Source organism: Equus quagga, chromosome 6 (genome assembly GCF_021613505.1).
Source record: "Equus quagga isolate Etosha38 chromosome 6, UCLA_HA_Equagga_1.0, whole genome shotgun sequence".
NCBI classification, from domain to species: domain Eukaryota; kingdom Metazoa; phylum Chordata; class Mammalia; order Perissodactyla; family Equidae; genus Equus; species Equus quagga.
Window position 1 is genome coordinate 45,497,745 of NC_060272.1, and position 144,179 is coordinate 45,641,923.

The 144,179-nt window shown below is 34.5% G+C and overlaps 1 pseudogene; it reads right to left on the reverse strand.

Moving 5' to 3' along the window:
- Positions 1-10,834: 10,834 nt before the first annotated feature.
- Positions 10,835-89,710, reverse strand: LOC124240719 (ras-related C3 botulinum toxin substrate 1-like; annotated as a pseudogene).
- Positions 89,711-144,179: the final 54,469 nt, after the last annotated feature.

Sequence of the window (144,179 nt, forward strand, 5' to 3'; positions counted from 1 at the left end):
GTGAAAATGACTAAATAAATTAATTGGATTTCATCAAAGTTAAAAACTTATGTGCAAAGGATACTATCAAAGAAATCAAAGGAAAACCCAAAGAATAGAATAAAACACTTGCAAATCATGTCTGATAAGGGACATCCATACAGAATATATAGAGAATATCTATAATTCAACAATAAAATGACAACTCAATTGGAATATGGAAAAGAATCTGAATAGACATTTCTCTAAACACATATAAATGGCCAATAAGCACATGCAAAGATGCTCAATATTGTTAATTATTTGGGAAATGCAAATCAAAACTACAACGAGATATCCTTCACACTTACTAGGATGACTAAAAACAAAAAGATAAACAATAGCAAATGTTGGCAAAGACATGGAGATATTGGAAATTTCATACATTGCTGGTGGGATTGTCGAATGGGTCAACCATTTTGGAAAATAGTCTGACAGTTCCTAAAAATGTTAAACATATGACCCAGCAATTTAACTCTTAGGTATATCTCAACTTAATTGAAGACATATGTCTACATGAATGCTTTATGTAAGTGTAAATAATGGTATTATTCATAACAGCCAAAAAAATGGAAAGATCCCAATTATCCATTACTTGAGGAATGGATAAAAATGTGTGGTATTTTTATACAGTGGAAAATTATTTGGTCATAAAAAACAGTGAAATACTGATACATGATACAACCTGGATGAATCTTGAAAATATTCTTCTAAGTCAGAGAAGCCAGTAATGAAAGATCACATATTATGTAATTCCATTTATGAAAAATGTCCAGATTAGTAAAATAAATGGAGACAAAAAAGTAGATTAATGGTGGCTAGGGGCTAGAGGCTGTAGGAATGGAGTGTGACTGCTACTACATATGAGGTTTACTTTGGGGACAAAGAAATGTTTTAAAAATAAATAGTGGTGATAGTTACACAACTGTCAATACACTAAAAACCACCGAATTGCACAATTTGAAAGAAAAAATTTTATGGTATGTGAATTATATCTCAATAAAGCTGTTATTTAAAAAAACAATGCTAAGGGGCTTATGATCATTTACATGTCTTCCCATTTATAAACACTAATTTAGAAATGATAAACTCATCTCAGATATAAAATTTTTATAACAATAATGAGTGATGTTAAGGGATAAAAATGATTAGCCATTGGAATTTTAATACAGCACTCTGAAGATAAACACATCTCAGTTTCTGAATTATAATTCAAAGAAGGATGAATTTACCAAAGAAATGATCTCTCACAGTTTCAAGTGTCAACATGTCAGCTCAGTTTCTAGTGTATTAAATTTTGACACCACAGGATACCAATGACAGAAATGTAAGTATTTGCCAGAATCCTTCTAATCATCACAGAATATGCTGAAGAGTGGAAAGCGAGGCCGGCCCAGGGGTGTTTGCACCATTCCACTTCGGCAGCCTGGGGTTCACGAGTTTGGATCCTGGATGTGGACCTGGCACAGCTTGTGAAGCCATACTGTGGCAGCGTCCCAAATAAAACAGAGGAAGATTGATGCAGATGTTAGCTCAATGACAGTCTTCCTCACACACACACACACACACACACACACACAAAGTGGACAGAAATATTAAACACCAGATATAGGTATACTCCTGTGAAGTATAAATGAAAAATGTTGAAAGAGTCTATTATATGATAGGCAATCCATAAATAGTTGCAATATTTGATTAACTTATTCTTTCAGAGGGCATATAACAAAAAAGCGTATATTAATAAAACCACTCGGAATGTAATAAACACATCTTAATAACTTAGAATTATTTTTGTATTCTGAAAATATCTAAGGATCATTCTTAGGAAAACTCATTATTACATTCTATATGTCTAACAAAGATTTTTATATAAAGAAAATTTACAGTGTTTCCTTATTATGCATTGCTAAAATGGCAGAAGCCAACATGTGTGAAACATTACTTGGAATCTTATAATTAAGATAACAAACAGGGAGATTTTTGAAGTCTAACATTTAAGAGCCAAACTTCTGTGATTTTAAAGGACAACTGGGCACAATGAAATGAATAATGTTTTTAAAAAGAAAGACATCTTTCAAGATAATATTAAGAATGTAATCTTGAACACTGAAGGATGATGATTCAGTACAGCAGTTTGGCAAAACAATCACTAACAAACAACGCAACAAATAGAACCCATAAAAATAATATATAATCCAGAGGGATTAAAACATAGTATTGTATGTTAATATTTGTAGGCACTTTTTGTTGTAATAAAACTTAAAAGATTATACTCTCCTTTACCTAAAAGAGTTTCCTGCAAGAGAAAAACAAAACAAAACAAATGATTCTTTCCTTTCCAGCTCAAGAGAAAAAGTCACAAATCAAAGTGTCATCAGCGAACTTGTAGTACTTTAATACACAGCCCATCACAGTCTTCTTAGTGTCTTAGAAAAGTATCCCAGAGGAAGAGCGTTGAAATAAAACCCTTTGAGGTGCTATACAAGAACTCTTACTGTAAATGAACCGATACCCAACGCTGCCTTTCAGGCTCCTGTCCCCATAGGAGGAGTGAAATTACTGAAGGTAGGGGTCCATCAAGGCTGACTCCGTATCTCATGGCCATCAGTGTACAACACTCCTGACACTAGAAGTCAAATTATTCAATATTAGAAATTAATAGAGAGGAATTCATTTTTTCTAAAAATCTAATTCCTTTCCCCGATACCCCTGGGTGTGTATTATTACTTTGATTGTAAAGTCATTTCCAAATAATGTCTACAGATGGACTTCTGAGTCTAATGTCAAATATAAAAATCTGAGTGTGTACGTTTGAAAGAATGGAAAACAGTTTAGAAAGATAAAGCCTCTAGAATAACGAGGTAATATTGTGCCTTTTGTAGCACATTTTATTTCCATATTAGGTAATTTTCTTATAGAGATAATTTTAACCAAAATCATGTGTGTGATTTGGCAAAGAAGGGTTGTATAATATGCCACTGATATAGAAGATGGATCAGGAAGATAATTTTACTCTTAAAAATATATAAGTTTAAAAGATCTTGGGATTTTATTAAAAAAAATTAAAGGGAAGAAAATGAAACAAAACTCACAATTTTCCAAGCTCAGATTTTCTGCAGGGGTAAATGTACGTCTGCATGTGAATTCCTTGGACTACTATATATGTATACGTATTCAGAGCTTTTCATTTTTTGGAAGTGATTTTCCAATGTACTTGTCATGTATCTCAGTTAAAATCCACAGTGAGCCTTTGAGGTCTCAACAGCATTTCCTTGCTCCTGTAACTGATTTCATGCTCTATTAAATTTATGAAAAACACCTTTCATTTTGTTCTCTTAGTTATTATAGGAAAGTTAAAAACAGAACTGTTACTATGTGTAAATAATGTAAGGCATTCAGAAAAAGTACAATATACCAACTTTCACTCCTATAAACTTATAAACAGTATTGATGAAACTTGCCACAATTTGGTCTGGATTTTGTTATGTCAAAATATGACGAATAATATGAAATATTTCTTAAGAATTTAACAAGAGTCTTATGACATATATTTTTGTTGAAAATCCACTAGTTTTCTATCAATCAGGAAACAAGTGCTTATGAGTCCACGCTCTATCAGCTTAAATTTAGGCAAGTCTGAGATTTGATACGGGTTCTTGTCATTAAAATATGTCCAATGTAAATTAATTGACTATGGCATTTAAAAAAAGACACATAGGAACATTATTTATATTTTAAAAATAAGAGAAAATAACTGCTTTCCCTTAGGAATTTTGAGGTTAAATGATTCTTCAGTACCAGACTGACCTTGCTGAGTGGCGTGCAGATGTAAGTCAGTGGCCTAACCTCAGATGGTAGAGATACTTTCCGTTTACCCAGGACAATGAGTCTCAAGGAAATGAGCGGCTCTGTAAGAAAAGGCTTGTATATACATATAGACTTGTATGTGTAGAAGACATATGGTATTTTGTGTTATAATGGGAATAAATTAATAGGAAGATAAAGCTTTTCAATCAGAAATTGACTATGTGTAAAAGTAAATTTGAATAGAGAAAAGCCAATATCATTTTATTTCAGGCTATAGTTTAAAGATATGCAAATATTCCACTTTTTATGCATTCAGGACAGAATCAGAGAGAAAATTATATTCAATGGAGATTTTGGGTAATTGGAATTGCATTCCATAAACAAGGATGTGTATTAATGTTTGGATTCTGTTTATGGTTTAATTTAAACATCCTTGGTCTGCTCAGGATACTTTCATATATATCATTAGAAAAGCTTTCAGTTTAGTTGAGGAAATACTGGTGATAAAAACACCCGTCCATGGAAGCCTTAGACTTAGAACTGTTATTTCATCTGATTTAATATGATAGGGTTCATACTTCTCATAGAAGTGCTATGATATTCTAATTCAATTTTGGTTGAATTAAGAAGATAGTTTCTGATTTGAAAAGTTCTTTAGCAACTATATAATCCTAATATCAGAAAAGTATATATTTTTAAAAGAAAAGGATGATAAACTTCTTATCATCTGAGATTTATTAATAGACAAATGAAGTGCTGTATATAACTAGGGTGGGGCTAGATATCAAAGGAACTATCAAAGTCATTTAATTACTGATCATACAAAATTAGATATCAGATATTTTTGACTTCCATAGTAATTTTCAAAGATACTCATGACTGTATTTTCACAAACATTATATTTGAGTGGAATTTTTTCTGGGCCCTTTCTCGGGTTATATTTTTTCTCATGTCATTGAAACGTCAGATTGACCTAGGTGGCATATTTAAATAATGAGAATAGGTTATGCTGATTTGATATTTATTATTTTAATTGCCCCCATATAGCACAGAGATTGAAACTCTGGTAATAGTCTCAGCCAGCCTAGATGCCACATTTAGGACAGGATGCTTACTAGCTCTGTGACTTTGGGCAAGTTATTCAAACTAATGTGAAAAAAATAGATAAATATGATAATTAAAAGAGATAGAGCTTGGTATATATCATTACTAACAGCTGTTATGGTATGTTAGATAAGAAGCAACAACAGTTTTTTGACACTCATTATAGTTAAAAAGGATTTATTGTTCTTACAGGAGAGATCTTTAAAAATTTCTTAGGAATTTCCTTTAAGTGGGTATCTGTAAGCCTACAGAGAATTATCAAGGGGTTCAACAGAAAGAATTACTGCTATTGTTGGAAAAAAAGATACAACTAAATATAGATCTTTTGTGTTAAGACTGTTTGGGTCTTAATGATGTAATCTTTTCCATCTCATAGCCCACCTGTTTCTTAGTTCCTATAATTTCATTACTTTAGTTATTATGCTACTCACAGGGTCCTTTTCCTCCTGCTGCAGCCACATTTATCCTGATAACAGATTTCCCAGTTTATTTGCCCCCATATTTTATTAGTTCTCCTTTCATTATTTTTTCAAATAACTAGTTCTGATTTTGGTAATATTGATTCTATTGTTTACAACCCATATAGGTACACACAAATTTAATTTCAGCAATTTTGTTTTCCCTTTTGATTATAAGATTTCCTATTCTCAGATTGCTATTTTTAAATTAATTTTTTATTAAATATTGCTAGTGCATTTTTTAACAAGTCAAATTGACAGACATCTGCTTTGGTCTGTGATTGAGTAACAGAGACTGTGTTACTGCCCTCCCCTGCCCACTTAAACAACTAGAAAATTGGACAAACTATGTGAAATATAGAGGGAATTGCTAAAAATTTAAAAAACTGATAAAATCAAGTATTGGAAAGAATATGGGACAATTGGAACTTTCAGAATGAGGATTATACAGCCACTTTAGAAAACATTTGGCAGTTTCCTATATTTAAAAGTTAAAATTATGCAATCCACTTCTCAGTATTTACCCCAAGGTAAATAAAACATGTGTCCATAAAATCTTTTTCTTGAATTATCATATTTGAGTTATTGAAAATAGCCTTTTGTGGGGGGCTGGCCCCGTGGCATAGTGGTTAAGTTCACGGTGCTCCGCTTCAGCAGCCTGGGTTTGTGGGTTCAAATCCCAGGCATGGCCCTACACCACTCATCCGCCATTCTGTGGCAGCAACCCACATACAAATAGAGGAAGACTGGAAACAGATGTTAGCTCAAGGCTAATCGTCCTCAGCAAAAGTAAATAAATAAATAAAATAGCCTTTTTTCTTTCAGTTATGTAAAGATATAATTGACACACAGTATTGTATAAGTTTAAGATATACTGCATAATGACTTGACATACAAAATGATTACCACAGTAAGTTTATTTAACTTACGTAATGTACAACATGATGGATATAGTTAACACTGCTGTTTGGTATATTGGAAAGTTGCTAAGAGAGCACGTCTTAAAATTTCTCATCACAAAGAAGAAAATAATTTTTTTGTAATAGTATGAGGTGATGGATGTTAGCCATTTACTTTTACATTTCCACTTAAATATTACGTACACATACATGATAGTATTCAACTTATATACTCACCATGACAAATACGCTAATATAATTAATGAATGTTCAACATTACCAGAGTTGTTAAATAATAAAAGGAATCTATCATTTCATATGTAAATAGTTGCAGTTATTAAAATAAATAATTCAGGGAAAAGACAAGGAAGAAATGCTTTATCACAAATCAATAAATTGTTATAACTATAAAATAAGTTCTTATATTGGTATAGCAAATCAACTTTTTCTATTAATATTTACATTGTCAATACTAATTTTTACTTAGTTTTATGTTGGTTCAGTCATATACATTTTACATAAAATTTTAAATTGACTTATATGTAAATTTTAGCATTTTTATAAATTGCCTAAGGCGTAGTGTTTCCCAATGAACTAGAGCTCATTCATGTATTCATTTCTGAGCACATGCAGTCATGTACTTTATATGACTTAAATAAACATGTAACTTGTAAGAAAGGTAGAAGCATAATTACAAAATGATGTTCTTGTACTGATTAGCATGAACACTTTGAGGATCAATAATGTGCAATTAAGCTTTTCGATTCCCAGTATTCTAAGGGATTACCACTAGTTTCTTTCATTAGAGCAATTAATTGGGCATTAAGTTGAAAGTGAGAGTCTTCATTAAATGATTTATTTACCAATCTTTAAAAAATGACTTGTTAATGAACTTTAATTTTTTTGTTGTTGTGTTTTGTTTTAAATCTGAGCACTTCTTGGGATTGCTGGTAGGAGAAGAAAACTATCAACTTAACATTTTTCCCATCTAATGAACCATTGTTGATTATAGTACATGTCACTATCAAATGCGTTTTTCAAAATCCAAAAAAATATAATGGCATGTAATGTTTATTTTCAAAAGAAAGAATATGCTGGTATGATGCTAAATATAAGGTCATTTGTATGAGCACTTTCGAGAAGCACCTCCACTCAGCTGAATCCATACTATCTGAGATCCTTACTGATACACATAAGGGTTGCTGCCCAAGAACGAATTCTTTTTATCTGGAGACAGTCTATACCCTTTCATTCTTATCTCTTAAGTTTTTCAGTTTTCCTCAGTTTTTTCCTCATGTCATTTTTCATTTCAGTACTGCAGCCAAGATACCATATTTCATTTAGTTATGTTTCCTTAGCATCCTCCTGGCTGAAAGAGTTTTTCACTTTCCTTATTATTGGTGACCTTGAAAGTCCTGAGGAGTACTGGTGAGATATTTTTGTAGCACGCCCTTCTATTGTAATTTGCTGATAATTTTCTCATGATTAGACTAGGATTATATGTTTCTTGGAGAATGACAGGAGAGCTAAATGCCATTTTTATCACATCATATCAAGGCTATGTACTACCAACATAATTTCTCACTGTTCATGTTGACCTTGATCACCTGGTTGAGATGGTAGGGTTTGTCAGGTTTCATCACTGTAAGATTATTCATTTTTCTCTCCCCTTCTCAATACTTTAATTTTGGAAGGAAGTCCCCATGTGTAGCCCATATTTAAGGCATGAGGAATTATGATCTCCTCCCTCAAAGGCAGAATGTCCATATAAACGTTTTGGAATTTTTCTGCATCGGAAGAAAAATTTATTTAATCAACAGTTTTTATAGGTCATTTTTTAAATCAATAGTTTATATCAGTATGGATTTAGGAATATTTATTTTATACTTTGAGTTATAATTCAATAGTATTCTTTTTCTCCAGTTGCTCAAATTGTTCCAACTTTGGCTATCAATTCTTTCAGTCAGCTCCTATATCCCTTTGACAAACCTTCATCAATGTGTTTGTGTTGTTCTTGTTGCTCTTTGTTGTTGTTTGTGAGCACTTTCTTACTTTCAGGCACTGTAAAATGCTCCAGACTCATCTTCCATTATTCCATACTAAGTTACTTATTTTAAATATTTGCTGTAGGTGCTTGGATGAATGTAATCTAAATTAACATTAGATTCTAAATTAAAAAAAAGATTTTTTTTTGTATTTTGATTGGAATGGCTTTAAATGTATAGAATAATCTAAGGAAAACTCATCACTTTTACGGTATAGAGGTGTCTCTCTGGCAGTCTGGCAGTCTTACCATTTACACAGCTCTTTTACGCTTTTCATCAAAGTTTTACAGTTTATGTGAGCATCTTTCACATTTTTTCAGATGATTTTCCAATATTATCTGATCCCCCATCCTGGGATCAGCCACTTTCCAAGGAACCCTAGTTCTTTATACAGGAGAAAGACATTAAAAACTAAGACCTGGGCATTGCTAATGGCGTGTCATCACTCATTGGTCCTCTCAGCTGACAAAGTAAAGATAAATATTTGTATGTCCTAACCTGTGTATATGCATACATCTATAAATATTCCTAAATGCAAGCATTTGTATCTATATTAAACTACACATGAGTTCCGTCACAGTGTATAATTTTTTAATACACTTTTTGCTTCACTCTGCTGATATTTGGTGACAATCTCTGTAGCTATGTTCATGAGACATATTGGTCAGTAGTTTTCCTTTCCTTTAATGTCCTCCACTGGTTATAGTACTAGGGTAATGCTTGCCTCTTAGAATGAGTTAAGATGCGTTCTGTTTTTATTTTATGGACAGTTAGCTGAGAATTGGTATCATTTTTTCTTTAAATGTTTAGTAGAATCCCCTAGTGATACCATCTGGGTCAGATGCTTCCTTTTTTGGAAGATTGTGAATTGTTGATTCAATTTCCTTAATAGATATAGGCTATTCAGATTATGTATTCACCTTATGTGAGTTTTGTTAGCTTGTGTCATTCAAGAAATTGGTCCATTTCATCCAAGTTTTCAAATTTGTGGATAGAGTTGTTAATAGAATTCTTTTATATGATGATTCAAGGATTTATTAAACCATACTTGCAAAATACACTGATAACTGCATTAGCAAAAAATCATTGTAAGAACATCCCACAATTCTGCAACTATCAGTTGTAAAAAGTTTGTTCTTGAAAGTGGGAATGGTCCAACATTGTATTCTTCCAGTTTCTAAGTTTGTTCTGAACCTTGTTAGCACTAGCACTAAGTTTTTGGAACCTCACAAACACAAAGAAACATTTTTTAGGCAAAGCAGCAATAGAAAGTGTCTGTTCATGTAGCTGAAGTAAAGAGTAGGGTCAGGATTCCTCAAGTTACAGTGTTGGTAATCTGGCAAGACGGTGATGGTAAGAAGATTCATAGTTTAAAAATAAAATATTTTACAGACTGTAAACCTTTAAAACATGATTTTTATACCTACTTTATAGAACGCTAAGGAAAGCATGTATAGTATTACCTATAAATAAAGCAATGTGAAATCAGGAATACATTTTACTAATCTACCTAGTAAAAGGTTCTACTGATTTATCAGAAAGATTTTACAATACACGGAGACGTATTGCTGAATAAGGAGGGGTTCTATAAGAAAAGCACTTACTAAATTATCAAGTACAGAAATGACCAGTTCAAAGATGAATTAAATGCCCAATTTGGGGCGAGATGGCAGGTTTAAGAAAAAGGAAAATCCTAAGATAACACTGATAATACCAACCTTTCTTCATCATCTACTGCATTTGACAGAAATTAACCTTTAAAAATTTTACCCATGACACTTTTATTCAGCTTAATTATTCCATGTCCAGTGTAGTGTAAGTTAATCACCACTTCATGCTTTGTCAAAATACTGTCTTCATCTTTTGATCACGTCAAGTGTTTCACACGCTCTAGCCCAGTACACCCACAACTAAGAGCAGCCTACTTCATTAGAGGAAACGTGTAAGATTTCTGTTCAAAATCTCACAAAAGCTAATAAACTAGTTTATAGTCATTCCATTATGGTACACAGTACATTATGTAGTGAACATTGGTTGACAAATTATTGAATGTATTAAAAAGCAACATTTCATTAAGAAGGATATTTTGCTTTACATATCTAAAACCTAGTTAGAAAGTGTCTGAATTTCCTAGTATCAGAAGCTACAGTCTTTTTAAAGACAAAAGACTTTAAAACAGTAAAGTGCTTACTGTTTGTACCACACAAAGCAACTTAATTCAGAGTATTTTGGCAACTCAATCTAAGCAAGAATAGGGGCTACTGAAAAAGAAGTCTTTAAGAAGCCTTGTCATTTTAGGGTTAAATTTTAATGGAATGTAAAGTTTGAATTCTTATAATTTAAACAAATGAAACTTTGAAATTTCTAATTAATTCTAACTGGATTTATGGAAAAATTAATCTGTGAGAAAAACGTAGCACAGAATGCAAAGTCTCCACCACTTTTAAGCAAAGTGTATAAAGGTTCTAAGAGGGTCAGGGCAAGGAAGGAGGGGCTTTGATCTTTACGACAGGAGGCATTTTCTCTCCCTCTTCTTGATGGGAGTGGGCAGAGAACTGCTATCATAGCTTCATCAAACACTGTCTTAAGGCTTTACTGTGCGATAGCCAAGCACTTCGTTATTTACAGCCCTGATCCCCTTAGCCATTGCTAAACCTTGTGGGTAATGGTGGGAGTTAGCTTCTTCTCCTACAGTTTCTTAATCATGTCTTTATCATCTCTAGGATCAAGTTTAGTTCCCACTAGGATGATGGGAGTGTTGGGATAATGGTGTCACACTTCAGGATATCACTTTGCATGGACATTTTCAAATGATGCAAGGCTCACAAGGGAAAAACAAATGAAGAATATATCTGTTTGTGGATAAGATAGGAGGCATAGTCTGTCAATCTTCTTGTCCAGCTGTATTCGGTAAACCCAGGTGGACTGGTTTTCTATCTACCATAATATTGTCAGAATAGTTGTCAAAGATGGTGGGGATGCATTTTCCAGAAAATACACTGGTTGTGTAAGTGATTAGTAGGCAAGTTTCACTTACATCTCCATCTCCTACCACCACAGTTGATGGCCTGCATCTGGGCCACTTTGGGGGTGCTGTCCTGGGTGTTGAGAAAGAAGCAGTGGACTGGTTAGTCCAAAGTCCAAAGCTTCACAGTTATACTAACTGCTATTTGCCAGGCCAGACACTTAGGGACTAGCTCCTTCCTATGTAATATTTATCTTAGAGAGTGAAAGCCCTAGACTCAGAATATCTGACTTAAAATCCTTTATTAGCTGTCAGACATTGGAAGTTGACTTTGCATCTCTGTGATAGAGTTCCCTCACTTCTCATATAGGTATAGTACAATAAATACAATTGTGAGAATAAAATAAGATTATATACGTGATGTGCTAAAAATAATGCCTTGCTTTCGGTATGTTTTCAACAGATATAACTTATAAATTTAGCACTACTAAAACTTCTCAGTTTCCCTCCCACATGGCCTGAAATGTCTATCATTATTGATCTTCTCCTGTGAATTACAAGCGATATTCCCTGGGGAGGATGGGGGGAAACAGCAATTAATTCACTTAAAGGGAAGTAGTTAATCAATTTGTAGTCACTGGTCCTTTCTGTCCTCTTCCCTTAAGGAAGGGAAGTGACATCCAAGACACAGTTACTTGGGTTTACACTGAAACCCTAGCTTTTGGGGGAACTCTGGGTAATGACTTGAGAGCTTAAATGAGATTCATTTTTCAGGAATAAATAATCAGTATGACATTTGCTAGTCAGTAACTGATTTTTTCATAATATTATATTCATCTATTCCTAGGATATCATTCTTTGATTAAATAATAATGTGAATAAATCATTTACAGTTTATTTTGTTTGAAAAGAGAGATTGTTTCTATCAGATGTAGTTTAGTTTGGAGAATGGTAAGAGTTTGGACTATCCATTACTTATGCAAAGATTTCAAAATTATAGTGAATATATACCAAGCCAGAATAGCAATTGCACACAGCTTGACCTCTTTAGAGGGCAAATGCATCACAGAAATGGTAACAAATCCATAATGTGTAAGCGTCCAAAACATCAGTTAATGCAAAAGGTATGATAATCGAGCTTCTCCAAATCAGTCAAGAAGCTGTATAATGAAATTTCTTATCATTGGTTATGCTTTGTTAAGAATGCACTTAGCATGATAAATTATTTTTCAGATATAAAATCAAGCCTGGTCAGGGTATCTGCCCTTTACTGAGGAAAAGGATTAACTTACTGCCACTTAAATAAATATGTTCTAAATATCCAGTAGTATATTAAATTGTCTGCGAACTCTTCAGAGAAAAAAAAAAGGAAATTTTAATAAAATACAACCTAAATCTTAGCCAGCTTTTCTGCAAATCTCTTAATTTTCAAAACCCTTAGTAAAAAGTATCTACTAAGATGTGTGAGTGTGACCCATTAGAATCCCAGATTAAGGTAAACTGTAACAGATCATTTTGCCTTAGAATGTGTGGTGAATTTTTGGTCAATTGGCACCAATATCCTTTCATAACAGCACCGCAATTTCTTTTTACCATAATTATTTTAAAGCCTAGTTTTCTACTTTACTCCACCGATTCCACTTTACCCTTTAGCTAAGCGGCCAGAATCAGATTCTGTTACTTGTATCCAAAGTCCCATAACTAATATAAAATCTTCCAAAATTTTTTTGTCCACATAGATTCCTATACACTATAGAAGCAAGGCAATTCTGATACAAAAAGGGGAATTTTATAAACCTGGACATTATAATAACTTCCCTAGAATATGGCAAGTTCTAGTACCTGGCATTTCTATGGTAATACACATAACAGAGGACCAGAAAAATCTTCTCTCTCCAGGATAATTTTCTCTTGATATTTCTTGATATATAACAGCAACAATAAGTTCAGTATTATAAATTCATTATATCACATTTTCTAAAGTAGACATGTTACTGCCCAGAGGGATGTGAGCAATTGCGTGGTAATCTAAAGTAACCAGTTCGGATGCTAAAATGATCTATAGGAACAACAGAAAAATGTCTGTGTGTTCACAACTTTTGCACTCTGAAGAGAAAATAGCCAAGTGCGAGATATAGGATTATTCAAAAGTTCTTCTTCTGATTTAACCCAATACTGTTTGAATCTTAAGCATATTGGGGAACTATTTAGCTCTCTGTAGCCTGAAAACCAATAGCCCTCAACTATTTCTGTTTACAGAATTAAGTAAATTACCTGGAGAAATTATAGGAAAATAGTTTTCTCTACAATTCTCTGACTGACTGACTAAAAGGGCTTGCTTAACTTCAGAAACCTATGTCATCCAGTTATCTGGATCTTACTAAAAGGTAGCATAAATGATCGAAAAAGTGTTGGCTTTGAAATTAGACTATCTAGATTGAGTCTTATTATGCAATTTAAAGTCCTGGTTTTCTCATGTGATACATGGGCATAATATGTCAGCCAAGGGAGTGTAACCGTATTGGATGCATCACAGATTCATAAATACTTGGCAGAGCTTGTGACATGAAATCATGTATAACTAGTTAACATAAAAAGATCTATTTTGCGGAATTAAAGATAAAAAGATTAAACAATTCTTGAGGCTAACAGCCAGTCCTCAATCTGAACTGTTACAGAACAAAAGCAACCATTTAATTCTTTAAATAATATATAAGGTGAGGATTTTATAATATACATGTAATATTTCTCATGACCATGGAAATTTTTATTTTTAATTATTAATTGATAGTAGTATAGTACAATTAGATAAATTCCATATTGACAGAGAATTTAGGTAGTTTCAAAAAAGTCTCAATTATAAACAATGCTGTAATTTCCATTTTTCCAAGTGACATATAACTAAATCCTCTTTCACACTTCCAAGTTTTCTGAGCTCTCTTCTTCCCACCCCTATTGTTCTCAGTCTACTTTATGTTATAGCCACTTTTGTTTGGATCACCATTTTGAAAAATCTCCTATTTTATCTCCCTGTCTCTGTTATTATATTGTTCATCATGCAACTAGCCATTTTTTGAAAAATCAAGTATATGATTATGCCACTTCCATTCTTAGTGTTCTCAATAGAATGAAACTGCCCTCACGTTAAAAATCATATCTTCAACTAACCTTTTATAAAATATAGCAAATCAAAACTAATACTGCCAGTAAATCTTAGCAGCTGCACTTTCAAATTATGTTTAGAATCAACCATCTTTTTTTTTCAGTCAAATCAACCACATGGATTTGAATGCTTTATTATCTTTGTTCCTGCATCCATCCATTTCTCACCATCACCACCGATACAGCCCGCATATAAGCCTCTCTCATCTCTCACCTGGATTTTGCAAAATTTCCAGCTTGATCTGCTTGAATTTCTTGTTCTTCAGTCAATTAACTATCACAGCAGATGAGTGTCTTCTTAAAGTTTATCAAATCATTTGCCCACCACTCAAAACTTCCACTTAAGGGGTTTAAGGGTATTAGATTAAGGGGAGCAGAATATAGACTCAAATGGGTAAAATCACTTCAAAGGTGTGCTGTCTTAGAAGTAAGGGTTTATTCAATGTGTTGATTTTAGTTCCCTCGAATGGTGTTAATAGTCTGCTAGTTTAGTTAATCAAAGCCTGGGCTCAATATTGGACTGCAGTTAATGAGTTTGAAATGACTGAATTTCTCAGGCCTACTATAGAGAAAAAAAGATCTTGGATTGTAGGAAATGGGTTTCTTATAATGAATCAATGGTAAGCAAACTTCTTAACCAGACCTGCAAATGCCTAATAGGATATTCCATTCCCCAGGCTGAGCAGGACACCAGCATCTTTGAAGACTTTTGTGATGACTCACCTTTGTAGGTCAGAGACGATATATGAATACTGCAATGAAATTTTATTCTATTTCAATAGAAATAACGTGATCCTGGAGAATTAGAGGTCAAGTTATGTTAACTATCTGAGAGATGAGCACAGTTATCACAGTAAGCCATGGGAATGGAATAATAACACCAAGTACTGTTTAATGAGAAATCTCTAGTGATGGTTAATTCATCACCGAGTTCCTAAAAATGAAATAGATAGGCACCCTGTTAAAGTGCTACTTGCTGTATAAATTTGGGGGAAAATTTAAGCATCTTAACTCAATTCACAGTAGTGGGAATTCATGGTCTATTACTTGTTTTCTAAAACTAAGCTAGTTCTCAGACCTGGGTCTCTTGACTGTGGTGGAGACTTTCTTTTTGAGGAAAGACTGCTCTTCATAGTCATATGTGTAGACTACGAGTCTTCTTTCATGTGTTCTCTATTTTCCAGGTGATTGTAAACCTGAGAAAGATAAATAGCTATACCTTTGGGGGTTATTAGATACCAACTCTGAGCTTATATTGACCCAGAGAGATTCAAAATGCCACTAAAGTCCAAGAGTGAGAATGGAGACCCAAAGAGTTAAGGGTTAAATAAAGACTTAGCCCAAGTACATCTAACAGCACTTCCAGTGCAATCACAGACCCATTGATAGTCCCTAGACTCATTAAGTGAGAGCTACTATTGTAGTAAAGTCTAAGTGGAAGCCCCAGGAAGTGGCCACACTCACTCTATCTAAGTATCTACATAGCCCATAGGTAGCACCCTCTGTCACTTTGATAATAAACTAAACGTAATGCCATCTCTTTGGGGAAACTTCAAAAATTACTGCCACCATTAAAACTGTGAGAGGAGGAGATATACTTCCTGTATTAGTCACATTGAATTTATCTAATAAGTCTCTACAAGAGTGATTTGTGAGGTGAATAATGGCAATATATTATTACAACCTTAATCAGATTGTGATGCCAATCAGCTACAACCTGTTGTAGCTACAAGATCTGTTACTTTTCTTGGAGGAAATATATACAGTCCTAGAGTCCTAGTCAGTGAAATCTGAAGCAGTTTACATCTATCAAATGAACACTAACCTTTATTAACTTACCTCTCTCTGTCACAGCATAGCTCAGAGAACTTTTATTTAGCCTGTTAGTCATCTTAGTTTAGGATTTTCCAAAATGAACCAAGAATTTGAGTGTAGTGTTTGTTTGCCAAGTTATTTCAGGACTATGAGCCAGTTGAAGGCGTGGACAGTGTCTAAGCTTTAATTTCCAGAGCAAATAACTTTATTTGGGGCTTTGTAGTCATTCAATAAATGTTCTCATGATATGTGAGTAAATAAGTGAATTTACTTATTATTACAGAAATTACTTATTATTACAGAAAGGAGATGGGTTTACTAACTCAGTATCAGTTCCTTGGAACTATATCTATTTATCTGAGTATTACAATCCTAAGAAGCAGAGAAGTTCCTGGAAAGAAAGATTCAAATAATGCCTTAGGATTTTGCTTCAATTACACAAAAGATAAAATTATATAACTACCTAGATACGTTTCTAGAATTCCCTGAAATAATAGAGTGGGCCACAAACTATTCACATATGTATAATACATATGTATAATATGTATGTGTGCATATGTATAATATATGCACATATGTTTAATATGCATATATACATATATAGTATATGCATATACGTTATATGTTATAAATAATACATAATTTGACATAATTTGAGTTATGTATATATATTGGAGTATGTGTATATATACACATATATATGTTAGCTGAAGACAAAATTAAAATTAATTTTATTCTAAATTAAATAATAATTTTTTTCTGTTGTCCTCCAGTATTTAAGGATTTTTTAGGTTTAATTAGAAATATTCTTAATATATGTTTTCAGTTATGCTTAAACTTACACCCTTTACTCATTAGGAAAGAGAAAAACTGATTTGTAAAATTGAACATAAGAATTAGATTTACAACATGAATTTTATTATAAAAACTTGGAGTATCTAATACTCCATTACTTTCTTGAACATTTAGTATTATGTGTAGAAGAAGATATTTTACAGAAGCTAGCAACAAGTAAAACAAGTGTTAAGAGCATCAAGAATTCTTCTGTCAAAAATTCTTTTCCATCCTCATTTAGACCTGTAGTCAAAAGTGTTTAAACTCATCTCTAAATAATTTGTGTAGCTTTCAGATGGATATAACTAAATGTAAGCAATTTTACTTCTCAGATGTTTCTACATAAGTGAAATATCATATTTAAATTATAAAATATAATGACAATATTCAAAGATTTAGTAGTTTTGATGAATAATGAGTTGGAAAAATTTCAGGAATATGTTTTCATTGAAAATTTGAAGAAAATACAATTTTGTTTGTCACTTGGTAAACAATGCCCTGTTTAAATTTAAAGTTTCAAAAAGTTTCAAGAAGTGCTTAATAATTGGAAAGTATCTTAGGCATTGGGAAACTTTAGTTCCTATGTAAGTAATTTATTGTTATAGTGTTGCTAAATAACAATAAAAATCCCCAATGGCTTACGAAATAAGTGTTTATTGCTTGTGCACCTGAAGTCAGCTGGTGTCCATTAGGAGACTCTCATCATCTTGCTAGGATTGACCAGCTGGTGATTGATCTGCACTGGTTTTGGCTGGGGCCAATATGGCAATTCCCCTCAATTTATCCTCCAATAGGTTCCAGTGGTGTCTTAATCAGTGTTCTCCAGAAACACAGATCCTATAGGATGTCTTTATATAGAGAGAAAAAGATTTATTATAAACAATTGGCTCAAGCAGCATGAAGGTTGGAAAATCACTGCAGGGTTACAGATACAGAGAGAGAGAAACAATTGAAGTTATTAATGAAATCATTCTAAAACATTTTTTAAAAATCTTTGGTATAATTTTAAAAAATGGATCTTCATTGCCTGATTGTATCACACGTAACTCAGAATGCTTCCGGACAAGTTAGTCCAGATAAGATTAGTGAGATATAAACTTGAAAGATATCCGTTATTGTTTGGAAAATGATTAACAACCATATTATTAACATGCCAGACTTGCAAAAGTTAGAATTTTTAATCACTCTAGCAAAAGAAATAAGCCAGATGTTTACTTATCTATCAACAGTTTTGCGACCTGTAGAGTATGTAGCGTTGAGGTGACTGAGCATTTACGCACTTTATGCCCTGATTTAAAGCTGGATCTCCAATGCTTGATAATTATACGCCTTAAATAATGAGCATTTAAATTTCATCTTTTTGTCCTGAAATGAAGCTCTTTCTTTTTTCTTCCTTCATAGATCACTTTATAGAAGGAAGAGGTTAGAAATTTTCATATGAATGATGCCAAGGAAAACTAAAAATTGAAGCAAGATACAAATAATTTCACAAAAAGTATTGACAGGAATTTTTCTAGGTTAGGAGAAATTTAAGTAATCATTTTATTCATGGCCTAGCACACCAATATTTGAAAAACAATGTCAAAGTGAGAAAAAAGAAAGAAAAGATGCGTGAAGAGATTTTCTGATGATATCTGAAAATGAAAACTGTGATACAAGTAGCTACAAGGATAGTTATAATTGTTAGGAAGAATGTATTTTTAAAGTTTTCTTCTCTATGTTGGAAATGCTAATTTGACTTGATAATGTTTTAACTTTCATTATTCATGAAGAATATTTTTATCAAGCTTATTTGAAAAGGCTTTAATTTTTTTATTTTTACAATTTCCTGTTTTCAGATTTAAAATTTACTCTTTGTACCGGTAAGGATGATAAAGTCTCTTCTAAATTTAAATGAATTATGCAAACAAACAGCTAGCACTTACAAAATATTTTGTATTGCAAATTAGTTTTAAATACTGGGAAGTGGCTAGTAATACTCTTGAAGATAATTAACTCAAGTCCAGTAAATCAATTTTCTATTATTCACAGATAAATTTTTATCATATAGCATTACCTTTTGTATCAGCGTCCACATTACCCTTTTCAGGGCAATCCCAAGCTCCCTCACTTTTCTAGAATCATATGGAGAAGAAACCTGTTGGTCTCTCAGTTTAATTCATGTTGCCTGCAAGCATCATGAAAGCAAACACATGATTTTTGAAGCATAACTCAAAGTTGTAAGTAGTTGTAAAGATTCATATACAGTTAAGGACTTCTTCCATGACATGTACCTTCTCCCCAGTATAGCCTCCTCCTAACAAATTCCAGAGTAGGCAAATAGATCATGTCAGAATATGTAGGAAGAATAAACTTTAAAATAAATCTTCATCTTCAAATCAAAAATGGTATTTTTAGGGAGGTATTATTCCTTTGTAGAATTTTGCCATTTTTGAACTACTATGATACTAATTGATCTGTGAATATTCCAAATAAATCAGAGGAATCTAACTTTCAGGAGACCATGTATCACTCTGCAATGTCTTTGATCTTCACATAAAAAATTTCAGGCTACATAAATCTTATGTACCAGAGAGGAAAAATTTCCATCCCTATAATATAATTAAGAACTGGAGTACAATAACAAAAATAAAATATTTTCATGTGTTCCGCCAGATCCCATCTCTTGAGATGAGTAAGGGCATTATAAGATTTGGGAAAATGCATTCTTCAAAATCAAAGTTAAATAAGAAAATAATATAAGCTAAGTAGGAGTTGTTAAGCAAGAAAAAATGCAAATCAAGAAGCAACATCACACTAGTTTTTAAAGTTAGAAACACCTAAATTCCAAAAATGTTAGAATCTGACATTACTATGTAGGGTTGAAGACTTAAAAATACTTCAAGAATTCTTATTTTTTTCCCTCAGGATACAATCATAATAATGTTTCAGTAAGAAGTTTTGAAAGTTAAATGAGATAACTTATGTGATGTATTTGGCACATTGTAATTCCGAAATACATGGTTGTTGTTATCCTCTATATTCTGAGCTTTACAGGGAATAAATCTGTCTTTTCCATTGTTGTGTCTCCAGATTCTAGGACAATTCCCAGAACATATCAGATGCATAATAAATATTTGGTGAGTGGGTTAATGAATACAGCTGGCAAGCACAAAAAGAAAGAACAGATGAGAATTTAAAATGCTATACTTCTCAAAACAGTGCACTATGTCTTATTACATTTAAAATAAAGCCTTTCCAATTAATTGAACAAAAAGTTATAGTCTCATTTATCTTTAATCATTTATTACATTAATGTAATATGAATTAATGTAGTTGAATTAATTTATGGAGAATATACATGGGATCTGACAGACATTCCAAAGAAAATAGTAAGGTATTCAGATCAGATCATGAAGAAAATAGTGAGTAATACTGGAAAAGATTTTTAAATTGTGATTCTCAGGAACTTAATGTTTTATCTTTGCCCAATTTGTAAATTATTTTGTTCCCAATTTTTAAAATATATGAAAATTTCTTATAACAGTAATTTCTCCTTACTTATCACATAGCTACTTTCCATATACTCCTATTTCTTCTCATATAAATCCCCTATGTCTATAGTTATGATAGCAAATTACATATTAATATGTTTACTGAACTGTTTTTGCTCATTTATGACCTCCTTTTCCCTGATGTTTTCCACTCACTTTTGTATCCTTCTTTTCACTTTGGCAACTTTCGAATGATACAGTATGTGCTTATCAACCAGAGTATACAGATCTAGTGTCTTAAATCAAAGAAACATTATTTAAAAATAGCAGGAGAATTATTTCAATGGTGGATTAGGAAGTTTGATGCAACTGAAAAATCTTGGAAAGTACTTTATTTTAAGTGTGATTGCAAACCTGTGAGAGACAATAAGGAAATAAAAATTACTGTGACAAAAATCAGGAATGGAAAAAAACCCAGAGGGTTAAGCTGAGCTGAACATTTGAGGTCCATTTTCCCCTAAATTTCCAGTTTCCCTGGCAACTTAGAAAGAGGTAAATGAGGGAGACAAACCTATTTTCCAGAGTCTGACAAGGAGAGGTAATAAACCATCCATATTTTGAGTAGAATACCCCAAAAGCAAAGCCATATTGAGGTAAACCAAATGTACTTAATTCCTCAAAGGGAGTGAAGGCCAGCTTTTAATCATTTCATTTCCCAAAATTGAAATAAGAAGAAATAAGATTGCTAAGTCCACTGGTCAGCAGGCAATCTCTCTGAAGAAGATAATCCCATCTAGACTTTCTTTATATAACTTTGTATATACAGTACTACCACTCAATGAAAAGAATAATAATGGGGACACATGAAGAAGAAACAATGTGAATTAGCCCACATGATATAAGAGATGGCAAAAACATCCCCACAAGTCATCCAGCCACTGGAGTTCTCAAAAACTAAATTTAAAATAACTATACTTAATATGTTCAAGGAAATTAAATATAATACTTAAAATTTCAGCATAGATTTAGAAAATATAAGAAATCCAAATGAAATATAGGGAACTTGAAAATAGAAACCTAGAAATGATACAGATAGAAGAGGAGAGAGAACTAAGATTTTTTTAAAATGTAGAAATTCTTTGACAATTATCCAATTCCTTTAGAAAGGACAACACTAGGATAATCAGATCCAAGAAGGAGAAAAGAGAAAAGAACACAGAGCTTATTTGAAGAAACAATAGTTGAGAACTTACCAAACCTGGAGAAGGAACCAGATATACAAATCTATGAAGCTAATAGAATATCCAATTATCTCAATATAAAAAGACATTCTTTAAGACACATGATAATAAAACCGTCAAAAGTCAGAGACGAAGAAAGAATATTAAAGGCAGCCAGAGAGAAAAACACAATAACTTACAAGGGAATCTCCATAGGCTATCAGCAGATTTCTCAGCAGGAACTCTACAGGCCAGGAAACAATGGACTGATGTATTCCAAATATTAAAAATAAAAACTGTCAGCAAAGAATACCCTGTCTAGCAAAGTTATCTTTCAGATAGGAAGGAGAAATAAAGGCTTTCCCAGAAAACAAAAGTTGAGAAAGTTCATTGCTACTGGACCTGCCTTACAAAAAATGTTGGAAGGAACTCTCCCACCTGAAACAAAATGGCAAAGATATACAAAATTTTGAGCAAGATGACAAGTAGACAGAATTAGAAAATTACAACTCTATATCAGAATAAGTTAGTAAACAATTATAACCTAATGAGTAAAGGAAAAGGAAGGATTAAAAATAGCTATAATCACTTCAGTTTGGTAACAAACTCATGACACAAAAAGGATATTTTGTGACAACAAAAACATAGAGGGGTAAGAGGGAAAAGAACCTGCACAGGCAAATAAAGATAAGATGCTATCAGCAGACAAAGGACTATCTTATCTATGAGACGTTTTATACAAACCTCATCACAACCACAAAATAAAAATTCAGAGCAGAGTCATAAAACACTAAAAAAGAGAAAATTGAGAAACACATCACAGAAAACCACCAAACTGAAATGTCAGAGAGAAATATAAGGAAAAAGAAACAATGAAAATATTTAGCAACCAGAAAAGAAAAGATAAAATGGCAGTATTGAGTCCTCATATATCAATAATTGCCTTAAGTGTAAATGGATTGAATAACCAATCAAAAGACACAGAGTGGCTGGATGGAATAAAAACCAAAACCCAACAGGGACTGGCCCAGTGGTATAGTGGTTAAGTTCACATGCTCTGCTTTGGTGGCCCAGGGTTCACTGGTTCAGATCTCAGGTGCAGACTTATGCACTGCTGATCAAGCCATTCTGTGGCAGTTGTCCCACACATAAAATAGAGGAAGATGGGCACAGATGTTAGCTCAGGGCTAATCTTCCTCAAGGAAAAAAGAAAATAAAGACTCAACAATATGCTGTCTCCAAGAGACCAATCTTAGCATTAAAGAAAAATACAAGCTCAAAGTGAAGGGGTGGAAGATGATATTCCAAGCAAATGGCAACCAAAAGAAAGTGGATGCAGCCATACCTATATCAGACAAAATAGACTTGAAGCCAAGGTGACAATAAGAGACAAAGATGGACATTATATTATGATTAAAGGGACATTCAATCAGGAAGACATAACATTTATTAATATATATGCACCTAACATAGGAGCAACAAAATATATAAAGCAACTATTAACATACCTAAAGGGAGAAATTGACAGCAATACAATAATAGTAGGAGACTTTAACACCCCACTTACATCAATGGATAGATCATTCAGACAGAAAGTTAACAAGGAAACATTGGCCTTAAATGAAACACTAGACCAGATGGACTTAATAGATATATACAGAACATCATATCCAAAAGCAGCAGCATACACCTTCTTCTTAAGTGTACATGGAATATTGTAAAAGATAGAGCATACAATGGGAAACAAGACAGGCCTTAATAAATTTTAGAAGATTGAAATCATATCAAGCAACTTTTCTAACCAAAATGGTATAAAACTAGAAATCAACTACAGGAAGAAAGCTGGAAAATCACGAATATGTAGAGACTAAACAATATGCTGCTGAAAAACTATTGGATCAATGAAGAAATCAAAGGAGAAATCAAAAATACCTGGAGAAAGATGAAAATGAAAACACAACATACTAAAATAGGATGTAACAAAAGTAGTACTAAGAGGGAAATTTATAGCAATACAGGCCTATCTAGAAAAAAATAAGAAAAACTCTCAAATAAAAAATCTAACAGTATACTTAGAAGAACTAGAAAAAAAACCACACAAACAAAGCCCAAAGTCAGTAGAAAGAAGGAAATAATAAAAATCAGAGCAGAAATAAATGAAGTAGAGACTAAAAATATAATAGAAAGGAGCAATGAAATTAAAAACTGGTTCTTTGAAAGATAAGCAAATTTGACAAACCCTTAGCTAGACTCACTAAAAAAAAATCAGAAATGAAACAGGACAAATTACAACAGATACTACAGAATTACAAAGGATTACAGGAGAATACTATGAAAAGCTATATGCCAACATATTGGGTAAAGTAGAAGAAATGGGTAAATTCTTAGAATCATACAATCTCCCAAAACTGAATCAAGAAGAAATAGAAAACTTGAATAGACTAATCACAAGTAAAGAGATTGAAATATTAATCAAAAATCCCCCAAAAAATGAAAGTCCAGGACCAGATGGCTTCTCTGGTGAATTCTATCAAACATTCAAAGACGATTTAATACCTATACTCAAGATATTTCAAAAAACTGACGAGGATGGGGTGCTTCTTACATCACTTTACAAGGCCAACATTACCCTGATACCAAAACCAGACAAGGACAATGCAAAAAGGAAAGTTAGAATCCAATAATTGCTGATGAACATAGTTGCAAAAATACCCAAAATATTAGCAAATTGAATACAACAATATATTAAAAAGATCATACACCACATTCAAGTAGGATTTATTCCACAGAGGCAGGTACGGTTCAAAATCCACAAATCAATCAAAGCGATACACAACATTAACATAGTGAAAAATAAAAATCACATGAATCTCAATAGACACCAAGAAAACATTTGAAAAGATTCAACATAGTTTATGAGAAAAACTCTCAATAAAATGGGTAGAGAAGGAAAGTATCTCAACATAATAAAAGCCACATACTACAAACCCACAGCTAAAATCTTACTCAATGGTGAAAGACTGAAAACTATTACTTAAGAACAGTAACAATACAAAGATGCTCACTCTTGCCACTCTTATTCAACATGGTTTTGGAAGGCCTATACAAAGCATTTAGGCAAGAAAAAGACATAAAACTTATCTAAATTGGAAAGGAAGAAGTAAAACTGCCACTATTTGTGGATGATGTGATTTTATATGTAGAAAACCCTAAAGAATACAGCAAAAAACTATTAGAAATAATAAATGAATACAGTAAAGTTGCAGGTACAAAATAAACTTACAAAAATCAGTTGCATTTCTATACACTAACAACAATCTAGCAGAAAGATAAATCAATAATACAATCCCATCTACAATTGCAACAAAAAGAACAAAATACCTAGGAATAAATTTGACCAAAGAGGTGAAAGACTTGTACTCTGAAAACTATGACATTGTTGAAAGAAATCAAAGAAAACACAAAGAAATGGAAAGATTCTCTATGCTCATGGATTGGAAGAATTAACATAGTTAAAACGTCCATGTTACCTAAAGCAAACTACAGATTCAATGCCATCCCCATCAAAATCCCAACAACATTTTTCAGAGAAATAGAACAAAAAATCTAAAATGTATATAGAACAACAAAAGACTTCAAATAGCCAAAGGAATTCTGAGAAAAAAGAACAAAGCTGGAGGTATCACACTCCCTGATTTCAAAGTATATGACAAAGCTATAGTAATCAAACAGCATGGTAGTGGCAGAAAAGCAGACAGACAGATCAATGGAACAAAATCAAGAACCCAGAAATAAACCCAAACATTCATGGACAGCTAATTTTCAACAAGGGAACCAAGAACATAAAATGGAGAAAGAAAGTCTCTTCAATAAATGGTGTTGGGAAAACTACACAGCCACATGCAAAAGAACAAAACTAGAGAACTATTATAGCATTCATAAAAATTAACCCAAAATAGATTAGACTTGAATGTAAGATCTTAAACTAAAAAACTCCTAGAAGAAAACCTAGGCAGTGCACTCTTTGACATCGGTCTTAGCAATATCTTTTTGAATATGTCTCCTCAGGCAAGGGAAATAAAAGAAAAAATAAACAAATGTGATTATATCAAATTAAAAAGCTTCTGCACAGCAAAAGAAACCATCAACAAAACAAAAAGACAGCCTACTGATTGGGAGAAGATATTTGCAAATCACATATCTGGTAAGAGGTTAATATCCAAAATATATAAAGAATGCATACATCTCAACAACAACAAAAAACAAACAACCCAATTAAAAAAATAGACAGAGGATCTGAACAGACATTTTTCCAAAGAAGATATACAGATGGCCAACAGGCATATGAAAAGATGTTCAACACCACTAATTATTAGGAAAATGGAAATGAAAACCACAATAAGATATCACCTCATACCCATCAGAATGGCTATTATTAAAAAGCCAAGAAATAACAATTGTTAAAGAGGATGTGGAGAAAAGAGAACTCACATACACTGCTAGTGGGAATGTAAATTGGTGTAGCTGCTATGGAAAACAGCATGGGGATTCTTCCAAAAAATTAAAAACAGAACTACCATATGATCCAGTTATTCCACTTATGGGTATTTATTCAAAACACATGAAAACAATAATTTGAAAAGAATTTATGTACCCCTAAGCTCATAGCAGCATTATTTACAATAGCCAAGACTTGGAAACACTAAGTGCCCCCTGATGGATGACTGGATAAAGAAGATATATATACATATATATATATATACATATACACATATATATATATGTATATATATATATATAAAGAAGATGTGTATATATATATATATACACATAGAGAGAGAGACACATACACAAGGGGACACTACTCAGCCATAAAAAACATTAAATCTTGCCATTTGCAACAGCATGGATGGACCTTCAAGGTATTATGCTAAGTGAAGTAAGTCAGATGAAGAAAGACAAATACTGTATGATTTCGCTCATATGAGGAAGATAAAAACAACAACAAACACATAGATACAGAGAACATTGGTGGTTACCAGAGGGGAAGGGGGTGGGGGAGGGCAAAAGGGTAAAGGGGGACATTTGTAAGGTAGTAGATAGAAACCATACTTTTGGTGATGAGCATTCTGCAGCCTACACAAAAGATGAAATATAATTATGTACACCTCAAATTTATATAATGTTATAAACCAATGTTACTTCAATTAAAAAAATTTAAATGTAAGATGATTGTTTTCCTACCAAAAGGAATTAAGCTATAACTCAATAATACAAAGTTCTAGGCAAACCACATTAAAGCTAACCTGTTTTTGAATAAAAATGTATAAATAAGTCACAAAAGAAATTAGAAAACATTTTGAAATAAATGAAATTTAAAATACTATATATCAGGTGCCAGCCCTGTGGCCTAGCGGTTAAGTTCATACACTCCAGTTCAGCAGCTCGGGGTTTCACCAGTTCGGATCCTGGGTGCGGACATGGCACCACTCATCAAGCTATGCTGAAGCAGCATCTCACATAGCACAACCAGAAGGCCCTACAACTAGAATATACAACTATGTACTGGGGGACTTTGGGGAGAAGAAGAAGGAAAAACAAGTAAAAGAAGAGTTGTAACAGATGTTAGCTCACGTGCCAATCTTTAAACAAACACACAAAAAACTGGAGACATTGGAAGTAGTCAAAATTTTTTAAAAAACCTAGGCTCTGAAGAAAAGGAAGATTAGCAACAGATGTTAGCTCAGGGCCAATCTTCCTCACAGAGAAAATAAAAATACTATATATCAAAACTTGTGGTTGACTTCTGTTTCCTGCCAGGCATGATTAACTTTTACAAGAATTTACCTCCCCTCTAAACAATGAGAAAACTTGACAAAATATATGAAACAAAGGTTTTCATATATTGGACCAAAGGAATCAAAGAAGTGTGGTCATTAAGAAAAAGGAGACAAAAGGAGGACTAACACTATACAACTTTAAGACTATAAAGCAACTATAATTGTAGAATGTCATATTGGCATGGACGTGGACATACATATCCATGAAGAGAATAGAGAGCACAGTAACAGACACACACATAAAAGAGGAATTAGTTTTTGACAAATTTGCCACAGTTATTTATTGTGGAAATGGGACTGTCTCCAAAAAATTGTGCTAAAAGAATTATTTATCCATATGCAAATAACACAAATCAAATCAAAACCTAGACACTTATTTCTAATCACACACAAAACAATGAGATGTAATGCATCAAAAACTTAAAGACATAAATAAGAGTATCAAACATCCAGGGAAAATATTAGAAGAGAACCTTTGTAACTTTGGATTAGGCAATCATCTATTAAAAAGATTTCAAAAAGTACAAAAGAAAAAGATGATAAATCTATTTGTACAAAATAAAAAAATTTTCTCTTCAAAAACAAAACACGCATACATACACACAATTAAAAGTATGAAAAGGCAAGTCAGGAAGAAAGTACTTACAAAGTACATATTCAAGGATTGACCAGTATTCAGAATATATAAAGTATTACCACTCAATAATAAGACAAACTATCCAAAATAAATGGGAAGTTTTGAACAGATACTTCACCAATGAAGATATATAAATAGGAGTTAAACCGTGAAAATATGCTCAACACCATTAGTCCTTAGGGAAATTCAAATTAAAATAACAATGAGATATCACTACACATACACTAGAAGGGCTGAAATTAAAAGCAGAGACAAAACCAAATGTTGGAAAGGCTCTGGAGCCAGTGGAACTCTCTTATATTGAGAAATAATATATCCGAAACCTAAAAAGTTAAACACAAACTCCCCATAAAACTCAGCAAGTCATATTCTGTATATTTACCAAAAAGATGTGAAAACCTATTTTCACACAAAGATTTATACTCTAATATTCATGGCAGCTTTATCAATAACAACCCCCAATTGAAAATGATACAAATGTGAATGAATAAAAAACTCATGGTATATTCACACAATGAAATATTACTCAGCAGTAGAAAAGAATGTGCTATTTACACCCTCATAAACTGTACTCAATGGTTGAATTTCAACAGGCTTATGCTACGGAAAGGACTCCAGATATAAAAGACTACACACTGCGTGAAGATTCCGTATATACAAAATTCTCAAGAAAGTGAATCTATAGCAGAAGAAATATGAGTGGTTGTCAGAACCCAGGGAGTAGAGGGAAAGATTGACTGAAAAAGAGATGAGGAAACTTTTTGGAAAATGGAAATATCTTAATCATGCTTTTGGTGGTGTGGTTGTATGACTGCATTTTTTAAGGACCCTCAAAAGTATAGTTATAATTGATGAATTTTATTGCACGTAAATTATTTCTTAATAAAACAGAAAAAAAAGAGAAAGTCTCAGGGATGGAAGTCAAAGTTCAAGACATTGCTAAGAGAAGGAATGGGAGAGGAGGAGGCAGGAGCAGTGAGTTTGGACTAAACATTTTAGGAGACTGACAGTGAAAAGAGATAGAGAAAGGATGTGAGCTAACTCTGAGCAAGGTAAAAAAAAAAAAAACTACAAAAACCAAATGAATAAACAAAACCTTCTTCACATGTAGAACTTGCTTAGAAGAAAATCTATCACCGTAAACAGGAATGAAAGACTTCAAATCTATGAACTAAAAGTTCATCCCAACGAGCAAGTAAAAGCAATGAAGAGCAAACACATCTTTAAGTAAAGCAGAAGGAAGGAAGGCAAAGTAAAGATAAGAGCAGATATAAATGAAAGAGAAACAAATATATAAGTGAGAAAATAAAGCCAAAAATCATTTCTTTGATACAGACTAATACAAATTGATGAATCCTCTAGTCAGACTGATCAAAAATAAAAATGAGAGGGCCAGCCCAGGGGTGCAGCCGTTAAGTCCCAATGTTCTGCTTTGGTGGCCCAGGGTTCACTTGCTCGGATCCCGGGTGCGAACCTATGTACTGCTTGTCAAGCCATGCTGTGGCAGGCATCCCACATATAAAGTACAGAAAGATGGGCACGGATGTTGGCTCGGGGCCAGTCTTCCTCAGCAAAAAGAGGAGGATTGGCAGCAGATGTTAGCTCAGGGCTAATCTTCCTCAAAAAAATAAATAAATAAATAAAAAGGAGAAAGCACAATAACTAATATCAGGAATGAAAAGAACACTCACTACACTACCCACAGATATAACCAAATTCATGGGTATATTTTAAAAATTAGTCACATAAATTTGAAACTTAATTAATATATTATACAAATTCTTGGAAAACCACACCATGTAATATTGACACAAAATGCAATAAAAAATCCAAGTATTCTAAGAAACTCTATCTTTAATTGAAAAACCTCTATTGAGAAATTCAGATCCATAGATGTCAAGATTTACTTCTTCCAAACATATAGGCAGGAAAGTTTGTTTATATTGCACAAACAACCTCAATAGCAGAAACTTAAAATAATATTACTAAAAAGAAAATTATAAGTGAATACAGTTCTTTAATCGATGAAAAAATCTTTTCAAAAATTTGCATAAACAAGCAATAAGTAAAAGTATACTTTTAAGTCCAAATCAGATATATTCCACAAATGCAAGACTAGTGCAACATTTGAAAAGCCATGTACTATACTACGTCTTCAAAATAGTAAAGAGAAATATGTAATTATTGCAATAGATTTAGTTAAAGTGTTTCATAAAATTTAATATTTATTTTTGGAAAATAAAAATATTTCAGAAAATAAGAAAATTTTAAAAGTCTATCTAATACATTCACTGGATAAATGTTAAAATTTTCACTTTGAAATCAAAATAAGACAAAGATGTTTGCCATATCACTTCTATTAAGAATTATATAGATGGGGAAAAAAAGAATTATATACAAGGTAAAAATCAGTAAAATAAGAGGGAATGAAGTAAATAAAAATATAAAATTTTTAAAGAAAAAATTTTAAAATCCTCATACAGATGATATAATTACATGTAAGGCCCAAAATAATATTCAGATAAACTATTATAGTTAAGAAGTAAATTTTTTAGGTTTCCAGGAAAATGAAAACATATATAATCATTTCTCTGTATATCAACCAATAAAAATTAGAATATGAATGTTTTAAAACTTGTCTTTTCAGCAGCATTGAAATCAAATATGAGGACTTTGGGTTTCTGGTTCTGCATATGAGGAGCTTGGAAGTTGCCACTCTTCATAACAGCAAGTAAAAAGCTGAACAGACTGAAAAATCAAGAACTCTTCTTGGATTTGTAAGAGAGGGAAGGACATAGGGCAATCACTACCCCCAAGACTGAAGACACACAGGGAATCACGGCTTACTGGATCAGAGACTCCAGGGTCAGAAAACTGAACTGCAATTGACAAATTGCTGGAAGCTCAGGGTGGACAAGTCTGAGAGTTCAAAACTCCAGGGGAACCCAGTCAACAATATCATGACATTCTTCTGGCGCTCCACCAGTTTCTCACAATGAGTGTAGTAGAAGTATCCCCTCTGGCTTCAGGTAGGGGGAAGAGGAAAGAACCATTTTGAAACACTCCAGAGTACTCTGTTCTTCTTAACAAGACCTCACATCAGGGGAAACTAATTAACCAAAGCTAGAACTGCTGGGGTATTATCAGAGACTACCTGGGGAAGGGAAATACCCAATTCCAGCCCACTCTTGCCATCCTATTCTACCTAAGGGGGCAGAAAAAACTGAGAAACACTTGTGAAGTTCATAGTCCAGAGGCACAGGCTCACTAAAATTCTGAGACCTAATCACAGGACTATAGAACACTTGCCTGCCCCACACCTCATCACCATGTCACCGAAGACCTATCCACACACAGCATTTCCTTATCCCCAGTACAGTCATACTCCATTGTCAAGAAAAACTTACAACACGTAGAAAAAGGCACAAAACAATTTGAAGAGACAGAGCAAGCATCAGAAGCAGATATGGCAAGGATGTTGGAATTATCAGACCAGAAATTTAAAACAACTATGGTTAATATGCTAAGAACTCTAATGGATACAATAGCAGCCCGCAAGAACTGATGGGCAATGTAAGCAGAGAGATGAATAACTAGAAAAAACAAAAACATATGCTGCAAATAAAAAAAAAACATTGTAACAGAAATGAAGAAAGCCTTTGATGGGCTTACTAGTAGACAGGCCACGGCTGAGGGAAGAATCTCTAAGCTAGAGAATATATCAATAGAATCCTTGAAAACTGAAAAGCAAAGAGAATAAAGACTGAGAAAAACAGAAGAGAATATTCAAGGACTGTAGGAAAACTACATAAGGTGTATCATACCTGTAATGAGAATATCAGAAGGAAAAGAAAGGATGATACTACACTGAATGAAGGATGCAGCAGGGCAAAGATCAGGAGACAGCAATCCAAGCAGAGGCCAGAAGAACAAAGGCCCTGAGGGCAAAACAGGTTCATCTTGTTCCCTGACTAGATTGGTAACAAGAGTAAGTCAGAGAATAGGCTTAAAGAGGGTAAACAGGTCAGATCACGCATGCTGTGGAAGAGCTGGTGTTTTATTCGAAGTGGAATTGAAAGACAGGAATGTTTAAAATTGGTCCCAGTTTGGTTCTCCTTCATCCTCAACCCTCCTGCAGAGGATGAAACAGAAGCCAAGGGTGCTAGATCCTTTCTCTATCAGCTATTTTAAAGACAGAAGGAGAGAAGGAAGCCAAACACCATCCAAGAACATGCTCTTTCCTGAGACTAGATTCTAAGCACATGGCACAGGAAACAGAGGTTGTGGAGGAGCACACCACACCAGGCATGGTGATACCAGCAGACGCAGTGTTTCAACTGCTTGTTCTCCAAGCTGTCCCGTTATAGGATTCTTGGATCAGACTTCTTGACTTTCTGGAGATTCCTTTGATCCTGTTTATTCCTCAGTATCATCTTCCTGCCTTGAATGAAATGTGTGAGCCCTTTAATATGCTTTAAATAAAATGGTTTTTACTTGTTACCCTTGCTATTTTTGTTGCTGCTATTGTTCACAGCGAAATAACCAAGAAATATAAAAAAAGTGAGGATAGCTGGTGACCTAAAGTAGGAAATTCAGTGACAAGAATAGAAAAAAAGAAAAAAGAAATATATAAGGAGAGTCAAAGGCTAAAATCAGCTGAAAACTTGAGACAATTCTGGAAAAGGAGAAATGGCCTACCACATTCAAAACTCTTTTATAAATCATTCCAATTAAGACACTGGGAACTGGCATACTAATTAATGAGTAAATAGATGACTAAATAAATAAAACATACTAGGAAGGCAGAAACATAACCAAATACATATGGGAACTTGACAGCATTGCCTTCCCTATTAGTGAGAAAAAAATGGGCTATTCTATAAATGGGATATAATGTCATCTTTCCACATAAATTAAATAGGATAAAATTATAATGCACATTACTTCATACACAGATATGAATTTGAAGTGAATTAAAGGTAAAAATATAAGAAGTTTGTTATATTTTATTTCTTGTAACTAAATCTGTTATACAGAATGACAGTGTAAACAAAGTAAAATGACAAACCACAGAGACTGAGTACACTCTCCAACATAAATAAAAATTTTAAAAAATGATAAATTGTAATATTTAAAGAATTTACTCAGGAATTATTATTTAAAAAAGGCTAATTATATAAACAGAAATTCCTAAGAAGGGGAGGCTAGCACATGAAAAGATATTCAACTTGACTATCATTTAGAGAAATGAAAATTAAAGCAATAATGAGATAATGTCTTGTGGGGCCAAATGTGAAAATATCAGTTGTTAGTAATGTGGTTAAACTCTGTCTTACACACTCCCGGTAGGAGTAGGAATTATTACAACCATGCTAAAGAACAATATCACAGTATCTAGAAAATTAAAATTACCCTGTGATATGGAATATATAGAAATATATACCCAAGAGAAACCTAATGTCCCAAAATGCATAAAATGTTTGTCAGTCATAAAGAGTGTTCATAGCACTGTTGTTTATAATAGTGATAGATTGAGAACATAAATGTCCATCAATGAGGGTGTATATAAATAACAACAGCAGAGCAGAAATAACAATAGCATCTAGTCCATATGGAGCAATTGCATTTCTAAATATTTTACTTGTATTGTTATTTAATCTTCATGAAAACCTTAAGAGGAAAGCTGCTATTATTAATCCCACTTCAAAGATAAGAAAACTGATGCACAGATTAATTATGTAAATTGTTCAAGATCATAAAACTAGTTAGTGGCAGGGCTAAGATCCAAATTACTCAATATACTCTAGAAACTACTATCTTAACCATCATTCAACTGTAATATATATCAAGTTGTTTATGGTGTGTGTGTATTTCTATCCAATGGAATAATATTCATTCATTTAAAAATAAAGAACTTGAGTTATATGAATCAACATGAGTAGATATTAAAAAGTCAATATCCAGCAACAGATCAAGTTGCAGAACAGTCTGTGTGACCACTCCTCACATAGCTGCCATGCTGAGAATCCCAGAGGTTACCATTCACTTCGTGCTCCAGGGGTTGCAGGCTGCAAAGAATACAATACAAATGGTGCTCCTCCAGTCAGAAACTAGACAGTGCTGATTTCTTTTTCTTCCCTGTTAACACTAAATCCATAAGTGGATTTAAAACTTTAGTGACTTTTAATAGTTCCTTACTTTTGCCCTGTAACCTTTTCCAACACGGTGTCAGAGATATTCTTTTAAAAATTAGGTCAGACAATATCACTTGTACACACAATACCTTCCTATGTCTTTTCATCTCACTCAGGGTACAGCCAAAGTCTTACAATGACTTGCATCATGCTAGAAAATATGGTTTTGCATTACCTCACTGATCCTTATGTCCTTCACTGTCTCTGCTGCCCATCCCAAGATTGACATACTGGGCTTATTTGCGGATCATCCCCAGACTTACACACTGGTCTCAATTTTTTTCAAACAAAAGATCACACTCCTTCCTTTAGGTTATTCTGCTTCTTGTTCCCACTGACTGGAACACCTCTTGCCCCCGATATCTGCAAGAACCATTCTCTCAGCTCATTCAAGTATTGCTGTGGATGTCTCGTTTTCACTAAACCCTTTCCTGGTAACAGTCTTTAACTCATTGGCCTATTCCCTTGTAGATTGGTTTTCTCCATTGTAGTTATTGCCATATAATAGGCTGTATGTTTTAATTATTTTTGGATTTGCCATTGCTCATTGCAATGTAAGCTGTATAAAAGCAGAGATTTTTGTCTCGGTTACTCACTGACGTTTTCCCAGCAACTAGAGGAGGTTATTATGCTTTACTCAAATCTCACTGAATGAATGAATATAACAGTGTTTATGTAACTTTAACAGCAAATACAAAATAATCTTTTGTTATTTCTTTGGATTTCTATGTTTATGGAACACGCATATAAACTTTTGTGGGAAAGATACCCCTCAAATTTATGCTTATGTACTATTATTTTTTTTATTTTAAAAAAAAGTTTACTTTTTTCTTGAACGGTGAACAAGAGAAAGAGTTTGGGATGGTGTAATAAATCCTGTCAGTGATTCTGACAAGAAATTAATCCTAATACATTTAGAGCATAGTTCCTTGAAGTTTGGAATAAACCGTGCACTACAGTAATCAAGGTAAAAATGCCATAATTGCATTGGAAGAGTATAAAAGAAGCCTTTCAGAATACTCAAAGAAGGAAGTGTATTAGAATGGATTTATTGTGTAAGATTAGAGAATCCACCAGACGACCATGTTCTCTTCATTAAAATAGTGATGTGTATACTAGTAAAATCTGAATAATATTGGCAGAATATCAGTTGTACATATTCCGGTTGTAATATTGTACTACAGTTTTGCAAGATGTTATCATTGAGGAAAACTTTGCAAAGTATACAGAAGATCATCCTGCATTACTTTTTACAAATATATGTGAATGTACAATCATCTCAAAATAAAAAGTTTAATTTAAAAATAAATCAGCTTCTGGTATACTACCAAGCCTAGGTAGAAACTAAGAGTATTATCATGAGACATCAAGTGATTTTGTGCCCAGAGTTGCTCACTATGAGTTGGGTTTTATAAATTGCACCAAGTCATTAGGTCAAGCAGATGCAACAGCAGTCCATCATACAACGGAAATGGTACATACAGAATCAAGTCCAATCAAATCTGAGGGTACACAAATCAGTGATCAAGACACCCATTGACCTCGGTAACACTAATGCCTCTTCATTAACTCATGCATATAGCCTCATGAGTAGTTTCCTTCAGTGAAGAAAAAAAATCTAGCTCTGATTTATAGAAAATTCAATATGTTACTGTGAACGGAAGATGGATAGCCCCATGTAGGGGTTACCTGAAAGACAGAAGGAGAGAAATCGTTCCAGTGGGCACTAACATACTTGGCCATAAACTTGGTGGATGAATCACTTAGATTTATGGTTTAGGGTTCTGGGAAGAGCAAGCTAGGACAACAAAAAAGAGAAAATTCTGTAATAGAAGGACATGGATAAACCTGGAGAAGTACAATGCTCACCACACAGCATGTGTTACAGAGGGGTATTCAACCAACAGGAAGACTGAATGACTCTCCAGTGGATGTCCCCCAGTCTCTGACCTCAGCCATCCCAAGCGTGTTCATAACGTCACATGCACATCATAGCCATAGTATCAGGGTGGAAAATATTCATGGACACAGCAGAAGGAGATTCCTCTGTTTAAAGTTGATCTGCTGTCTGCAGCTGCTAAATATGCAACCTATCAGCAGTAAAGACCAATGCTGAGTCCTTGACCTTTCAAGGAGACCAACCAGTCTCTTACTGGCAAGTTGATTGCATTACAATCCTTCCATTCTAAAGGGGATATTGATTTCTAGATTGATTCATGTTCTATTAATGGATTTGTCCAACCTGCCCACTGAGTCTATACCAGCACCACCATCTGAAGGTACACAAACATTAGATTTAACAACATAAGATCTCACATAACCTCACCTCACACCAAAAGACCCACTTTTAGATGTGAAAATGAGCACTTGATCAAAAAATCCACTACATGTACCATACACCATATCACTCAGAAACTCCTGGCCTGACAGCACCTTGAAATGACCTCTTCAAGGCTCAAATAATATCACATTGGGGATGACATCCTGTAGGGTTAGGGCATCATCATTGAAGATTGGTATGTAAGTTAAAATGATAGTCATTACATAGTACTGTGTCTGCCAATACAAAAAAAAATGTTGAGTCTACAAAACAGAAGAAGAATTAGCAGTGATGTCTGTCACCATTCCTCTCTGTGATTCTCTTATGTTTTTGTGCTTCACTGCTTTTGAAACTTCAGACTCGGCAGCATTACAGGAGTAGAATTCAAGAGCTGGAATGTTTTCACCTGTGGATATAGTGAGGTTACACTAAACCTAAGCAATGATGTCACACGGTCATTTGGGACTCCTCATGCCAGTACATCCATAGGCAAAAAGTAAACCACTGTATGTGTGGGGTAATCAATCTTGGATATCATGAAAATGTTTGTTTGCTACTACATAACAGGGGCAGGGACCAGTAGGGCTGGGATTCAGGGGATCCATTGGGGCGCCTGTTTGTGCTCCCATCCTCAGTAAAGTAGGAAGTTGTATCAACTATGCCCTGCCAAGAGTGAGGAAACAGAGACTCAGAACCTCACTGAATAAGGATCTGGGTAACCTTCCTAGGCAAGCAATCTAAAAAAGGAGAAGTGTTGCTTCTTTTAATTATTTGTTTTTGTTTCTTAAATACTAATTTTAATAATCTGTTTGCATGTAAAATAAATTAGCCCTCTAACTGCTATATGTATGGCAAAAAACTTTTCTCAAAGTGTGTGGAATTAGTTTTGTCTGATGTACCACGTTTCCTTATCTGCTGATAGTTTTCATCCCCTCAAGGGAAGCTCCACTCCTCTGTCTACCTTGCTGTTGCCATTACTTAAATACTGGACCTTACAGATCCACTTTACAGTTCCATGGATGCCTAGTAACAATGAAGATCTTGAGAAGTATACTGTCAATATGTCCTATAATTTTCCAGAATCTGTAACATTTATTCATCCTGTGTGGGGAAATCCCTCTAAGACTGGCCTACTTCCCATACCAGAATGTTTCATGCTTTATTAGGGAGGGGGCAGAATTATGAGGGGACAAGTGTCTGTTTTCAGTATCACAGATGATTATCGTATTAACAAAAATGTTTGTAATATATTGGCACTGTACTGATGTGTTTCCCTTACTTATATAGCCTTGTAGTAATTTCAAAAAGTATCTGGTAGCCATTGCAAAAATAAGAGAGATTTGAGATTAAAAAAAAATTTTCATATTACTAAAACACCTCAAATTTCCTTGTTATAGTGCTTATGAGTCTTCGATGAGCTATTAGGCATATTTATGGTTTTACTGAGATGTAATTTATATACCATAAAAAACACTCATTGTGTATAATTCAATGATTTTTATGTATATTTACAGAATATATCACAATAATCTAATTTTAAATGACTTCCATCACCCCAGAAAGAAATCTCATGCCTATTTGTAGTCCCTTCCATTCCCACCCCAGGCCGACACAGCCACAAATCTTTTTATCTCTATAGGCATTCCTTTTTCGAAACATTTCATGCAAATGAAATCATACAAAATGTACAATGTGTAGTCTTTTGTGTCTGGTTTCTTTCACTTAACATGATGTTTTTGAGATTCATACTTGACACTTTTTATGAAATAAACAACAAAAATAAACTACACTCAACTATAGAGGGTCTTTGAAAAGCCCAAGTCAGAAAATGTGGTATAATGAAGAGGAACAAAATTTAACTTAATTTTTCTCTTTAACGATGGTATTTCAAAAATTTTTTGATGACACCAATATGAAGAAAAGAACAAGCTGCTTTTATATATCAACTCATGCCTCTATCCTGTTAAAAAATTATTTCATTTCATTTTATGGAATATTTCCAAGGTCTAGAATCCACTAATCATATATGTAAAAAAAATTTACAGGCATTTAGAAAATGAAACCTGGAAAATATTTTAGAATCAAAGACCTTGAGAACCAACTATATCCTAAATATCTAAGTAACATAACTTACAAGTGAGGCAAAGGACAATTATCTTTATCTTCACAGAGTTTATGATACTGAAGTTTGAAAGAGTGCTAAAAACTGTCAAAATTTTTTTTAAAATGCAGTACTCTCCTGGTTTCTTTTCACTATCTTGTAGAAGAGTGTAATTATGTATAATTTTTCCTAACAGAGTTATCAGGATGAGACTATTAAGTATAAAATCTAAAATGCATGAGAGATGGTAAGATTATGAAACACATAAGCTGTCTATGTTGAAATCACTCCTTTAAGATGTTCCCCAAGGTAACATTAACAGAATTAACTCCAAAAGTACCTTTGTTCTATATTTTAGTTTCCCTAATAAATACACTGAAATGCCCCAAGGCCTGGCCTGGGGATTCATGTTCTGCTACCTGGCCGTGCTCTGGGTGGTGCTAGTAACTCAGAGAGAAAAGGTGTGTAACGAACCCAGGCAGAAGACAAAGAGCTACAGAGAGGACTCAATCTTGGCAGAGTCCTGTGCTAAAGCCAAGCTGAGTAGAGCTGAGCCAACGTCCTTGTGGGACCATGTGAACTTGGGCATGGAACACATCAGTGTGACTATGATGGACTGAAGGCCTGTGACCTGCATTGTTTTTTCTTATCCTCATCCTTAACACAGAAAAATACAAGGCATATAGAACAAAGGTCAGGAACAAGAAGGAAGATTAAATATACATACAATAATGAATTCAAATAACATATACAAATTTTATTCCATGGACTTTTTTTGTGCAAAAGTGTCATATTGGCATATTTCCTCATATCAAGTAAAATTCTGATAGGCATTGCCTTAAATAAGTATGTGAAAACCAGTCATTGAATTGTTTCCTATTATCATTCAAGCAAAAGTTTCAAGTTAGAAAATCATAGCTATCAGTTATCAACTCAAGATCCCTGAAGATAAAGATTGTCTCTGTAAACAATTATTACGGGCGAACAACATGGTGAGAATTCAGCATCTATTAGGTAATAAATGCAGTAGTCTAAAGTTGTATTAAAAAATCAAATTTTTATCTCACCTTGAAAAATATAGAAATTAGCTTTACAAATGTCAAATGTATTTAAGCAGTGACTGTGCTACTCTGAGAAAAGAGAAGTTACCACATCTATGTTAGCAATTACTAATGCAAAATGTGCTAGTTTCAACTGTATAATTCTGTTAATAAAGTCTGAAGAACATGAGGCAGAAATTAAAAACCTTTTCTTCTGACAACAGAAGGTGACAGGGGAAAACATATGTGGCACATGGCTAGTATATTGAAACAAGAAAATATTTGGACTGCATATAAATCTCTGCCATATACTTTGTCTCTAAAGGAAAAGGAGCAAGCAAATTAGAGCCATTTAGATATCTAACTAAACTTTTTATTTTAATTTGTAGTCACACATTCTTCTTTCATCAAATACTTAATGAGTGGCTGTTATGTGGTACAGTAGTTTGGCAACGGGGATATAAAACTCCATATGTTCAAGGAACTTATATCCTAGTGTGAGAGAGAAGGTAAAAATTCACAAAATCTTAGTGCATAAAGCAGTGAAATAAGATATTACGTAGAAGACTAAAAGCAAGAATGTCATACTATTGGAAGGAGTGTGGATTAAGACTAGTTTTCAATAACTAAAGGCATTCAGTCTAGAAGGATGACTTTTATTATTAGTTTATGTGTTTTCCAATTTTGTGTTATAATGTCCTTTGCTTCATGAAACTTGGTTAACTATGAATGATGATATTTTAATAAACTTACATGAAACAATAAAATGTTGGCAATCTTCTTTCACCTCCCATTCTTTTTTTGGGGGGGAAGGTATATAAAATTCAGGGAAATATTGATTTGGCATAGAATGTGTGCACCAGTTAATACCCAAACTCATCCTGTCTCTAGAAACTTAGCAGTATGTAAGCACCTGTGGAAAGGATCTGTGTGTTTGGATTGAAGAGTAAATCATTACACACTTTAAGCTTTCAGGGCTAAAGAAACTTTGTAGCAGATAATGTTTGCCCAGATTCTCAGAGCTCCTCCAAATACAGAAGAACTGGACTCAGTTCAAAGACATCACAAAAAGAATCTCTGCTATCAAGGGTCATCAGCAGCATTTCAGTTCCACCACCAATGAGACAGTTGTGAAAATGGCAATGGAGCACAATGTCATCCTCCAAATTCGCCTCCATGGAGACACATGGCCTAGAAGTATATGTATAGTCCTGGCTCTGCTCACTGAAGTGAATGACTATCAGGTGTAATTCGTGAGCATGTGCAATTATGCTTGCATTTCCCAGAAGTGTTTGGGAAATTTTGTAAAATTTCAAGCTAACATACAAGTGAAGAAACAAGGGAACACAGAGAAATGACCCATCCTTAATAGGACTTCCAGAAGTTAAGACTACAGTGTGGAAGGATTTGGATTTCAATGTAAATGCCAATGTATATACCATTGTCTTTCCCACCCTACTAAATGACATTTTATACATTTATCTTTTTCTGCAAATATTTCTACTGATAATCTTTCCTTTTACTCTACTGAGAAAAGAGACAGCCTTCAGAAGATTCTTTAGTCTGAAAATTAGAGAATTTATGTAGCTACCTTGATTTCAACCTTCGTTCTCTGCCTTGTCTCCTGTTACAGAAATAGAATTGCTTCTATTAAACACATATCACCCTCTCCTAACTTACCATGACTTCCTCAGGGCTGCACTTCTCCTATTATACTCTTTCTACATCTACTTGATGATCAGGTTTTTTTTTAGTTCTTAAGGGAATTATTTGCCTTAGAAGTGCAAACATTCTCTGCAAACATTCTGTACATCAGTACAAAACAAATAAGCAAACAAACAAATTAACTATAAGTCCACATCCACTTCCTGCTTCTCTGATCCCCTGCAGAAAATAACTTATCAGAAGTTCTCCCTAACCTCATATTTTCCCCACCGCATTCTTATCCCCTAAGTCTCAACTCAGTCTCCCAGAATAAGGCTTCGGTCTTGTCCATCTTGTTGAATCCTCTGTGTTTTAGGTCACTGATGACTTTAGTGAAGATGCTTCTCGATTTCCACGCGACAGTCTTGTTTTACACGTGTTGCTCTAGCTAATTGTTAATAATACCCCTTTTCACTCTCACAGTTACCTAATTGGACAATAAATTATATATATCACTCTACCAATGACGTCTATGTTGTCATATGGAGTTCATTTTGGACCATAAAGCAGTAGCTGCCAGCCAATGTGATCTCATGTTCTTCCAAATTTTTTTCTTTGTTCTAATGACATCTCTTTCTCCTGGTGAATCAATTGGAGTAATGCATACCATATTTTTGTTTTGCTCCACTACATTTCCCACACTCTTTTAATTAGGAACATGTAACAGATTCTAGCCAATAAAATGCATGGAAAATAATGTGTGAGTCATTTCCATATATGACTCTCTAGTCCTTTTTTTAATCAAAAAACTATGTTGTCAGATTGTGCATCTGTAAGATGTTTCAGCATCCATCAATAAGGTCCCTGCATGATTTTTTGGAGCATAGTCTGCTGCTAACCCGGCTGAGACAGAAAGCATGAGTGAGAAATAAGCTTTTGTAACATTGAACATTGATATATTAGAGTTATTTGTTACAGAAATACACTCCGACCTATCCTGAATAGTACACCTACCTTAACGTTTTTTCAACTCAATGTTTACCCTGGTTTGACCTCCTTTACTTGACTTTAAAAATATCACACTATCACATAACAGGCTTCTATTTTCTTCCTAATACTTATCACTAATTATCTATTTCTTTGTTTATGTGATTGCTTAACACCTAATTGCAATGCAAGCTTCATTAGAGTTTGAAATGTATTTGCAATGTTTACCATTGGATCACCAACTTTAGAATATTGCCTGTCACAATGTAGCTGCTTCTTATTTTCCACAGAATGGAATAATACACTGTAGGTGGAGAAATCTGAAACACGGAATCAACAAATTCTTTACGATATTTCTATTTGTGTAGCTATTTTTAATTTTTTTATTAGAATGTCAAGCCCTTGCAATCTGTATTAATGGGTCAATTATTTTCAATTCAGGAAAGAGTCCTCCCAATGTGGATAACTTATTTAGTTCCTCTTGTTTTAACCTGTTTTTCAGGACTACTAGTTAACCATATGCTAAGATTTGAATGTTTGAGTCCCCCTAAAATTTGTATGTTGAAATCCTGTCCCCTAAAGATGATGGTAGTAGAAGGTGAGGTCTTTGGGAGGGGCTTAAGCCATGAGAGTGGAGCCCTCATGAATGGGATTAGTGCCTTGTAAAAGAGACTCCAGGGAGAACCCTAGCCCTTTCCACCATGTGAGGACACAGCAGAAGAGGTGCTGGCTGTGAACCAGGAAGTCAGCTCTCACCAGAACATGACCATGCTGGTGCCTTGATCTTGGACTTCCAGCCTCCAGAACTGTGAGAAATAAATTTCTGTTGTTTATAAGCTACCCAGTCTGTAGCATTTCGTTATAGCAACCTGAATAAACTAAGCAACCATAGTTACATAAAGGCAACTTGAACATAGATTTTCTGAGTTGCTAAATATCTGAAAACATCTTTGTCTTCTATCACATATTATTGACAACCCAACTAAATTTAATATGACTAAGTCACAACTTTTTTATTTCAAATCATTGCAGACTTTGCTTCATTAGCATCTGTCATTCGTATTACTACAGAAAAGAATGAAGTCAATCTGATTTTTATTCTCCTAAAGTAATCTTATACTTTTAATAACATTATTTAAGATATTTCATGTATGACTTTTGAAAATTGAAAATATTTAAATTAATTTAAATTTTTGTACCTGATAGCACAGCAATGTTAACCATTTTAAATGAAGCACAGAGAGAAAAAAGACTGAAAAATAATGAACAGATCATCAGAGATGTAGAGGATAACATCAAGCAATATATAGAAGAAGATGTTGGTTGGTGGAGGGAATAGAAAAATGTTTGAAGAATAAATGGCCAAATATTTTCTAAATTTGTCAGAAGCAATATAAAGCCACAAATCCAAGAGACTCAAAAACCCCAAACACAAGTAAACATAAAGAAATCCAAACCAAAGCCATCATACTTAAAATGCTGAAAATCAGTGATAAAGTTTTAAAAGTAAATAGAGGAGAGAAAGAAACACATTGCATACTGAGCAACCTTGTTCAGACTTCGCCTGAATTTGTGCAAACCAATAGAGAAAAATGCAGAAAGAGAAAAAATAAATCAAAACTATGTTGGTTCACAACCTCTGGAGTTCCTGAGTTTGGAACTGGCCCCCACTACAAAGAGAGCAAGAAGAGACTGAAGAAAGAGGCAGGCCACTCCAGGTTGGTAGGTGGCAAATTTGATGAGCAGGGGAACTTACAAACAGGGCTTTTCTTGCTCAGCTGCAAGACAAGTAGATCTTCATACTCACCTGCTAGAAACTGAAAAAGTTTATGTAGCGACCTTAACTAGATTCAGTCACGTATACTGTCTAGATGGTCTCCACAACACCTTACTCTCTCAACACTATATCCTTGGAACAGCTCCCACCATGGGAACAGTGGGCAGAATGTACATTCAAAGGACAGAGGAGGGGATGGGGAGTCTCCAATTGTCCAGGTCCAGCTCGTGGGTCAACCAGTTGTTATATCCTCTTAAAGACCTCCTCTGACAAACTATCAACTTAGAATTTCAAAAGAGAAAATAAAATAAAGAATTTTTAACATAAAAAGCAGAGAAAATGTACCACTATTAGATCTGCACGACAAGAAATGTTATAGGGTTCTTTGAGCAGAAAACAAAATGATACCAGCTATATATTTAGATCGATACATATCAATGAAGTGTGCAAAAAATGTTAAAATAGGAAGAATGACAGCACAACACTTTAAAGTAACATACATGGAGATGTTAGCAAAGTTTAGAATAAAGGTTGACCAAACTTTTCATGAAGTGATCCCTGTTATAAGTAGATTTCAAAGCAGGAATACACTTCTTTGCCAGAAGCAACAGGGAAAGAAATAGGCAAGAATGACTGCCATTGTGTAACTTCCTAAGGGTTCCATGAATTTTAGCTACCATGAGAAAAAGTCCTCACTTTCTCCCGTTCTCCTTCCACTTTACTTCACGCTGACATCATTCTAACCTTTGACAAGCAAATCTTACAAATGATCACCACGCTAGCCTTAGACCAAATAGTCGGCTACTATTGTCAATGAACCTGTATTATGGTCATTTTAGGACAAACCTAAAGGAAATTCTAATAATACCTCCAAGATTGTCTCATTTCTTTCTAATTAAATCAGTATGCACAGATTCTTTTAAAATAAATAAAATGGCTTATATGTACGATAGAAAAGAATTAGTTTTAGAATTCAACATTTTTGACAAAAAATTATATTTTCAACTAGTTCTCTAAATAGGAAACAGCGATTTTTATTAATGTGCATTTTTGCTCATCTTTCATAATTTCTTGTCAACTTAACTTTATACACACTGAATTGAAACTGTAAATGTGAGAAGTTTCAGACCTTCACTGATACCAAAGCTTTTATTTTCTAAAGGCCAAAATACTAAATATAGACTGCATTTCTGTATGCAAAACAGTTTATAAAGCATTTATGACTATTCCTACTTTTTTTCATTTTTTCTTTTTCTTTTGAGGAAGATTAGCCCTGAGCTAACATCTGCCGCCAATCCTCCTCTTTTTGCTGAGGAAGACTGGCCATGAGCTGAGATCCTTGCCCATCCTCCTCTACTTTATATGTGGGATGCCTGCCGTAGCACGGCTTGACAAGCGGTGCCATGTCTGCACCTGGGATCTGAACCAGTGAACCCCCGGCCAATGAAACAGAACATGCGAACTTAACTGCTGCCCCACCGGGCAGCCTCCTATGACTACTCCTACTTTTGAAGACTATGCTTTACTTGGCTAACTCCTAGGGCTTATTCTTAGACATTTCTGTGTTTTGGCTTTTTTTCTCCTTTTCAATTTACTTCTTTTCACAGTCTTATTGGGAATAAAAATGAATTGTTTCTGTCGTTTCAAATATTTCTGAATAATGTATATTATACTTGGTTTTTTTTTTCTGAAATATAAAATATTGACTCGATTTTTCCAGGGTCAGCAATGACTAATGTTTTTACTTTGCACTTTCATGCATGATGTTCTCATCAAACTGCTTAAGAAATTTTTTATACATTTGTAGGAAAATATGTTTTCACAGAATATCTTTTTAAAGTCATACAATTTATCCTTACAGTTCACTTCTAACTGACCAAAAGAGAAAGAGAAGAAAATTGCAGAAAATGTAGTAGAATTTTTCTTGTTTTCTGTTCTGGGTTTACACTCCTCCTAATAGAGAACATAAGAGTATGAGAATCTAGAATAGCCATCAACATCCCCCCTAGAGATTGACTTTTAAAGCTAGTATTGACTATAAAACTTTAAACTGACAGACAAATAAGTAGATAAATGAGAGGGAGAGACAGAAAGAAGAAGAGTTATTATCAATTGAATGAATTGCTAACAAAATTTATAGCAAAGACAGCCTAAGGAATAGAAAATCAGTAGAGGCAGTGGTAGGGGGATGTGAATTGCTCTCCAGCAAAGCATTATATAAATGACCAGAGTAGTGAAGCTGGTTCACCATATCTTAAATATTGCCTTGTTCTATGATAAAGAGAATATGACGACAGTTCAATGCAGAGTTTTGTTCTGATGATTTTGATTTGCAAATATGTAGTACATACCACTAGGGGAGCCAATATATGCTCTTTATTAGACTAAGTGTAAACCACCTCATAATCTTAGAATTTCAGAGTTTTCTAATGTATCTATTCACTCTAAGTCAATTTTTCACTAAAAATCAATCTATTATTAAAGCAAACAAAAAGATGGCTATTTTCTTATAAATCAATTACTCATATGTATACTAGTAACTATTGTCTTAACTTGTTATTATAGTCTTAAATCTTTTAAGACACATTTCAGAAAAAATGACATTTTCCCCTGTATTATTGCTAGACTCAGTTACAATATCTTCAATTTTAATAGCCGTATTATTTTACACTATTTAAAAATAGACCTTTGGCAAAAGAAGTAGGTAGCCTTATCTTTTGTTGGTCAGTCATTCTTTAATGTAAATTCAAGAAGTATTTAGTTTTAATCCATACCAATTTTAAACAGCTCTTATTAATGTAGAGTACTATATCAGACCTTCAAACTAGTAGAGTAAATTGAAATTATGATTAATCATGTGTTTTTAATATCACATCTTTACTTATTTAATTATATTTTAAAGAAATTTTAGTCAAAATTTCAAGAATAAATGAAAAATACCTCAGAGTTTATAATTCTCTTCATTATTTTTAAGAAAGTTCGTGATTGCTTATGAAATAAGCCATTAGATTAAAACTCAATCAAATCAGTAGCAGTCTGCTAATTTGCAATTGCTGGTAAATATTAGCCAGTTGATTGATTTTTGCCAATTTTATTGGGAAAATATAGATGCCACCCTTTTAGATAATAACAATATAGATATTTCAAAAAGTATTTTCTGTGGCAAGGTTGAATCAGCAAATTTTTTCTCCAAGGTTGTAGAGTTAATTTACAGACCTGCCGTAAATATTTCAGTTCATACAATGTGAATATTAGCACTTCAAAACATCCCTGCCTTTTGAAGCAATTTATGCCTTCACCTTCACGTCTTGCAACTCTATCAGGAAGAATGGGACAGAAGTTCACTTTTAGTTCTGTCTTTTTTTCTTAACCTTAAGAGTTTATTTTATGTGAGAAAAATATAAGTCCCACTTTTGTTATCCATAAAGTAAAGGTCTATATGTTTTTTCTCATTTCTTGATTTAGTGATTAATCTACTAAAGTATACTCTCTTTTCACTGAAATTTGAATGATACATCACTTTTTCCTGTCTGACTTTGAGAACACATTATTATAATAATGTCTTTATATGTACAATAAAATTAAACATGGGCTAAGTAACAGGTTACTCTGAGTTATAGAACTATATATCTATCAAGGAATTCTAGAAATATCATAAAACATAAATACATGTTTTATTTTTATATACTCAATGTGACACAAAGATTAAATTATAGCTCAATAACTCATGTTTTCTGGCTCATATTATTTAGGCAACATGTAATTATCAGATTTATTTTCAACATAGTTTTGGTTTCTTTTTTAATTTTATGAATACTATAAATCGCTATTTTTGAATAAGGAGATCCTATAACTATCTACTAGAATATAAAAGTCCCACTCATCTGCAAAAATTTTCAAAGCATGTAAAATAAATATGTACTGTGAGAAGGGATGAGTTTGACTGATAAGCTCAAAAAGATGGAAGGAGCATAACTCGAATTCATGGCTGTACAAATATCCTCAACACTTTCATTCACGTTACATCCATCCCACTGGAATCTGAAGGCAGTTTGGGTTAAAACTAAAGTAGTGAAAGACAGTGTTTTTCAAAAAGAAGATAATGAATTATATAGTTTCCACTTTAGAATCTGATTTTCCCCTAGAGCATACCAAAACACACAAAAAGAAAATAATAATGCCATACAACAGTAATATCTGGAAGCCACCGGGGATATTTATTAACTTCAATTGCCCACTGGTGATTACCTACTTCCAAGTAAAGAAACATGTTAGGCTACTTCAAGCATAAAGCTCATTTGGAACTCACTTGAGGCAGGTCAAGATGCATATGAATCAAATATAGATTCAGCTTAGGATCAAACTGAAATCCAGTTGTATAAAGGAAAACAAAAAAGTGCTAGAAATAAATTCATTATTGAGCTTCCTAGAATTATTAAAAAATCTCATATTAAAATCAAATAGACCGATATCTTTATTTTTGCTCACTTACTTATCAGTGATCTAACTTCAACAATTTACTTAATCTCCATGTAAATTGATATACTCATTATTAGAACAGCAGGAAATAATCACTATATCACATGTTTAATGTAGTCATTGGACCAAATCCACAAACACTTTAGCATATTAGTCACAATTAAATGTTTAATAGATACACTGTTTTATGAATGTTATATTTCCATTCCTTTTCCACTTCGAAACTGACTACATCCAGATTAAGAGTGACCATTCATCAGAACATACTATTAAGAGACTGAAAAGAAAATCTACCAAGTAAGAAAAGATATTTACAATATACATATCTAACAAAGCACTCAAATCAATAACAGAAGACAGAACCACCATCACCAGCCCCAAATTAGACAAATCCTAGAAAAGACACTTCAAAAATGGAGGATATCCAAGAGTAATTAAATATATGAAAATGTAATCAACATCATTGGTGTTCAGGGTATTGCCAGTAAAGTCGCAGTGAGATACCAAATGCACCATCCTGGTAGAAAATACCACATGTTAGCAGCAATGAGAAGCAGAGGAAGACTCATATTCTTCTGGTGGATCTATACATTGGTGTAAAACAATACAAGAGTATCTCCTAGGGCTAAAAATTTTCATATGCTCTGAGCAATAATTCCATGTCTAGGAATTTATCCAATAAACTTATATACAAATATTCACCAAAAAACCGCAGAAGTTAAAAGATTCATGATAGCGGCGTTAATAATAGTCAAAACAGAAACTACCTAAATGCACACCAATACAATGAATAAATAAATTATGATATATTCTCATAACGAAATACTATATAACAATGTGAATGAAGAAACTTTGATTATATCCATCAACACTGGATGAATCTCAAAAACACTTAGAAATGAAAAATACTTAGAATGAAAAAATCAGGCACAGATGAGTATATCCTGTATGAGTCAAATTTTATAAAGTTCAAAAACATGCAAAATTTAACTATAATTTGTAGAAGACAGAATATTGGTTACAGTTGGAAATGGGGGGTGATGCAGTGACAGGAAGCGGGTATGAAGGAGGCTTCTGGGGTCAAGGTAATGTCACCTGATCTTGTGGCTGATTACATGGGTGAATTTTCAGTTTGTGAAAACTGTGTCCTCTACACTACGATTTGTGACAGATTTGTTTTTATATTTCATAAGAGATGTATATAGAATTAAAAGAAATGGATTTAAATCTTTTTTGAGAAGAAAATTAGAGTGGAGTCTTGTTTATCAAATATAATGCTATACTAAAAATACGTTATAATTTTACAAAGTACAATGCTGGCATAGGAATAGACAAATAGACAAATGGAAAAGAACAGAGAGCCCGGAGACAGCTTTACATAGAAAGGAACTTGATATGTGATCAAACTCATACTGCAAATTAATAAGGATAAATGAACAGTTTAATTCCTCTTTCGTTTTTTTTGTTTGCAGAAAATACATCAACATGAAGAATTTGATTCCTACTTTACTGGTCCAAATGGATAAAAGAAAAAACTGGAAAGTAAAACTATAAATCCAATGAAAAGAAATACTGGGGAATATATTTATAGCTTAAAGATGAGAAATAATTCTCAAAACAATACCCACAAATGTAAAAACATTTGTACAAAGATTCTGTCTTTGACCAAAGTTTAGTCAGACTTTCATGAGCTCTCTGCTCAAGTAGTCCCTACCTTTAGACTTCCTTGTCTTTCTTTGCATTGTGCAAATTTAGCAAAAATCTTGCTAAGTTAGTTTAGCAAGATTCTTCCACCCTTAATATCTGATCACCCTTGATATCTAATCAATCTCCTCATTTCCCACATCTCCCAGATGACATTTGATCACCCGGCTCTCTTTCAGCAAGAATCCTGTGAGGTCTGTTTAGCTAGAATCTCCTCTTACCCACGATATTTCCTCTTAGTAATTTTCCATCCACCAACACCATACCTTGGCTCCTTAGCAAAAATCTCTACTTTTCCTTGTCATATTCGGAATTGAGCCCAGTTCTACAATGAGGTCTCTTTGCCCCTATTGCAATAGTTCCTGAGTAAAATCTGTTTTTAACCACTTTAACAGCTGTTCAGATCTGGTTTTTCTTTGACAGTGTGATTAATTTAATTATGTCAAAATTTGGTTGATGAAGGACATTGGCAGACAAGAGATTGAGCAAAGATATTTGTAACACTGAAAACTAATGAGAGACAAAAATCCAGAATATGCGATGACATCCTAAAATCAACAATAAAATGAAACTGGGAAAATACTCAAGGGATGTAAACAGGTAATCAATAGAAAAAAACCCAAGTGAGAATTATGCAAAAAAGAGGTGCTCATAGTCATTAGTAATAAGAGAAATGAAAACCAAACCAATATAGATACCAGTACTACTCAAGAAATTAGTAAAAATTTTAAAATTTGGTAATGCTAATTACTGGATGGGGAGGTAGGGGAAATGGGAATGAACAGGTCAACTCTGCAGAAAACTTAGCTGGAAGTGCTCAGGCAAATTGATCATTTCTATATCCTGTAACAGCAATCCTTCTCCGGGGAATAAAATCCTGTGAAATGCTTGACAGCTCCCTAAAGGGACATACATTTAGTTGCTCATTGTTGCATTGCTTTTGTAATGGGAAAATGGAGGGAAACTAGGTGTCCATCCCTAGCAGAGGACATAAGTGCAATGTACTTTATGTATGCCATGGAACACTTTGCAGACGATTAAAGCAATGAACTAGATGCACACGGTAATTTGGATAGATTGAAATCTCTTGTTCAGCAAAAAAATAGCAAAATATCACTTTTTATATACTAAGAATATTCAAAAATAATATAAACAATACATAATATATAAAAATTTCAAAGGAATACACATTAATTCAAGGCTCCATATCAATCACGGTAGAGTGATTGTTTGTGAGAGAGGGGAGAAAGGAGTTAATGTTGTTATGAAAAGAGAATCAAGAAATAAAGTAAATGGAACCCTCTAGTGAACAGTGATAATAGTTGTACCATGGCCAGGCAAGAATTAACTCAAAAAATTTTTTTTTGAGGAAGATTAGCCCCGAGCTAACATCTGCTGCCAATCCTCCTCTTTTTTGCTGAGGAAGACTGGCCCTGAGCTAACATCTGTGCCCATCTTCTGCAATTTTATATATGGGACGCCTGCCACAGCATGGCTTGACGAGCAGTGCGTAGGTCCGCACCCAGGGTCTGAATCGGCAAAGGCTGGGTCGCTGAAGTGGAACGTGTGAATTTAATCACTGTGCCACCAGGCCAGCCCGAACTCAAAAACTTTTTACTGTGCATGTAGAAGAGGGCATTTGCTTCATAGGCTAGCTCTCCATGAAAGAAAAGAACTGAAACAAAATGTAGAAGAGGATGAATATATTATGAATAAGAATTTGTTTTTAGTCTTTCTGAAAGGCTGTATTACTTCAACAATAAAAAGATTTGCTTTTCTTCCTGAGGGTTTTGTGTGCTGTTATGAATGAAGAGCATAAAGCACCAAGAACATTACATAACAGGAATAAACTTACAGAAGTTGGAAAGAGAAAACTTCATGAATTAAGACCTAATAGCAGAAAATTTGCTACTCCATGCATTTGAATCAAAATTTTATGGTTAGTAATTTATAAAACCTAACAGCAGAATTCAAATCTTATTTGTTATAAACTTTTTTTTCCCTATTGTTAAATAGATCATCTGTTCTTAAGATTTATTCAGCTAGAGTCTTCAGAAATCTCAAGTATAAATTAGAGTTTTTAGGATTTTCTTTTTAAAGTGACCATTTGGTGAAATAAGATCATCTGCACTTGCTACAAGTTAAGACACAGTCACCAAAGTGATTTAAATTAAAACGTGAATCAATGCCTATAAGCTTATAGTTTCAAGATAAATTATTTGAAATTTATCCCTGAAAAAGGTACAGTAAAAATGCATCCTATATTTTACTATAATATAACCAAAAATAAAAAATAATTTATTGTTATCTTGTTTTAAGTGGCTAGCAAATCAGATTCCAATGTACTTGAATTCTAAACATTTGTTACGATCTCTGTCTTAACATTAGAATGGACATGCTCAAAACTATTTATTTGACATATAAACTTTTGCTAGAGCCTTTACTTCCTTTAATAGTTTTTTTTTATTACAGTCATGCCTTGCTTAATGATGGGGACACATTCTCAGAAATGCATAGTTAGGTGATTTCATTGTTGTGGGAACATCATAGAGTGTATCTACACAAATCTAGATGGTATGGGCTTCTACACTCCCAGATTATATGGTACTAATCTTATGAGACCACTGTGGCATATGTGGTCCATCCTTGACCAAAACATCACTATGTAGCATATGACTGTATAATTAAAAGTGATTCACGCAAAAAAGAAAAAATTAAGAACCCGCCCTGTGGCATAGTAATTAAGTTTGGTGCACTCTGCTTTGGCAACCTGGGTTTATGGGTTCAGATCCTGGGCATGGACCTACACCACTCACCAGACATGCTGTGGTGGTGACCCACATGTAAAGTGGAGGAAGACTGGCACAGATGTTAGCTCAGGGCTAATCTTTCTCAAGCAAAAAAAAGGCAGATTTGGGGCCGGCCTGGTGATATAGTGGTAAAGTTCTCATGCTCTGCTTCAGGGGACCACGTTTTGCAGGTTCATATCCCAGGTGCAGACACACTCCTCATCAAGCTATGCTGTGGCAGCATCCCACATAAAATAGAGGAGGATTGGCACAGATGTTAGTTCAGTGACAATCTTCCTCACAAGAAGAAAAAAGAGGAAGGAAGACTGGCGACAGATGTTAGATCAGAGCTAATCTTCCTCAACAAATAAACAAAAAAACTACTCAAGCAAAAAGCTGAAACTAGTTTTAGTATTGTTCTACAGTATGGTACTAAATTGTTCATAAAGTGCTATCATTTTAATTACAGGATGAACAAAATAGCCAAATTGGCCTCAGAGACAAGATCAAGTAGACACTTGAAATGGCAATGTATTTTGATTTCCCTTCAGACACCACTTTATCCAGAAGTGAAAGAGATCACAGTTAGTACTTGCTTCAGAAGGCAATAACACGTTTTACGAAGATAATAATTTACATAATTTCTAGGGTTTCAACTAATTTACGTGAAGAAAATAAGCAAGTCTTAACTAATCCTCATTAACTCAAATAACAATTCCCACTGAAAGATTTATCAGGGAAATTTTTTTAAAGTCAAATCACATTAACCGAATTTATCATGGCATAGTATAAAGGAGATATAACAATATACATATGTATTTTTAAAAAGCAGACCTAGAATACTACTTTTAAAAATCATTATTTTATTTAGATATGATGGTCATTTAATTTAATGTCAATATTAACTTATATTCTAAGACTAACTTACATTCAAATAATAGTTACATTGAATCTTCTTAATTAGCATGTGTGATATCAGATACATATTAAATGGCAAATAGAGTTTTAATTATTGGAAAGTGCTATTTATTATTGAGTTCAGGAACTATTTTTTTTAATTGCTAAAATACAACCTCTGAGATTTTGCGTTAAGTAAATAAACATATTCTGTAGGCCATAAACACATAATTCTAGATAAAAGACTATTAGTAGTTTTGTAGAGTACCACACATAAGGACACTGAGACTTGGATACGTTACAGAATCTTCTACATCAAAAGCATAATTGCTCTGGTGTTTCAGGTGATCAAAAAAATCTATTCATGTCATCACACAGTTAATCCAGTAGATTTTTGCCGTAATCAAAAAAAGCAAAAAGTGAAAAGCAAGGTCTTTAGAAGCAGGAATCAGATTGACACAAATAAAGAAAAGAGATTTATAATAAATAAAGAATCTTTTTAGTTACACACAAAAAATAGTAAGATGTGTGTAATGCAGTGAATGTTTGTGTCCCCCCAAAATTCATTTGCTGAGGTCCTAACCCCCAGCGTGGCTGTATTTAGAGATGGAAATCTCTAAACAAGTAATTAAGCTTAATTGAGCTCGTAAGAATGACACTTTGATACAATAGGATTAGTGTCCTTTTAAGAAGAGATACAAGAAAGCTCAAGAAAGGCCATGTGAGGACTTAGGAGGAAGATGGCCATCTGCAAGTCAAGAAAAGAGCCTTTGTGTAAATGTGAATTGACTAGAACCTTGATCTTGGACTTCTAGCCTCTGGCACTGTGAGAATATAAATTTCTGCTGTTTAAGCCACCCAGTCTATGGCATTTTGTTACCGCAGCCCAAGCTGACTAACACTATCTGTTAATTGTGCACTTCCGCGTCATGAGAATTTGTGTAGTTGATTAGATATCTCCAGTTAACTTGAAAATAAATTCAAAATAGAATTTTAGGGGGGCTGGCCCCGTGGCTGAGCGGTTAAGTTTGCACCCTCCGCTTCGGTGGCCCAGGGTTCGGATCCTTGGCGAGGATATTGCACCGCTCATTAGGCCATGTTGAGGCAGCGTCCCACATGCCACAACCAGAAGGACCCACAACTAAAATATACAACTATGTTCTGTACTGGGGGGATTTGGGGAGAAAAAAGCAGGGAAAAAAAAAAAGAAGATTGGCAACAGTTGTTAGCTCAGTTGCCAATCTTCCAATCTTTAATGACAACAAAATATATATATATAATTTTACATTATAGAAATTTTTGAAAATAATGTTAAATCTCTCAAATTACATTGCAAATTACATTATTTAGTAAGCCATTTAGAAATACAAATTTTTTAAAACTGGCATACTGAAATCAGTAATCACCCACTCACCAAAACTGTTTTAGCCTAAGTTTGGGGAAAATAAGTACTCTTGGCCATCAGGAGCTTACTTTATATTTGGGTACACAAATTGGGGGAACTCAGTCTTTGGAAAGGGAGAGAAGATATCAAGGGAAAAACATACTCTTAAAATTTTTTTTTTTTTTTTTGATGAAAAGAGCTTTGGAATGTCCTTTGTAGATTTTGAGCAAACTATTAAGAACTTTAAGGAAAGGAGGAACGTGACAAAATCTGTGCCTTAGGACTCTCCTGACTTCAGAGAGAGGAATGAATTGAGAGGCATAAACCCAAACCAAAGCCAGAGAGGCAAGATAGAAGCCTAATAAAATCCATGCAAGAGACAATGAAGTTCTGATGCAAGCAATTGCCGTTGTAACAAAGAGGGAGGGGGCGTCTGGATACATACTTAGTTTTAGAATCTATTTAATCGTCTTTGTGCCTGAGTGTGCTTTAGAGGGAGAGTAAATTAAAATAAATGTTTCTAGCTATTATGACTAAGGAAATTCTGGAACTGAAAAAATTGCAAATATAAGGGTAAACATGCTGAACTAAATTTTAGAATTATTGACTTTAAGTAGTGAAATGTAAAAGTGGACATATTTATCACACAACAGCTATTTAAGATTGGAGATCAGGCTGAGGAAATTCTAATCTAGAGGAGCATACGTGGCTGAACACGAAATATACCAACCAGCAACGTCTTATCAAGTGTGACACAAAGAAGAAAAAAAATACACTTCAAAAACGATTCACTCCTTATTTATTAAGTATCCATTTCTGCACAATAAATAAGCCCAAAGTTAGTGGTTTGAAACAACAGTAAGCATTGATCATTTCTTGTTTCTGTAGGCCGTGATTCACATAGGTCGTGTGGGGATCACTTATATTTGCTTGACAGAGTCTATGGCTTGGCTTTAATATGTGAAGGCTGGACCTGGAATAATCTCATTCATTCACATGTCTGACGGATGACGTTGACTATCACCTGGGGGCCCAGCTAGGATTGTCAGGCAGAACACCCACATGCAGCCTCTCTATATAACCTGATCTTTCTTACAACATTGTAAGAGTATTACAGGGGTAAACTAAAATAAAAAAGGAGAGAAGGAGAGTTGTTTGGTAGCTATATTACCCTTTATAATCTATCCTTGGAAATTAAGCAGCATCATTCTATTGATTTTAGTTACAAAGGTCCACCAAGATTCAAGATTATCTCCTACCATTTAATAGAAGAATGCCAATATCACAATGTAAACAAGCATTTGGGATATAAAAAAGGAAATAAAGATGAGACCAGAAACTGATGAAATTCGAGACCAACAATTTTAAAAAATCAAGAGCATTAAAGGCAGTTCTCTGAAAAATCAATAAAACTGATAATCCTCTAGGAAAAGTGGCTAAGAAAAAAAGAGGAGAGAAATTCTGAATATCAGGAAAGAAATAGAGGATATCATTACAGATTCAACGTCATAAAAATAATAATAAAGAAATACTCTGAAAAAAATTAAACCCATGATTTCAAAAACGTGGATTAATTGAATGTCTCTTGAATAAATGAATTTCCAAAGTTAATTAAAAAGAAATAGATAAACTGGATAGCTCTAGATAAACTAATAAAATTAAGCTTGCGATTAAATCCTTCCAAAGAAGGAAACTAAAGGCCCAGATTGCTTCACTAGGAATTCTCCCAAACATTTAATAAAGAAATAACACCGGATTCACAAAATTGGATCCAGGAAACAAAAAAAAGATGAATGTGTCCAAACTCATTTTATGAAGTCAGAATTACCCTGACATCCATATCAAAGATATTGCAAGAATGGTTAACTAAAGACCAACATGTCTCATAAACACAGACACAAATATTCTTCACAAAACATTACCAAATCAAATCTAGAAATAAGTATAAAGGATGTTACATAATAATAAAATAAGGTTGTCCCAAGAATGCCAAGATGGTTCACCATTAGAAAGTCAATCTAAGAAATCACAAGAAGAGACTAAAAACTAAAAGCCATTGGACTATCTCAATAAATTTAAAAAAAAGCGTTTAACAAAATTCCACAATCATGCATGATAAACTCTCAGCAAACTAGGAATAATATCAAATCTATATAACCTTATAAAAAAGCATCTACAAAAATCTTACTGCTCACAATATACATAATAGTGAAAAACGGAATGCTTTTTCCCCTAAGATCAGGACAGAAAATGGTGTCCACTCCCACCACTCCTACTCAACACTACTGAAAGTCCCAGGCAGTGGAATAGGGGGGGAAAGAAAAGAAAGAAAGAAAAGGAATAGAGGCTGAAAGGGAAGAAATAAGAGTCTGAATCCTCAGGTGACATAAGAATCTAGGAGAAAATTTGAAGAAAAAAGAATGTTTTAAACTCTCCTGAACTAATAGATGAATTTAATAAAGTTGCAAGATACAAGGTCAATATACAGAAATCAATTGTATTTCTATATACCACAAATAAACAATTGGAAAGTGAAAGGTGAAAAGTACCGTTTATAATAGCATAAAAACATGAAACATATAGTTATATATCTAATAATGCATGCAAAACCTCTATGTTGAAAACTAAAAAACAATGATGAAACAAGTTCAAATATACCTAAATAAATTTCAGCAGCATAATTTAGATCATCTTTTTGTGGATATTAATAAACTGAGTCCAAGATTTCCGTGGAAAGGTAAAATGACTAGAATAGACAAAACAGTTTTGAAAAAGAAGAACAGAGTTGAAGAACACTCACTACCTCTTCTCAAGAATGACTATAAAGCTACAGCAATCTTGACAGGGGAGTGTTGGCAAGAGATAGACACAGAGATCAATAGAACACTACAGAATGTCCAGGAAGTGACCTGCATACATATGGTCAATTAATATTTTTAAAAGATGGCAACTCAATGGAGAAATAATAGCCCCTTCAACAAAGAGTGCTTGATTAATTGGATATACACATACGTAAGATTGAACTTTGATCCATACATCATGTAATGTATAAATTAACTCAAAATGTATCACAGACCTAATTCTAAATCCTAAAACTGTACAACTTCTAGGAGAAAACATAAGAGAGAATCTTTATAACTTTGGGTTAAGTAAAGATTTCTTGGGTACAACAATCTCATAAAAGATAAAAAAGATACATATGATTTCATCAAAATTTAAAAGTTATGATCTTTGAAATACACTAAGAGAATGAAAAGAAAAGCCACAGACTAGTTGAAATTAGGATATCTGTCAATGGACTTGTACTCATAATACATAAAGGACTCTCACAATACTCAACAATAAAACATTTTAAAAATGGGCAAAAATGTGAAAAACAGGAAAAGTACTGATGAGGATCTGTAGCAATAAGACTTTGTTGTTGGTGAGAATGAAAAATGACACAGTCCCTTTTAGAACAATTTGCCGACTTCTCCTAAAGGCAAACAATACATCTCAGCAACTGCACGGGTAGGTATTTAGTGATGAGAAATGAAGACTTATTTACATACAAAAACCTATACAAAAATGTTTATAGCATCTTTATTCATAATCACCAAAAATGGAAATAACCCAAATGTCCTTCACGTGGTAAATGGATAAACAAACTGATATATTCAGACAATGCTTTGCAAATGGCAAAATTCATAGTTGAACACATGAGGTCTAATTTCTGAGAGTAGTTTCTATACCAAGTTTCCACTTGATCAAAATCTGAAAGTTGAAATAGTAAATGCATTTCACAATAAATTCCATGAGGACATGGAATTTCCTTTTTTTTTTTTTTTTTATGGAAGTAATATATCTTTAAATAGTTAGGTAAAAATGTATAGAAGGAATCTCACATAAATACATTTTCATCATTTTATGATTCTATCCCTCTAACAATAACATTACAAAGCCCAAATATTTAACTACAGTCAACAGAAATCCTGTCAAGCATTTGTGTGTGCCTGCATTCATTAATTTCACCTCACCTCCACCTACTAATTAAATCTACAGCAGAGTTTGTACTTATGTTCTTTTCCTTCAACACCTTGTTGCCAATAGAATGTCATGCCACTATCATCCCTATAAATTTCAGTTCCAAAAATGTCATTTTTTTAAAGGTCATTTTAGATCTGTCACTCTGGATAGATGTATCTCCTGTCTCGAAAAGGCCAAGTTAAGCAGCTTCCTTAACATGATAGTGATTCCATTTTTTTCATAACTATTCATATGCAAAACATGGTCAAATGAGCCATTTGAAAAGCTTAGATATTTTCATCAGCCCTGAAGCATGCAATGTATGAGAAATAGTTTCCATAATTTATTTCATAACTTACGTGAATTCTTATGCAACTTTCTCAGTGAAGCCCAAACAAGGTTCACAGTTGTATTGAAATATACCATGAACTCAATAACTAAGATGTGTTAAAAAAATTTGTCAATACTACACCAGAAGTTCTGAAGTATTGCCAAAATCAGTATTTAACAGATAGTCTCCTTTTCCTCACTCAAGGTTATAATTTTAGTTTTAGGGCTTATATGAAGGAAAAAATCCTGACTCTTACTATGCACAGCTTTAGATATCCTTGCTTATGAAGGAATAATCACTTTATTCTCTAAGAATCATAGTATTTAATGGTATTAATGTGTTTAAAATACTTTCAAAGCACAAGAAATTATTTCATCCAAATTACTAATTCTACAAAGAAGTCAATGAAAAATGTCACCAAAACCATTTTACGTTTACATATTTATGAATGCTTTATGTCTATCTCCACATGCTGATCTATTCAAAATACTTCTTTCTGCTCAAGTATAACCACTAGGTCAAGACGAAATACATAATTGGAAGAATATGTATACTATCTGTGGTAGACAGAATTCTGAAATGATCACCTAAGATTCCTGGCCCCTGGTTATTCAGTCAAACGCTAATCCAGATACTGCTGTGAAAGAATTTTGCCAATATAATTAAGGTTAATAATCATTTATTCGTTTGAGGAATTATCTGTGTGGGTCTAATTAATCATGTGAGCATTTTCCAAGCTGAGTTTTCTCCAAATGGCAGCAGGAGTAATCAAAGAGATTCAAACAAGGGAAGGATTTGATATTGCTATTGCTGGCTTTAAAGATGGAGGGATTTGCATGCAAGAACGAGAGAGGGACCTCTCAGCACTGAGGGCAACCCCCAAAATAGCAAAGAAAAAAATGAAAATCACGGTCCTACAACTGCAAATAACTGGAATCTGCCAAAAACCTGTATGAAGTGGCTTCTTGTAAGCGGATCCTTCCCCAGAACCTCCAGATGTGAGCCCAGCCTTGATTTCAGTCTTGTGAGGCCCTAAGTAGAGAATCCAGTCAAGCCTACCTGGACTTCAGACCTAAGAAACTGTGAGATAAAAAATGGGTGTTTTTTGAAGTTGCAAAGTTTTGATAATTGGTTATGTAGCAAGAGAAAACCAGCAAAATATTTAATTCCATCAGTGTGACATGCGTGACATGGTGGATAACAAAGCACAAAAGAGTTATTTTAAAATTTCTCCACTTCTTCCATTAGTTCAGCGTAGTTTTGTACCTATTGTGTTCTACTCTTCCAATTATTATTTGGAATAATTCAGAGGTGAAATAATAATTTTAATTACATTGAGCCGGAATGTTCTAGATGCAATGGAAATCATTATCCTTCATCTTCTAAGTTGAAAATTGTAATTTTTAAAGCATGATAATCAATTTATCTTATCTATTAAAAGTATTAGCCCTATAAATCAGAAACTTAGGTATTAATATTTTACTACTAAGTTTAATTATTAAAAAATCATTTATTCTCTAACTAGAAGCTGTGAAGCGCTACGGCAGGCACCAGGTTTAAAATGTTGAGCACAAAAGCAGGGTCCTGAATTACATGATTCAAAAAGTTATAGTAAGTATAAATATATAACTATAATTTATAAAAACCCCTATGAAGGAATTACGTATATGCTTTAGAAGTATATAATATTGAATTGTTCCTAGTTTAGGATTTCAGGAAAAAGCATCTCTGCAGAAATAAATTACTAAGTTGACATTGGAAAGGTGAGGAAGAATTGTGTAGATTAAGAAAGGGGGAATATGATTTCAGATAGATGGAACAACATGTGCAAAACCTGGTGGCAGGAGAAAGCACAGCTCCTTTAAGAAACTGCAAAAAGACCCCTGGGCTGAAGTGGTGAGACTGTGCCTGGGAACGAGGCTTGAGATTTACAAGAAGGAGTCTGATCAGAGGGCAGTGGTTTTTGTGAAGGATTTTGGTATTCATCTTGAACAAAATGGAGGTTATCACGTCATTACTTTAACAAAATCAAACCGGAATTTTGAAAAATTAGCTTTTGTTTGTGATTTGAGACTATATTGGAAGAGGCTGGCTAGAGAAATGAAAGACTGGTAGGGAAGAATTGAAGTATTCTGGACAAAGATCATGTTAAATTGGACTAAGGTAGTGATGGTGAAAATAGAAAAAAAGTAGCTGGGTTTTAGAGGTAATTGAAAGTAAAATAGATTTGACTTTTTATAGATTAAATGTAGAAGCTCAAGAAATTCTGCATGATAACTTCCAGATTTCTTTTTAAAATAATTGGGTATATAAGGGTCCCATTTAATGAGACAAATAACACAGGAGAGATTTCATTGAGAGAGAAAGATTATGAGGTGGTTTGGGACATATTGGATTTGGTCTTTTATTTGCAACATCTAGATAAAAATTGCAAGTAGTGAAATGGGTATATTGTTCAGAATTTTAGACAAGAGTTGAAAGTTGGAGATAGGAATCTGGAAGTCATTAACACATGTATAATATTTGGGACTGTGTACATAAATGAGAAAATAGAGTCATGAAGCTGATATAAGAAGATATAAGAACTTGGGACCTGCTGTTGAGATGCACCCAATGTATAATGACAGAATAAAGGATGAGACATAAATATATTGACCAAAGGATGAGACTTAAATCAATTTACCAAACATGTAGGAGAAAAGTCAGGAGAGAGTGGAGTCATGGAAATCAAAGACAGATCATGTTTCAGAAAGAAGTAGCAGATCAACATCATAAAATATTGCTGAGGGGTTAAGGGAGATACTAAAGTATGACATGAGATGAAGAAAAGACTGTCATTGACGATCACAGAAAAAGCAATGTTTTGTAGGGTTATGATGGGAAATCATAGCAGATGAGTTGAGGAGTGTTTGTGGAAAGAGAAAGCTTACAGTGAATATTGGCTCTATTTTGCGTAGTTGGTTGTGAAAGTCCGCAGAAAAATTGGGTAGTAGCTGGAGTGAAATATATGGTTAAAAATTACTCTTTTCTTTCATTTTCTTTTCTTAAGATAAGCAGGACTTCAAAAATGTCGAATGTTTTTGGAAAGATTCTAGGGATTCCACTAAAAAGGAGATATGGAATAAAGAGGATAATGATGTAATATCAGAGTCCGAGATGCAAGATAGGGATCCATTCTTTTGCATGTGCATATCCAGTTTTCCCCATGCCATTTATTGAGGAGGCTATCCTTTCTCCATCAGGTATCCTTGGCATCCTTGTCAAAGATCAGTTGATTGTATACGTATCAGTTTATTTCTCAGCTGTCTATTCTGTTCCGTTGGTCTATATGTCTGTTATTCATGCCAGTAATAAACCGTCTTGTTTATTGTAGCTTTATAACATATTTTGAAATCAGGAAGTGTGATGCCTCCAGCTTTGTTCTTCTTTCTCAAGATTGCATTGGGTATTTTGGATCTTCTGTGGTTTCATATGATTTTAGGATTTTTGTTTTCTATTTCTATAAAAAATACCGTTGGGATTTTGATAGGGGTTGCCCTGAATCTGTGGATCACTTTAGGTAGTATGGACATTTTAACAATATTAATTCTTCCAATCCATGAAGATGGGATGTCTTTCACTTTATCTCTCTCTGCTTTAATTTCTTTCATTCGTGTTTATTAGTGATTTGTAGTTTTCAGTGTATAAGTCTTTCACCTCTTTGGTTAAATTTATTCCTGTGTTTTATTCTTTTTGATGTTATTATATTCTTTCTGGTGCTATGATATACTTTTTGATTGCCATTGTAACATTTTTATTAATATTGTTTTCTTAATTTTCTTTTCAGATAATTTGCTATCAGTGTATAGAAACAATTGATTTTTGTATGTTGATTTTGTATCCTGCAACTTTCCTAAATTCCTTTATTCTAACAGTTTTATGTTGGATTCCTTGGGGTGTCTGTGCTTCTCACAGCATAGTGGCCTCAGGAAGATCACACCTTACCTGGTAGCTGTTTTCTAAAACAGATGAAGGCGGAAGTTCCAGTACTCTTACAGGCAATGCCCGGAATGAGCACAGTGTCACTTCCACTGTGCTTCACTAGTCAAGGTAGTCATCGGCCAGCCCAGAATCAAGGGAAAGAATAATAGACTCCTTGTCTTTGATGAGTGTCAAAGAAGTTTCTGCCACTTTTTATCTGCCACAAGAGGATAAAAACTTGTCTTATGTTACATGGTTATTAAATAGAAGTACAAAGATTCAAGCCAAGGTGTTTTGACTTCACTACTCTTCTCACTGTTCTACCAATGTAGGAAATATATCGATTTTTTTCAAGCTGGATTGTAGAGAATTATATAGTTAGTACTATTCTGTCTTTTTTTTTTGGAGGAGGAGGTCTTGCTTTTCTTTCATTTATTTTCTTAGAACCTTATTGCCCCACCCTCCTTCTGCCTATGAAAACTTTCCATTTTATACAACCCCTTCCATTTATACCAGTAATCCACTAATCAATTAATAAAGTCAATTAGATCCTCCAACTTGGTTGAATTTTGTTTTAAGAGATTCTTCGTTAGAGCCTCCAAAATGTAATGCAGTCCAGCCAAAATACCTTGATTTTAACCCCGTGAGACCCTTGCAGACTTCTGACTTACAGAACTGTAGGATGACAAATTTGTGTTGTTTATGGCTCCTAAATTTGTGATAATTTTTTATGGCATCAGTAGAAAATCACTGCTATATATCCATACTTACTAGTGCTTTTATTTTCATGAGCCATATTCACAACAGTGGGATTGCTGGGCTATAGTATTTTTAATTTCTTGACTAATTACCTAGACTTAGATTCTGTCAATGCAAATAATCCATACGTAATCCATAAATCAAAATTGAGGTGAGTTTATTATGAGCTAGGTCTGAGGACTATAGCCCAGAGCCTTCCTTTCCCAAGGAAGGAAGGGCACCAAAGAAGAGGGGTGTACAGAGTAGTTATATACCGTCTTGGAACAAAGAACATACATTACATATGACAGAGATATCTCTTTAACTACTGTCAAGATGCTTAACTGGAACAGCAGGTCAGTGGTGAGCAGGTCAGTGGTAACAAGGTGAGCACAGCAGGTCAGTAATTAATCCTTAGTTCCTAGGAAGAGATGCTTATCCTTAAGGAAATGCAGATACATGGGGAAGCTACATCCCTATCTTTAAGGGCATCATTCTTGTCTTTGGGACATAGTAAATGTTTAAAGCAGATATACAATGCATGCTCAACAGGCCACGTCAGGCCCTTTTGGAAAAACAAGGTGAGGCCAAATTAGTTTTAAGCAAAATGGCTTCTTCATATATTCCAATATATCATTTTGCTTTTCATTTAGCTATCTATTCCAACAAACTTTCAGAACTCCTGGCTAAATTATATCCCCAAAGAATTGTGTTGAAAGAAATAAAAGGTCATATGCTCTTCACTATCATTATAAAAAATGTTCCAGAAGATCTGAAATTGATAGAGTATGATTGGAATGAGAACTTCTGCTTCTGAGTCAGCATTCTCAGAGAACTGCTCGTGGACTTGTGTTAGATATGTGAGAATTCATTGTTTTACTGGAAAGAAAAAGTCATCCTACTTGTATGATATTTGAAAATATTATTAACAAATTTTAAATAAAATTTTAAAAACCATAGTTGTTTGTAACTTTTGACATGATATGAATTTTAAGAAACTTGGACTTCAAATTTTGTTTTCTTTAAAATGTGAAAATATCTCAAATTCAAAAAAATATGTACTATTGTATAATTTTACAGTGGTGCTGTTCTTAACAACGATCAGTACTTACAAATTATTGTCTTCTGAGTATTTATTATGCATTCCTAAAAATGAAATATGAAATACACCTACTTTGTACAAATAAGTGTAATTTACAATGTGAAATTAATAATGGAAAGTACAATTTTTTAGATTTGTGGATTTTATCTGAGGAAGTTGAGAGAAATGCTGAGAGGCCTTCATCTTTGTGGAGTTTTTTTTTTTTTCACTCTCCAATGATGTAGAAGTTACACCTTTATTTCACCTAACTATTTTGAGATGTATGGGATACCACTCATGTTTTCCTCTACATTTACACCAATGATGAATACTAACAAATGAATTCTTGTTTTGTAACAACTAAATATAAAACACTGTGTACTGCTTTTATTCATAAATTACTTGTGCACAAAGAATAATGCTAATTATTCTTTTGTAGGGTAGTCTTTACCCACCCCAAGAGTAACTGATTAAAAGTTTCCTGAGTCACTGGCCTCTCCTCCCACTCTGACATTTTAAAAACACTGTTTAGTTTAAGATAAAAGCGTGCTATTTCTATTTTTACGTTCTTTCAGTTTTTACTTTTGCTTTTCCCCCATGGTCACCTGATTTAATGACTAGGTAATAAAACTATGTTGCAAAATCTATAGTTACATTTCTAATAGACTACTGATTGATGCTCCAATTTACAAATTTGTCTTCTTTATTTCTTTAAAATGCAAATAAATAATTGGGGAAGGTTTTGATATTGATTTATATAACTTAATTTTGTGTTTTTAATCATATGTATGGCATCTGTCCATGTGCAAGGTGTCTATATATGTGAATGTAACTTATTATTAGATAGTTGAACTTCTCAACACATCACTAAAATTACTATTGGAATCATGAAATAACACAATATTTGGTGCTAAGATCAAATATGAGCTTTTGGGAACAATGTTGGTACCTGGTTTCTCTTCTCACATTAATTCAGAAGTCCCACATTCTTAAATAAATCTTACAGTTCTAAATCAACATATTCAATTAAATATGAGGACAAAATCTGAGATTCAAGTAGATTACTCATTTTTTATGCCAGAAATGAAAGCAAGGTTACCATTCTCTTTTTTTATTACTATCTAAATATAAAAAAGTTTATTATTTAAGGTTAATATTTTCATATCATTAAAGTAATATAGATGACCATTTGTTTATTTTAGCCAAAAGCTACTTTGACATCAAATCCAAATATACTTTTTACAAACTGGAAAAAAATCAAGGCTCAGCAAGGTTATTTGACTGGTCCAAGGTTAACAAATAGAAATATTTAGAAAGAATTGATTTAACTTTATCTCATTACTTTTGTATGGAAGCCTTATTTTAAGTAAATTTAATGTAAGAAGTAACTGAAAGAATAATGAATTTAGAGAATTGCTATTCATGCTAGAATGTGTGGGGATGTGCTTGCATGTGTGTGTGTGTGTGTGTGTATTTGTGTGTATACACCATTTAAAATTAAATTTGAGGTACATCCAACTTTTCATGCACCCAACTTTTATTTGCTTCAGGTACATCTCTTTCCATTAGATCCATTATTTTTTAAGCTAATTTCATAGTTTATTAAAACGTGAATATTATTCTTTTATATTTGTGGAGAATTCTACAGAGTCTGATACTGTCATTCTATTTTACTGTGATTTATTAACATTTTAATAAATATTTTATGTGCGTTTTATACCCAGAGCTAGCAGACTATGTGAGTCTTCGTGGGTGTGTGTGCGTGTGTGTGTGTCTGTTTAAGGATGGCAATGTGTATATATTATGTGGGCAACAGTTACATTTAGGTAACGCTGACTGAAGAATGCAAGATCATGAGTAAGCACACACTAATCCTTAATCAAATTTTTTATACAGCACAAAACAAATATTTAGATGTCAGCCTCAAAGCACCCAGAACCATCAGAAACCAAATCCTTCAGAATCCCAGCCTTGGAAAACAGAATTCATAGTCAGGAAAAAATGTGACACATTTAGGAATTACATCAAGATGTCTTTTCTGGTTCATAGCTTTCGAAACAAAAACAAAAGGATCTCCAAATGTGGTTCACAGGCTAAACAAAAGACTTAGACGCAACAATAAACAAATGAGCTGACATCTGGAGATACTAACATACTAACCAAGAATGAATGGTACACCGCCATGCTACATTTTCCAATGTCCAGTTATTGAAAGACATCTCTCCAAAAAAGAGCTCAACATTTAAGGAAATAATATTTCAACTAAAGTTTTAAATTGTGAAGAATAATTAATACACTCATAATACTAAAACTCCCAGAACAACCACCACCACAAAACTTCCAAAACAAAGTCAATAATATATGGTCTTTGTCACTAAACAAGACTATTCATGGCAATTATTTATTATCTTAAAGAGTATGTTATTTTTGAAGCACAAAATTTGTCAAAAATATTCAATAGAATAAAATCAGTAAAATGGATAATCTCTTTCAACCATATTGGCACACATTTATTCCTTTATATTTTCTTTTGTTTGAATTATTCAAGTTTAAATTTTCAAAAGACAATGACTCTGATTCACATAAAAAGCATCTTTCAGTGTTTAACACAGAGCCAAGAATATTGTAGGTTCTTAATCAAATAGTAGTGAATGAAAGAACTAATGAATGAATGTTCACATTATTGCCACAATATTCTGGGAGTAGTACAACATTTAGGGAGTGTGTGATGATTAGCTGTCATGCTCCCACTACCCATCTCTGAAAATAGAGAGTGAACTTTGCTACAAAGATGGGAAGTTCAGCACTCTGGTAGATAAATGCAGAGTTGTACAAGAGGTAGAAGGATATTTTTCTTATGCTCTGGCATCATGCATATATATGATAGAGCAATATGACAGTGACCAGAGAAGTCCAAAAAGGGGGAAATTAATGGCAAACCAAGATCTGAAAAATGGCATCCTTCGGTGAAATAATCTAGTCCCCTTGACAATGCTCTGTAGAGACTTTTCCTATGCACATAGTCCCTGAACATATGGGCCTATTTTGCTGGTGGCTACCTAATGCTTCAGAATGAAGAACATGGCTGCAGGATGAAGCAGCTGATTTTGGGAGAGGGGCCAGAGGGAAATAAAATTTGCCTCATGGGAATTGTTGCTAGTGAAGGCTCAGATGAATAAAGAATGGCTTAGCTAAAACTTCTCTTAGAACCAGTCTTTTGCCTTTTCCCTACAAACGCAATCTTCTACATTAAATGCATATTTACACACTAAATAATATCGTAACTACATGTGAGTTTTTCTTCTGAGAAAAAGTAAGGAATACGCAACCTGACCAAGCTTCCAGTGTGCAAATTCTATGAGTGAAGAAAACAAAAGTGCTTGTTAGAGAATATGTGCTGTTTATTATCTAAATACTGTGGATGCTTGAACTACGTGTGCTCTTCAAATTGGTGACTTTGGTAAAATTCTCCCATTAAAAAATAATGTAGCATGGCCACAGATGCAGGGAACTTAAATTTGATTTTGAGCTTCAACCTCTAATTAGTGCCAAGATGCTGTTTGTGACATGGCACGTTCATATTAATGGGATGCAAGACACTTAATCCTGAAATAAGCACTTGCTGTCGGAGAGAAGTGTATCAGTGTGACATGCACAGGCCATAGGCCTGATGGGCCATTTGCAGTGAGAAAAATCCTTACAAGCATTGCAGTCAGCCTTCCTCTGAGAAATGAGCGCAGGGCAATGGGTACCTCTCCTGAGAAAAACTAAGAAGTGGGAGAAGGCTAATGCTCACTCTTATCTAATCACCAAATAAGAGGCCTTTTTGATTTGGAATCTACATATGAATATTTTTCCTAACTGTCTTAGGCAATGCCTTGTTGCTTTACACAGTTCTCAAAGACTACACATGACTAATTAAAGAGTGTCAGATTCTGGCCTGAACCTAGTTATAGTTATCATATTAAATAAATTACTGAACCACTGAGTTCCATAGGGAATGAAAAACCCACGCAATTCATGCAGGCCTGCTTCTACATGAATCCACACGAATGAATGGTTTGACATGTATTCTTTAATTCAAACATAGAAATAAAAATTTTAAGAGGTAATCTATAGTCACTGATACAAATAAAGAAATTATTTCTCTTATCAGTGCAGCATTTAAAGCATGCCATAATGAAATATAAACCTATGAGGAATGAAAGGCATGCAGATAATCAAACTACAGCCATATTTCATGATCACTTAGCTTCTATGTTCTGCACAAGTAGAAGTAGCATACTTGGACTTTAGCAGAAATATTTCCCACAGATGCTGTACAGACGTGAGTAAATATCTTCCGCTGCCATGCAACTGCTACATTATAGACTTATTTTAAATAAAACAAAAGTCATTATGAATGTTTGTCACTTCTAATTCAGCAACTATAAACAACCATAAACAATTCCGTTTAAAAAAACGCAATTTTCAAATCTGGTCTATATGATAACACATGAAATTGCTTGGGACACAAATTAAAGACAGTAAATATATCCCATCAGTATATGGCAAAAAATGCAATAAAAGACAACAGCTGAATTTTTGTTTAAAGCCATGGATTCATGCCCTAACTCAAAGTTTTATATTTGCTATTTTTTCACAGTATCATCTTGAATTAACATACACCACACACCACCTTCTACTGAGCTATTTGATTTATGCCTAACTGATTTTATAATTTATTATAAATTAATGTAATACATTTTAAGTCTAAATGACACTTCACAATTTACAAGCACCTTTATATACCTTAATTATATCATTTCATCTTCACAATAGCCATGTGACAAAATCATAGATGTGAATGTGATCATGGAAAATGAACTCTGAGGACTAAACTATTTGATCTTCATACCCCAGCCACAATTTCTCTCTCTCTCTCTTCTACATACACACACAAACACACACATTTACATGGAATAGACAAAAATTAAAAAGTCTTCCAGGCTTTGAAAAGCAACCATCTATTTTCTTACATATTCTTGTGGTAAAGCTTTTTAACCCAAATTTTCATATCTTGTCAAACAATTTATGGAATCAAAGAAAAGTTATAAGCCCCATAACTCTGCTACTTATGCCGAAATGGGAAGGACCTGAAGCCAATGGTGAGAACAGAGTCTGACTACAAGTTCCCTTTCTGCAATGGATTGAAGGTCTGAGAGCAGCAGAATGGACAGCGCCCTGCTCCTTAGGGAACCAGGATCCGGATTTGGAGGGCCGTGTTCCTTCTATCTGAACACCAAAAGCAAAGGGTTTGAGCCCTTTGACTGAGTGATCTATTTATAGATGTAGTGCTTGAGAAATGTTTCAAATATTACAGAGCGGTCCTTGGGAATCTCTTAGATAAGCCTTTCCTTTGCTTTTGTCTAAAATTTAGATTCTCCAATAAAGAAATCCTTCCATAATTTACTGATTTTCCTGGATACCATGAGGAAAATCTGCTGAAACACTCTCACCATCCTACTCCCTCCTTGTAAGTGTCTTTCTCAGAAAAGTTTTGTCATTAATATTAACATTTACTCCATGTCATATGTTTGCTCTAAGTGTAATAGGAAGCTCTATGGTTATATAATGAATTCTTATTCTTTTTGAAAGCTGTGATGGCATAAATTCTGATAAGCTAAGAGTGGATTTTTGACTCAGAAACCTGCTTGTTCTCTGATTATCATACACTATAGAGATAACCTAAACTTTTGACAAAGTGAAATTCCTTCATCAGTAAGTTGAGAAAGAGTGTTCAGTGTCAAATATCTCTTAAAAACTACCGATAAGTGATTTAGTAAGATTTTTATCCAGGAATCTATGTAGATCCTTTAAATATTTGTGATGTCCTACAGTTAAGTAGTCATTCTACACGTTAGGATTTACATGCTGATTAACATGGCAACTTTATTGATGGAAACCAAATATTGGGTTATGAAATATTGGGCATTTTATGTGGAAGAGACAGCAAATTATCCACTAGAATTCACTTCTCCCTATTTCATTTAGAAATAGAAACCTCCTGTCTTTGAGCTTTAGCAGGATACTTACAAGTCCAGCTAAAGTCTATATTTTCCAGCTTCCTTTTCACTAGCTGTAGCCCTATTAATAAGTTTTGAACAGTAGAATGTGAGCAGAAATAATGTGTACAAATTTAAGTTGATATTTATATGAGAAGACTAATTATCTTCTACTTTTTCCTCTTACCTACCCTGGGAAGTAGGAATAATTGGAAGTGTGTTAATAATGGAAATATGATGAAGATAGAAGGACATTCTGCCAGCCTGGATGCCTGAATGACTGCGTGCATCAAAGTTACCAATCTACCTCACCACTTGTTTACCTCTGGACCCTTACATGAGGAAGAAATAAAATTCTGTCTTGTTTAACCTCAGTCTCATTGGATCTCTTTGTACTGGCAAACTTGCTAACTAATATGCCGCCCGGCTTTGTTTAATAAAAGGACATTTTCTAACACCTTTTGAAGTTAGAATTTTCATCATCATAATCAACCCTCATTATTCAGATATGCAAATGTAACAAGCTGAAACAAGAGTATGGATAGGATATTCTGCATATAGCGAAGATGTATCAAGAACTTATTGAATATTTTATAACATTAAATTATTTTTAAATAATTTTAGTACTATCTTGCACATGCTATTTATAATTAAAATGTCCTTCAAATGCACCTCTCAATGAAATCTGATATTTTAATGGTAGACCAAGGGTTTACTCAAAAATTCACTATCTGCCGGGGCTGGCCCCGTGGCCGAGCGGTTAAGTTCGCGCTCTCCGCTGCAGGCGGCCCAGTGTTTCGTTGGTTCGAATCCTGGGCGTGGACATGACACTGCTCATCAAACCACGCTGAGGCAGCGTCCCACATGCCACAACTAGCAGGACCCACAACAAAGAATATACAACTATGTACCGGGGGGCTTTGGGAAGAAAAAGGAAAAAATAAAATGTTTAAAAAAAAAATTCACTATCTGCCACAGAATATAATGCACTTTTAATAAAATTATGTCTGTGGTAAGGCAGAATAATATTGGACATGGAGGAGTGTAAAAAAAAAAAAAACTAACAACTAACATTTATGGAGTACCAGCTTTGTTCCCAGTATCCTTCACAGCACATTTTATTTAATTATACAACCATGTCCTTATAAACTTTGTATTATCGTGGACCCTCTGCATCTGAGCACCTCTCAGATATGGATGGCTGCTTCTTTCTCAACCCTTATCAATCATCTTTGCACCAAGACCTGCTCTTAGAGTTGAACATTCCCTCAACTGGTGACAGCCTGGGCAACCTCTTAGCCCATGTCTTCACCTCTTCCTAGTAGAGGATAAAATTTAATTGGAGGTTGAGGGAGGCATTTTTTTTCCATGTACTCAATGCTGTTAACTAACATTAGTTACTAACAAAAATGTTAGCTTTGGGGCTACCTGGATGACGAGGAGGCAAGATTCTCTAGGGTGAATATAGTAGGTACCTGTCTGACTCTCCTTTCAGCTTTATCTACCACACGACTAATAGTGCCATAGCTCAGCACGGGGAGTTATAAAAAGTCTTTCTTCTTTCTTGAAACTAATCCTGTTATCTATGGGTAAGTATCTGGGAGAAGTGCTCAATAACTTTGATTCTGGGATGAGGAAAAGGGTGAATTTCTCATAAGGGGTTGGGTAAAGTCACTAGGCTTAACCTTCACAGCATATATAAACTTTGCCCCCAAACTCCATGGTCTTAGGGTGGGTGAATATAGCCGATAGAGAGAACAGTCAGTCAAGTCCGTTTTTATAAAACCTGAGGTTGTTTCTATCCATAAAGAATAATTATCTCTTTTCACAACTGGAGTCCTAGTAACTCATTCCTAAGCCATAGGAAAAGTCCTAGTAAATGTAAGTTATTTAGTAAATCCATGACAATTGCTTTTGAAAAACATTTTTGGATTTTGCAATACTAGATGTTAAAAAAAAGTGTCCATTTACCAAAATAACAATTGGCTAAAAGCCCTTGGAAAAGAACTTTTTCATAGGCCTTGCATCAGGATCCAAGTCATTCATAATGGGAAAGGATTTTCTGTAAACATTACCAAGCTATCCCTTAGAACACTTTCTTAGAAAAAGGACACACATAGAGGGGTATTGTTGTCATTTTAGTTGGATGCAAAGATTACGCAAATTACTTCTATCTTAGTTAATCTAATAATATTGTTTTGATATTTCTCATGGACCAGAATATAGATGAGATAATTGAACAAGTAAGATTCAATAATTCATTTTGGATCATCGCTAGCCTTTAATTAGTATAGCCGTTAAATCAACCATATGTGTGTATGCACCTTAGGTATTTATATATCACAAACTCACACTCACACACACATATGGGAGGAAAGAGGAGGTTTTTTCCTCTTACTTGTTAAAGGGCACATACTGTCACAAATCTCAACATCTAGTTATGAGTTACATACTTGATATTTTAAAACTAACTTTCACAAATAATACATAATGGTTTCCTTGGGCTCATCATTAGCTTTTAAGTAATATTTCCATGCATTTTACTAGTACTCATATAGAATGTTTATTTCAAACTTTTAAACCAGAATTCTTGTTTAGGGGAACCAAGATTATTGCATTGCATAACACTTAGCTATATTTTTCTTATACTTATTCTTAAAGAAATCAATAAAATAGTAGGCATCAAGAAAATGAATAAAATCCATGTTTTACTTTATTGAGAAGCTTATGTTTCCAACAGTAAAATAAAAATTTCTAGAATATATTTGAAAACTGCAGAGTCAGTAATGTTTTGCTTTTAAGAGCTGAAAACACACTGATATTTTGTAGGTAAATTTTAATTCCGTTGGAATTTTGCCAGTTGCACTGATGATAACACTACTGCTAAAAAATGAGACTTCATGAAAAATGCAAGAACTCTATGCATAAGTCACTTATTATCCACACACAGATTTGATGCCAATCACCATCTTCTTTTTGTGGTTGTTGGGGTAAGCATAAGCAAAATCATATGTTGCACAAGTTTAACAGTTGATCCTTATACATCATAAGATGAACAAATTAGCATCATTTATTGTGTATCATTTGCAGATGAGCAATTCTTTTTTTTTTTTTTTTTTGGCATTTCTGTGGTCCCTGAAATTTTACAGTGCTTGAGAGAAGCCCAGGTATATAGAATTCTATGCGTATAGTACTCTATTCCAAGCTTTCCCTTACAATAGCTAAATGATGGGTTGAGTTAACATGTATTTAATTTCCTTAAAACTGTGCCTGGTACCTTGTTAACATTATACACGTGTTAGCTAATATTCTTCTTACCATGGGCTTTTGAAAAGAATTATACCTATGCAGAACATTCGATATCAACAATAAAATGCGATGTTTTAGGATGAAATGAGAGGATTTAGTGAAAAGTGTAAAGCTATTATAAAAGAATCTGGAGGGCTGGCCCCGTGGCCGAGTGGTTGGGTTCAAGCGCTCTGCTGCGGCGGCCCAGTGTTTCATTGGTTCGGATCCTGGGCGCGGACATGGCACTGCTGTCAGGCCGTGCTGAGGCGGCGTCCCGCATGCCACAAACGGAAGGACCCACAACGAAGAATATACAACTATGTACTGGGGGGCTTTGGGGAGAAAAAGGAAAAAAATAAAAAAAGAATCTGGAGTTGGACAAATATCTTATTTCCCTCTCTGGTTGCTGCTCTTGGAAGTTGTCTTCTTGATTCTCTCATGTGAATGATGTGGTAAGACAGAGGCTGAAGAGATATCACATTTAGAAGTTTATGGGCAAGCAGGATGTAGCTCAGGAAAGATAGAACAGACCTGACACACAAACTCTTCTCTGGAAATTTGGAAAGTGAGATAAAAATAATGCCAGTCCTGCTTTCAGGGGTGAGTGATGAGAGAAAATGAGGCAAGGATTGTAACTATTTCAATTCCTTTAGCTTTGGCCTAAAGCTAAAGGGGGCTATACAGGCTCATAGGTGGTCACAGAAAGTTGACTAAGGCAGGAGAGTACATAAAAATGTATGCCAGAGTTTTTGTCTAGCATATGGTCTCTGTAAATAGCAATTGAAGTTTCACCACTGGTATACTGGTATAAAAGAGTTCTAGTAAGAAGAAGAAAGGGGAGGAGAAATAGATGTAAAGGGGAAGGGAAGAAAGAGATGCAGACATAAAAAAATGGGTCTGAGGAGGAAAAAGTGAAGAGAGATGATGGAAGGAAGGAAGGGAGGAAAGGAGGGATGGAGGGAGGGAGGAAGGAAGGAAACCATAAAATCCTGTGGTGATGAATTCCATTTCATCATTGCTGCATTTATATTCCCTTTTTGTGATAAGATGGGAAACAAACAAAGGACATCATATTTTCCAAGAACTACTCAATATTGACTTTGCTTACTCCCACCCCAGCCAAAATACAAACACAAATTAACGAAAATACTACATTGCTATAGGTGAATGAGACTCAATGGTATTGTACTCATTAACATTAGGACATATTTCAAATTATCCAGATGATATTAGTTCCAAAGTCATACAAATTTCAATATCCAGGATGGACGAGAGCCATGGATGGCACAGCCTGCTCCATTTTAACAGTCGTATTTCTCTTAAGTTCTACTTTTGTATTGTTATGCTAGCCCAGTTCAGCAATTCTCTACCCATGTGCCCAATAGCAAATTCTTTTTCACGACCCATTGCTGATCAACCCACAAACTGACAGAAAAGGAAGAGAAAACAAGAAAATGGTGTGGAAAAATAAGGCAATTCAAAATTAATGCCTTGAATGTTATCTAAAAGTTGATATTAATTTCAAAAAGCCATTTAATTTTTCTTCTTATCTTCTATAGCCATTTTTCAAAAAATAAAAAATTTCTAATCAGATAAAAAGTTATTTTTATGTTTGTCTTGTTCATAGTCAATTATAAAACATAAATATTAAACACAATAATAATACATTAGTAGTTTCAACACATTTATGTGCTGATCACTAATATTATCTATTGGTTTGTTAAATTGTTTTGGCCTAGATATATGATTATTTGGGCTGATATTTTCTTTGGGCCTAAATGCACTATTTTGTTCAATCCAATTAATTAACCTGTCAATTGAGTGAAAGAATCAATTAAATTCTGCCTATTAAGTGATAACTGTTACTTTTTGACTACATCATACCAAATACATATTTAACTGCTTTTACATTTTTCAACTATTTTAGCATTGCGTACAAAAAATACTTTGATAAAAACTTTCGTATATTAACAATGATGAAAGAGAAATAATCATGTTTTGGATAGCCATTTCCCTGGCACAGTGCCTATTACAAACTAGGGATATATACTTATTTATTAAATAAATATTTTCTCACCAAAGCTATATGTTGACATCTAAAATATCTCGGCATAGTTGTAAATGCATACAATTAGATTCTTTCAGAAAATATAAAACATAACTAATAGATCTGATGTCTCCTAACAATCGTTTTACTGGTATAATCATCCATTGATCTATCATTCTTGTTATTTCTTGCTACAATACAAACCAAGTAAAAATATACCAGCTTAAATACAAGAAATATGTTGCTTCTCTTAAAAATCTGCAAATAGGGCAGGACTCCACTGGGGCATCCCATTATGAAGATAGCACCTGAGGAGGCTCAAATGGACCAGGATAACCCACTCCCAAGGTGGCACATCCACGCAGTTAGCAGCCAGTGCAGGATAGTGCCTGGAAGCTCATGTCTGGCTATTGTCCAGGGATCTTGTTTCTTCCATGTTGGTCTCTCCACATGGATGCTTGGACTTCTTCAGAAACTGGTGGTTGAGACCTAAGAATGAGTATTACAAGAGACCGTAAATGGAAGCTTCCAGTCTCTTGATATCTAGGCCAAGAATTGGCCACACAATCACTTACATTCTGTTTCATTGGTCAAAGCAAGTCACTATGCCCTTCCAGACTCAATGGAGGAGACACAAATCTAACCTCTTGATAGGAAGAGTGAATTTGCAGCTATCTGTAATCTACCAAAGACCACCATCTAGCCACAAATTATTTACATTCTTCTCATGTACAAAATGCAGTCACCCATTCCCAAGGTCCACAACAGTCTCATCTCATTATGATAGTATCTCAAAGCCCAGGGTATTCCAATTTATATTAGGCTTCTGTGCAGATGAGGCACCTTGGTTGCAGTTTCTGTCAATCTGAAGTCATCTGAAGTCCAATTAAATTAAAAGTCTGTTCTACATGCTAAAATTAATGCTCAAAAAGCATCATGCATATCCATTATCTCATATATTTTAACAATTAACATGAAATTATGACTTTCACAAAAAGTTATGCATTTTAGCACAATTAACATTAGTCTATTGTTTTACTAAGTTTTTCATTAAAATATCTTTTGAATACACATAAAACAGAGAGCAGTGCACCATTCAAAATGCATGCCTGCCCTTATATGTCCTCAGTCCAGGGAAATCAACAGTAAACAACACAGAGCAGGTCCCTACATTTAAGTTGTTTACATTCTTCTTTAGAACATGAAAAATAAACAAATAAATAAGTAAATAACTATATGTTGTGAAAAGTACCCTGGAGAATTCAACTTTATATAACAAAGTCAGAGAAGGTCTTTCTGAGGTGGTGACTTTTAAGCTGAGACCTGATGGAGAAGAAGGGGCAACTATGAGAAGACCTGCAGGAAATTATTGAAGGCAGAAGAAACAGAAATACCACAAGCTTAAGAAGAGAATTGTTTTATGAATTAATGGACCTACCAGAATGCTTGAGTTATTCAATCAAAGTGAATAAGGTAGTAAGAGATGAAGTTGGTGGGGTAGGCAGAAGACATTTTTAGGGTATCAGAAATATGGATTTCTAGTTTTAGTCTAATGGTAATGTTTTTTAGCTGGTGAATGATATAATAGCATTTAAATTTTAAAAGAATCTCTCTGCCTGCATATTAGAGAATTGATTGTAGATGGAGAAAATAGAGAGGGAAATCAATTAACAGGAAATTCCAGCAGTCCAAAGGCAGGAAAGATGGTGATATGGACTAGAGTCATTGCAGGAAGCCAAGGAGTAACAAAAGATTCAAGATATATTCTGAAACTAAAACTGAAAACATGGTGATGAATATGGATTAAGGGAAAGAGAGGAATGAAGGATGATTCCTATGATTTTTTGGTTTGAACAAGTAGGTGGATTATGGGGGCTTATTTTCTAAATGATGAAGACTTGGGATGAAACATTTAGCAGAGGAAGCATATGAACCCATCAATTCTGTTTCAGACAAAATAAAATTGAGATGATAATTAAATATTCAACTAGAGGTATATTTTAGGCAGTTGAGTATAGAGGTCCAGAGCTCAAATGAGAGGGCAATACTAAGGAGATAAGCAGTGAACATCGTGTAGGAGCTACTAAGCTCATTGAATTGACTAAGAAAACTTATAGAGATAATGCAGATAGAGAAAATAATCCCAGGAATAAGGTATGGGGTACAAACATTTAGGGATCCTCTAAAAGGACACTTGGACACAAAACAGAAAACAAAAAGTATGATGTGTCATGGAAGTCAAAAAAGAAAGGTATATCAAGAAGGAAGTCCACTGTGTGGAATACAGTGAATGGTTGAGTAAAATGAGCATAGAGTGGTATCCATGGAGAAAGCCAATTGAGGTCACTGTTAACCTTAATGAGAGAAAATTCACCGGGGTGGTAACTTATTAGAGAAAAGCAGTTTATATCCAGAACCCCTGCTGTAGAGATTAAAATATATAATTTTAGAGGTCCAATCATAATAGCTAAAAGAAGGACAGGATGGATATGAAGAAGCCAGTCCATAGTGTTTATTACATATGTGATCCAGGGAGTCTTACTCACTATAGGAAGTCCTGCCCAGCTTCTGAGAACTTGGACAGTCATTAATGACGATTACAACTTGATTTTTTTCCCATGCTAGGCAAAGTGGCAAATAGATGAATCTTTTTTTTTTGCACCTGTGAAAAATAAAGACCAAAATATAGAAATAATTTCTGCTGTCTTCTTTGCATAGTGTAATAGAAGAGGGGTACATATTAATCGAATACTCCAGAAAATATAATTAAAAATAATGGAAAATGCCAGGGAGGGATTTTACCTGGTGTAGTTGTTACGAAGTCATATCATAGAATGCTTTGACACACCCTGAGTTTCAGGGAAGATTTCCCTGAATAAATAACTTAGCAGAGCTCTGAAAAAAGATGAATGAGTAGGGGAACAGATAGTGGTCTAAGCCTAGGAAATAGCGTGTGCAAAGATCTCGAGTTTTTGGAACCAGTTGTGTGCAGGAGCCTGCTCGCACTTGCTCATGAGAGTTAATTGTACACATCTCTTCCCAGCTGTACATTTTTTAAAATAACTTTTTTGTTTTACCGGTTTTATTATATAAAATAATTGACATACAACATTGTGTAAGTTTAAGGTGTACAACAAAATTATTTGAAATATATGTATAGTGAAATGATCACCACAATAAGGTTAACTAACCCATCCATCACCTAACATAGTTACAATTTTGTGTGTGTGAGGGGTGAGAACATTTAAGATCTGCTCTCTTAGCAACTTTCAAGTATACAATATTGTTAACTATAGTCACTATGCTGTATATTATATCTCCAGAAATTATTCATCTTGTAAGTGGAAGTTTGGTTTCAAATCTTACATTTAAGTCCTTAATCCATTTAGAGTAAATTTTTGTGAATAGTGTAAGATAAGGATCTAGTTTTGGGGCCGGCCCAGTGGCGCAGCCGTTAAGTTCGCACGTTCTGCTTCTCGGAGGCCCAGGGTTCCCCGGTTCGAATCCCGGATGTGGACATGGCACCGCTTGGCACGCCATGCTGTGGTAGGCGTCCCACATATAAAGTAGAGGAAAATGGGCACGATGTTAGCTCAGGGCCAGGCTTCCTCAGCAAAAAGAGGAGGACTGGCAGTAGTTAGCTCAGAGCTAATCTTCCTCAAAAAAAAAAAAAAAAGGATCTAGTTTCATTCTTTTGCATGTGAATATCTAGTTTTCTCAACATTATTCATTAAAGAGACTATCTTTTCCCCAGTTAGTGTTCTTGGCTCCCTTGTTAAATGTCAGTTGACAGTATATGAGTGGGTTTATTTCTGGGTTCTTGATTCTGTCTCATTGTTCTATGTTTCTGTTTTATGCCAGTACCATAGTGTTTTGACTACTATGCCTTTGTAGGATAGTTTGAAATCAAGAAGTGTGATGCCTCCAGTTTTGTTTTCCATTTTCAGGATTGCTTTAGCAATTCAGGGTCTTTTGTGATTCTGTACGAATTATATGATTTTGTCAATTTCTGAAAAAATGTCATTGAATCTTCATAAAAGTTGCATTGAACCTATACATGGCTTTGAATAGTGTGGGCATTTTGATAATACTAATTTTTCTGACCCATGAACACAGGATATTTTTCCTTTATTTGTATCTTCTTCAATTTCTTTCATCAATGTCTTTGTTTTCAGTGTACAGATCTTTCATCTCCTTGGTTAAATTTATTCCTAAGTATTCTATTGTTTTTTGACGTTACTGTAGATGGGATTGTTTTCTTCATTTCTTTTTCTGATAATTTATTGTTAATGTATAAAACCACAACTGACTTTTGTATGTTGGTTTTGTGTCTTATACCTTTATTTAAGACATTTATTAGTTCTAACAGTTTTTTGTGGAATCTTTGGGATATACTATCACGTCATCTGCAAAGAGAGACGGTTTGCATACCTTTTATTCCTTTTTCTTTGGTGACTGCTCTGGCTAGAACTTTGAGTAATATGTATTAAATAGTGTTATATAGTTATGTAATCTAAGTCCTGTAGGCTTTTTTCACTCTTTTTCAGTCTTTTTCTTTTACCCTCTGACTGGATAATTTCAAATATCCTTTCTTCTAGGTTATTGATTCTTTCTTCTGCTTGATCAAGTCTGATATTGGAGCTCTTTATTGCAACTCTACATTTATAATGTCATATAGCTGGATACCAGCCATGGTGGGAGGATTTACACCACAGAAACTGTCAAAGACTATAAATCATCGTTTCATTTCCCCCAGAAAGCTGGTTTAACCATTTCCAACATACCACTAGTTTGGATGCCTGAAATAAAAGGGAATAATAGTATGAAATAAATCAAGAGAGATAGGCAAGGGCTTAGAACAATTAGCCCTTGTCTTGAGAGTTGTTAGGCCTTACAATAAGAACAACGGAAAAGCCCTGATTGGAAATTAATTGGCAGGTGACGTTATTTATTTACAATTTGAAACTACCACACTAGCTGCATTAGGGAGAATGAATTAGAATGAAAAACTAACACTTGCAAAAACATCAGTTCAGGAAGCTAAGTAGTCCATGGGATTAATAATATTAATTTAGGTGAGGCTGATGGTAGTGAAGATACAACAAAGGGAACAGGTATAATAGCATTTAGGAGGTAACTTAGACTGAAATTTCAATGGATTGTATTAGGGGGTGGAAGGGAGTGTGATGTCATGGATAATTTCTTCCACAATTTGACGTACATATCAGTGTTATACAGTGATAATGAAAAAATGTAGAAAGATGACCCAATTTGGGAGAAAGGAAAGTAGGTGTCTTTGGTTTGTTTGACATACTATAATAAGGAATCTTTGAACTTTTCAAGCGTTGTTGAGCAGGTTGTTACTTTGATTTTTTGCTCTCTGGTGATTTTAAGGAGGACACAATTACTTGTAGAGGTTTTAGTAAATAAAAAACTATTTTCTACAAATCTCATTTCTCAGAAATCATATAATCACTGCCAAGCATCTTTATATTTTGGAAATAAAATCGTAATCAAAATATTATATTGTAAACCCACATCCAGAGAACAAATTATTAATAAAGGTAAATTGGACTTTATTCCACAGGGCCATATGCTCATCTGTATAGCAGGTTTTCAGTTACTGTGAGAGAGAAGGCAAGACTGAATATCATGGGAATGCTATCAGATTTTTGAAGGGGTATTTGATTTAGACCATAAAGAAGCCTGGTAAATTGCTTTAAAGTAAAATTAAGCTTGAAGTATTCAGATTTGGTAGAAATAACATTATTATTTTTGCTTGGAAAATGGCTCTAGAAATGTTGATAAATGTTGGCCCATTCACTCTCCATTTTCAAGAGTGAATGCAGTATACTACTTTGCTATTTTAGCACAGCAAAAAAAAAAAAAAATTCATATGTGTTACAAGCCGTTTTACATCACTTATATCTCAGTTACCTTTTCTTAAGGGCACAGTATCAGATCTTCCATTAAACTGTAATAATGCCCTTGGCTATGTTATTTGATTTGAGAGATAATGACTTTCCATCAAAATTTTGCTTACAAATCTTTTCTATAAAATATAACATGCAGCAAATAACACTAACTGACATCTGAATTGTGTTTCATATCCAATCTTATTTGATCCTTGGTCCTCACAGTACTATTACTACATACACTGATATTCGGAAAATAGGACAAGAGAATTCAAAGTGTTTGCCAAAGCTTTGACTGTCCAACCACTTGGTGAATTCAGACTTCGTGTGTCCCTTATTATGTTACAACTGACAAAACACAGTTAATCCAAACTAACTGTGTTATTCCACTAACTTCAAAATCAGAAGTTAAATTAATTTTCTAATTTGTTTCTGAAGTCTTAGAATGCTTAGTAGTAAATGCACGAGAGAGAAGTAGGGTCAGATTATGATAGTCTTCAATTCCAAGCTAAATTTTTTATGTTTTACCCTTAAGTAAAGATAAATAATTGTACACTTGTAGTGAGTAAATAAAAAATGAAATCAGTATTTTAGGAAACAAAGTTGTGTATAGTATGTAGATAATTTACAGTATGTATGACAATTGGCTTTCAAACTGTGGCAATTTGAATAAAAATGAAAGTAGTTAGACATCATGTAAGGAAATGAGGGACTTACTGGATAGCTATATTTCCAAATATTTAGAAGAAATAAAGATTAATAGAGGAGGGGAAACACTGCAAGATGGGAGGAAAGACCAATGAAAATCTACCTCTTGATAAAAACAACAAGCACACTGGCAAGACTAATCAAAAGCTAATTTTTCAGAATTCTTGAAATTAGAGGATTCCAACTGTATAAGGAATATTTACTCAAGAAAAATAGCTGGATCTAGGGAACAATAGCAAGCTTGATAGCATTTTAATTTGCCTTAATCTCATCCTCTTCTTACCAGCTCCATTGTAGACTTGAATACCTACTGTCTAGTAACTGCAGTAGCTGTGAAAACCTAGAGCCAAGAAGCCACTGAAGGAGGGAAATGGGCCTGGAGTTCTCCCAAAAGCTAGGTTCCCAGAGAATTATCACTCTTTGAGTTTCCTGGTAGCTCCCTATAAAGCTCCTTTCTCAGGGCTTGTTTTACGTGACTCAGAGCTTGCTCTATTTGAACAGCCCTATCACCAGAGTGCTTGATAAAAACAGTAAGGAACAATTGTTTAACACTGTAGCTACCTTGAGTGACATTGCCAGTTGGGTCTAACAAGAAGCTGACCAAAGACTGAAAAGAAGAAATTTGGAACAAGATGTTCATTAGGAGCTTTATAAAGCTCCAACATATTTCTTGGAATCTATAATTCCAAAAGCATGTTGAGAGCTGTGTGCATGCCCAGAAATGACTCAAGAAAATCTTAAACTCTCAATTCTGGCTGACCTTGAGACTCTGTACAATAAGTAAGTGAAGGCTAAAGCAGAGTTGAAAGCCTCTTGCAGGAACACGGAAAGTATGTCCCAAAACAGAGAGAGTCCCTCAACAAAGGCTGAGAGACATACAAGTTCAAGGCATTTTAAAAAATTTCTGTCCAATCATTAGCCAACCACTAAGGTAATCAAGCATACGCCTCAGTAGCTACACACGGAAAGGAATGCACACTTTACATAATTAATTCAGGAAAGTCACTAAACAAACAAACCAACAGTAACAACAACAAAAACAGACCTTGGAGAGGCTAGCGGGGAGATCTGATTTCCAGAGTTGTCACAATATATTATTTAAAATGTTGATTTTTTTATCAGAAATGATGAGACATGCAACAAAACAGAAAATGATGGCCCACATACAGCAATAAAAGCAGTGAATAGAAACTGCCCCTGAGGAAGACCAGATGTTAGATTTAATAGATGCTTTAACTCAGCTATTATAAACAAGTTGAAAGAACTTTAAAAAGCATGTCACAAAAATTAAAGGAAATTATGAGAATGATGGTTCACCAAATATAGAATAAAAAGAAGGAAATAGAAATTATAAGTAAACAAATTCTGGAGTAAAAAGTGCAATAAGTGAAATAATTCTTTAGAGGAGCATAATAACAGATTTGAAGTGACAGAAGAAAGAATCAGTTAAAATGAAGACAGGTCAATTGAGATTATCTAGTTCCAGGAACAGAAAGAAAAACAATAAATAAAAGAAATTAACAGAGCCACAGAGACTTGTGAGACATCATGAAGCATACCAACATATTACAAGGCTCATACAGAGAGAAAAGAAACTGTCAGAAAAATTATTTGAAGATATAAGGGTCAAGCACTTCCCAAATTTGGTGAAAAATATCAATCTAAACATCCAAGAAATAAGATAAACTGAAAGAGATCCAAACACAGACACATCATAGCAAAAATGTTGGGGAAAAAAAGACAAAAAGAAACTTGAAAACGACAAGAGAAAAATAGCCCATCATATACAAGTGAATATCAATAAGGTTTACAGCTAATTTCCCACAGAAACAATATGGGCCAGATGGGAATGAGATAGTGTATTAGTCAGGGTCCTCCAGAGAAACAGAATTAATAGGTAGTTATGTAGGTATAGATGTAGGTGTATTTATTATTTATTTATTTGTATGTATGTATGTATTTATTATAGGGCATTGACTGACGCGATTATGGAGGCTAGGAAGGTTAAAATCTGCAATATGGGTCAGCAGGTTTGAGACCCAAGAAAGTGGATGGTACAGTTCCAGTGTGAAGGCTGATGGCAAAGACCCAGGAGAGATGATGGTGCAGGTAAAGTTCAAAGGCAATCTGTTGGAAAATTTTTCTTTCACTCCAGAAGGCCAGTGTTTTTGTTTTATTCAGGCCTTCAGCTGATTTGAGTAGACTCACCCACAACGTGGAGGGAAATCTGTTTTACTCAAAGTTCATTGATTTAAATGTTAATCTTACCAAAAACACCATCCAAGTTTACATGTAAAATTCACCATCGCAAATCCACTCTGTCAATTTGACACACATACACGTATCCTTACACCATACTTAATCTCCAAATAAAGACAATAACAAGGTCATACTTTCATTTAACATGGTACAACTATCCTGCATACAATAAAAAATGTACTATTCCTTTCCTTAGTAGAAGATGCAAAGTTCTTGGATGATATCTACTCCTCTTGATATCCTGTAACTGAAATACCATGATATAAAGTTAAAAATACTTAAATGCTATGATATAAAATCAATACATCTTATGTTACCTGATAAGATGATAAGCAAGAAAAGAAAACAAAGATATTGGCTTTAACATATTCATAATAAAGCAAACAGGAAATCTGACAATTACAGAATTCGATTCTGTAACTGGTCATATGGTCATAGCTGGTATTCAGAACTACATTTTCCCACTATCTATTCAGTATTCCCTTTGCTTTAAGCAAGTACCTTAGCCAGCCATGGTGCTTTATCTGATAGGGCAACCCAACCCTTCACTTCTGAAAGGTCTGGTCTGGCAATAATCCTGTCTCAATTGGATTGTGGTAGTTTTCTATTGACTTTAACCATAGAGCATGGTAATACAAAGATACCCTTGTATATATTTATTCCAGAAATACTCTTCCTTAACTCCCTTGTGGAATAGCAGTCCAATTTCCTCTTGGTAGTCAGGATAAATCACCCTGCCAACACGGTAACTCCCTCCTTTGCCTGTTAATTCAGAGGCATGGGGAATCCAAAAATCGCTGGTTGGCAGTATGTACTTTCAGTTCAATTCCTCCCTTTGGATCTAAGACCTCTAAGCCAGTGGAGCATATGGTTGTGCCAACAGGAAACAAAAATTTTGCTACTTGGATACTAGGGGTAATAGTAAGTGTGTCACTGCCATTTATACCACTTGGTTCCTGGACTTATGAATCCTGACTATTGGAGACATACCATTGTATATTAGATGCTGATCCAAAGCCTTCTAGAGAACCTTGCCCAAGTCCTGCAAGGTATTACCACCTAGTTGGTGCTGTGAGTCTTCAAAAGGTAAATCCACCATTCTATCAAGCTAGCTGCTTCAGGATTGTGGGGCACATAAGGCCAGTGAATTCCATGAGCATGAGTCCATTGTCACACTTCATTTGCTGTGAACTGAGTTCCTTGATCAAAAGCAATGCTGTGTGGACTACCATGATTAGTGGATAAAGCATTCTGTAAGTCTACAAATGGTAGAAACAAGGCAAATCTGTACCTAGAGTAAGTTTCTATTCTAGTAAGAATAAAATGCTGCCACTTCAACGATAGAAGTGGTCCACTGTAACCAACCTGCCACCAGGTAGCTGGCTGATCAACCTGGGGACTAGTGCCATATTGGGACTCAGTGTTGGCCTCTACCTCTGGCAGGTTGGGCACTCAGCAGTTTTGCCTACCAGAAATATTTCTCTTCACCACTGTCTTTCGAGAATGTTCCAGAAAGTGGCTGAGGAGCTGCAGCTGTCCACTTGCAGATGTTGCCTGCATATTATTCAGAATAATTTATAAACCAGACCAGAGTGTTCTCCTCCTCTGTCAGCCAATCATAAGCAACTCCTCATGAGGCCATGAGTGCAGGCTGGGAACGAGAAGGTAGCATGGCAGGGTTGAGGAACATGAACTTCATATAACTTACTTGTGCCTTCAGGAACTACTCAGGCCCAATCTCATACCACTTTCATTTGATGATGGATTCCTGCTGAGCAAGCCCAACTTTATGACTTGGTAGGTCCAATAACACCAAGTTCATGATGATCAGCTCAAGTTGCATGGTAACTTAGTGGCCCGTGATAAACCATTCACGCCTCCTAAGACCCAGTAACAAGCCAAGAGCTATTTCTCAAAAGGAGAGCAGTTATCTGTGAATGATGACAAGGCCTTTCTCCAACATCCTAAATGCCTCCACTGTGATTCACCTATAGGAAACTGCCAAAGGCTGCAAATAGCATCTCTATCTGCCACTGGCACTTAAGGCACCATTGTATTTGATGGATCATACGGCCCAAGTGCAAAGCACAGCGGCCTAGATCTGCTGCAGATCCTTTTCTTGTTCTGGGTCCCATTTCAGGACACTTAGTAAATGGGCCAGAGTAACATATTCAAATGAGGAACATGTTGCTTCCAAAATCCAAAGGGACCCACTGGGCATTGTGCCTCTGTTTTGGTTGTGGGAGGGGCCAGCTTCAAACAACTTATCTTTTGCCTTAAAAGGGATATCTCAATATGTTCTACGCCACTGAAACCCTAGAAATTGCACTGCAGTAGAAGGCTCCTGAATTTTTGTCAGATTTATTTCCCACCTCCTGGCATGTAAATGTCTTCTCAATAAATCCACGTTAATTGCTACTTCCTCATTAGGCTCAATCAGCACAATATCATCAATGTAATATACTTTAGTGTGGTACTTTGTGGAATAGAAGGGTGATCAAGATTTCTGCCAACTAAATTCTGACATAGGCTGGAGAGTTGATATATTCCTGAGGTAAGACAGTGAAGGGGTGTTTCTAGCCTTGCAAGCTGAAAGCTAAATGCTTCTGGTGGTGTTTATTAACAAGGATTGAAAAAAAGCATGTGCCATATCAATACCTGCATACCAGGTACTAGGGGAGGTGTTAATGTGCTCAAGCAATGTCACTACATCTGGTACAGCAGCTGCAACTGGAGTCACTACATAATTAAGCCTACAGTAATGCACTGTCATTCTCAAGTTCCATCTGTCTTCTGCACAGGTCAAACAGGAAAGTTGAATGAGGATGCGCTGGGAATCACCATCTCTACATCCTGCAAGGGGTGGCACTAATCTTTGCAATCCCTCCATAAATATGGTGCTGCCTTTGGCTTACTATTTTTCTAGGTAAAGACAGTTCTAATGGATTACACTTGACCTTTTCTGCCGTATTTCCCTTACTCCACAGGTCAGAAAACCAATTTGGGGATTCTTCCAGATGCTGAATATATCCACTCTAATTATGCATCCCAGAACTGGGGAGATAATCACAGGACAGGATCAGGGACCCAAAGGCCCACTGTGATATGGATCTGAACTAAAACTTCACAGATCACCTAACCTCTATAAACCCCTCTTCTGAATGGTGAACAACAGTGATGTTTCGTGTCTCCTGGAATTAGTGCAGTTCGGAGCCAGTGTCCAGTACTTGCCAAAAGGTTTGATTATTTCCTTTCCCCCAGTGGAAAGTTAACCTGGTTAACCTGGCCTTAAATTCCTTTGGGGAAGACTGGGAAAAGGATTAACAGTATAAATTTTTCGAAGCGTGCCAATTTCCTTTTTCAAGGGGACCTGACATCCCTTTCATTCAAGGGATTCTGGGTCTGAAAACTCTCTCAAGTCTGGAAACTGATTGGTGGGTCATGACAATCTGTTTTTATGATTCAGAATAGACCTAAAACTTTCTGCTTATGTAGATAATGTAAGAATTCAGTAGATTTCCCATCTATTTCATTTTTAGGAACACCATGATCAAGTAGCCAATCCCTTAGGTCTGCATGAGTCAGACTATTCTGATTGCTTCTTTGACTCTGCTGTCCATTACAGCAGCCCTACTCACCTAGCTTTCGGCAGTTGAGTACCACCACTTGGCTTCTGTCACCCCAGGATCCAATTACTCCAATTTCATTTAGGTTTCCCAATTCAGTGACTGCAGTTCCCATTGTAAGTTCTGGTGTTCAGAAAAGAGTGATCATAGAATTCTTCAAGGATACTGGGGCTCCCCTCACAAATTTGTTTCTCACAGTCATGATGAAAGATGTGTCTTCTGGATCCTCTCAGGATACATTAGTAGGTCTTAAATGACAAATCCACTCTAACATTCTAATATCCCTAAGCATCTGAATTCCTTCCTCTACAGTGAACCCTAAGGTTAAGCATTTCTAACTCACTCACTCTGGGCCACCTTTCAGTCTATTTCAGCCAAACAACCAAAGAAACTGTTACAGCCCTTTCTAATTCCAAGATCTACGCTGTTAAATTTAGACTCTCTGTTTAGCGGGCCCATAACAATAAATTTGGTCTGATACAACTTTATGTTCCTTCCTTTATTATACCACACCCTTAATATCCATTCCCACATATATTCCCCAAACTTCTATCTCTATAAACTAGAAAATTCAAGTAGTTATTTTAGAGCGTAACTCACCTCTTCATGGATCACAATCTATATCTCTCCTTCGGGAGTCTGGTGAAAATTGAGTCTAGATATGGGTCTAGAAGCAAAGAGGGGTGGTGAAGGTGGTTCCTGAGGGCAATCAGCATTGTTTTGACTGTAAACTGCGTTGGGGAGGCCATTACAGTTTCCTTGGGCAATGTAGAGTTAATCTCCTCACTTGAGGGTGGAGAAGCTGCTTCTACTGGCAAAGAAGATTCCTCAGAATTTGAAGGCTCAATGTCTTCAGCTTCATCAGGGTATTTCTACACATCCCAATTCCAACTTTCAGAATCCCATTCCTTCCCTATCAATGCTCTCAGTTAAACAATATATACTCTGTTACATTGTGAGTTCAATTTGTGTTGTAAATCAGCCATTTACAAGATGAAATTCTGGGTGAGATTTTGAGCAATCTCAGCCCTGTGGCTACCAGAGAAAAGGGTATCTTTCAGTACAGAAATAGAATATTTCAGGTCTTTTATGCAGCACTTGAACTGGGAATTTGAACCCCTGAGCTCATCTATTTTTTCCCCCACTTTGTCTAGTGACATTAGTAGCAACCACCAACCCCATTATACTACCTGGTTTGACAAAAATGTTTATAAGTATCATATACATGGTCACTCACATCCTTGCTTCTTATAAATGTTTGATTAGGAGTGTCCAGTGGTGATATTTTGTGTATCTCTATTGCCTGTCACACTGTAGACATTCTTTCTTTACTACTGGGAATAGTCATTAGTGTCTTTAAATCTAATCAGATTAGAAAGCCAATTCTGGAAACTCCAGATCTAACTCACAAAATTCATCCTTAAAGTCTTGTTCCTCTAGAATTACTTTCAGGACAAAAATATGTATTAGCTAGCTTTCTCCAAAGAAATAGAACTAATAGGATGCATGTGTGTGTGTGTGTGTGTGCACGTGTGTGTGTCTCACCCATATATGTGAAGAGATTTATTATAAGGAATTGGCTAACGTGATTATGGAGGCTAGAAAGTCCAAAATCTGCAGTATGGGCTAGCAGGCTCAAGACTCAGGGAAGCTGATGCTGTAGTTCCTATCTGAAGGCCAGGAGGTGGAGACTCAGAAGACCTGATGGTGCAGATGAAGTTTGAAGGCAGTCTGCTGGAGAATTTTCTCCTGCTTGAGGAGGCTGGTCTTTGGTTCTACTCAGGCCTTCAACTGACTTGATGAAGCCCATCCACATTATGGAGGGCAATCTACTTGATTCAAAGTTCACCAGATTGAAGATTTATCTCATCCAAAAACACCCTCCAAATTGACACACGATGTTCACCATCAGAGATGGCATATTCAAATCGCTGAAAGAAAAAAAAAGGTCAACCAAGAGTCTTATATAAAGCAAAACTGTCCTTCATAAATGAAGACACAACAAAGATATTCTCAGAAAAATAAAAGAAGGCATATATGGTTTTCAAACTTCCCCTCCAACAAACACCAAAAGCTTCAAGCTGAACCCTAAAGACACTAGACGCATCTCCAATCCACACAAATACAGAGCACTCTTACAAGTAACTACATAGGTAAATAGAAAAGACAGTATAAATGCATCCTTGTAACTCTCTTTTAAAGCTGTTTCAATAGAAAACTGTATAAAACAATAGTTATAGAATAGCATTCATGGACTTATACTGTATAAAGATGTAGTTTGTAAGATAAGCATAGCACAATGGAGAGGTAAGGGAATGGAGCTATATTGGAGCAAAGTTTTTGCATAATATTAAATTTAAGTTGGTTAGTTTAACTAAACTAGAGTGTTTTACATTGAGATATTAATTTTAATAGGTAACCGCTAGGATAACAACCCCAAAATATAGTTAAATAAACAACAAAAATAAAAGTATAGAAGAAAATATCTATTTAACAGAAAAGGAGGCAGTATTGAAGGAACAGAAGAACAAAAAGTGACATAAGTCAAAAATCAAAACGATAGGGGTAAATCCTATCATATCATTAATTACATTAAATATAAATGAACTAAACATTTCAATCACATATGGGTAAACATTTTACATTTACTAACATTCCCAACAATCATTAGAAGTACTTAGAAATCATGTGCTATTTTTGTCTCCATTGTATACAAATTTAAATTGATGCTGAGCCTTTTCCAAAATTACATAGAAATCCTTAGGTTATAATTTGACCCCTCCTAACCTAAGAGTGAGTATATCTGCAAGAAATTTTTAAAAATACTTTATTTAATATTTGATTCTAGCTTTCCACCTAAGATGAACTAAACATTACGATTCACAATATTACTTGATTTATTAGGAATAAAGTCTATTTGATTAAAAGATTATTTCTTTTTAATTGGGGATAGTCACACATAGGAGAGAGAAAAATGTTTATTTTTGTTAACAAGAAAAAGAAAATTCAATCAATAATAGATTCCCATTCTACTGATTCAGTTGTTTTTTAGATCTTTTCATTATTTTGAAGTTGACATGGGATGATAACCAGATTCTAACGTCACTATTTAAATCCCATTAAAAAATGACAACTGATAGGTGGTGGTGAGGAGTGGATATAGAGAAGAACAGAATACTTTGACAGTGTCAAAGGAAGGAAATTTCTTTGTATTTCGGATGATTCTTAAACCCAACCTATTATTTAATTTAAATATAATTCAGTAGCTCTCTATCTCTTTCTGTCAAAAGTTAGCCTATAAGTAGTGGTGACCACTTCCCATCAGATGGGGGTATATGAGAAAGTAAAAGTGGACATTATCAATAAGTCTGCAAAAATAACAGGCGTAAACTAAGACTGTTCCAGGCAAATGAGACCACATGGTTCCTCTTCTTTAGCTATGGGCCACTAAAAGGTCCCATCACTGAAAGTCATAACCCACTCCTCAAGACATAAGACTTACATTGATCACTAGTATACACTATACACAAATATCAATTCAAAATAGATCATTGCTTATATTAAAAACTTAACCTATAAAACTGTAGAAGAACACAAAGGAGACTATCACCCTGGGATAAGCAAAGTCTTCAATTTGGTTCATTTTGTCTCCTAAACTCTACAGGTATAAGTCACAAAACGTTCTTTCTCTTTCCTTTCCAGCAAGATAATTTTTCTTACTCTTCACTTTGAACAACAAAAATGAGCCATCCAAGTGGTCTTTCTCAGGATAAAAATCTGCTTTCATGCAACTTTTTATTTCTGCCTAGAGTAAAAGTTTTAAAAAACTCTGCCTTACCACTATTCAGTATCCCTAAAATGACCTCTTTTGTGGATCATCACTCCTCTCATTGTAAAGCTGGTGTTTTCCTGGCACTACTGACTAGTGAAAGCTGTTACAGACTCTATCAGCTCCCAGCACCTCTGTCAAGATCCTTTGTTTTTCCTCTATTGTCCACATCACCCAGGCACTATACAGCTCATGGCTGCTCCTCTGCAGAAACTGTGAGCAGTAACCCTATAACCCTGAAGGTAATAGCTGCCTGCCTCCCTTCATTTAATCAGGATTACCAAAGAATAACTGATTTCCTCCAGAAAGCACCTTTACAACACTCTTACTGTGTTGTATTTACAAAATCTCGCCCCCTTTATTGTGTGTATGTGTATGTGTGCATGTGTGCAGACACAAAAATGCACTGTAAATAAAACACCTTGTATTCATTCCCCTGGGCAAAACAAATTTCTTTCAACATAATCTATCTATTGGTTATATAAAGCTTAAAATAAAAATAATTTGTCACTTATTATTATGGTGAAGTAATGGAATTGTAAAATTGTAATTGACCTATTAGAGAAGGAGCAAGAAAAGGAGGAGGAGGAGAAGGACAATGAGGAGGATTCTGACGCTGAGAGAGAGTAAGCAGAATCCTATAAAACCAAGAAAGATCCAGCTCAAGATACAGTCATGTAATGGGCTGCTTTTAAACTGTGTAATGGAAACAAGCTACATCTATTTGTACTGCTAAAGAATGATCTCCTGGACCTTGTTAAGTAAGATAAAACAAGGTGCAGACAGGTGTACATAATATATTAAAATGTGTGTTTTTAAAATAATTTATATACATATATGTTTAACCGTATATTTCTGTAAATACACACGAGAATTATATCTGTTGTAAACTCTAGAAGGAAGGGTGTCAGCTGTGTAAGACAGGCAATTTTTACTCTAACTTTTTTGTTCTGTTTCATAATCTTACCATGTATATGTATTGTCTTATAATTGTCTCTGTCTCTTACAAAAGGACCCATTGCACATCCACAAAATAATATATGTTCTCAAAATAGGAAAAAAAAGAAATTAAACCTTACTTTTATTCTCAGCTAGATTCTATGCTCGTTTTAAGTGGAGAATCATTTGGTTATAGCTATTAGCATCCACAAATTCCTTGGCAATGGTTAAGACTAAAATTTGAATAGAATATTTAATGACTATGACGCTGTCATTGTTTGAAATGTCATTGCAAATGACTAGTTGCAGCTCACATGACACACCACAAAGATTTCAGGGCCGGGTGAAATGCAAGTGTGGAGACCAGATTGCAGTATACATAACTTCTCGTTATGCATTCAGTGCTTTTTTACACATTGTGTTGGCCAAACAAACCCTATGCACAGCTATACTCACCCCGTGCTCCTAGATTTGGGAGCGGGATCTAGTCCTGGATCTGGGACTGTGGTTTTACTTCTCGACTTTATTTTCAGGAAAGATGGATTAAAATTCAGTAAACGTCAATATGAAAGTTGAAGAAGGAGAAGTAAAACATAATCGAGAATTTTCTAGTGCAATTTCTGTTGATAGAGCTGGGAAACAGCAGGACTTAATTTGCTGTCTCATAAAAAATACAGCCAAGTTTGAGGCAATGAAAGTCTACACTCCAGCAGTCAATATAGCTTCAGAAAATGAAAGAATGGGAATGAAAGGAAAACTTTCATTATTTTACATACTCTGAATGCCATAAAATTCACTTTTAGTATTTCATTAAGCACTGAACCTATGCACCCATGCATAATTCAAAATATTTACCACATTTTTTATTTAATCACAACGTAAACCTCAGAAGTGCTGTATATTTTTAGTAGAGTCAATATTACATTAAAGCAACGTGTTTTCATAGCAAGTGAACCAGGTTGAAATCTTGCAGGCCAATCTGTCTCTAAAATTTTCGCAATGGTTCCTGACTGCTAGGACCAAATCAGCCATGTGGTGACGGGTGCCAGTCATTGTAATAGCCGAAATGAAGGGCTAAGATGTTCCGTGTCCACTCACTTCATGTATACAAATGTGCCTTAGGACAGGAAAGATGATTCAATAAGACAAAATGAGGGAAAACACTGCTGGAAAATAAGAAAACTGTCTACCTGTAAGCCTTAAGGAATATACCGACAAACATTTATTTTCCCCTTTCATTTTTGTTCCACATGATGCCTGATTATTCTGATCCCTGAAACCACACATATTTTTAGCAGAATGCACTTTGAACACAGTGAGATCAAAGTAGACCAAGACAACCCACTTCCTCTGAAATGGATATTAAGTATTCACCACATGCTTCATTATATTCACTGAAGTTGATCATTATGATATAATAATAGGCGTTGCCATTTAATTCATTCTTTAAAAGAGCAGGCTCTTGTTAGTACATTACTCCTGTTCCTCATGAATGAGCCTCTGCAGAGCTGTTAAATAGCCATTTATAGGTTACTGACATTGTTATTAAGGGGTGAGTAAAAATATTGATATATGTATTTTGCATTGTAAATTTTCCATGATCAGTATCAAGTGTTGCTCTTTATTTAATTATCTTACACAGTACAATGAATTATCTGGTAGAACAGTTTAATAACTTTTGTTTGAGTCTAGCATATGAAGAGAGAGTGGATTAATTAACATGACTCTGTTCAAACAGATTTGATCTTACAGAACAAAAACTCATTTCACCATTTCTATGAGCCATTTCTTTTATGCATTATGAATTGTTTAAATGATACTCCATAGGGAAACCATTGTGGAGAATATTTTAAAAAAAAGCTTTTTGGAGTAAAAAAAAATTTTCCCAAAATATTTTATGGATAAAATTATCACATAAAATGTGTAATAAACTAACATTTATTTACAAATAATACAAAAAGTTCACTTTTTTCTCCATTTTCAGTAGTTATACTATCTTGGCACATACCTGCACCATTGATTTTTCTCCCATTTTCTATAGAATTATGGCTTCAAGTTTCAGTGCACTGATAGGAAAAGACACAGATATGCTCTTCTTTCAGATATATGGGGAAGTAGAATTTATCTTACTTGGTAAACATTAAAAAGTAAGATTCTTGTTCACAATAACTGGCACATTTTTAAGATACAATTATATATTATATGTGAGCTTACATGTATTTTCTTTGTATTGTACAGGGAAATATATGTTCAGTATTTGTATTAGTCTAATTTAATTTGAAACATCATTTTTATCCAAATTTTATAATTTGGATAAATATATAATAACTGGTCATGATAAAACTAGATTTTATTCAAGAAATAAGTAACGGGAAGCTGGTAAAGTGCAGAGTTGTTAGCCCAAAACAATGGGTCTTCTGAATAATCTCACTAATCCCTTTGAGACAGAATCTCAATACCATTTTATTTCCAGTAAGTGTTTTCTTGGTCCATTAGGTTTAATCCAATTTTCATGGTCCTATGTTACAGAGAATTCTGTTCCCTCCACCTTCAAGGTTGTCTGGTTTTTATTTGATCCTAGTTTGGGTTTAATATAGCTATCTTTGAATAAAAATGGGCAACAGTTTATGATCAATGCAGCAATTGATAAGAAGACAAGAAGTATAAGTCACAATTTTACTACAGGTGTATAAAACTGTTAATCAATGGAAATCTGGAAGTATCACTCAAAAAATCACTAAACTATGCTATATAAAAGCACATGTTTCTTAAGGACTCTTTTGTGACATTTCATCAGGATTAGAGTTCAGATTTTTTTGTTTAGCAACTTTTTTCTAAATTTTATGGATGCTTTTGGAAGATGTAAGAATTTTTTTTGCTATCCTTCCCAAAGTTATTTATTTAGCCAGATTTGCTTTGATTTTACGTAGATATATTTGAATAAGGATACTGGGATTCTTTCTGCAATTATCTTTTTTTTTTTAAAGATTTTATTTTTTCCTTTTTCTCCCCAAAGCCCCCCAGTACATAGTTGTATATTCTTCGTTGTGGGTCCTTCTAGTTTTGGCATGTGGGATGCCTCCTCAGCTGGTTTGATGAGCAGTGCCGTGTCCGCGCCCAGGATTCGAACCAATGAAACACTGGACCGCTTGCAGCGGAGCGCGCGAACTTAACCACTCGGCCACGGGGCCAGCCCCTTTCTGCAATTATCTTTAATATCCTCACTTTAAGTGTACCCCAATTTAAGGACTCAGCTTCTCAAACAATTCAGGCAAATATTTTCATACTGCAGGAAAAAAATGTCAAATTTTGAATGGTTTCCTAGATTCTAGGAACCAAGAACTTGCTCAGCTATTCTTTATCCAGACACATTCTTGTGTGTATGTGTGTGTGTGTGTGTGTGTGTGTGTAATATGAACACTTAACATGAGATCTAACCTATTCACACATTTTTAAGTGCACAATACGGTATTGTTAACTAATGGCACAAAGGCACAAAGTTGTACAACAGATCTCTAGAAGTTATTCATCTTACATAACTGAAACTATGTACTCATTAAACAGCAATTTCTCATTCCCCCACCCACCAGACCCTGGCAACCACCATTCTATCCTCTGCTTTGAAAAGCTTATTACTTTAGATACCATATGTAAGTGGAATAATGCAGAATTTGTCCTTTTATGACTGACATTTCACTTAGCATAATTTCTTATAGGTTCATCCATGTCATATATGGCAGGACTCCTTTTTAAGGCTAAATAATATTCCACTGTGTGTATACACTACATTTCATTTATCCATTCATCCTTCAATGGACATTTAGGTTGCTTCCATATCTTGGCTATTATGAATAATGCTGCAATGAACATGAGACTGCAGATATCTCTTCAAGATTTTGATTTCAATTCTTTTGGATATATATGGAAGAATAAAGACTCATAAAATAGTCACCATGCCTTCAAAAAATTTGAAATATTTGAAGAGATAAAACAAATACACATAAATGCAAAAGAATCAGATAATTTATAATATATGAACACATGGAAATTAAACAACATGCCCCTGAATAACCAATGGATCAGAGAAGAAATTAAAAGATAAATAAAAAAGTTTCTTGAGACAAACAAAAATAAAAACATAACATACCAGAACTTATGGGATGTAGCAAAAAACAGTTCTAAGAGGTAAGTTCATAGCAATAAATGCCTACATTAAGAGGAAAGAAAGATCTCAAATAAACAACCTAAGTTTATGCCTTAAGGAACTAGAAAAAAGAATAAAACAAGTCCAAAGTTGGCAGAAGACAGGAAATAATAAAGATTCCAGTATAAATAAATGAAATAAAAAAAATCAATAGAAAAGATTAACCAAACTAAGACTTGGTTCTTTGAAAAGATAAACAAAAATTGACAAACTCTTACCTAGACTAACCAAAAAAAAAAAGAGAGAGGACCCAAATCAACAAAATTTTAAATGGAAAGAAAACATTACAACTGATAACACAGAAATACAAAGGATCATAAAAGACTACTATGAACAGCTATATGCCAACAAACTGGACAACCTAGAAGAAATGAAAAAATTCTTAGAAACATACAACTTACCAAGACTGAATCAGGAAGAAATAGAGAAGATCAATAAGCCAATTACTAGCAAGAAGATTGAATCAGTGATCAAAAATCTCACAACAAAGAAAAGCCCAGGTTAGCTTCACCAGGGAATTTTACCAAACATCTGAAGAAAAATTAACACCAATCCTTCTCAAATTCTTCCAAAAAGTCGAAGAGGAGGGAACATTACCAAACTCATTTTATGAGGCCAGCATTATCCTGATACCAAAACCAGAAAAGGACACGGCAGGAAAAGAAAACTATAGACCCATATCCCTGATGAATATAGATGCAAAAATTATTGATAAAATAATTCAAACTGAATTCAGAAGCACATTAAAAGGATAATTCACCGTGATCAAGTAGGAATTATCCCTGGGATGCAAGGATAGTTCAAGATATGCAAATCAATCAATGTGATACATTAACAGAATGAAAGACACAAAATCATGATCATCTCAATAGATGCAGGAAAAGTATTAGGAAAAATTCAAGATCCAATCTGGATAAAAACTCTTGACAAATTAAGCATGGAAGGAACACATCTCAACACAATAAAGGCCATATATGACAAGCCAACAGCTAATATCATACTCAACAGTGAAAGACTGAAAGCTTTCCTCTAAGATCGAGAACAAGACAAGGGTGCCCACTCTCATCACTTTTATTTAACATAGTACTAGAAGTCCTAACTAGAGCAATCAGACAAGAAAAAGAAATAAAAGGTATCTGAAGTGGAAACGAAGTAGAACCATCTCTGCTGATGACATGATTTTGTATACAGAAATCATAAATACTTACCTAAAAAAGTGTTAGATCTAATAGATGAATTCAGTAAAGTTGCAGGATACAAAATTAACATACAAAAATCAGCAGCGTTTTTATACAGTAACAATGAATTTTCTGAAAAAGAAGTTAAAAACTCAATCCCACTTAGCATCAAAAACAATAAAATACATAGGAATAAATTTAACAAAGGAGGTGAAAGTTCCACTCTGAAAACTCTAAGACATTGATGAAATGCATCAAAGAAGACACAAATAAATGGAAAGGTATCCCGTGGATTGGGAGAATTAATATTGTTAAAATGTCAATACTACTAAAAGCCATCTATAGATTCAATACAATCCCTATCAAGATTCCAATGACATTTTCACAGAAGTAGAAAAAATAACTCTTAAAATCTATATGGAACCACAAAAGACACCAAATAGCCAAAGAAGTCTTGAGAAAAAATAATAAGGCAGGAAGTATCACACTGCCTGATTTCAAACTATAACATAAAGCTGTAGTAATCAAAACAGTATGGTACTGGCATAGAAAATAGACTAATGGAACAGAATCAAGAGCCAAAAAATAAATCTAAGCCTATACAGTCAACTAGTACTTGAAAAGGGAGCCAAGAATGCTCAATGGAGAAAAGAATCTCATCAATAAATGATACTGGGATAATTGAATATTCACATGTAAAAGAATGAAACTGGACCCCTGTCTTACACCATTCACAAATATAAACTTGAAATGGATTAAAGACTTAAATGTGAGACCTTAAACCATGAAACTCTTAGAAAAAAAGTAGGAAAAAAACTCCTTGACATTGGCCTTGGAAATAAATTTTTGGATATGACACCTAAAACACAAGCAGCAAAATAAACACGTGGGGCTACGTTAAACTAAAAAGCTTCTGTACAGCAAAAGAGATCATCAACAAAATGAAAAGATAACCTAGAGAATGGGAAAGAAATATTTTCAAACCGTATATTGATAAGGGCTTAATAACCAAAATATATAAAAAACTCATACAACTTGAGATTAAAAAAAATAACCCAATTAAAAAATAGACTTTTCTCCAAAGAAGATATATGAAATCCCAACAGGTACATTAAAAGATGCTCAACATCACTAGTTCACTAGTTACTAGGAAGACAAAAATTAAAGTCACAGTGAAGTATCACCTCATGTCTATTAGAATGGCCATTATCAAAAAGACAAAAGAATCAAAACTACAATGAGATATAACTTCACACCCATCATAATGGCTATTATTAAAAAGACAAGACAATAAGTGTTGGAGAGGATGTGGAGCAAAGGGAAATTCATACACCGCTGGTGGGAATGCAAATTGGTGCAGCCACTATGGGAAACAGTATGGAGCTTTCTAAAAAAATTAAAAATAGAAATACCATGTGATACAGCCATTCCACTTCTGGGTATTTATCCTAAGAACGCGAAAATACTAATTCAAAAAGATATATGCACTCCTATGTTCATTGCAGTATTATTCACAATTGCCAAGACTTGGAGGCAAGCTAAATGCCCATCGACAGATGAATAGATAAAGAAGATGTGGTATACATACACAATGGAATACTACTCAGTCATAAAAAAGACAAAATCATTCCATTTATGGCAACATGAATGGGCCTTGAGGGTATTATGCTAAGTGAAATGTCAGACAGAGAAAGACAAATGCTGTATGATTTCATTCGTATCTAGAAGATAAGCACATACATAGATTCGGAGAACAGATTGATCGTTACGAAAGGAGAACAGGGGAGGGGGAGGAAGAAAGGAGTAAAGTTGTACACATGTATGGTGATGGATGAAAACTAGAATTTTGGTTGTGAACATGATGCAACCTATACAGAAGCTGAAATATAAAGATGTACACCTGAAATTTACACAATATTACAAACCAATATGACTTCAATAAAATAATTTTTAAAAAGATAAGAGATAACAAATGCTAGCACAGATGCGGAGAAAAGGGAACCCTTGTGCACTGTTGGTGGGATTGTAAACTGGTACAGCCACTATGGAAAACAGTATGGAGGATCTCAAAAAATTAAAAATAGGACTACCGTATGATCTAGCAATTCTTCTTCTGGGAATATATCCAAATAAAACAAAAACACCAATCCAAAAGTTATCTGTACCCCAATGTTCATAGCAGCACTATTTATAATAGCCAAGACTTGGATAAAACCTAAGTGGCCACTGATGAATGAATGAATAAAGAAGTTGTGGTATGTATAGAGAATAGAATATTATTCTGCCATAAAAAATGAGGAAATTCTATCATTTGCAACAACATTGTAGAACTTGAAGGCATTATTCTAAGTGAAACAAATCAGACAGAGAAAAACAAATGCTCTATGATGTCACTTATATGTGGAATCTAAAAAAAAAAAAAACCACCAAGCTCATAGAAAAAGAGATCAGACATGTGGTTCCTAGAGGTAGAGAGTTGGGGGAGGGGGAATTGGAGGAAGGTGGTCAAAAGGTACATATTTCCAGTTACAAGATAAATAGGTAATAGGGATGTAATGTACAACATGATGACTACAGTAACACTGCTGTATGACATACACAAAAGTTGTTGAGAATAAATTCTAAAAGTTCTCATCACATGGAGAAAATCTTTTTTGTTCGTTCTTTTTTTAGTATTGTGTCTAAATGAGATGATGGATATTAGCTGAACCTGTTGCAATAATCATTTCACAATATATGTTAATCAAACCGTCAGGCTGTATTTATACAATACTTAAACTTGTACAGTGATATATGTCGATTATTTTTCAATAAAACTAGAAAGAAAAAAAAAGAAATGGCTCTCAAGCAAAGATCACATCCAGAGCAATGCCACAAAAATATGATCCACTGGTGAAGCAAAGGGCGTGACTCTAAAATTTCCCTTTAGATCTCAGAATGAGCTAAAGTACCATTCAGTCAGAGAAAAGGCCCCCTAAACACGTTAAAGGTATGCTTCACAGATCCCATCAGACAACAATAAAGCTCACAAGTATTTTAAGGATATTTGTCTCTCAACCAACTCAAAAGGAGCTCAAGGTATAAAAGTGATTATCTTGAAGAATTTTAATCTAATGCAAATGATTCTCAACAAAGAGAAATTTTGAAACCCATCCCTGTCTCCCATAGGAGACTTTTAGCAATATCTAGAAACATTTTGGCTTATCATAACTTGGGGAAGTACTATTGGTGTCTAGTGGGTAGAGGCCAGGTATGCTGCTAAACACCTTGTAATGTACATAACTGTCCCCCCACACAATAAAGAAGCATCCAGTTCAAAACCAAAAGACTGACAGTAGTGAAGTTAGAAAACTCCATTTAATGGAGTGAATTGTGATAAGATTCATAGAACACCAACGTACTTAAATATATATATATATATATATATTGTTTTCACAGAAATATCATCAGCTTAGATTGAAATGGCGACAAACAGTACAAAATGAAAATGGGATTTGGACTCCCAAAATTTTATCATCAGGAAGCTGCTGAGAAAATTATTCAGCTGCAAACACATGCTACCAATTATGAAAAAGGAAGGATGAACCTCAGAGAGCAGAACCAAGAGCCCAGAAGAAGCCAGAGTCTAGAATCACGGACAATTATTCGAAGGGCTTAAGACCTAAAAAGGAAATTCCAGGACTCCAGTGAATTTCAAAATTGTGCTGACCACAATTGTGTACCATTTCCTTTATGTACCCTATTTTCCCCTTTTATGAACAAAAATCTTTATATTAATTATCCTATTTCTGCCCCTCCATTGTATGTTGGGGGTGCAGGGGTTAGATAATATGTGTCAACAATTTATTAAATAAGCAGAGAATATTCGTGGAGCTGAATTTATGGAACTCTACTGAAGGAGACACATCCGTACGTGGACCTAATTTAGATGACAAGGTTCTAGATTGTGAGAAGATGCTGTGATGGAAGGCTTGGAGGCTTTTGGAGGCCTTCAGAGAAAGTGAGTTTATTTTGTATATGGGAATGATATTAATAAGTAGGGGCAGAGGGTGGATTGTGGCACCCAGCCTTCAAGATGACCCCCACTGTTTCCCTGCTCCATCATTCACACCCTTGTGCAGTTACCCTTCCATATAATATAAGGGCTAATTTATGTACTATTTATCTATTTTTACATAAAATATTACCCCAAAACTTCATGGCCTAAAACAACATAGAATTTTATCTTAGAGTTTTTATAGGTCAAGAATCTGAGCACACCTTAGTTGGGCCCTTTGCTTTAAGATCTGTCACAAATCTGTAATGTAAATGTTGGTCAGGGCTGCAGTCTCATTTAAAGGCTCAGCTTTGGGAAAAGCCACTTCTAAGCTCACTCATGTGATGATTGGCACAACTACTGCCTCAGAGATTGTTGAATTGAGGGCATCCATTCTTTTCTGATACTGCCTCTCCTTTCCTTGCCATGTAGGCCTCACAGGCTTGCACGAAGTTTGCTGATATGCTCACAGGCTATACTAAGAAGTTGAAAGAGTTGTTATGAGGATTAAATGTGTTGATGTAGGTAAATGCTAGCTCCAGTAACTGCCAGTTAGTTTCAAAATATAGATGTTAGCCATTATTGCAATTACTCAGTAAAGGGAGAGAAAAACATTAATGCAATGCATTTATTTTTAAATATTCATAGTTTGTTAATTTCAGCATGCCAAAGATTATGCACAAGTTACTGCGAACTTTAAAATGAAAAAAAAAATCTCAGTATTATTCCTTCCTATTTATTTTCTTTCAAATTAGCAGATAATTTAAGAAATTAAAATGAAAATACATTTAAGCAACCTTCCTATTACTAGCTCACTAAAAAAAGAAAAATTTAACTATCATATTTACAATATACTCGTATAAATTTTTATTGGCTAAGTCACACAACATACATCTGTTATAGTTTGACAACAGAAATCTCCTGGGGAAGAGAAAAATATGTGTATAATAAAGTACAAGTATAATTGATTAATTAGACAGTCAAGCTCGTATATTATCATAAGAAAGGAAACTATTTCCAGGATATATTACAGAATTATACTAACAACTGTGATTTCCTACTAAAATAATATACAACAAATTAGGTTTTTATGTGGAATCATAAAATTTTTAGATGACTAAGTTACTCATATTATGTACAGATTATCTCTGTTTTAATGACTCACACAAAATTCAGAAGCCAGTTATTTACTTTTACTCATCAGTAGCCTGTTATGTAATTACTAATAACATATAATATCCAAATATCATGCTATGTACCAAAAATGATTATCCTTAAATTCAATTACAGGCTTAGTAACTTAAACAAACACTATTTCTTGCATACTATTTTTTAAACTTTGTCCTAGCATATATTCATCATTGTAAGAAAAGACATTAAATGTTAATAAACATTTACTTCCTAAGATAAAAGGAGAAAAAAAATGGCCTCTTGATGCTCTAGTCCTTCTTTTGTTAGTTATTAACCAGGTTGGAAAAAATCCAAGAAAATGAGTAAATTCAGGAAGAAGAAATCCATTCTTAGCACTCAGCCTCCGTCTTTGTCTTTTCTGATTTTTTGATGCATTCCAAAGGCAAATGAGCAGTTTCTCTAAGTTATAGGATTTAGAATAAATCAACTTAGAATATAAACCTATGATAGTGTCCTCCCCATTTGGGTTTCCAGGATGCTTATTATAGGTCAAAGTCCATGGACCATACATGTGAACTTCAAACTTACTTCCACTATTGCCGGGGTCTCAAAGTTTTCTTCTGATTGATACATGGCCATCAGAAACCCTATATCATTGTCTATACATCTTGCTCTACATTCAGTTATTTGTTCATGCTTTTAATGTTCTGAGAACTCTTTATTTCCAAGCAGTATGTTGTACTGTCCTGACTTCCAAACATGCATCAAACCAAAACTTTCCAAATCAAGGCTTCCCATGCAAGTCAGGGGCCTCATCTGTACAGCACTCAAATCCCCTGGCTCTGTGTTACATGTGTGTATGTATGTACGTGTGTGACAGGGATATAAATAAAGGCTCATATATACATACACACAGATATCTTCACATTTTCAAGCATATTTAGTGTAAACCATTTTCCAGTATTTCAGACAACATCTCAGGTATATCTCAGAGAATGGTTTGCTTTGGACTTTTGCTAAGCATCAGCCTAAATTTCAAATAGCTAGTGGTCATGATATCTGATTTCTTCTCTGGAAACTTTCATAGACTGTCCTCGAACAACTAATTAATTTCGAGTAAAAGAATAAAAGTAGTTGTTCTACTTTCCAAATTAGCCAGGTTGATATTCTTAAATGAATTTAATGATTGTGTCATAACATAATGACAAAGAACAAGAAAAAGAAAAAAAAAAACCCAAAGCACTACAATATACTATGCAGTAATTGGCAATTTAAAGAAGGTATTTAGTGCAACAAGGTGAGGGAAGTGAACAAAGTTGTGTATTCAAACTCCAAGGATAATCTTTTCAACATTTAAATTTGTGAATTATTTCAAAGTGGATAAAGATGATAACATTAGCTGCCCTCACCTGCCAATTCAAAGGACTTCTTAGAACTGATAACATTTTCTTTGATGAGACACAAATGAGATGGCATCTTTTATTAATTAAACAAAGTTCTTCAATTTGTTTTATAAAGCAAATATAGAAAATTTATTTAATAATTACTGTTCTTCAAAATTTTTAATTTTATTACTTCTCTTCTAAATGTTTTCATTTTCTGATATTTTAATTGTATACTCTGACTAAATTGATATATTGTGAAATCAGAAGATAATGTATCAGGTCATATACATTTTTGATATATATATAATGTATATATTTGTGATATAAATATATCTTGATATGCACATATACATATGTAAATATATACACCTATAAATTTTCCAAATTATTTATCCTCCTAATTATCTGAAGCAAATTTTGCATAATTGTTTTCAAACTCTATCTAGAGATTTCCTAAGATACTTTAATCTTGAAATATGGAAAAGTAGAGTGATACAAATTATACTATTTTATATTTTAAAATATGTAGATCTATCTATATATTTTTATTTAACTATTATTCTCGCTGAGATAGTAAAATAAAAAAGGAGATAATAAACAAAAAAGGAAAGTGAGAAGAAAATCCCTCTTTGTCAACTCACCTGTCCACGAGTACCCATATACTCTGCCTTCCCCCCTGCTATTCCAGTGTCTAGTCAAACTGTGCATGCCCCAGGCCAAGACTAATCCCTTCGTTTTGTAATAGCTCCCTTCTACCCCCACGTAATCAAGGACATCCCTCTTCTTTCTGGGAATTATTGATTTTTCTCCTTACATTGGACCATCCCTATAAAAATAAAATCTATTATTTCTTCTATCTTATATTTTTCGCTTAGTTTCATATCCCACGCCAGCTACCACCCAATTCCTATCTCCCCATTTACATCAAAACTCCCCCTAAGAGTTGTCTATGCTCTTTGTTTCCAGTTTCTCTCATTTTATTCTATTATTAACCCCAAACAGGCTTTCTCCTATACCTCTTCAACAAAGATGCTACTGTAAAATTCAGCAATGTCATCAATGCATTGCAGCTTAGGAGACAGTAAAATCTGCTGAAGGAGGCTGGAACATTGATGGGGCTATCCAGCAGGAGCAGCAGTAATGAAGATCCCAATGCAGAAGGAAAGAGTGGGGGAGAAACACTTTGGCATCTTTTCCTTCTGCCTTCCAATCTTCTGCAGTGTCACACATTGACAGCCTAAGGAGATAGAAGATAGTTTATCTAGGAACCTGGTAAATAGTGCCCCAATGAGTCAGCCCCCACAAGAAAATAAAGCCTTTGTAAGTAAACACAGCTAATGTGGGATGCATAACAAAGGAGGAACATGTCTGAGTGCAAACAGCCTCAGGATTGGTACAATTGACACTAAATAAATTTGTTGACTCAAGGAATGATCTGAAAATATAAGGTAGATTGGGAAAATATAAAATAATCTTTGATATATATTAATGCTATTAATCTGAAATTAACTGAAAAAAGAAACATGCTCTGCTTTATATATAGTAAAATGACAAATATAGTTATATTTATGTTATAATTATAATCACCTTATATCACATTTATTACAACTGTATAATTATATACATTACGTATTTATAATAAAGGCTATCTTCAACAAGTATTTCTAAAATTAAAAAATGCCAAAATTAAATTTAGCTTAGAAATAACTTTTTGGCATCCATGTATGTTTCAAGAATGTATTTATGTTCATAAAACTAAAACAAACAATGAAGTCGTTGGCACTTACCCCAATTCAACACTGAGACCTTGGCATTGAGGTCTTACCATTAAATAGCTAAAATAATCCAGACAAAAGTGGATATCTTGATAAAGCATAGGGTAAAACTTTACTTAGCTGGCCTACCAGTCCTTTCCGGAGCATGAGAATGGAATGGTTGTGAAGATGTAGTCCTTCCAAAATGAGGACATTGAGACCTTTCTTAACATACCTATAACTTAGCTGTTCAGACAGTAAAAGCAAAAAAGTAAAAAAATAAATAAATAAAATTGTTGCAGATAATCAAAAATTTATACTAGCTCCAGAATTTTTCAGCTTTTTAATTCTGCCACTAAATGTTCCACCTTACATAAAGCATCTTTTTTTAAAAGAAAAAATAATGTTGGTATGTCATATAAATCATCCTCCATAAGTTTATGGTTGTTTTCTCATCAGACTATGGAGGCCAGAAGACAGTGGGATGACATAGTAGAAGTGCCACAAAGGAAAAATAACTGTCAACACAGAATTTTACATCTGGCAAAACTGTCAATCAAAAATAATGCTAGAGGGAGTCCTCCCAATTGAAATGAAAGGACATCAGACAGTAACATGAAGCCATATGAAGAAATAAAGATCTCCAGTAAAGGTAAATACATGGGCATAAATGTAATCCAGTATTATTGTATTTTTGGTTTGTAACTCCACTTTATTTCCTACAGGACTTAAAAGAGAAGTGAATACATAATCATATATCTATGTTATTGTAAACACAATAGACAAAGATGTAATTTGTGACAATATAAAGATGGTAGGGGCAGAATAGAGCTGTATAGGAGCAGAATTCTGTGTGCTAGTGAAGTTATGTTGGTATCAATTTAAATTAGCTTGTTATAAGTTTAGGATGTTAAATATGATCTCCATGGTAACCATAAAGAAAATATCTAAAAACTATGCAGAAGAAAAACTAGAAGGGAAACAAAATGGTTCATTATAAAAAATAAGCTAAACACAACAGAAGGCAGTAATGAAGGAAATGAGGGATAAAAAGGTATAAGACATACAGAAAACAAAGAGAAAAATAGCAGGGGTAAGTCCTTCCTTATTAGTCAACACTTTAAATGCAAATAGATAAAACTCTCCAATCAAAAGGCAGAGATTAGCATAATGGACACAAAAAAACAAAATCCACCTATATGCAGTCTATAAGTGATTCAGTCTAGATTGAAAGCAAAAGGATGGAAAAAATATTCTATACAAATGGTAACAAAGAGAGATGGGGTGGCTATACTAACACTAAATAAAATAAACTTTAAGTCAAAACTTACCACAATAACAAAAAAAGATCACAATATATTGGTTAAAGAGTCAACTCATCGAGAAGATATAACAATTATAAACATGAATCACTCTTGTGCATTGCTGGTAGGAATTTAAAATGGGGCAGCAGCTGTGAAAAACAGTTTAGTTGTTCCTTAAAAAGCTAAGAAACAGCATTGCATGACAGCCAAAAGTGTAAACAATCCAAATGTCTATCAACACATGAGTAGACAAATAAGATGTTGTATATACATATAATGGAATAATATTCAGTTATAGAGAATGAAGTTCTGATTACATAAAGAACTTTGAAAACATAATGCTAAGTGTAATAAGTAAGACACAAAAGGACAAATATTAAATGATTCCACCTGTAAGAAATATACAAAATAGGTTACACATAGTAGATTAAAGGTTAACAGAGGTTGTGGGGAGGGGAGAATGGAGAGTTAGGGCCTAATGATTACTGAGCTTCTGCTTGGCTGATGAAAACGTTTCAGAAACATCACAGATGGTTTCATGGTACTGTAAATGTAAAATTACTGAATTGTACACTTAAAATGGTTAAAAAGGCAAATTACATATATATTACTGCAATAAGAAAACTTCAAAAACGTTCTCCTTGTAGGCTTATTTTTCAGGAGGTTAGCAATATCTGATGTAAGTCTGAGTCTTTCCCAAAAGTCTTGAAAAGTCTCAGAGAGGACCTTAATTGGCCTCACATGAGTAACGTTCTCAATTCTGAATCAGTTACATTGATCCTGGAATTGGGAATTCTGATTGGACAGGACTGACTCTTGTAATCTAACCTGTAGCCAGAAGAGTAGATGCTATTACCTGCAAACACATAGAGTTAACTTCTTAGAGGAAAGAGGAATTCTATTAACAGTAAAGTAGAAGGAGCCTAGGCAGATCGCAATGGCCGATTGCTATAGCTGTCTTTCTCATATATCTATAATTAAACATAAAACCATAAATTATAGGAAAATCAAGTGTTAAATATCAAAAATTGTTATAGGATTTTTGAATTATTTATAGTGATAGTGACACGTTTATTTCTCATTACTTAGTTAATCTGTTCTACAATGAACTTTCTAAAATACGACATATTCAGTAAGTGCACTGTCACCTTAATCCCTTATTTGAAGTAATTTCATAAGATAGGTATGCTTAAATCTTAATTAACAATCATTTTGCAGTATTTAATAAACTTTAGAAGTTGGTTGCATTGTTTAGTTACATTCGAAAGAAGACATCCGTCTTTACTTTTCTTCATGGCTCCTGTTTTATGACTTTATCCTTTAGAGACATGCATACTCATCACAGCCTTTCATTCTCCCTTACCCCCTCATATTTAAGGAAACTCAATCTCTGCAGTAGAACACTGGTTTTTCTGGCAAATGTCTTGCTAAAAAGTCCATTCCATTTTCAAACACTAATTAGTAAATGGTTGAATATAACCACCTCTGTTAAAATTCAATTGGAACACCTAGAGCACGAAAAAGGAAGCCATTTGCAGCTATTTAGAGTAATAGGTTTGTTCATGGGGTCACCTTCCAGATAATGCACTTACCTGTTTTCAGTCCCATAGTGAGACCTTGAAAGGTAAGCGTTTTAGATCGAGAGGGGATATTTAGAGGTAGAACTGGTCTTGAAATCCTCAAAATCATGTTATTTTATAATATGCTGGGGTAGTATTTTCAGGTTAAAATAAGATTGCTGAGATGCTTGACACATTCCAGAAAAGAATACGCCTCTGGACATGATGCTGTAATGAATGGCAAAATGTATTAGAATATCTGATGTGAAACTAAGTTTATAAAAGATAAATTACTAAGTTGGCAGACAGAAAATTTTGCTCAAGGTGTTCACATATTATAAATGCCACTGTCAGATGAATGCAAATGTAACTTTCAAGGGATGATTTTGAAAATTGTGTGACAGCTTTTAGAGGGAAACAACGATTTATCCAACACCAGAGTAGCACAATTTACTATCAGGGTATTCTAGGAGGAGTAGTTAGAAAATGTTGTTTTTAATTAGTTGCCTGCTTCTCCCTGGAGGATTTGGAGCTAAAATACTTCCATTAATGAAATTCCAGTGGTGAATTCAATTTATAGAATCACTCCTTTTAAAACCGGGTCATCTCCAAGATCTTTCCTCTTTTGTTCAGTTATCCCTACCAGGTGTAGCTTGAGAACTGATAATGGAGTCATTTTGCTACCATGTAGCTAGTTGCAGGAAGTGAGGGTGATTGAGGCTGTTCATCATATAGACCCTGTAGCTAGAATATTAAGCAGTAGTTTGAATCATCACAGTGCTTATTTATATAACCCAAAGTTTTCACACCTATTTAGCCAACACAATAAATGGTACCCTTGTGGTATGAAAAATTGAATGCAGCTTTAAACTGTTTATCTTCCTCTCCTGAGGTAGGTGACACATTGGGAGTCTCTGGCTTGCATTTATCATCATTATATGCCTGGTTATCAGCACATAGTTTCCAGGCAAATAGCTCCATCCTGGGAGAATCTGAGGTATGGAGGGAATCTAATTATAGGTCCCCTAGCTCGCAATAGCCCATGGTGTTTTACTGCTACTCCGTGCTCAATCTGCAGAATGTCTTCAAACATTTCATTAGTTGGAGAACTTTGGCAATTTCAACATCATTAGTAGCAGAAGAAAGCTCTCTAACCCATTGCTAGAGGAAAAATAAAGTCTGCAACCACAAGCCCAAAGCATATTAGCAAGTGCACTTCATGTTGACTTTGTTATGGCTTCTTGTCCTTTGCCTAAAGTTTGCTGAAATTTCTCCATCCTGAAAAAGTAAACAAAACTAAAAAGTTCCTTTAACATTGTTTCTCCCCAAACTACAGTTATAAATAATTTCCTAATCCGTCATTTAAAACACACTAATTGAAGAACACTGGTGGTCTAGTGGTTAAGATTTGGCAGTCTCAGTGGCATGACTGGGTTTGTTTCCGAGTCAGGGAACCACATCACTTATCTGTCAGTTCTCATACTGTGGCAGCTGTGATGCTGAAAGCCATGCCAACAATATTTCAAATACCAGCAGGGTTATCTATGGTGGACAAGTTTCAGCCGAGCTTCCAGACTAAGACAGACTAGAAGGAAGGACTTGGCCACCTACCTCCAAATAAATTGGTCCTGAAAACCATTTGAATGGAGCGGAGCATTGTTCTCAGAAGATGAGAGGATGGCAGAAAAAAAACAGGTAGGCTTCCACTCTTCTGTACACAAGGTTGCCAGGGGTTGAAATTGACTCAACAGCACTAACAACAAAATTGAAGAAACCAGCTCTAGAGAATCACATGAAATTCTTTGTAAAATCTAAATGAGCCCTCTTCAGTCTTGCTTTTCCATCTTATACTTTCATTCAACTTCCATTTCGCTCAAACAGAGAAGATTTAGAACTATTGTTCAAATTCATGGATAGATGTCATCTAACTCTGTTGTTGTTAGTGCCGTCGAGTCAATTAATTCTAGTCGACCCATATTTTATTTTTATTTTAATTTTTTGAATAAATCATACAAAAAGAAGAAAGTAGAAATCATATATGGAGAAATCAATAGAAACCTATTTCACTATACCTTGATTTAAAAAAAATAGTCCCAAGATCGTAGAAGACTCCTGTGTAGACCACATATGCCTCTCTTCTCCTTGGATGTAACCAGTATATTGACTTATCTAACAAAATCCTCTTGGTTTTAAAAAATATAGTTTCTTTACCTATATGGTTATCCTTGAACAAAAATGGATTAATTTTTCCTGCTTTTCAGATTTGTTGAAATGGAGTCACAGCAGATATATTAATTTGTGGACTACCTCCAAGTTGACGCACAATGCTATGGCTCATGCATTTTCATTGCAATCATAATCCACTGTGTAAATACATGATACATTTTTCAGTTCTATCTAGCACTGGCTATAAAATTTGTGAGACCCACTTCAAAATGAAAATGTGAGGCCCCTAGTTCAAAAAGTATTAAGAATTTTAAGATGGTGACAGTAGAGCATTAAACCAAGCATAGGAACCTTTTTAAGTGTGAGGCCCTATAAGACCACATAGATCACAGGCCCGTGAAGCCAATCCTGATTCTATCATTGATTTACATGTGGGTTATTTCTGGTCTTTTCTTTTCTTTTAGTTAACAGCATAGCTGCTGCAAACATCCTGCTAAATTTCTACTGGAGCACGTGGTCAAGAGTTTCTCTAGGGTACGTATACTGGAGTCTGTTTGCTGTTTTAAAAATAGGCACTTTTTAAAATTTACTAGCTAATGGAGGGCTGTTTATCAAAGTGCTTAGGACAAGTTACATTTTCAACACAGTAGATTAGGTTTCCCTTATTTCACATCCCTACCAGTCTATTGTATGCTTAATGATGTGTAATAGTATCTCCTTGTGATTTAATTAGCTTATTAACAAAGCTGTGGTTAATCTTCCTTTCATAACTTGTTGTTCTGATAATTGGGACTGAAATTTCACTTACTCTATCAATGTAGGAAAAATTGACAACTTCACAGTATGTGTTTTCTAATCATTAAACATTGTATAAATCTCCATTCATATTCTTTTTTTCAATGTCTTACTATTCTATTTCATATTTTTTGTATAGAATACTTATAGATTTTTAATTTGAATTTTCCCCAGTCCTTCATAATTTTCACCATAGACTTTTTCCTAGTTTTAGTTATTATCAGTGGAATGTTTGTCTGAATAACAGTCTGCTTAATAATAGAAAATGACGGTCCCTGTCTCCTGCTATTAATTATCAAAATTTGCAAGAGTAATGTATATTTGCTGTCTCTATTTCCTGATTATACGACTTTACAATCTATTTTTTATTTGCTAATCTACTAAAATTTAGTTCTTCTAAAAGATCATTAACTATCTAATACTAAAACCAGATAAATTTTAATCTTTTAAACTTGGTTCCTGTTTGACGTCTCTCTACATTTCAAACTTTCCTTTTTAAAGCTCTCTGCTGTCTTGGCAACAGTGTGCCTTCCTGATTCCTTTCTTCCCTTTTAACATGACTCCAGAGAGTCACCCTTACGTTTGAAAGCAGTCTCCTAAATTTTTGCCTTGATCGTTTGCTTTATTAAAAATTAGTTGTTCAGTAGTTGACCTCAGTATTTCCAAAGCTCTAAGGGTCATATCTAGTCAGTAACTCAATTTTATATTGAAAATATAACTTCCTTTTTAACTTAGTATTCAGTTTCTATCATTTGCCATACCCATATTTCTTTTCACACAAAATGTCATATAATTCAATGATGACTAAATTCACATATTCCTTTCATATGCCCCATGTGGTTAATGGTATCACTTCTATCAAAAATGTGACAATAAAAATACTCAACTCTCAGGAAACAGAACTCTGAGTAGCCCTAAGACTCTAAACTGATTTGCAGCATTTACATGATTTTATCAGTGAAACTCTGTTATCTTGTAGGCAGTAAGTCAGGGATTCATGGATTTTTTTTCATTACCTTGATAGTCAATGTATTTTTTTGAACAAATTTACATAGCTTATTAAACAGAAAATAAACCTCCCAAATAATTTCAGTTCAGTCTTTATTATGAAATTTCATACATCTCTCCTTGTCTCAGTACCCTGCTGAGAGCTTGCTTCTTTTCTTCTCAGTATGTACTCTCAGCATTTAGTTCCCATGTAAATTTTCACATTGGTTGTCCACTACATTGATTATAAATAAATCATGTGAATTTCAGTATCTGAAAGTTTAGCAAAAACAAATAATGAAAAGCAATGAGAGGCTTTAATGTGTTTAGGTTGAACAATAAGAACAGAAAATATTTATGGAAAGCTTATTATATTCCAGGGACTGTGTGAGGCATTTTGCATGCAGTAATTCATTAAATTTTCACGTAGATTGTAATGATTTCCTAATTTCAGAGAGGAAAGGTTGAAGCTTAGAGAAGCTAAGTAATTTATCCAGGATTACTCAAAGGGGTTGTGCCATTTGGCTCAGAACTGGAAGATTCAAAAGTCCCTGCATTTAAATGGTATTCCTTGTGGTTCTTCTTCTCACATAGAGAAATGCGTGATGGCAGAAGGCAGGAGCTTTATCTAATTCAAGAAAATAGTGAAAAAGAAATATTGTCCAGACAGCTGTGAAACAAGATTCCCTCACTGTATGAATCCCAAAAGGGCTTCCTCAATTCTGATTGAAGTTACTTTGAGCACAAAAATTCCAGGCCATGAATCTCAATAAAATATTCAACTTCTTTGTGTGTTTCTAAAGCATCTATTCAATATTTATATCCCATATGTTTTCCCTCTTGTGTCTCAAATCCATCATATTCTTTTTATTACCATTGCACCAATGATCTACTTGGGAAAAAGTGAATCATAGCTAGACTATTTGAAGAGCAGCAATCATTCTAATAACTATTGCTATGGACTGAATGTTTATGTTCCCCTAGAATTCGTATGTTGAAATCCTAGCCCCCAAGGTGATGCTAGCTGGAGGTGGGACCATTGGGAGATGATTAGGTCACGAGGGTGGAGCCAGTTAGTTTTGGATTTGCTCAGGACCTGTGACCCTTTTCTTTTCTATTTCTCTCTCTTGGAAGGGGAGTGTCTATTCTATACCTGACCCACCATTGTATTTGGAAGCACGTAACATATCTGATTTCACAGATTCACAGCTGGAGAACAGTTTGCCTTGGAATAAATCAAACCTTTAGTTTCACCTGTATCTGATTTAGACGATATTTAATGAGACTTTGGACTTAGACTTTAAAGTTAATTCTGGAACAAGTTAAGACTTTTGGACTATTGTGATGAAAGGAGTATCTTTTGCATGGGGGAAGAACATGAAGTTTGGAGGGTCAAGGGTGAATGCTAAGGATTAAATGTTTGTGTTCCCCCAAAATTCATATATGTAAATCCTAACCGCTAAGGTGATGATATTAGAAGGTGGGGCTTTTGAGAGGTGATTAGGTCTTGAGATTGGAGCCCTCGTGAATGAGATTAGTGCCCTTATAAGGAGTCCTGAAAGAGCTCCCTCGCCTTTTCTGCCATAAGAGAACACAGGCAAAGACAGCCATCTATGAACCAGGAAGCGGGCCCTTACCAGATACTGAATTTGCTAGCACCTTGATCTTGTACTTCTCAGCCTCTAGATCTGTGAGAAGTCGGTTTCTGTTGTTTATAAGCTACCCAGTCTATGATCCTTTATTATAGTAGCCTGAATGACCTAAGACTACTATATACTTGTTTTTATTCATGAGGGAAGGATTAGAGATTATAATAGTGAGTTAAAATTTGTGCCCAAAATAGAATACTCTTTACCTACCATTTAGAGAAGGATAAGATAAAGTACGTTTATGAAAAGGTTTTTAGATTATCTCCAATTATCAAAATAATAGAGAAGATGAAAATACAAAGATTATATTTCATATATCCAAAAAGCATAATAGAAAGGAAATAACAAGGGACACTCCAAATTTAAAAAGTATAAAGAAATACAATAAATAAATTAGTAAGAACAAATGATGCAAATGAGTCCTTTTCATTATGACTTAGATATGTTATTGTAGGTCATACTATTATTGCTCACAATCTTTTCAACTTCTTCCTGTGAGAGAATTATGCCCCCCTGCCCTAAAGACCTCAGGATTGGTCATATGACTTGTTTTGCCATTAAAATATAAGCAAAAGTGATACCTCCAAGCAGACGGTTTAGGAGTTAGCACATAATTAGCCACAGTTTCTTTTCCTTCTTCTACTAAGAAGGACAAAATTCTTGAGAAAAGCCTGACTGGCATCCTGGATGCAGGTAATGTGGACAGAACCACACTGATTATGGATGTGTGACCATGAGCTGGAAATCAACCACTATAGTTGTCAACCACTGAGATTCTTGGATTGTTTTTTACTGGCACACAGTTTGTCCTATCAAGAATGATAGAATGCTATCTAGAGAAGTTTTTTAACCACATTAATAGAATCTTATCTAAAGAATATTCCACAGAGGATTTTAAGAGTCATATATATCCCTTTTGACCTACTCACATGCTCCAGCTATTGTGCCCAGCTCTGTTGTTGGGATAGTGACTCAGCCATGACAAAAATGTCAAAACATTTCCCCTCTTACATTCTAGTGGAAGGAGAAAGGCAAATCAAATACTTAAATTTTACAGAATATTAGAAGGTAATAAATATCTTGGAGAGAAATAAAGCAAGGAGAGCTGATGGAAGAGTCCAGTGGTAGGGAGGGGATTGAAGTTGTTAATTAAAGTTCTCAGGGAAGATGTCACTGAGATGATAACATTTTAGCAAAGACTTAAATGAGGAGAAGGAGCAAGACTTGAGGGTATCTTGTAGAAGAGAAATCTGGGTAGAGAGAGCATCCTGGACAAAGATCCTGAGTCAGGAATATAATCACAGCAAGGAAAATAATGGGGCCCAACCAGAGTGAGTGAAAGAAAGGAGAGTAAGAGGTGAAATGCAGAAAGGTAATGTTATTGAGATGATGTGAGGCTTTCTGATTTTGGCTTTTATACCAAAGGAAATTAGCAACCACTGGAGAGGTTAAACAGAAATGCAATGAGTCATGGTTTACAGTGGCTATTGTATTGTCAGTGTACTAAGGAGGTAGAATCCAGCTGAAGAGTTGGGAGAATTTACGCGTGGTCCAGGAAGGAGATAAGGGTGGCTTCAACAAGGTAATAGCAGATTACAGAGAGATTTGGTTGAATTCTGGATATAATTTGAAGATAGAGCCATTTGGATGTGACAACTGCTTAGGAAGAGAAGGTAATTAAAAGAAGGTGTCAAGGATTACACTAATGGGCATATTAACTTTGAGACGTCTATTAGATGTCCATATGGAAATGTTGAGCAGCTATTTTATGAATGGTCTGAAGTTGAGGAGAGCTGAGCAGCTGCAAGTATAAATTTAGGAGTCAAATAGTTTGCTTTTAAAGCCATGAGAGGGGTGGATATTTCTAAAGAAATAAAAAAGGAGGCCTGATTTTATACTCACTTGTATCATAATTTCTGACAAGGGAAGTGATAAAGTTTAGGATTATAATCGCAGATTCATAAATCCTAGTTAGACCAGCAATGTTTATTAGACTTAAGAGTATAAATATGTTGATTGCCAGAACCATTATTTGACATTCATTGTGTATTCAAACCAACTAAAATATGCAGTATGTATATTCTCTTTCCTTAACAAGATGATATTATCTTAATATCTTATAGGAAAATGACCATATGTGGTCACTCCTCTGAGTTGTGCTCCTCAAGTCGCTATGTGAGAGAATGATAAAAATATTAAGAAATTTTCTGTGTAGGGTTAAGTTTATTTATTAAAAAATAATTATGTTCCTTGATTTTGTATCCCGCAACTTGACTGTATTCCTTTATTATTTCTAAAAGTTTTTAGTGGACTCTTTAGGGTTTTCTAGATATAAAATCATGTCATCTGCAGAGGGACAGTTTCACCTCTTCTTTTCCAATGTGGATCCCTTTTATTTCTTTTTCTTGCCTGATTGCTCTGGATAGGACTTCCAATACTATGTTAAATAAGAGTGGTGACAGTGGGCATCCTTGTCTGGTTCCTGTTCCTAGAGGGATAGCTTTCAGTTTTTCTCCATTGAGAATGATATTTGCTGTGGGTTTATCATATATGGCCTTTATTATGTTGAGGTATTTTCCTTCTATACCCAATTTATTTAGAGTTTTTATCATAAATGGATGCTGTATCTTGTCAAATGCTTTCTCTGCATCTATTGAGATGATCATGTGATTTTTATTCTTCATTTTGTTAATGTGGTGTATCACATTGATGGATTTGCGCATGTTGAACCATCCCTGCATCCCCGGAATGAAACCCACTCGATCATGATGTATGATCTTTTTAATGTATTGTTGTATTCGATTTGCTAGTATTTTGTTGAGGATTTTTGCATCGATGTTCATCAGTGATATTGGCCTTTAATTTTCTTTTTTTGTGCTGTCCTTGTCTGGTTTTGGTATCAGGATAATGTTTGCTTCGTAGAAGGAGTTAGGAAGCCCCCCCTCCTCTTCAATTTTTTGGAAGAGTTTGACAAGGATAGGTATTAAGTCTTCTTTGAATCTTTGGTAGAATTCACCAGGGAAGCCATCTGGTCCTGGACTTTTATTTTTTGGGAGGTTTTTAATTGCTGTTTCGATCTCCTTACTGCTGATCGATCTATTCAAATTTTCTACATCTTCTTGGTCCAGTTTTGGAAGGTTGTATGTTTCTAAGAATTTATCCATTTCTTCTAGATTATCCAATTTGTTGGCGTATAGCCTTTCATAGTATTCTCTTATTATCTTTTGTATTTCTGAAGTGTCCGTTGTAATCTCTCCTCTTTCGTTTCTGATTTTATGTGTTTGAGCCTTCTCTCTTTTTTTCTTGGTGAGTCTAGCTAAGGTTTTGTCAATTTTGTTTATTTTTTCAAAGAACCAGCTCTTGGTTTCGTTAATTTTTTCTATTTTTTTCAGTCTCTATTTCGTTTATTTCTGCTCTGATTTTTATTATTTCCTTCCTTCTGCTGATTTTGGGCTTTGCTTGTTGTTCTTTTTCCAGTTCCTTTAGGTACACTTTTAGATTGTCTATTTGGGATTTTTCTTCTTTGTTGAGGTAGGCCTGAATTGCTATAAACTTCCCTTGTAGAACTGCTTTTGCTGTATCCCACAGATTTTGGCATGTCGTGTTTTCATTTTCATTTGTCTCCAGGAATTTTTTTATTTCTTCTTTGATTTCTTCATTGACCCAATCATTGTTCAGTGGCATTTTGTTCAATCTCCACATTTTTGTGGCTTTTCTGTTTTTCTTTTTGTAGTTGATTTCCAGTTTCATACCTTTGTGGTCAGAAAAGATGCATGGTATTATTTCGATCTTCTTAAATTTATTGAGATTTGTTTTGTGGCCTAATATGTGATCAATCCTGGAGAATGTTCCATGGGCATTATACATTAACAACGAAGTAGCAGAAAGAGAAATTAAGAATACAATCCCATTTACAATTGCAACAAAAAGAATAAAATACCTAGGAATAAACTTAACGAAAGAGGTGAAAGATCTGCACACTGAAAACTATAAAACATTGTTGAAAGAAATCAAAGAAGACACAAAGAAATGGAAAGATAGTCCATGCTCTTGGATTGGAAGAAATAACATTGTTAAAATGTCCATACTTGCTAAAGCAATCTATAGATTCAACGCAATCTCTATCAAAGTTCCAACAACATTTTTTACAGAAATAGAACAAAGAATCCTAAAATTTATATGGAACAACAGAAGACCCCGAATAGCCAAAGGATTCCTGAGAAAAAAGAACAAAGCTGGAGGTATCACACTCCCTGATTTCAGATTATACTACAAAGCCATAGTAACCAAACAGCATGGTACTGGCACAAAAACAGACACACAGATCAATGGAACAAAATTGAGAGCCCAGAAGAAAACCCACACGTTTATGGACAGCTAATATTCGACAAGGGAGCCAAGAGCATACGATGGAGAAAGGAGAGCCTCTTCAATAAATGGTGTTGGGAAAACTGGACAGCCACATGCAAAAGAATGAAAGTAGACCATTCCCTTATACCATGCACAAAAATCAACTCAAAATGGATTAAAGACTTGAATGCAAGCCTCGAAACCATGAGACTTCTAGAAGAAAACATAGGCAGTACGTTCTTTGACATTGGTCTGAGCAGCATATTTTCAAGTCCCATGTCTGACCGGGCAAGGGAAACAAAAGAAAAAATGAACAAATGGGACTACATCAAACTAAAAAGTTTCTGCACAGCAAAGAAAACCATCAACAAAATGAAAAGACAACCTAACAATTGGGAGAAGATATTTGCAAACCACATATCAGATAAGGGGTTAATATCCAAAATATACAAAGAACTCATACAGCTCAACAACAAAAAAACCAACAATCCAATTAGAAAATGGGCAAAAGATTTGAACAGAGATTTCTCCAAAGAAGATACACCGATGGCCAACAGGCATATGAAAAGATGCTCAACATCATTATCTATCAGGGAAATGCAAATCAAAACTACAATGAGGTATCACCTCACTCCGGTCAGAATGGCTATAATTAACAAGACAGGAAACAACAAATGTTGGAGAGGATGTGGAGAGAAGGGAACCCTTGTTCACTGCTGGTGGCAGTGCAAACTGGTGCAGCCACTATGGAAAGCAGTTTGGAGCATCCTCAGAAAATTAAGGATAGATCTACCATATGATCCAGCTATTCCACTGCTGGGTATTTATCCAAAGAACTTGAAAACACAAAGGCATAAAGATACTTACACCCCTATGTTCATTGTGGCATTATACACAATAGCCAAGACTTGGAAGCAACCTAGGTGCCCATCAAGGGACAAATGGATAAAGAAGATGTGGTATTTATACACATGGACTACTCCTCAGCCATAAGAAATGATGAAATCCATCCATTTGTGATGACACGGATGGACCTTGAGGGTATTATGCTGAGTGAAATAAGTCAGAGGGAGAAAGTCAAATACCATATGATCTCACTCATAAGTAGAAGATAAAAACGACAAAAAAAAAAAAACACATAGCATTGGAGATTGGACTGGTGGTTACCATTGGGGAAGGGGGGAGGGGGGAGGGCAAAAGGGGTGATTAGGGTCACCTGTGAGGGGATGCACTGTGATTAGTGTTCGGGTGGCGAACATGATGTAATGTATCCAGAATTTGAAATATGATGTACATCCAAAAAAAATAAAAATTAAAAAAAGGGCAAAAAGTGATTAAAACGGTAAACTTTATAAGTATTTTACCACAACGAGAAAATGTAAATTAAAAAGATTAAGAAAAAAATAATAATTATGTTCCAAACATAATTAAGTAAAAAGGAGAGGGAAATATACTATCATGTTATTTGAAATGACAAAAGAATTATAACTATAATGAAGAGATTTTTTCCCAATTATTCCATTACTCTCTTTTCTGGGAAAATGTTCATGGTTGATGATAACGTTAAATTGCAAACATAATTAAAGGAAATCAGCAATGAGAAAATATAAGGAAAAATAGAAATAGAAAAAAGTAGAAAAAATTGCCAACCAATTTTCTCTAACCCATATGATTTTTATAGGGGACATTCATCAAGCCTTAGCCCTATAAGTTTTTTATAGGGGAGATACAAAACATCTTCAAGTGAAAGATAATCTATACAAAATACAGACAAAATAAAATATATATATTCTTTTTATCACTCTACAAAAACATGCCTCTCTTTCTGCCAAAAATAAAAGTAAACACAAAAACCTCAAGGTACAGACAGCAATAAACAGTGTTGACAGCTGTCAGCTCATAGTGACACAGCATTAACTGGTAGGCTATGGTGTTCCGCTGAACGTAAATAATTTCACAAACTCACAATATCAGATGAAATTACTCTATGATCCTGATGGAAAGAAGGAAAGAAAATCTCTCTGTGGTCACTTCTGAGCACAAGCAAACAACACTGTGGAAGCAACAAAAAAACCCCAAGTAGCCCCCTTTCCAGGCTACCACAAGTGCCGGCTACTTTTTTCAGCTACAGTTTTAGCTTTGCTCTGTGCTTCCATGCCCCTGGAAAACAATTATTAAGATACTAACCAAGAGGGCCTTAATGTTCCCCTCAGCTTGATTTAACTTTAGTCAGCTTTATTCCTGAAGAGAGACCCCTGACTTCACTTTTCTCAAAGGATTTATTTTAGAAAAGTTTTAATTGTAAATTCTCTGTTCCACTGAGAGGTAAATCTTCTCCCAGCCTCTTGCCAGTTTTACCACCCAGAATGTTTTTCTCAAGGACCTAGAAACCGTCTCTTGCAAATACAATCATCAGGAAAGATAGCAGCTCTATTTCTTAGACTCCATGGGATGGTAGGAGCCTGAATTTTTCAATAAGCACCAATAAACAAACACAGATGACCTGGTCACCCTGACCAACCTCCTGCCTAATATCCTCCAGTACTTTTCCATTAGATCACCTCAGCATTTAAAGATTCTCCTGCCTTTTCTTTCAGTGGACTTGACTTCAATTTCTCTCTCTGATTGCAAAAGCCTTAAGCCCTACTGCAATAGTCTTCCTTGCATGTTTAACTCCACTTGGTGCAATTTTTTTTGGACATTATTTGATAGAATTACCAATGCTTCCTAACAGCGTTCAACCCTGAAAGGTAATCTGGTTCACTGAACCCTCCCTCAAACCATCTAACACAGCCACAAATCCTACAATAAGCACCTGCTAACATCCTCTTACTAAGATGCCCTATACTTCCACATAATGTCTGTTTAACTATTGATGTGTTTCTTCTGGTAAACCTGGCTGGTGAGTGTCAACAAGACTAACGTCACCTATAAACAGAGCAAGGCAATTCAACGTGAATTTAAAAATATGAATCCAAAGTTATTAAAATATATTAAATCACAGCAAGCTGTGTTTTTTGGAGGAATGAAAAAATAGCTCTTGAATAAACTAAGTGTGATATGATCCCAAACATTTACCTCCACATAAGCTTTCAAATTCATTTAAATTATCAAATAATAGATGAAATTCATTAATACATATACACACATTCACAGCACAACCCATTCACAGCAGTATTAGAAAATGGGAAAGACAATTCTGTAATATTGCAAAATGTGTTAAATCCTGTTATTGCAAGGTCATGCCTCTTAAGCAGAGACTTGAAAGGCAAGCAAAAATCAGAGAAGGATAGACCTAAGAGTTTAATGAAACTTATCTGAAAGAGCTCAATGAGTTGGGTCATGAAGTTTGATGAGGCCAGTTTTAGGGAAAATGATCAGATGACTTGACATGTGAATTCTATCAAATATTTAAAGAAGAAATAATAACATTCCTTTACAAACTCTTTCAGAAATAAAGGAGAAGGGAACACATTCCATCTCATTCTATGTGGCTAGTGTTACCCTGATACCAAAGCCAGATATAGACATCGCAAGAATAGACAACTTAAGATCAATATTCCTCATGAACATTGACACATAAACATTAATATAACAGTAGCAAACCAAATCCAACACCATATAAAAAATGATTACACACCAAGACCAAGTTTTACAATTTGAGAATCAATAAATGTAATAACCATACTAATAGAAAAGCATACAGAAGCCAAACTGCATCATAATTTCAATAAAGGCAGAAAAAAATATTTGACAAAAACCAACATACATTCATGATAAAAAATAAAAATCAACAAACTAGGAAAGGAAGAGAAATTTTTCAGTTTGATAAAGGGCATCTTGAGAAACCTTACAGCTTACGCTATATGCAATGGTGAAAAACTGAACGCTTTCTTCCTAAGACTGAGAACAAGGCATGAATATCTGCTTTCATCACTTCTATTCAACATTGTCTTGGAAACTCTTCTTTACAGTAAGACAGAAATGAATGAATAAATAAATAAGTGAAACTGTCTGTTCACAGATGACTTAATAACGTAAGTAGAAAACGTCACACCAAGAAATCCACAGAAGAACTATTAGAACTAAGAACAAGTTTACTAAGATTGCAGGATTCAAATTCAACATAAAAAATTATGCTAAGTGAAATAAGTCAGAGGGAGAAAGTCAAATACCATATGACCTCACTCATAAGTAGAAGAAAAACAAGGACAAACAAACACATAGCAACAGAGTGGATTGGCGGTTACCATAGGGGAAGGGGGGAGGAGAGATGGCAAAAGGGGTGATTAGGCTCACAGGTGAGGGGATGGACTATAATTAGTGTTTGGGTGGGGAACATGATGTAATCTGCACAGAATTCAAAATATGTTGCGATGTACATCTGAAAGCTATATAATGTTATAATCCAATGTTACTGCAATAAAATAAATAAATTTTAAAAAATTAATTACATTTCTACACCTTAGTAACAAAGAAACCAAAAAAGCAATTGAAAGCAATTCCCTTCTCAATAGCTTCAAAAAGGAAAAAAAAAACTTAGGTATAAATTTAACAGAACAATTGCAAGTCTTATATTAAGAACTACAAAACATTGCTGAGTAAAATTAAAGAACATCTAAATAAATAGAGAAATGTTCTATGCTCATGGATTGGAAGACACAGCATTGTCAAGATAGCAATTCTCCTCAAATTCATTTGTTAATTTATTGCTTTTTCTACAAGTATCCAGCAGGCTCTTTTTAAAACTGCCAGGCTTCTGCTAATATTTATATAGAAATCCAAAGTACCTAGAAAAGAAAAAAAAACCTCTCAAATTAAGAACAAAGTTGGAGAACTTATACTTTCTGATTTCCAAACTTACTACAAAACTATAGTAATTAAGACAGTGTGTGGTGCTTGTATAAGGATAGACATACAGATCAATGGAATAAAACTGAAGGTCCAGAAATAAACCCTGGCATTTGTTCATTTTCAGGAAATATACCAAAGCAATTTAACGGAGAATATAGTCTTTTCAAAAAATTGTGCTTGGGCACATTAAAAGAGAATGGATTTAGACTCTTACCTCACACCATACATAAACAATGGACCACAGGCCCAAAACTGCTAGAAAATGCAAGAGAAAATTTTTCTCTTGGATTAGGCTAAAAGATCTTAAATATGACATCAAAAGCATATTCCATAAAAGATAAAAACTGATAAATTTGAGTTTATCAAAATAAAAAGTATTATTCTCAAAATACCCCATTAAGAAAATGAAAAGGCAAGCCACACTGGAAAAAACTTCTGTAAATCATATAGCTGATAAAGGACTTTATCAGAACGTATATGACTCTATAACACAATAATAATATGAAAACAAACATCTCAATTTAAAAATGGGTGAACAGTTGAATAAATATTTCTCAAAAAAGATATATGAGTAGCTAATAAACACACTGAAAGACATTCAACACTATTCATTAGGGAAATGCAAATTAAATCCCCAATGAGACACCACTCTACATTCACTAGAAGGCTATAATTTGAGAGCGAGATAATAATGTGCTTTGGCAAGGATGTAGGGAACCTGCGACCATCATATAATGCTGGTAAGAATGTAAAATTGTACATCTTAGAAAGTGGTTTGGCAATTTCTCACAAAGTTTAACGTACGTACACTTACCACTCGACATAACAGTTCCACTACTAGGCATTTACTCCAGAGTAATAAAAACATGTTCACACAAGGCAGATGCACAGTATTTGCAGCAGTATTATTAATTACACCTCTAAACTGAAAAAAAATCCAGATGCCTATCAAATGATGAATGAATGGATAAGCAAAATGTGACATATCCACATAATGGGATACTATTCAGTAATAAAAAGAACAAATAACTGATACATGCTGCCACATAGGTGAACTTCAAAGTCATGCTAAGTGAGGGAAAACAAACACAAAAGACAGCACAGGGTTTGATTCTAGTTATATAAACTGTCCAAAAAACGCAAATCAACAGAAAAAGAAAGCAGATCGATGGTAGTGGAGGGCTGAGGGTGAATGTGAGAATGGATGAACTGCAAATGATCATGAGGGAAAGATTTGGGGTAATGGGAATGTCCCAACATTGGATTGTGGTGGTGGTTGAACAACTGTATACATTTACTAAAGATGAAGATTATAGAGGAGAAGGGAGTTCTTTTGTGTAGGTTCCTCTCAGAGAAGGTAAAAATGGAGTTAGGACCTGGAGGATGGGAAGGATCCAGGCTAAGTAAGAGTATGGGAGCAAGGATTAAAGGTGTCAAAAAGCCTTCCAGAATAGGGACCACAGGAAGCTGGCAAAAGAGTGCCACACTAGGATACAGTAAAGGTGTGAAAACACAAAAACGGGTAGTTGTTAATGACAAATTTTTCACATCTGAAATGTTAGCCTAAGTTTGGCTCTCACCTCTCCTCTCTAGCTTAGAATCACATGGAAATCTTCTTCCAAGGGAGGGGGGAATGCAAGAAAGAGTCTCAACACTAACAGCCCTTTACCCTGATTACCCTGGAGAGCCCAGCCAGGGTGGTGGCGATAAAACAGCCAAAGATCCTCTGTTTTATTCAGGAGTATCTGCTCACAACTGAGGGACCCAGCTCTCAAGACTGGAAGCAGAGCATAAAGTTACATACATCTCATTCTACTGTGCTCCGCCTCCTTGCAGAGCAGTTTCCTCCCGCCAGTGCCAGTGAAGAAGCCCTTGTTCTCTCCAACTCCTTTCTCATACTCAGGGAGCTGGCTGCCCAAGTAGACACAAAGATCCTGGGAAGGTTTTATGAGAGCAAAAGCAAGAAGACACCAGGGAATGCACTTCTGATCACTGGGGGCCACTGGTAGGAATCTCATCTGCAATTTAATAGGCAGCTTTTTCTCAGCTGCTTCTAGCAAGGCGGGTTTTATGGCTTTTGTTTAGTTCTCTGCTTTCATTGTTTTGGAATTCTGAATGATTTTATCTTTGAACTTGCATTTTGTAAGTGAAGTCCCAAGGGACAACAGAGCGTGCATGTTTGTAGAAGAGATAAGCACAACGTGCATGTCTTCCACCCTTCATTACCACCTCGGTCATCTATAATGTTTGTGATGCGCCACAAACACAAATAGCTGTGGAATCACAATGTAGGGGACTAGAGTGAGACTCAAATGAGTATAAAATAAGAAAGTTATGTCTTTGTGCAAGTGGGAGAGGTTAGTGCTGATAGCCCTACACCCTGAGAGGCCACATTCTGTTTAAATTAGCACTTGCATCAAACGCAGAAAAAAACAAAGGTATTCTAAGACACATGAATGACCAAGAAACCACATCACAAACTCTCTTACTTATATTGTTTCCCTATATAAGCCAACCACTTACACTTAAAATGATGACAGAGATCAAATAGCAAAGATGAGGCAACCTTTTCCTTTCAGTCTTTCCATGTTCATCAGCAGGCTGAAGGTAGAGTGTGGATAGTTTGTGTGTATATCAAAAAGTGAAAGACAGTTGAGTTAGTTTTGTGTAGCAATTCCAGTCTTCAGGTAACAACAAAACACATATGCATGTATGACCCATGAACTACAAATTGTCTAATTTCAGTGATTACACACACAAGTTAAATACTCTCTTATATTTGCATTTAAAACTGGCTATATACAATGTAAAGATGAATAGTAAACGTCATGCTAAAAAAGTAAAATTTTGTTTTTTCTTAGAATACTATTTGACAACTATGGAACAACATGACAAGTTTAGAGATTGTGAACAAAACTTAACATTTTAGTACTTTTAATACCACTTTTTACCCTGCATCATTAACAAGGAGTCCATTATTTTTATTTTGCAGAGCTCTGCAAATTATATAACTGCTGCCTGGAGGCGGTGCTTTTCTGTTCTTTAGCTTTCTCATCAGACATGACATTTGCATGTGTGAGTCAATTACAGGATAGTATTTATTTCTTAGATTTATATTGGGTCTTCATTTGAAACTCTAAATCTGGGCTTGCAAATCCTGCCTGTAGGAAACTGTCACTGTCCTGACAACAAAGTCTATCTTTGCTGTGAAATTCATAAGACTTTGAGAACAGCCCCATGACATATTATAACTAAACTGCCCCCTGCTCACTCCCACCTCCCGCAGTTATTCTATGATGAACATACAGGGCTAATGTTCATTTAAGTATTATAGCAATATAATTTGTTGATAACTTGATTACTGCCTTTCTCCCCACCTTCACTGGCTACTAAATCTCAGATAATAAAGAAACAAAACACAAACAACAGTAATAGCAATTTCAATACCATCAGTAAAATTAATTGAGCTTATCAAAAAATGCACATCTATGTCCACTTAAAAAAGTACTACAACATTATAGGATAACAAAAAATCAGGCAGAGGTTTAGGCAAATGCCAGTAATAGCCAAAAAAGCAAGCATGTGTCCTACTCTAAATAGATAAAAGAGGAAATCATGACTGAAAGGCAGCAATGTGCTGAGTACTAAGTGACATTGCTAAACTTGCACAAAATGCTATTTTCTGTTAAAGGATTAAGGCAGCCATTGAAGCTTCAAAAAGGAAATTTGACTCATTAGGGGGAAAAGTACTTGAGTTATAGAACACACTTGTCTAGTTATCAAAAAGAAAAACACACCGCTAAACAACATAGAGATATTTCAGGGGACACTAAGGACTTTGGAAACAGCATAGAGCTAAGATAATAAAATCGTAGGACTTTAGACTTGAGAAGGATTAACCTTCTATTTTTCCTGCATTACTCAATTTCTCTATTTCTTACTCAATTTCTCCAACGGCATCAATTCCCGGAATCTAAAGATCCAATACTCATTTTGTTGTTTTAATTTCTCCTTCAGTAATATAACCCACCTATCTTCATTCATTCCTTTGGCAGAGATTCCAGGTCATTACTCCAATCATTCTCTTGTCAACACCTTCAAATCTACTTACCATTTTCATTTTGTCTCCCCTAGAAGATAGCATACAGATCCCGAGTAAATCCAGCAGCCTGACTTCTTCATAACTGTTAGTAGACATTGTAACATTGTTTGTAATGTTGTTTGATATACTATAGAACTTTAGAGCTCTGTAATATATTTCTGTAACCTCAACTGCTTTCATCACCACCCTAGGAAGTGATCTTTCTTTGTTTCTGTAGGAAGATTCTTTTCTTACTTTCCACAAAGGCAGTTTCAAGATATTTCCTTGTCTACTTCTTCTGATTTCCTCATGAAACAGTCAAAAAAAATTGTTCGAGAAAGTGTTAAATAGGCATGGAAGACTTATTCAAGACTATTGCAATAGGGGAGAGAGACTGATCATTACTCTATTGAAACAAAAAGCAGTAGAGCTTCTAAGCACGGGGATGAGCTAGTGGAACAGTACTGGAGGGCAAAGGACGAGCGGTCGGTCAGTGTGGTTAGGCCATCCACGCTTGCCAATTGGTGCAAATGAAAGTTAGGATCCTGCTCTCCCACAGAGGCTGGGAGTGAGAGATACAAGTGATACATTCCCTGATAATTATGTTTCAAAGAAATGGCTCCCACGTTCACGAAAAAGACGTTCCTGGGTTGTAAAACTGGCAAGGGGCTGTGAGGAAATTTACATCTCAAAAGGACAAAGGAAAGTTTTACAATTTAAAGTTTTCTAAAGTCAATCCTCTGAGAATAGGGAGGCCAGGGACCAATAGCTAAGAAGAAACATGTCTAAAGTTTTATCAGTTTGAGGGGAATTTCAAGGCCTCACTTTCAGTTACTGACATGTACTTCACACAAGCCTTTCATGAGACCTATGAGTTGACCTGTTTTTCTTCCCAGGGAAGGGCTTTTCCTCATTCCAGCCTCCCCTCATGCTATCTAGACCCCTTTCTCTGTGTCTTGCATCCCATCCACTTGGGTTTCTGAGTAAATTCCATTAATTTCCCTAACTATCCCTTGGATCTTCAACCTGTTTATCTCTTCTTGCTCCTTCCCATTAGTATCGAGGCATTTCCAGAACAGCAACAACAAATCTATTAAGTCGCTTGGCTCCAAATCACTTTTATCTTCCCATCCTATTATTGAGCTTCTCTTTAGAGCCAAATTTAGTGAAAGATTTGGTAAACTCTTTGGAAAGGTCTTCATTTCCTACTCCTTCACCCATGATTTTTCTCTATCACTTACATAAAACTTCTTTTATAACAAAAAGCAATGGCTATTTTATGGTTTCTTTTATACGTGACATTTCAACTGCATTTGGGTATACTCAATATGCTTTCTGCTTTGATATTTACTTAGCTACACAATACTATAATTTCCTCATTTTGCGCTTGAGGTTCAGGCATCTTTTTTTTTCTTCACAGAATGTTTCCCTCTGCCCTTTTCCTTAATGCTGGTTTTGTAAGAACCATGTCCTTAATCCTGCTCTCTTCTCATCTATACACTCACAAAACCACACATAAAACTTAACATCTCACTACAGATGTACGTGTGGTACATAGCTAACCCATCCAAAACTGCAATTGCCACCTTTGCCCTCCCATCCCCAATGTTAACCTTACATTTCTCTCCATGTTTTACTAGATGGCATCATTTACCTAATAAAAATCTGGGATTCACCCATGATTTCTCTCTCTCTCATACTGATTTCAAACTTTAAGTAACGTATTTTCTAAGTACTATACCCTCTTGTTTCTAAGTGTTACACTCTCTTAAGTTTATTACTTTCTTTCTATTTTGGCTGTTACTTTTCCACTTCAGGTCCATGATCTCTCATCTAGCTTATTGCAATATCCTTCTGTCTGGATTGATGCTTGGCTTCCTTCGAGGAAATTTTCTAACTATCCCTTTAATATGTAAATCTGGCTATTTTATTTACTTACTTCAAAACTTTTTGTACTATGTTTCTTACTTCAAACACTTTATAAAATAGTTAAGCACCTCGAATCTTACCACTTCAGGCAAATTGTCCATAATCCTAAACACTTCTTGTACAGTATTTCTATCTATGCTAATTGCCTTTTTGTTCTTCAGACATTAAATGGTCTCATATCCTCAAGTTTTGACATTTTCTTTTTCTTCTGCCTGAAACACACCTCTACATCCTACCTTCACACAACCTCTCACTGGGTGCATTAGTCAGCCATGCTGCAGAAACAAACAGACCCAAACTTTCAACAAACATGTTTTTTTCATTTATTTTACATGCTGCCATCATGGGTCATAATATTATATCTTTACTGAATATTAATCATTATTGTTTTTCTCTTTAACTTGACTAAAATACCCTTTTTTCATACATTTTGTTTTGCTGTTCACTTTTTTCAGTATGTTGAATAGTATGTTGCTCTTCAATAAGAAATACTGGACTAAATAAATATGTTAGCATTCAGGCAAACCCTGATACCTATAATTTAGATTTAACATACAATAAATTTTATGCAATATAGGCCTTTACTTTTACTTATTTTTTGCATTACATGTTATAATTTTCATCAAGGGAAAGCATAAAAAAATAAGTGTGGATTACTGTGTAAAAATCATTATCTATTTGTGCAGAATTGACGGTAGTACTTCCATGAACTTTTCAAAGGTTATGATAAGTATATTTCTTTCTAATAAGGTCAAAAGAAATCCAGAACAGCTAAAATAAAGACTTGATTAAGTATGTTTTAAATTGCTTTTTTATTATTATTCTTTTACTACATTCCCAAGGACACAGTATAAAGTGAATTGGAGTGAAAAAATTTGAGTGATCAATATCATCATAGCCCAAATTACTTTGAATCATTTGCTCATTTCTAACTATTATGAGCAACCTGAATTGACATTTTCTATATCAATTAACATTATACTGAATATACTTCAATTTAATTTCCTCTTAAATACCTTTTTTATATGCTACATGGAACAGGATCCTGTGGTGTAGCTTTCATTTCCAGTTTATATGCTTCAGTTGAAAGATAATTTGATTGCCTTTCTTTTGTGTCAGTTAAGATCCTATTGGAAGTTTTTTTCATACAAATATGAAACTCAAAATTGAGTTGGTAATTCCCTGTACAGAATTATTTGGTTTACTTACGTGATCTTTTTCTTAAGAATATAAGCATTCTGTCTCTTATAAGCATAAAAGGAGAAAAACTGCAAGTAAATTCAACTTGTAGATAACCGTCTTGAGTTACACCACCCCAAACACAGATCAGAAGAAGTTCCTTTAGTCCCAGACTCAATTTACTCTCTTGGACTGTTCTAAAAGATAAGTAAACCATTTCTCTATATCTAGACATGCCATGTTTCTGATCATTTATTATAGCCAGAGTGATCCTTCTGACTTCTCAACATCTCCTGTTTGAAAGTCATGAATGGTTTCTTATTATGAGCCTTGTAAACTTAAATCCCTACAGTAGCACTCTAGCTATATTGTATTGTCTGTGCTTGTGTCAAAATGTTTTGATTTCTATGCCTTCACACACAATCTTCTCTATATCTGGAATGACTTTTCCCATCTTTTTTTTATCGGCAAAACTTCTTGGCTTCTTTTATCACTCAATTCTTTGTATTGTTAGGTTCCTTCTTCCTTCATTCATTTTATTACTTATTCAACACATATTTATTAAGAAACTGAAATGCATTAGATAGTATGATGAGATCTGGATAAATAAAAACAGTCACTCCAAGTTTGTTGTGAAATAGAATAATCAATGACTCATGTTAAGATGTAATAAATGAATGGTGCTATAAAGAAGAGGGACATGGAATTATGATAGAATGTAAATTAGAGAGATTACCAAATCACTGAGTTCATGAAGCCTTTCCAGAGGAACTAGTCATTTAATCAAGAAGTAAAAGATGAGGAGGAGTTGACTACATGAAAAGAAGGGCAGAGAAAATTCCAAGCAGAAAGAAAAGCGCATGCAAAGACCCTGTGGTAGAAATTTGCTTGGAAGAAAAAAGAATTTTGAAATAGGGCAAACATAGGTAGGGGGGACACCATGAAAAGTCATAGAATTGATGGGATCCAGACCAGTTTATAGTCTTGAAATGTTAAATCTTTATATTAAGAATAATAGGATAAGGTTAACATATTTTAAGTAGATTGTCAATATAATGAGAGCTGCCATTTTATATGATTACTCATAAAGATGTTCAGAGAATTGACTGTATGGGACAAAGAATGAGTCAGTGGTTTTGACTGGGAGTGCTCACCCTGAAGCGGCATTTTGGAAATTTGTAAAGGCTGTTGATACAGCGATTGGGGTTCACTAGTGTAATTTAGTGAATGAGAGTCAGCAATGTTAGATACTCTACAACACACATACCAGTTTTACACTGAAAAATTGTCCTTTTAGAAATTAGCATAGTTTAAATAACATGTCTTTATTTATCTAAAACTAGAGTCTAAGTGTATTTTAGATCATATTATACAAAGTGAGCTTTTTTGTAGTTTTAAGATATTGAATATTAAACACAAACTATTTTGATATCACTTAATTTTTCATAAATGCAACACAGTATAAACCAAGGGAGAACTATACTTTGCTTCGTTCAAAATAAAAAAGTGTCAACATTTTAGAAAACTTCATTAATGACAGCAATGCCACTAATGATATTTCAGTCACCAATACAACACACCTGTATAAATCTACTTTCACATCTGTCACATTAAGTATATTTCTATGCCTACATTAATATTCTGGTTTAGCACTTTTTTAAAAGGTAAAATACAAAGAAATATGTTAACAAAATTCAGGTTGAACATTAAAATTGAGTTGCATAGCATTCTTCACAAATTAGCAGTTACCATGGCTACTATGACAACTTGTTTTTCCCACTATTGAAACAATGACACCGTCAGTATTAAGTAAACAATTTGCAAAGAAACACTGCTGATGCATTGGAAAAGATATATCATATACATTTAAAGTGTGTAAGTCTATAACATTATTAATGCAATGCTCAAAATATCTTTTAATTAGAAGGTAAAAACCATCCCTTTTCTTACTTTGTAGTATATGGAAAGTTTGAGTAGCTAAACAATACTATAAGAAAAATAAAAAATCTTTCCACAAAGAGGTTATGAGTACAAACAGAGAAAAAAATCTAAATGAAATTTCCACTGCCTATACTACTTTTTCAAAAAATATGTTCATGAGGTGAAAATTGTTGAAAATCAGCTATAATTAAATGCAGTCAAGAAAACTTTCCATTTCATGTGAGTAAAGAAGGCATTGCGTTTGCAAACATCCTGTTATTGCATTCATCTTTTTGAAAAATCTCTCTTTTGTGTTCACTTTCCCATACACAGCTTCTACCACATTTCTCTCCTCTCCTTTGCAGAAAAGTCCCCTTAAAACATTGTTTATGCTCTTTGGCTGCCCAGAACCTGAGCCTTGTTCCTTTGTTTTTCTCCATAAAATTACTCCTTTATGTTCTTATATGGCTTCATGGCTTTAAATAACATCTACGCATGCAACTCCTAAATTTATATTTTCAGCTTTCTCCGAATCCCAGATGTGTATATCCAACTCTGTACTCAACAGTTTCATGAAGAGTATCTAGACGGTCACACTTTACGGGTTCAAATGGACCCCTGTTCTCCACACACACACACGCACTCACTCGCACTAAGACACTCCTTCCATAGGTTTCCACATCCCAGTTAATTGCAACTCCATTCTTCCAATTGTTTGGACCAAAGATATTTGAGATATCTACAATTTTTCACATTCTTTTATATCTAAAAGAAATCTGCATATAAGGATAACTTCTTACCTCTACCCTTAAAATATATAAAGAATCTTACTACTTTTTATCTACTCCATTTATACCACACGAGTCTAAGTCACCACAAACTCTTACCTGGATGATTTTAATAGCTTCATATTTAGTATTTCTACTTACATCCTTGCCCCCTACCCTAACCCTCTTGGAGAAGCTGAAACCTTATTGCTATCCTTCAAAAATATTTTGGAAGGACAAAATTGAAAACAGTGAGCTATTGGTAGAATACTGGCTAAACAGGAAAATATAAGAAAATAGAAATCTCAAGCAGTTTAAATTTCAAAACCTTGAGCACGGGATAAAATATTCAAAATACAATGCTTAGACTCAGTCTGTTACCTGTCAACATGCAATAAAATAAATGCCAGATGGATTTAGAAGCTAAGCAAAATCTCAAATACAACAGTTGAATAGATACACAAATGTTTATCTCTTAATAGATTTTAAAATGCTAACATTAAGTTTAGAATCCATAAAAAAAGTAGTAGGCTATATATAATAAAAAGAATAGCCTATATATCGACAATGATGGTATGTAATAAAATTAAAGAGGACTCCAGAGAAACTGTTTTCTCATACATTAAATTCTCAGTTTAAATACCTGACTACATAAAGAGCACTACCTATCTAAAAATATAAGCAGAAAGATACCAATAAATATGAGTATATTATTTAAATAGTCAAATCTCAGAGAAAAAATTTAAATTGCATAAAATTCAACTGCAACAAAAAGCAAGAAAATGGGAAAGAACGACACTGTGTAATAGCATTTTTTTTGCATAATAAATGCAACATTTATAAAGAATTATAGTACTCATTATTGTGGAGAATTTGATAAAATGTGTGCTTTTATACTCTACTGTTTTTCTTAAGCATTTATGTAAAATATTATGACATATCTGAAGAAAATTTAGCAATCTAAATTAAACATTTTAAGATGTGTACATTTTAACTTGGTAATTCAACTTGGGAAATTATCCTAAGGGAATATTCAGAGATGAGATCAGAATTTTATGTACTATAAAATTCACTGTACTGTTTTTATGAAGAAAAAATAGCCTAAATATTCTTCCCTGTGAGAACCCTTGAAATTGATAATGTTCATTGCAAAAAGTTGAGTATTATTTAGCCATAATAAAACATATGTTTGAATAAAATGCTCACAATATGTTAAGTAAAAAAATCAATATACAAAGTAAATTTTACCACATAATTTTGTGTGCTTGTACATCTGTACATGTAGCAAAAGTAAAAGGAAAAACTGGTAAAAGGAAACACAACAAATACCAAATATTTTTATTGGTTTTTCTCTTGGCTGTGACATTCCAGATGATTTTTTTTTTTTTAAGGAAGTTTAGCCCTGAACTAACTACTGCCAATCCTCCTCTTTTTGCTGAGGAAGACTGGCCCTGAGCTAACATCCATGCCCATATTCCTCTACTTTATAGATGGGACACCTACCACAGCATGGATTCCTAAGCGGTGCCATGTCCACATCCGAGATCCAAACTGGCTAATCCCGGGCCACCGAGAATCAGATTATGAGAATTTAACCGCTGTGCCACTGGGCCAGCCCCCAGGTGATTTTTTAAAATAACTTTTGTTAACACGTTTTATATTTTCTACATGTTCTGCCCTATTTTTTTATATTCGGAAAAATGTGTAGAAAAAGCAATCATCTACTCCAACATAGCTTAAAGAAAAAAAGTAAAAGAGAAAACAAGAGAAGAAAAAAATAAGGCACAAGTAATTATCTGAATAAGCCAACTGCGACTTTATAAACAAGAAACGTTCCAAAACACTCAAATATGCGTTAATCTACATTTGGTAGTGTATGAGAAAGCATTTGGGGGGAGGTTCCCTTTTCCCTGGTCTCTTTGTGCTGTGCTGTGGTCCATGCATTTGTCAATCAGAATGTTTAAGCAAAAATCAAACCATTAATTGACAAAGGCTTCTTCCATATCTTTCCGCCCTCTGCCCAATCTCACTAAGACAGATAGATGAACTGGAATCAAATCTTCAGGTTTCCTTGTTCACTGTCTTTTTAACCTAGAGCTCTCCCTAAGTGTGTTGATGGCAATTGAGTTAAATATTCTCTCTCCTCTGAGCCCTACTCTGGCCTCCAACTCTCTAAATTAAAGTGAAACTCCCAAAGAAAAGCCTCACCCAATGAGAGTGAGAGTAGAGACAGAAACAGAAAAAGACAGAGATGGAAGCCCTCAGGACACCAAATGTCTCTGCTCAAAAAATCCAAATTAGTGAAAAAACAGAAACCACTCTAGGTATTTTTATCAAGATTTAACATAGGAAATTATCTGATTGTAAAATCATTGTAATATGGGCTAGAGAGAAAACTCCTGTAGATTGAGTCTCCAGAAATAACTTCCGGAACACAGCAGAGATGAACTTCAGGGAGCTAACACCACTGGCACAATCAGAAAGGGAAATATGGAAGCTGGAATTAAAGCAAGATATTATCATAAATAAAATAGTAAATAAATAATAAATTCCACCACTGTGGAGACCTTACTCAGTATTCCTTTAAAGAGCCCTTGACTCCTGAGACTCTTCACATACCATGAGGATTAGATTTGCAGCTATTTGTCTGGTTATTGGCTTAGACCTAAAAAGACAATAAAACTTCTCTTGGTTCTCTGAGAGGCCCAAATGGTTACAGTTTAGACTAAGTCCCTAAGTTAAGCCCCAGGATGCCAGGAAGACTGAAGTGCTATCTCTCTAGGAATTTATATTTCAAAAGGAATGAAGCCCTAGAACTCCTTAGGTCATAAAAGCGAGGGATTATACTTACAGAAGAAACGACTGGATTTAGGGTGCAGGCCCCCATTACATTTGCTTTCAGGAGGAGAGCAGGATATCTGCCCCCTTCCCTCCTGAAGCCAGGAAAAACTGTATTTCTTTGCCCTTCACCTAAGGAATGTCTGGATACTCATGTAGGAAAATCACCACTGGCTCTCATACATCCTCCTACGGGTGAGGCCCAGAGCAAAGAGGGAACAAGGCACTTATTTACTAAGAAGGGATTAGTAAGAAACCTGTCTCTGATCCAGAACACCTCCTGTGTGCATTCAGAATAAAATTAATAAAGATGAATATTAAAAACTCCATAATCACCAAAGTAACAATAATCAATTCGGGGATCAGGAAGCTAAAACACCCACAACACTGAAGACTAGATATTGAAACACTTTTGAAGCAAAACCCTACATCATCATAACCTTGACTGCCAAAAAAATAAATCACCTATCGCAGCAGAAAATTGGGTTCTGATTCACATTCACTGGCCAAATGTCATAAAAAAGAATCCAATGTATGCAATCTGCTTGGTATCCAGAATTCTGTCTATCAGGCAGCCCGGAAACGTAGTTCCTTTGTTCTTTCACACTACGGAACACATGAATGAATGCTGAGTATCAGTTCAACATATCCAAACTCCTCACCTCAACTCTCTTCTACCATTAAGTTCTCTATCCATTCTTAACAAAGCCCTATCCTCGGTATTTGATTGCCTGAACACATATGGTGGAATGGGAAAGATAAGATAGTAAAGGATGAATTGTTTTTCTCCAGGATAATGATACACTATTTGATTTCTCTGTGCTGATTTCTTTGTTCTCATTTCATGCTTTTTGTGTTTTTGTCCTTTTTGTTTCAGTGACCACAGCTCTACGTAAGTGGGGTTACATGGAGAGAAAATACTATTCCATATACAAATACATAGTAAAATTGTAGTGTTGTAAAATAATGAAAAATCAAAATACGTTCCTTTGCTCTTCAGGATCTGGAAATATTGTCATAGCAAGTTGAAGATATTGGGCAGATACAACAGAGGACACACTTGTGAACTACTTCAAGTTGAAAATCTCCAGCAACTCGTTTGGAAGTTGAGGAAAATGCTCTTCCATTTTGGAAGATATGAGTATGTATGTTGTTATGTATTTATAAACCTGAGGAAAAATGATTTTCAGAGACTCATCATTGCCCAGGTAAATCCTATGTTACATGGAAACATAATCATCCTCCAATTATGAGTACACAGTAGAATGTTCTCCTTACTAGAAATAGAGACACTTTAAACGTGACATTTTCTCTTGCCATATTCTTATCTCTATATGTTTTTTAATTTGTATAAGATGAATTTTCCTACAATAGAAAGGAAAGGGGAAAATATTGGATCTAGATTTCCTGTAAGAAATATGTAAGAGATGCTATGATAAGGAAAGAAAAACTTGAGATAGGAAAACATCACAGGGAAATGGAAAATAATAACCAGTAGAAAATTCATTAACAGCAACAAAGAGCAAAACATTTGCTTAATAAAATCTAGGGCCCACTTAAGAAAACATCTAAAATTTAAATAAAAAAAAAAAACCTCTCATAACATTCTGCAAAATGGACTGTTCAAGGTGCAAGTCTTGAATTTGTGAAGCGAGTTTTGAAGAAGTTTTAATGCTCTAGAGAGATGATGATGGCTTTACGGAAGGAAGGGGATATGTGATCACAGAGAGAGGCAGGAATGGAGGAAGCATTTGGGCCAGAGCTCCAGGATGGTTCCCCAGGACACTTTCTCCTTGTCTTGCCTCCTATTCTAGCTACTGAGCATCAGGGAGTCAGACGGTCTACACTTCGTTTCTTTTCTAATCCAAACAATAATATCTCAGTTGTTAACCTTTTGTAGGGGCAAGGATTATGCCTGGGCTAGCAACTCTTTAAGGAGCATGTGGAAGAGGGCTTTGAGCTGCAATTTCAGAGGTAAAACAATAAAACAAATCCCCTTTCACCCCTGTGGCTAAGGAAAAGAGACAGATGGTAATCAAGTTAAACAAATATCCTCATAAATTTTGATAGAATTTATTTACAAATCTTAAATTATTGACAATTATCTTAAGCATTAAATCAATTTTCCTCAAATGGAAGAAAAAAATAATTAAAATAGAGAAAATTTTGTTGTTCTCTGTGAGGGACAAACAACAGCTTGCAAGTTCAGCACATTTTGAAACCAGTAAAAATGTCAGGTTTCATGAAAATATGTTGATGATTTTCAAAAGAAATAACTTGAGCACTTCGTTTCCTTCAGTCCTCTAGTTAAATGATAAAAAAAAATGTGTATCAGAAACTAGTTTCTTGGTCAACACCTGATAAAACAGCTCCACACAGTCATTAACAATTTCTGCCTCCTTAAGGGATATAATTTCTGATGTAGCAAAACTAACCCCCTCACCATTTATCACTTTTTCAAGGAGCTCAGATAAACAATTTTCAGAGTGCACAGTCAGATTTAAGGAAAAACCAAACTAACTAATTTTCATTAGCAATTAGAAGTCATCGTAATCATAGCTATGTTCAGATTAAATATGCATATTTGGATGCCAACCATGATGATTAATATGTCACCTTTGCTACTGTTACCATGGCAATATTATAATTAAAGTTACCCAAGTTTAAACTAATAACTTCAATATGCAATAAACTAACAGTGCCACAAATGTAATACAATACACTGATCCTGAAAACTGCAAAAATGTACAGATTTATTTTCCTCTTTTCTCCTCATTCTTCCAGGAAAAAGAGACAAAAGAACAAAATTTAGAGAAAACGGAAATTATTGATAATTATTAAGCATTCTATTGATAAACATTTTTATTATCTGTTAAAGACAAACTTTAGAGCAAAACTCTTTGTCATTTATTCCCTTATCTTCCTTTTGTACTCACTGTGGATTACGGATTTAGTCCTGAGAAGAATTGGCCAAGTAAAAAACCTGCCTTAGTCAAGCACCTCTTTTATATTATTTTACACATACCTCTCCCATTTGTAACTGATCCTCTAATGCTGGCTTCTAGCATCAGAGGCACTAAGGCAGTACTAGCATCAGAAATGGGATGACAGTAATAAGAATAGTTTCCTTGTTTAAGCACCCTCCTACCTATTGTCTTAGTTGGAGCCATCCTTACAATAGATCAGAACAACGACTTAAGTCCGAGTATTTTAGTTGAGAAATACAAGCAAAGAATTAGGGAAAGTCAGATAAACCATAAAATGTATGGCAACGATCCGGTTTCGAAAAAGGACAATTGGGGTTCAATTTCATTAAGAACTCTCTGAGATAATGTGTGAAATGTGCCTCAGAATCAGCCTAATGGGGAATGGAAGTCTTAGTCATTTATGTACTGATTCCACTCCCCATTGGTTGAGGGTTGCCTCAGTGGTATCATCTTTTTCCTGCCCTTTTGTTGTGGCTGTTGCAGCCCAGCAAGTTCCCTCTGCTAGAGAAAGTTCTTAGGCAGAGAAGAAAGGGAGGCAGAGGCCCTTGTTATAAGCAACCATCAGAGGGCTGTGAACTGTCAATAGCTTCAGATAAACTCAGGTGAGCTAATAAGATAAGGAGCAGACACTGGCAGGTAGGCTATTTGATGCAAGGCTCCAAGCCCGATTCTGGAATGACAACAGAAAAAGACAAATATTGATTCCTCATGGAGTTTATGGACTTTCTGATAGCAGACAAGGCTAGACAGTTAATTCTGAAGTTCAGTGATTTGATTACACTTGGCACATTTATGTAACAACTGACATTTTGTCTTATCCCCACGATTTTTCAGCATAAGGGAATCATGCTGCTCCTGCTCCTCTTCCCCACCAGGCTAGGTGGGAATTCCATAATGTGATTCCACAACCCACCCAGCCATTCGTGCTTTACGGTCCTACGAACCACCTGAACTCTATCATGGAACATAGATTCTGTCTGCACTGGTATAGAGTTCTTCATTACCCCAATTTCTCAGCCCTCAGCCCAATGTGACAGGGCAATGAACAGACATAAAGCTTCCCTTTAGTCTCTTTCACTGCCTAAATTCTTGTAATACATTTTCTCATTGCTGGGGAACTAATGTAGGCCTTTATCAATCACATAATCTTTTATGCTCTGATTTCTTCAGGGCACAAAATTTTCACAATGTGAAAGTCCATTTAAGCAACACACAAATCAAGAGTACTATCAGCAACTCAGAAGCTCCGTGATGCCTTCTTCTGGTTTCTACTCAACTCAAAGGTAGCCACTATCCTGATTTTTAATACTTTTAATTTTGCCTGTGTTTGAACATAATATAAATGGAATCAAACACTATGTACTGTTCTATGCTGGTATTCTCTTCTTCACTATTATACATGTTATTCTAATAGCAATAGATAATTCTTAATGATTTTTTTCTGATAGTCTTTTATAAATTAACCACAGCATATTTCTTCTACAGTTCATGGACATTTGGTTTATTACCAGTTATTGGCTACTGAAAATAGTGCTTCTATGAAAATTAATGTACATTTAGTAAATGTATGAATGCACTTCAGTTGTATATATACATAGGAGTAGAATTGCTGGACAATAGGTTGTATATATTTGTTTAACTTTATTGGATACTGTTAAAATTTTTCCAAAGTGATTTTATCAGTTTTATTTTAAAAAGTTGCTTGTTCTTATAGTTAGTTGCTGCTAAATATAATTATAATTGATTGTTTTATGTTGACCTTGCTAGATACACATATCTATTTCAATAGAATATCTCTCTCATATTTTGACTTTCTACATACACAATCACTTTAACAGCAAATACTCATAACATTTCTTTATTCTAATTCTCATTTTTTAAATCTTATTGCACTAGCTAGAACAGCCAATTTAATGTTGGATAAAAATGTTGAATGAAAATTGTTTTAATAGGCAATTTGAATCAATACTGATTTTGAAATAAAACTTTTAAGATTTTATTATTAAATACATTGCTTGCTGAAGGATTTTTGTAGCTATTCATCAGAAGCAAGTTGACTTTTGTCCTAGTGCTCTATGCACTTATTTTTGTCGTGAATGGGTGTTGAATTTCATCAGACGTTTTGCAGCTACAAAGACACTCTATCATTTTCCTAGGACTGCCATAACAAATTCCCACAAACCTAGTGGCTTAAAACATCAGAAATTTATTATCTCACAGTTCTGAAGTCTAAAAGTGCTCCAATCAAGATATCATCAGGGCTGTACAAAGGCTCCAGAGCAGAATCCTTCCTTGTCTCTTGCAGCTCCTGGTGGCTCCAGGCAGTCCTTGACTTGTGGCTATACAACTCCAGTCTCTGCCTCCATCTTCATAGGACCTTCTCTGTGTGTCTTTTGTGAATCTCCCTCTCTCTCTGTCTTATAAGGATGAGTGTGATTGGATTTAGGGCCCACCTAGATATTCCAGGATAAGCTCTTCCCCTCGAGATCCTAAACTGCATCACATACATCTCATATTTAGCCATATCAAGTAGTATTCACAGATTCCATGGACTTTTGGGTGGCACTTTTTGGCCATCACATATTCATACGATCTGTTTCTTTTTTTATAGTATGGTAAATTATATTATTTCACTTTTTTAGTATTAAGTAACCTTATACTTAAAAGACGAATCCAACTTGATCACGATACATTATACTTATATATATTGCTGGATTTGATTAATAATATTTTGTTCAGTTTGTTTTACATCTATATTCATAA